Here is a 124751-nt window from a genome sequence, read left to right on the forward strand (position 1 = left end):
GGCCGGAAAAAAACCCGACAGACGAAGCAACACGTGAATGAAGGAATGGACGGACGAACAATGTGTGTGGAGAAACGTATGAATGGGGGGAAGCAGCTAGAGACAAGTGGTCTAGCTCACTAGCTTTTGGTTATGCTGGATTAGCTTTAGCTTGCTAAGTTTCTCTGACTCTGAAACGGTTTCGTGTGGGCAGGGCAAGAAACGCAGTCCAGTGATTGGTTAGGGGAATGATTACACAAGCGTTACCCAAGATTAGGACTGTCCAGTTTATATCAAGAGGAGAGAAATATGGTGAAATATATCAGTCATTTATTGGTCATTGGAACATTATTCATAATAAAGTGTGATGTTTTAATATAGATTAATAAAAGAAATTTAAAACATATATTTGGATAGGTAAAGTGGTGGTTTTATTTTTACTATTATCGTTCATGTTTTTGCATTTACAAGCCAATTCATGCTCATGTTGTTTTTACCCAATTACAAGACAATTATAATAAAAATGAAACATTCCTAACATTTAATTGATTATTTAAGTGAATGCGTTTACATGCACTTAATAATCCGCAGACAATCAGATAATGTGAAGCCCCGGGTCTACATGAGTCAGGCAGTAATCAGATTTCTGCTTTGCATCTGGCCAATAAACTCACAGAAGAAGACGTGAAGTAAGCGCTGCTTGCTTATTTCCGGGAACTGTGGTCTGTTTCGCACATGCGCAGACCGAGAAATCTGAAAGAAATCTGGATAAAAGTACACATGCACTGAGAAATCTGATTACTGAGCTAAAATCCAGCTCTCTTTATCAGATTTCTTAATCGGATTTCTAGACCTTACTCCAATCTACGAAAATCGGAGACAACTATTTGAATAATCAGAAAACTGCAGAACAGTGGCATCGCTACATTAGTATCTTCCTGTACCTGTTGTGTAAATGCCAGTAGGCTACCTATTTCTCCTAGTAGTCTTCATTTGATGAGCGCAGGGGGGATGACACCTTAGCGTTCGTAACCAAGTGAGCAGTTAAAAACAATCAATGCATGCTCAGTGTGGATTTCAACATCATTTAGTCTGGAAAGGACCAAAACTGCTCCTTCAATCCAGAGAGGTTCAAGGGAAAAACATGGCTAACTGCAAGTGTAGCTAAAAACACTCTTCTGCTTTCCTTGCCTGCAGCCTTGCTATGCTATCACCTGAATTCATTAATGGATTGGTGGACAAGTTTGCGCAGATGAAAGGTTGTCCTGCATCTTTTCTTTTCGAGCAGTGAACGTCACTGGTGAGTCCTTCTGCATTATTACAAGGTGTGATACTCCTAAAGCCCGGGCAGCAGTGAGCAGACCACAATGATCATATACAGGTAGATATCTTTGGATTTGTAATGTGATGCTGTATAACAAGGTTTTGTGAGATCTAATTGTTATCATATCACTCATATTCCCATCTCCACTTCCACTAGCTCCTGCACCACGTTACGATAATTTGTGAATTTGTGATTTCATTGATAGAGTGTGTTTGTGTTGGATCTTTCATCAATTTGCCAATAATCCCCCTAACGTATCAGCTAACCCCTTTTTGGGGCTGGTTGGCACAAGTGAATGTGTATTACATGAAGTCATAGATGCACTAATCACAAAATAACATGTTCCACACATTTATTTAAACATTACATTTTAATTGCCACAATTTAGTACACTTTCTGACCATTTTAAGGGAGAAAAAAGTTGACCACCTCAAAAAATTCAGGTTGACAGAAAAAAAGTACTGTGCCAAAATGAAAAATTATAGGGTATAGGGTAATCTCTTTGCAAATGCTGGTGTGTTCATGTCCATAGAATGTCCATTGTATAAAACTGCACTAGCATAAAGTCATCAGAAGGCTTGAATATGTAGTTATTTTTAACTCCAAGCCTTGTGGATTCCTTTACAACTGACTTTACCATATGCATGTCAGGTGTAGGCACAGTGTGTGATGGACAGGTCCATGCTTCTCTGTGCTGCTCTTAGGCTGTGTTCCCCCACTTTCTAATGTTTGAGGAGTCGCTCTGTCTCCTCACATTCATCCGACGCATCATGGAGCATGTTATCCCAGTAAGGGTCATCACCTTGTGGTGCATCAGTTGGTATATTGCTGCTTGATGGCCTCATGATCTCTGGGTCGTCACTTAGCTCGACAGTTGCTCCAGGATTTGGGTTGGTGACTGTGCCAACGAAGAGAGGCATGTGGGAGACGTCATCCACGATGGCAAAGATGAAGGGCATGTTGACCGCGAAAGTGGGGACTGTGCGCACCAATATGACAGAGGTAGTCGCCGAGGCCTCTGCGCCCTCCTCATTCAGCTCTATGTTGGAGGCATGCTGCACACCAGAGACTACTAATGGGCCCACTGCAATGCCAGACAGGTCTGGCCCAGAGAACAGAGACCCCAGACCTGAGCAAGAAGGGCAACGACAGATTGAATATCAGATTGCATGGAGAAACGTATATTATTTGTCGGTTAGCTTGTAATGTGATGTGAGTGTCATGTGAGTGTGAAGAAGCTTTTTTTTGAAGTTTCACAAGAGCATGACCTTTTTAAAGAGATGCTGGCTTAAAAATTCAAAAATGTATCAAAGGAAAAATCTCTATGAGGCTCTAGATAAAGTCTCTTACCCATCTTTGTGAGTGCTGATTGCAAATCCTGTTTATATTCAAGTTTGATCTTTGGCAGTTTGACAAGCATGGTTGTCTCACTTGGAAGACGTTCATACAGGTCTGTGATGTTGAGATTAGCAGCTGCTCTTGAAAGATTCTGTGATGGCGTGGGCATGACCACCAGAAAGCTTGTATTTTCTTTGAAAGGGAACCGTGCAACCTTTACAGGAGATGGAAGTGCAGCATAATCCATCAGATGCAATGAACATGCAAAAATACGTATAAGATACAAAAGCTTTGAACACAGATGTGTCAACAAATCAAATGCATTCGATAGACGATGCTCATTAAACAGTAAGAGGAATGAAGTCACAGAGCTTAAGATTAATCAAATAAAGCAAAACTACCTTTGTGCCTTGCTCTACATCCACAAACATGCTGAGTGGATATTTGGATCCTGTCATCATGTCCACTTTTACAGCAGTTTGTTTGTCAATGTAGAAGAGATCCTTGGCAGTATAGCGTGAGTCAAAGCGGGATGTCCACTCCCCTAAGGGCAAGACATAAGGGCTCACTTCTACATTGTTAAGGTATAGGTATAGATTTGCAAAGGTACAAATTTGTGTTGACCAGTACATTTACTTTACAGAAGTTAGTGGACATTAAATCAATAAAATCAATAAGTCATGTTGCCTCATGTGCTTTTGCAGCCCTTTTTGACATGACAAGGACTTAGAAGGACTATAAGATCAAAATCATGTAAATTGTGGATATATTTAGCACACTGTGATGTTGTCTTGATTTGCCAGTTGTTTCACATATTTGTTTAAATTCATAACAGTGTCAGTTACTATTGTCAGTTATCTAATATGTATTTCTTTGTGAGTTCTTTGCTAGATATCTGACAACCAGTCAAGTGGCTTACCTTTAAAATGAACAGCATTTATCAGCATCAAGACAACGCTGGGTGGAAGACTGGACAAAAAGTTGTTTATATGACCATTGGTGGCCGCCTCAACCCACTGATTGACCTCCTCTACAGAAGTGAGTGGTGTGGGTTCTGACTTGAATAGCTGAAGGGATTTTTCTACAAAGTCCTTCTTCAGGACAAAATCTGTTCGAGTACACAATCAGTGGGGTATCAGTTGCTGCTAATGGAACAGTATTTATTTAGTGCTGTTGCTGTTTACCACACTTATATTCACCTGGTTTGAGGTAGATACGAGAGGCCACTTTTATGGCCTTGGCAATTAGTTGTTCTTGGAGGCAGCTTAATGTTTGATAGTAGTCAGGTAACAGGCTTGCATGCAAAGCTCCTAGTAGGTGCTCCTCTGTCTTGTTCACGGCACCTGTTTAAAAATAAAAAAGCTATGTTACTACACAGATATTCAAAATTGTGAAAATTATGAACATATATGCACCATTGCGTGGTCATACCTAAAGCCAACTGTGCAAGAGCAAGAGAAACGCTGAGTGGAGACAGGACAACATTTGGTTGCTCAGGTCCAGGCTGCAGGTTCTCCAGAAGCTTCAGTCCCAGTTTAGCTACAGCACCAGCAATTGCTTGCTGACTTTCCAGGCTTAAGGCATCACATTCCTTCTTAACCTGATGCGGTGGACTAGAGCCATGAGGAGGAGAAGAGCTGACAGAGGCATTGCCCTCAGGAGACACTGTACAGACCTTACCCTTGAGGCAGAAGAGGGGATAATAGGTAAGTATGCTGAATGAGACTCATGTCCTACAGATTATATTTAAATATATTAAAATACTAAAATGTTTTAGTTACATTTCCTTTTAACTGCTTTTTTCCCATCAGATACACTTGCCAATTCTATGTGAAAGTTGTGAATTTTGGCATTTTTTGGGATGGCAGATAAGCCAAGTAGCATGTTCAGGCTAAGCTACTGCAATAAATGGTCTGGGTCTGAGGTCAGGTTTTGATTATTGTTAGGCTAACCAATTCCCTAAGAGCTTGCTGATCAACATATACTATTTTAAACTGTAAGACTGGTAAATTTCCTCATTAAATACTAATTTTTTAAAGTGATACTCGTTTCCTTGTGCTTTGATGCTTTTAAAACACTTCCATTTTCTCTACGGAAAGAGATGGATGTTTTTATGCAAACCTTAGCTTACACTTTTTGATTCATTTGACCACTGAACCAAAGATTTGGTTCAGGATTGCCGTACATAAGAGGCAGCATCTACCCAAAATTTTAAAGTTGGTAAAAATGGGTAAAACTTGTGGCTTTGAACATGACTGTTGGTGCTAAGCATGCTGGTTCTACCCTCATCCAAAATAGCTGTAGGCTGGGTTCTTTTGCATAACGTAGAGTTTACCAAGAATGGTGAACATACCAGTGACCAATAATCCTGTAAATGAAAACATCCAGTCGTTGAAAGGAGAATGATGAAAATTCTGCAACTAAGCAGGTGGACCACAACCAGGCAAATCACATCTAAATCCAACATTGATGAAAAGGCTGCAACACCCTTGTTGTCACTAAAGAACAAGGAAATGTGCAACTAGAGGGCACAGGAGTGTTAAACTGAAACATTGAGGAGTGCAAAAAATGTGCCTGGTTGGACGAATCCAGGTTACTTTTGCCTCCTGAAAAGATCAGAATTTGGTGTATGTGAAATGAGTTTGTGTTATACTGTTCGGTGTCAACAGTACAGGCTGCTGGTGACAGTGTGATGATGTTGGAAATGTTATCCTGGCATTAAGGCTCCGGATACCTATTGAAGAACATCTAAACAGTGTACCTGAATGTTATTGCTGGCGAAGTTCACCCCCTATCCACATGCAGATATGCAATTCCTCCAACATGAGAATGCATCACATCACAAGGTACGTTTTATCATGAAATGTTTCCAGGAACTTGACAGTGAGTTTTCTTTGCTTCAGTGGTCTACACAGTTCTCAGAAACCAACCTCATCCAGCATCTTTGAGTTGAGGTGAAAAGGCTGTTCATAGCATGACTTTCCAACTATTTCATTGACAGGGGTGTCCAGTCTCATCTTCATAGAGCTGGCGTGGCTGCATGTTTTCAGTCCAATAAAACAGGAGCACACATTAGTTGTTTGAAGACTGAGACCAACTTGTTAAACAAGTGGAATCAGGTGTGCTCCATCTTTATTAGAATGAAACTTCTGGCCCATTGCAGGCAAGATTGGACACCCTTGGCATAACACAATCATTTCTGCCTGTTTCCAGCATCTTGTAGAATCCATAATGAGCATGAATTCATGCTGTTCTGAAGGCCATAGGAAGCGCATGAATTTGTGAATTCAGGCTAAAGGGGGCATAGCTCAGTGCTACATAATAAACTGGCAGCTCATGTGTTATGAAATGTATTTCTCCAATACACTTGGTTTACTTGACTGCCAGCACTGAGTAAATTATAGACTATTTTTGTAAATGTAAACCTATAATATAATATAATCAAAATAATAATAATATAACACAATAATGCTATAAATCTAGTTTACATCATTGTCTATATATTGCATGCAATTCTTTTTTTTTTTTGTTTGTTTTTTTTGAGGGGGTCAAGATTCACACAAGCACAGGTGAATGTATCAATGAGTGCACCTGGTCTGACTTACCACCAGTCCATGTCCAAAGAGACACAGCAGCATCAGCAGTGAAGGATGGAGCTTCATGTTCTCCATGTTGACCTGTGAACAGAGTAAAACGATTTTTGCATTCAGTATGCGCTACTGTTCACTGTACAAAAGCTTAGAACTATTTTTTTAAATTATAGAACATTCCTAAAAAATATATATTTATATAGACAAGATTATTGTAACATGCTAGTCCTGTGCAATGTCACAGGTATAAAAAATGAGTCAGAAGCTAGGAAAAAATTCAGAAGAAAAAATACTTTCTTCATAAATAATTAAGAAAGCTGTGTAGCATCAATAAAAACATAAAAGAATGTACTGATACTTAAAGAATAAAAATAGATAATCATACTATTATTAAAGCAGTACATCTTGGTGTTATAAACACAAACTATTAACAACATTAGTAATTTCAAACTTCTGAATGGCAGTGTATATTTACAGTTCTCTATGCCTGCCTCAAAGTTCTACAGATCAATTTTGGAGAATGTCTGCTTCTGCTGTGTGCTGAAAGGAATAGTCTCATAACTTTTTTTTCCCTCAGAAAACATCTTTTCCAGTTTTTTAAACATTTGTATGGGTTTTTGTAACTTTTATGAATTTTTGTGGACCTGGACTTCCTCCAAAGCTAAGGAAATTACATCCCATCATTTTCTCAATGGTATAGAACTGCATCTCAACATCATCATTCATATACTTGTTTATTTTAGTTGGAAATCTCTATCTTTATACTATCCAGTTGTATGTGTTTCCATACCTGAGAGGGAGAAAAACAGAAAGTGAAGGCACATGACTACCAACTACATTTAAATGAGTATATATATATACTTCCTTCACCTAAAATAAAAAGTTGTTTCTTTGTTGAATAAGTGTTACTTCACTGAATGATTTGGAACACTACTATAACAACAATGCAATTCTAGTCATGACTCAGGAGTATAGCATGTTGATTACTTTTAAAAGTAGCATTTTAATCATAGCATTTTAATATCAAAAGCTAAAATTATACACTACATGACCAAAAGTATGTGGACACCCCTCGTAATTATTGAGTTCAGGGGTTTGAGCCACATCCTAACAGGATGCTAACAGGTGTATAAAATCAAGCATATAGCCATGCAATCACCATAGACAAACATCAGCAGTAGAATGGATTGTATTAATGAGATTAGTGACTTTAAATGTAGCTCTGTCATGGGATGCCACCTTTGCCACAAGTCAGTTTGATAAATTTCTGCCCTGATAAACCCCAATCAACTATAAGTGCTGTTATAAGTGTCTTTTGTTGTATGACTCACTACCAAACTTCCTCTGGAAGCAACATCAGCACAAGAACTATGTGTTGGGAGGTTCATGAAATGGGTTTCCATGTTCGAGCAGCTGTACACAAGGCTAAGATATGCGCAATGCCAAGTGTCTCCTGGAGTGGTGTAAAGCACGCCACCACTTGACTCTGGAGTAGTGGAAACTTCACTATCTGGCAGTCTGATGAATAAATCTTTGGATGCAAGGAGAATGTTTCCTTTCCAGAATGCATAGTGCTAACAGTAAAGTTTGGTGCAGGAGGGATAATGGCCTGGAGCTGTTTTTCCGGGTTTGAGCTTAGCCCCTTAGTTCTAGTGAAGTGTATATGTTAATGCTTCTAAAGCTACAGTATACAAAGACATTTTGAGAATATTATGCGTTTCCAACTTTGTGGCAACAGTTTGGGGAAGGCCCTTTCCTTGTTTCAGCATAACTGTGCACAAAGCAAGAGCAATAAAAACATGGTTTCTCCAGTGGCCTGCACAGAGCCCCAAATTCAATCCTACTGAACCCCTTTGGGATGAACTGGAACCTCAATTGTGAAGCAACATCACTGCCTGACCTCACAAATGCTTTGACTGCAGTCAACTCCATATTAATGGGATGTTCAAGGTCATAGTAGGTGTTATGGTGGTTATGGTATGTCCACATACTTTTGGCCAGACAGTGTATGTCCTGACATATTGTATTTTACAGCTCTGAATATCACCAGAGAAGATCTGCCATTTTTAGCAAAGCTGTTTCTGTGCTTAGAGCAGCTCTAAAATCAACTCACTTTGCCATGTCTAACCAAATAATGAAAAATTTCTCATGAAAAAGTACAAAGTCCTCAAACAGTAAGGCCAGTGAATTTGGAAAGTCACTGCTCGGTTCGTGAATTTGAAAACTGCTCAGTAGTAATATCTTGTGTTCTAGGGTTGCTTCTATCTTTGCCTCTTTGTATGCACAAGTATACTTCAAATATCAATAGATTCTTTAAAAAAAATTTTCCTTCAGTTGTTTGGCAATCACTGTTTTTTGAAAATCATAATTCTGCCAATTCAGAGATGACCTAGTATTCTGTTAATTCTGTGATGAACTGAATCATTAAAAAGGCACTAAAAAGGTTAATGTAATATTGTAAGTTCTGATGATTACAAACATCATAACTAACCCACTGAAAGTTTATGCTATTTTGTCCAAAAAAGCATTACAAAAAGCCCAGTTAATAGAGCAAAAGGTCCTAATGTTACATAAGTTTGGTAAATGCAAACAAAAGAGATTTTCAAAATAAGAGCATACGCCTTTTTATAAGATGGTTTGTAGTTTTGTTGGAAGCTATGTTACAAGTTACAAGAGTCTGAAAGTTGTATCCATGTGACAACCACCTCACTACTCTAATCACATGCACATAAAACAGAACTACAATGATGTTTGCATTTGCAACGTGCAATTTCTCACTTCGCTGTTGCACAGGGTCAAGGGGCTTAAACAGAGTGGTAGAAGCACACATGCTTTCTGCAATGTGATTCATGGCTTTGAAATTACCTTGTAATATTTATACAGTTAGAAACCTTTGATAGAAGAAGTTTTTATAAGATAATCATAAATGATTTGAAAAAGAAGTATGATATTACACGAAAAACATTAAATGATAAATGATTATTATATTAGATATTTTACAGATAATACTAGCACAGACATCAAGGCACCAGAGTTTAAGCTTCTCCTCATGGAAGAATGTATTTCAACCCAGAAAGTTTGTGTTTTGCATTTTTGTTGAAATTGCTGTTTAGATATGGAACTGGAAGATGCGTAATGTCAGACACATTTAAGGTCCCATGTGAAAGGCTAACATTTCTTATGTTGGTCAGGGTGCTGTAAAGCTAGCCAGCAGTCAGAGGCATTTTGGAGACCAAAATAGGAGATACAGACTTACCAAACCGCCGTTTGGACTGGAAAGTGGTGATAAATATAGGGCAAGATGAGTGATGTTGCTCCTGGACAGATCAGTGTGGCTCTAACACATCCAAGCACCCCACTGCTGGTTAATGTTTTATCACCCATTGATTCATGCCGCACTACTTAGTTTTAAAAATATATGTCAATATATCCTATCCAGAGGTCAAACTTATAGAACCACCCGACACCGTGGCCAAGTATGTGCATACTACATACAAACCTTAGGCAAGGTACTAAGGATTTATTGTATCTTCATATCATACAGTGGTGGCAAGGTAGTTTCAAAGCTGCAATTTATTTATCTTACGTGCTCTGGACTGTTGCCGTTCTCCACCCACGCAGGACCTTGGAGCCTCCCACCCCCATACAGCTGCACTGCAGGCAGGGGGCTCCACCTGCAGAGTCATTTCAGGTGACCAATGGACACACTGGCAGAACGTGTCTTGCTGAAAGTGTGCTGATGCATCAAAATCCAATAAAAGTCCCTTATCAAAATATTCACTTGAAAAAAGTTTATGACAGATTAGACTGAATAATTATGTAAGATTCACTGAATCACTTTTATCAACATAGTTCCTGTTCATCTCGGGTCAAATTAATAAAATACTTCCTGAAACAACATGCATAAGCAGCCAGTTTAGCATTGTAGTAACTCATCATTTGTAGCTTTAATAATTATTGTGTGCATCAGTAATACAGAACACAAGTGGTTTACACACACACACACATACACACACACACACATATATTTTGTAAGCCACTTATCCTTCTGGGTCACTGGGGGTGCTGGAGCCTATCCCAGCACTCATTGTGTGGAAGGCAGGACCCATATGAAAAAAAATACATGGACTTGGTATTTTTATATATACATGAAATACATTTTAAACACATTGCAATCTATGCCAAAATACATTCCAAACACTAAAATGTATTTCAGAATATAATGGCATATTAACCCAATATAATTTAAAATGTATGGATATACAAAAATAAATGTACGTAAAAGTATTTATCAAATACGTTTAAAAATGTATGAAAATAGTCAAAATACTGTGTAATGTGCTTCACTGTTTGGAATACCTTTTGAAGTGAATTTGTTGTATTACATACAACTGAAAAAATAGGAACAAATACAAATAAATGCATTCTTAAAATATATCTAACAAATAGGTTATTTCATACATTGCAAAGATGTATTTCATAAATATATGTGAAATATATGTTTCTTCCATATGGGGAAACACCCTGGACAGGTGAACCTTTATTATAGGATTGCATCAGTACAGTTTGTGCTTGGTTGCTTTATATATCTGTGGGTTGTATAATGTTGCTAGTTGTGATTGTGAAATAGCTTAAAACATAATAAAAAAGCATTGGAGAATCCTTGGTGTGATGTGGCTAAGGACTGGCCTGCGGTAATATGACCAAAATTATTAACCAAAATTATTTAAGTTTGTGGAATCACTGGAATGCCTAAGGTCATCAAAACACCCACAGAAACTACTATGGAACATATGAGGTTTGCAAGATCCCCCAGCACCCAGTAAAACATTCTGATTGGTCAGAGGGTTGTGATTTCAATTTCAGAGAAGCATCACAATAATGATGAATAAACAATATATTGTGCAGCACTATGGTTCACTGAAAAACAGAAAATATCTGGTTAGACATGATTATTAATAATTTAGGCTTCAGGTACTTGGATGCAAATATTTCAAAAAGTAAATGCATTTCGATACCTAAAACCTGATGTTATGAATGAATTAGTCATGAAAACACACTATACTTTTTGTAAATACAAAAACTGTAAATACTTACAGCTTTATAATAACCAGTAAATTTGAAAGACAGCAAGATGTGTGACACACCTGCAAGCAGCAAATTACAATGTCTTAGCACTCCACCGTACCACTCCAAACACTGCTACACGTCTTTTAGTCTGCAACGATGCAGGCTGCATATGCATCAAAGGCCTCTTCTCCACTGTACACAGTGACATTTCCAAACGGACACAATTCGTAGCTCATAGCTCAGCAATGTTTCCTCGACACGGTTCATGGTGGGATGTCTTAATGGCATAGCTATTCACTGATTGGTTCTAAGTTTACATCAAAAACAAATAAGTTCAGTGTGCTTACACAGTCGGCAAATAAATAAAAGCAGTACACAATTTTCAACACATTATTTTATAAACGTCAGACCATCAATCTAACAACAATTGCTGAATGTTTAAAGGTGCTGCCAACCAGGGGAGATGAGCTTTTTGGCATTAGCTTAGCATGCTAACAGTTCTGCTCACCACAGAACAGGTTTGATTCTGGCTAAAGGCCACTGCACAGCAGATGCATCATGTCATTTCAGACAGCATATAAAATTCAAAACTATTGTTTTTAATAAAGGTACACTCACCACTGACACATGCAGTCAAAGCATACTAGCGCTCTGCAATTCTGAGCATGGTTCAATTTCTGCGTCACAGCATACTACCTATGATTTTGCCACAGAAATCCACAGAAGTAATGGCTAAAAATTTACACAGAGAAGAGTAGTCAGCCTTTTTAGAAAAACATACAAATGCTAAACCTGTTTTGTGATGTTTTAGGCTGTAGCCTTCTGGGCTGAGCCAACTGTGCCACATACCAAAGTAGAGGCTTGGTTCCTGATGCTCAAATAACACATATTTAGAGGATAATGTCTTATATGTGAGAGCACAAAGTTGCGTGACTGGTGTTGGCGTGACAGCTGAAATCCAATATGTTCTATGGCACAGGTCAACAAATGTTCTTATCCACAAAGGGCCGATGTGGTTTCAGGTTTTCATTTAATCACGCAGAAACACACCTGATTCCATTTATTTAATCAGTTGGTCTCCTTCTTCAAACACTTGATTAGTTTTATAAGGTGAGCTCATGCTTGGTTATCATGGAAACCAGTAGCCTCTCTGGCCCTTTGCAGATAAGACTGGTCAGGCCATAAGCCTGTTAGCCATCAGAAAGCCACTATTATGTGTAGTTTTTCTTCCTGGTCCTGATTTAGCAAGTCTCACAAGTCCACACCAGCAAGAAACGGCACATTATGGCCCTTCAGTGGAAAAGAGATCAAAGCAGGTGGAAATTGAGAATATACAGATATACAATATGCACTGCAGTCCACAAGTATGACAGGTCATTACTTATATAGTTTAGATGAGAAAATTAGAATGTTCAAAACACATTAATAGCCCATATCCTACAATTTTTGTGTTTTGTTTTATATTTACTCTGAGATCTTCTTATAATGCTTGTGTGTGTTTTTATGTACCAAAAACAGTCATAATTTATTTTTCCATACATTTTTCAACTTCTGTTTTTTATGTGGAATTAAACAGGGTGTTTTTGTTGCTGTGCTTTTTAAGAATGATATGTGTTAATGTTTTGATTACCCTGTTTTGCACCTCATTCTGAAGGCAGTTTGGACCGAAACACTCTTTATAACTTGAGCATGAACTAAACTGTTGTAAGTTGAACAGGCAGATATTTGTAAACAAGTTGAATTTTGTGACATCACAAGTACAGTAAAGCAAGCTGTTTTTGCAGCTTAGTTCCCTGCTGAAAAAATCCATACTGGTCTAAGATAATCTCTGCTGGTTTATGCTGGTCTGGTGCTGATTTAGCTGGTCACTCAGCATGGTCGTACTGGTTGACCAGCATACCAGCATCCAAAACACAACATACACTAGTTTTGCGGGTAACCAGCATTATGCCATTGCTGCTGATCAGTATAAAAGCATCTAAAACAAACACAGACTGGTTTTGCTGGGGACCAGTCATGTTGGTATATGCTGTTTTTTCTAGCAAGGTTTCATATATGAACTGTATGGACTGTGGAGTGGATGGTATGTTTTGATAGCTTAACAGTGTTTCTGTACCATTTCAAACTCTTTCAAGCATGAATTTCAGAAAAGTGAGGAAAATTCACCAGCATAGACCAGCTGTTTTGTTTTGGATGCTGGTATGATGGTCAACCAGCATGACAATGCTAGGCAACTAGTTTAACCAGCAGCAGACCAGCATAAACCAGCTTAAACTAGCATAGAATTCATGCTGGTTTGTGCTGTTTTTTTTTTTCTACAGGGATTGGCCCTGGATTAATTACATTAGCAATTAATTAGCTGGAGTAATTACATAAGATTCACTGAATTACTGAATTACAATGACTTACAGCATAGCTTTGGCTCATATCAGCTCATATCATTGTCTTATTCACAAAATGACAAAATGTGTGTTTGAGTTTTAATTTGAAGACTTTTTACTTTAGTCTTTTCATCAGAAAGTGAAATGCATGCTCAGTGGTGTTGAGTGGATGTGAGGTTGGAGGCTAAAGTGGAATAATTAGTGATTCTTTAACTAATTGTAGAAGAAGGTTTAGCAGTTTTCTTGTTTAATTAGTGGGGCAGATTCAAATTGTTAGGGACATCCAGTCTCCAGCTTCAAAAAATATACAGAGAAGAGTACAGTAACCAAAACATATACAAATTTACAATTTAGTGTTTGTCTTAATGTTATTTAATCTATTGAGATTCCATCCTCTATTAAAAGCATACTGTCACTGAACAACAGACTCACACATCTCTACACACTGTGATACAAGTGAGCAATAACCAAGGAAACCTGTTTAATACTTATCAGACAGGGCCCTCTGCTGGTGGAATACTCAAGTGCATATAATCTGCAGCTTATAGAGCCACTATCAATAAGCAAATTTGCTAAATTTAAGAAATTAGAATGATTGATAATATTTACCAGCAGGGCATTATTAATGCATGAGCTTACCAGCGCTCAAGTTCAAGGCCTCAGGCTGGACTGGGCCCCAAATGATGCTGGAATAAACAACAAAATATAAAAAATTTGATCACTGCAATTTATAACAAGGAAATCAGTTTGTGTTGTGCTGTGTTCCTCAGATCTTTATTGGGCTTTAAGTGTGAGAGGGGCAATGAAAAGCAATAAAAAAAAACAAATAAAAAAATATTGATTGGTGGTCCTTATGTTATATACTTTGTGTAATCCAACAAAAACAATAGCTCTGTTTTAAAGCATGGTTAATCCAGGTTAATCCATGGTTAATTATTTAAATTCCCTTATATGAATTATGATACAGCGATTCTTCTGTTAACGAAGTGAGTTGAGGACGATTGGCATTCATGTCATGAAAATACAAGAAAAATAAGCAAACTTATTTAAAGGAGATATATTTTACTCTTTTTTCTCCTTTTTTTTCTCTTTAATATACTTCCTTGGACTTTTAAAAGACGTATGTGATGAGTGGGGAAAAAACACTTTAATTCAGCTTTTGTATGGTGTGTTTTAACCTAGAATTTTCTCATCTGCACTGTAAACGTAAATTAGTCGATTTTAAAGAATCATGCGAACTTATTTCCTCATAAAAAATGTTACTCAACAGTTTCAAAATTAAATAACTTATGAGTTATAACTTGATAAGTTATAGTTACTTTCTATTTCTCAGCAAGATTAACTCAAACACCTCAATAATTCTTCTAATGGTTTCATCTGAGCTGGTACTCCTGTACTTTTTCAAGTTCTGTTTAATCCTGAATGTTAGATTAACTTGAATACTCATCCCTGTGTTTTAAAGTGTACTGGTATCAATTGAAACAACTCCATTATTCTCAATTTGGTTCATACAGTAATGAACACATAGCTCAGATAAAACAGGAGCCACCCATTTTAAAAGACTAAAATATTTTCATACATCTTTGCCATTTTGTTCAGAAACAGATGAAGACTGATATTTACCACCTTATAGCATTCATGGATCCAGGCTAATCTGGTAGAACTGAACACAAAACACCATTATGGTGAGAATAACAAAACCCTGTGAAATGCATCCAAACATTTTAGCATGAAAATGCAATGACACAAAAATAACATTTTGCAAAGAGAACTAATAAAAATGAGAAAAATAAAAGCTAATTAACAGAAACCAAAAAACAACACTCAAAAAATTTTGTTTTATTTTTTCTAATATGTTAAAATCTGCAGAAAAACATAAACTGTGCTCTAAATGTCTATGTATGTTTCCAATAGAGGATGTGTTATTTTCACCTAGAAAATCGATGAAACATGTAAATTTCACCAGGTATCTTCAAACTTTTTGATACGAGTGTGTATATATACAGTGATGTGGAGTCTGTGACATCCCAGGGTTGGAACATTCAGGTTTTTGAAACTAAAAAACTTAGGGGAAGAAAGCCCTGAATGATTCAGGGGGCCCAGAGTTAGACAAAGACCCTGGAACATGCCAGAGAATATAGAGTATGTAGAGAAGAGCAGATAATGGGAATGGGGCCCATTGTAATCTTTTCTCAGGGGGCTAGGATTTCTAGCCTGGCTACTACCAAACTGTGCTGGAACATCATCCCTCTAGGATAAGAGTTGAGTATCCTGGGTTTAGATCATAAGTAGATCATAGGTAATTGTTTTCCTCATTCCATCATCAAGGGCTTCAAGATAAATCATAGTTTTTATACAATTTAGCAACAGTTTCCATGATAAACACATCATAAGAGCTGCAGAGACAGAACAGATTAAATTACCTCATACACACAACACTAGAGAAATGTCATCATATTGCCAGTATAAACCATCAGAAGCCTAATGAGTGCTTCTCTGCTCTGGGATTAAACACTGCTCTCCCATGTTTAACCTTTATGCAAAATACATACGTGCACAGCTCAAAAACTACTCCTTATCCTGAACTACAAGCATGTAATAATGCATCAAACACATTAGGATTGTTCTCACATCCAGTATTGTGTTTTTTTTTTTAATTCATTTTACCATTTCATGAAAACTATTAAGTCATTTAGAACTTGATGGCAGCAATGCATCTCAAAAAAGGTGGGACACAATTCCAAATTTTGATTCATCTGACCACAGAATAGTTTTCCGTTTTGCCTCAGTCCATTTTAAATGAGCTTTGGCCCAGAGAAGATGGCGGCATTTCTGGATCGTGTTGACATATGGCTTCTTCTTTGCATGATACAACTTGCATTTGTGGATTGTATGGCAAAGTGTGTTCACAGACAGTGATTTCTGGAAGTGTTCCTGAGTGCAGTGATTTCCAGTACAGAATCATGCCTGTTTTTAATGCAGTGCTGCCAGAGGGCCCGAAGATCATGAGCATCCAATGCTGACTGTCAGCCTTGTCCTTTGCGTACAGGGATTTCTCCAGATTCTCTGAATCTTTTAATGATATTATGTACTGTAGATGGTGGGATACCCAAAGTCTTCACAATTTTACATTGAGAAACATTTTTCTGAAATTGTTTCACAATTTTTAGATGCAGTTTTTCACAGATTGCTGAACCTCTGCCCATGTTTGCTTCTTAAATATATATATAAACTTTCCTCACTTTATTATCCTCACCTTTTTTTAAATAAAGCAGTTTGATGTAGTATGTAAACATTGTTTTAAAACATACCATTCCCTCCCCAGTCCCTGCAGTCCACGGAGGGACACTAAGCTGCAAAAACAGCATATTTTGAATAGTTTTTGTGATGTCACCAAAATCACCACATTTAACCAAAGTTGTGTTCAAAAGAACACAAGACAGAATACACTTCTGCACATTTTAATGCACGATTACTGTTTATTTTCTGAATGTAACATATTGGAGGGGGTTGACATTTGGCTATTTAAATGTTATAGCACAATTTATATTTTTATATTTTATTGTTTTTAACAATATGTTAAACTCAGCAAACAATAGAAATTGTGCGCTACAATTTGCAGGAAAATTCAATATTAAATGTGTTCCCTATAGAAGTGTATTTTTTTTTACTTAGAAGATCAACACAACATGTAATTTGATCAAGTATGTTCAAACATATACATACGACTGTATATCCACCTAATCAGTCTACAGCAGTTCAGCTCTGCTTATTCACCTTAAAGTTATGAGAAGAGTCCCATTCCAGAATGCTTTTTGAAAGAGGCACAATGTAGGTCAGCCAATAAGAACAGAGGTAATTTACATATTTTGGTCTTGAAGGCACAGTAACAAAAAAAACTTGTACAATTCTAAGGGACTGAGAGAGGCTGGAAAATGGTCATGCAAAAATGAATTAGTAAATAGTTTTTAGTTGTAGTGTAGTTTTCACAGTTCATCTCAATGTAGAGCTACAGATTCTTCGTTCTCTTTGTTCTGTGATTGTAGACATAACAGCAAACACATGCTCAATCCCAAATGTTGGGATGTTGAATGAACAGTCATCTATAAACATATACATATTAATGCTGAAAAATAAATTGTTCTTTTACAGATTTCACCCGGTCTCATTATATAAGCCGTTACAATTGGTTGAGAAGATTTAACACAACAAACAGCAATCATGGTGAAGGCGAAGGAGGAGCCCTAGCAAAGACTTTAAACAGCCTTGTCAGTATATCTGGTTCGATAATATGTGAGTGAAAAGTTCATGGAAGCACAAATAAAAGTCCCTGGACAGGTGTGTCATGCAAGATTTTACAACTTTCTCAGACTAATGATAAGAAAGGTAAGAGACAAGCCAGCAGTCACTCAAACACTTGCATGGTAACCTGAAAGCAGCAAGAACAATGGTTCCACAGAGAACAATTAGCAATGAACATTACTGCAATTATCCCATTCAAAACTCTTCTGCTAAAAACAAGCAGAGATCCGCATCTAAAATTTGAACACAAGCATTCAGACAAATCAGAATTATGTTGGAACAATGCATCTCTGATCAGATGAAACAAAAATAGAATTCTTTGGCAATAATTCAGCTCATTATGCTTGGTATGATCCCAAGAACACCACATCCACAGTGAAGCATGAAGGTGGGAGCATCATGATATGGGGCTGCTTCTCTCTGAATGGAATTTGGGCATTACACATCATTGAAGAAAACATGAATGGAGTAGTGAGAATCTAATCTAATGGAAACAAATAGCAAAAATACATATCAAAACCTCACATCTCTATATTTTTGTGATTTTATTTAACTTATTTTTTATGCCATTTGGAAACACTATATGTCCTTCACATTGTGAGACTATTTCATAGCTAATGAACCGATAGAAATGGTTAACTGACGTTTCTTCCTTCTTATTTTTTGCAACAATTTTTTTCCTTCTGCAATTTTAACTATACAAGGTTTCATTTTAAGATCAACAATTTATTAGATATTGCGAATCATCAACACTGATAAACCAAAAGTATTAAACAGACTACCATTTCTCATTGTGTTCTCTTGTTCATCTCCTGCCTATCTAAGGTTAAACCTGCAACGAAACACTTGCTCATCCAGAATTCCCACAAATTTGGGATGTTGTAAAGAAACTTCATCCTCGCTCTCTCACAGAGCCCCATTGTGCATCTCTCAGCAGGCCTGTTCGCCTCACGCTGTGTTGAGTTTCAGCTAAGGCAACAGTGGATCCTCTATGTTTATCTCCTTGCTACTCCTCTTCTCACACTACACACAGACAAGTTCTTCTCTTTACCTTCCTCTCTCCCTCTTTCCCCTCTTTATCTCTCTTCATTTCTCTCCACCTTCCTCCCCTCTCAAGTCTTCTGATTCAGAGCCACCTTTGTGATTTTTTTTTCCTCCACGGTATATTTCCTCCAATTACCTAGCTATAGTAAATTATAGTGTATTGTTACTGTTTCTTGATTTTGACCATGTTTTGGGTTGAGGTCGGCTTAGATGGTTTTCTCTGCATTTTTTCCAACTATCCCCCCCTTGGAGAAGACCACCTGCTAGCGACCCCCAGTTAATTTGAGAATGAGACCCATACTCTACGGTAACATTTACTGTTATTATTCAGCAACTACAGGGTCTTCAATCTAAACTAATGAAGCTATTTTTAGGTTATAGAAGTGTGCAATGAATCTTCGGGCCCACCGGTGGGCTAATGACATGTTAAGGGGTTAAGTATACTGATCTGTAAAATACCCGCAGTTATAAATAATGGACATGATGGACAATATTCAGGAACTTACTAAATATAGCACATTAAGACAAAAATGGTCATGGCTTGTCTGACATCAGTCATCCATTGCCTGATTTTCTCAAAATCTGTCACTGGGTCTCTAAATCACTATTGTACAGTGGTACAATGGCCTATTACCTAGTCTCAGCCTCACAAGCTCCACCCACTGGGGGTACGAAGCATCTGATATCTACTGCAGGAAAAGCTATCGGTATCTAGTTGCTAAAGTTGCATTCTGATTGGCCGTCCACATATATCCACTTTATGGTTGGTTATTTTACATGGTAGTCAGAACAGCCCTTTTCTGTCAGAGTTGCCACTTCTTGGCTACATTAAGCGACAAAACACATTTTTTTACACAGTTATTCAGAGTTTTTCCGCCCTTGTTACAGTTTTTCTCGATTGCTTACAGGTTATTGCAGGCTAACGCACAATTTAGAATACGTGAGGTATTGTTAGGTATATCAGGTACAGCGTGATTCAAAAATATTTATCCAATTTCAAAGCCATATTTTTACAACCGTGAGGCACCGAGGAACCAGTCATCAATTTAAAGATGGGGTCATAGAGTTTCTGACTGTCAAAGGAAGATGGCTCCCTTTAGTCTGTGAAGACATGGTGACCCTTGAGCAGAAAGCTTTTGCGTTCTCCACTTCAATAAGACTGAATCCGTCATAACTGTTCAACGTGATTTTCGTCGGCAGTGAACCTCCAGCAGCTCAGAGCGTTCGTTGGTGCCAACAGTTCCAAGAAAAAGGTTGTAAAGGGAAGAGCCCTCGATTTGGTACTCTACTTCTGGCTCCCAAGATCACCAGATCTCATGCCATGTGACTTTTTTTTGTGGGAGTATGTTAAGGATTCTGTTTATGTGCCACCACTCCCGACAAAACTCTATGATCTCCGAAATCGCATTGAAAGAGCCATGAGTACAGTGACACTCGACACGCTCAATCGAGTATGGATGAATTCGACTATGACGTTGATGGTGTCCGTACAGTTGGAGCAGGTCAAATCGAGCGCTTGTAAAATTACATAATAAACTTTATACTCACTTAAACCATTTGCAATTTATTGCACTGTTCTGTAATGATTTACAAGTCAAATAAATCATTTTGAAATCAGATGAATCATTTTGAATCACCCTGTATTTTTTACTTGTGTCAATGTAGCAAAGTTCTGAACACTGTTCACTGCATTTTTCTCTTATTAAAAACTGCTTGCACACTTGCTGTAGAACAATTAACATCTTCACCTCTAACCACAAATTTCATGATAATATCTCATGAAATCATTTTCAAAGATAAAGACAGAAAATGCATACATTTGATAATTAGTTACAGATCTCAGACTACAACAGGATAAACATTACAGATCTTATCTTCACTCCTGTATCAGTGAGAGAATAAGGAAGAAATAAGGTCAAAGTTTTATTTCCCATCTATTTCATATTATATAATGAATATAACGCAAATAGGTAGACATAAACATGTGAGTCTATTAATGTGTAAAGCATGAATGCATGTTTTACTTTATGTAGTAAAGCCACAAATTGTGTTTTGTATGAACTGGCCACATCTTCCAGCATTCAGCCAATGAGCTTCAAGACAGCATTACTTAAAAAACAGCAACTATAGGCACTGCACTACTACCTGCTGCGAGCAGAAAGAAGAAGAGAGGAAGAAGAAGAGTGTAGGGACAGAAAAAGAGAGGAACAGTATTCTCTTGGTGTTAGTCTTGTGTGACCCTGTTGAATATTCACCCGCCATATTCAACACATCTAAAAGAATGCATTTTTCTCTCTTGCTTTTAGAAGGTCTATGAGCACACACTGTGTCAGCAGACAACAATGTTTCACTATGCCTTTAGGAAAATCATAGTCAGGAACTGCCAGGACTGAAGAACATATTCAAGAAGATTGTAGAAAATTTAAAGAACTAGACTGACTAGACTGCACACTGTATGTGACATAGATCACCTTTTTGTAGAGGTGAGAAACAGGAAAAAAAATCATTTATTTACTATTAATGTATTTATTCTTGCGAACAACACATGGTAAATGCTTCAAATAAGTCTTCTGTCGTCCGCTGTCCTGTCTGAAAGCATGGTGTATATTTTGTATTACTAGTGGGTTTTATTCTCATGTAAACACTAAACACTAAAAAGCACAAAAAATAAAGCCATCAATGAATAGTTTAATTAGGTTTATATGAAGTTTTTCATTGTCTCGTGTCAGCAAATCTGCAATTTCTTTAGTCCAAAAACATCAGCAAACTCACTGAAACAACTGTTTTCTTAATTTCTCTGTGTAGTATGAAAAACCTGATTTGTTGGAGGAATTCATATGATAGTTCATATGATAGATGGGTTTGGACTTTTGATGTGAATATTTAATTTTTAAGAGTATGTTTTTATAGCCAGAGGTTCATTTCGCTCTCAACACGGGACAACTTGCTGAATATGTGTAGTGTTTTGAGAATGTGCGTAAGCATTCAGGAGCAGAGACACTGTACCCTTAAATGTGTGTAAGCAATCAAGAAAAACCTTAAATGGTGTGAAATGTGTGTGAAAAACGAGCAAAAGCAATAAGAAAGCATTGACTTTTACAGAAGGAGATTTCTCTTGTGCTAAGAGGGTGACCATGAAGACTAAGCGGAACCCAATTACATTGTCTTTTAACAATACAGAACAACTGTAGTTAACACTAGTTACCGATGTAACTGTGGTTATGTAAGTAGTGGATGACCACCAGGGTGGTTCTTACTGAGTGGGTGGTTCTCTAGCTGTACCAGCTGTAGACCAAGAAAGTATGGCAAACAGTCACCTTTTGACACCAGCATGTGATGCAGTCAAGCTTATATTTAATCGAGTTACACTGTAGTCTTTCTCCTGAACCAGGTCTCTCCTCGCAGACTCTAAGTGACCAGGAACCCTGGCGGTCATTTATTACTCACACAACCGCACTTATATATGTAACTAGAGTTATGTTTTATATTTCTGACCACCAGGGCAGTTCTTACCAAGTGGATGACTTATATCTACAATGTCACGAGGAGTGCCTCAACTGCAGCCTGAACCCAGGGACAAACTGCCGGTACTAGGCCAGTTGAAGCAGGGGAATGTGCATAGTAACAAACCATGTGGCCACTGCACAGATGTCCACCGGAAAGACACCTTTCAGGGCAGCTCAGCAGGATGCTATGCCCCTAAAAGAGAGTTCAGTAGCTGGTGTGGGCAACAAACAGCCATCATCCTCATACCCCAGTTTTATCACATCCCCTAGCCCAGGGGTCTGCAACATGCAGCTCCAGGTCTTTTGCTGCCCTGTTGTGGCTTGACAGCAGAATTCAATTTTTAGGTAAAAATAAAATAATCCTCTACTGTAGTAAAATAAAGCGCTGCTGATCGTTCTAACACAGTTTTAATAATAAATGGTCTTAAATGCTGGAGTTCATGCAGCCTGTAAGTGCTAATTCACCAACCTTTAACCCTGAGGGTTGGCACACAGACTGCTGATCACCACAGCAATGCAGACAAGAATCTTGCCTAGCTAGTACCTAACGAAAAGGCAAAGATAGAGATTTAAGATGAACATCGATAATTTGGAACTGAATGGACTTATTTGCATTTATAAGCACTCAGCTGGTTTCCTGATACGTTTAATCTGCAACAAGCAACTGTCAAAGTCGGCTTCTTGTTCGAATTTTCCCGTTCCACCTTAAATGGTACAGCAGATATATTCTGACACCATTTTAGGTGGAATGGGAAAAATTGAACAAGAAGAAGAAGGTTGAGAGACATTTTACAAGAAACTATTCTATTTTTGAAGAAAAGTTTCCTGTCAGAGGTGGGAGAAAAGTGAGTACAGCTGAGCTAAAGCTTAAAGTACAGCAAAGTAAGTCTGCATTTTTGTTTATATTATATTTTTAGCCTTTACTAGTACATTAGCACATACTGAGACATATTTACAGCCAAGATGGTAAAATGGACATTAAATGTTGTGGCTCCCAAGGTGGCTTGATTTTTATTGAAAGGACAAAATGGCTCTTCTTAACATTTGGGTTGCGAACCCCTGCCCTAGCCAGTGGGAGAGCTGCTGCTTAGAGACTGGAAACCTCATCTTGACTCAGAGAAGCATACAACATCTGTTCTGATCTGTTGTGTGAAGCCCTAGCTGTAGCAGTGACATCCTCAGCAGTGATGTCCTCAGAGCCTGAACTGGGCATAGTTGGTCCCGTCTGGGATCACACTGGTCCATGTAAGGTGCTTGGGTAAGAAGGCAGAGTAAGATCTCAACAAAACATATGCATCATCCAGGCGCCACTGGAGACACATGAGGCTAATGAAAAACTTACAGACACACTCAGCCATAGAAAAAGCGAGCTGTCTTTAAAGAAACACTTAGGAGCAGCCTTGAAGTGGTGGATGTGTCTATCATCACCACCCCCCTTCATAAAGGAATCAGCCACACGGTCATGCCAGTAGACAGGAACACACTCGAGTGCCACAGTCTGAGGGCTAACAGAAACTCTGAGGAGATGCTCACTCTCACTCATCTGTGACACTCCAGGTCCAGCCCGAGGCTTTTCAGCCAGCTGCTATGCCACTAACGAAGCCATCCCCGAGCAATTACCTGCATGGCAGCTGTAAGCCCTGAAGTTCCAGTAGCGTCAGATATGGCACCAATGAGCCCAGCGTGAGGCTATGGATAGATTATAGGATCACTAAAGCCCATTCCTGGGCCAATGATGTCATCATAAACCACATAAAAAAAGTCCATCCTCTGGAAGTCAAAGAGTCCAAAAGAGTGTCCCTGCATGAGTCAGACAGAGGCATTTTTGCTAGCCAAACCTGCCGTCAAACATGTATAAGAGTGGCTACCAACCGACCCATGGTTTGAGTTGAATAGTCCAATAGTTGAAAGGGCTGTATTCAGGAGTTCCTCTATAGCTCCAACAGTCCAAGTGCTCTGCAGCATGCTATACAGGGCGAGGAGGATAAAGGACAACAAATTAGTTAGTCTCCCTAACTGTATTGCAAGATCATGGGCCGTCACAATGAGCTTGCCAGTGCACCTGATGGGTTGGGGTGCAGCACTTCGTAAGGGAAAACCTTGTTAAAGGCAATACAGGCATCCATCGCCAGTACAGGGGCTAGCCCATGGGTCTCCACGTCCACCATAGAGGGGAGCATTCACCCGCTGTGGTCTGTCTGGGCTTACGCAGGCGAGACTTAAAGGTGGCTCTAAACTCAGTAATAAAATTCTGACAAACAGGCATGGAAAATTTCTCCTCTGTGGCTGTGCATTTAAAAAAGCCCCAATGAAGAGGCAGTTTGAGGCTCTGAAGTAAGCTGAGTGCCTCTTAATGAACTCTTAGCCTGGGCAAAATTAGCGGGAAATGTGTCTTTGACACTGCTATGGAGAAAATGTTAAACTACTCCCTCATAGCAGACAAAGTGTGCCCTGTGGGCTCCAGTGGGGCTATAGGGTTGTTCTGGCTAGCCATCTTGCTGGTTAATGCCCTTAATAATGACTTCATTTGGGCTATGTCCAAGGATAGTGAATCCACCTTCTCAGTCAAACTACAGATGGACTCTTTGTCTCTGTCGTCTGCAGCATGTCTGATCCTACTGTGGATTTGCTTTTCTTTCACAGCTCCTCAGGCAGCAGTATAATGGTGTAGTTCATAAAAGGATCAACCAGCGCTTCATGGAGATGATCCAATCCAAGGCAAGATGGGCATAAGTCATGGCTGTCAAGTGGCTCGAGAATATTAGGGCATTGAACACAACTGCCCAGGAGGGACAGGTTTTTAGCCACGGAAGGCTGTGTTACACGACTGCAAACCTGATGAGAGGAAGTTTAAGACGTAGCTACTGTAAGCTAACAGAGAAGTAGTAGCCTGTTATCTCTGTTCCGTAAGTGTCCACTTCGACTAATGCATCGTGGAGAGACGCAACTGGCTTACCTCGCATGGTCTTCAAGTCGGGTAGGCCTGGCTACTCAAAAGTACCTTGTAGCTAATAGCGCTGTTATATCAGCTGATGTTAGCAAACCTAGCTCGTTTGAGGAGGACCGGCAAGCCGTAACAGATGCCTAAGGCTTGCAGTCTAGCTGAGACAGAGGCAGACGCCAGGAAGTAGCAACAAAAACTCAGTTTCTCTTGTTTCCGAGTGAGCCTTGCTAGAAAGGAAATCTATAACTGGTGACAGCTCCACTTACTGGTGTGAAACAAAGCCACCGGGCACAGACCTAGCTCAATCACAGCATGAGAGGGCTTGAGCAGGGCAGGCTGGCCGAGCTGAGTAGGGCAGGCTAGCCGAAGCTGAGCACTGCTGATGGAGCAGCTCAGATGATGATGGCTTGCTCCCGAAGTTCCAGAATGTCAGTAAAGAAACAGCCTGTAGAGGACGAAGGTTTTCAAAGCTCAGACAAAGTCACCAGGCTGTGCTGAGTTAACAAATTACTCGGTCCGAGAAGGGAAGGAAGACTGCATTGTGATGCGAGTATATAAGCTCGGCTAGGTCACACGCTGGTGTCACGAGGTGACTGTAGCTGTGTCCCAATTCAGGGGCTGCATCCTTCGAAGGATGCGGTCTATGAAGGCGTGTCCTTCAAAGGCTGTGTAGATCGGCGAAGGCTGAACTGAAATGAGACGGTCTGCTCTACAGCGGATTTCCTGTTTGCGTCACAGCGCCGCTGCTCCTGCCCTTACTGGTGCGTCATAAAACGCCACTCTTGTCAAGGTTAAAGTTCTTTAAAGACGGAGCCAGAAACCTTAATTTTGTTGTTTTATTTTTTTTTATTTATTAGAGCTGGAGATACTTCCCTCTGTCTGCTCCTTGCTCCCTAAAACAAAACAAAATCGCTTCAGGCCTTATTGGCTTTTTTAACATTTGTATCGTTAGCTATTCAATTTAGTTTAAACCCAATACACACATTTAAAAGGGTCCTCAGCCGCCGTTCACTCCTCTGCTGACGCTGCCATGTTCTCGAATCTCCGCCGACGCGCAATGAACCTCGGGATATGTTGGCTGGCGAAGGCCTTCAAATGCGGCCTCCGAAGGACGCAGCCCCTGAATTGGGACGCAGCTTGTTTGGTATAGGTGACTGTGTCTGTCTGCAGCTGGCTCAGCTGGAGTACATGTACTCTGTCGGAAACGCTCTGGCGGTCTGAAGATACGAAACATTTTCAGTTTATCTGTATGTGGACAGTAAAACATCGATTCAGAACACGAGCACTGCCGCTCTACTGTTCTGTTATCTTGCTGTTTACAGGTCCTGTTCTAACTGGCCTGTATCGATGTATTCAGTGTAATAAATCTCATGCCACAGTGCACAAGTTAATATTTTCTGACAGATCACACTGCATGTGCGCGTGCTTAGTGAGTGTGAGTGAGTAAAAGAGAGAGAGAGAATGATAGAGAGACCCCGACAAAGAGGCTGAGTGATAGAGAGAGAGGGATTGTGCGCGCGCACGTGTGTGTGTCTGTGTGTATGTGCGCGTGAGTGACGTTGCTCGCTCGCGCACCTCTTCAGCTGGTGCAGCGCGCGCTCCGCACTGTTTTCTGGCAGAGATACTCCGAACATCACATAATGGTGGTACCTGTGTTTAAGTACATCTGGGGGGCGAAAAATGGACTCATCCTCTTATGCACTCCGTTTCTTCTTCTTCCGCTGCCTCTGGTTATCGGAACGAAGGTATGAAACACTCACTTATACTCAGCTTTTACCTCAGAGTCGTGGAGTTAGAGACGATAGCGGGTCTCTGTAACTGGACTCAGATCTTGTAACGGCACCGCGACAGTTGATCCATAACCTGATAAACGACGACAGAACATTGAACAGACTTTGAGGCGAACAAGGCAGGAAAAAGAACGATAACTGTGGTGAACTTTTACTTTTCTACTCTTTTTGGCTAAATCTGAATCTGTGAAAGCTGAAAGTGTGGTTTAACTCGGAACACGTGGTTGGAGAGAGTTGCTCCGACAATGAGAGCTGAGTGCTGATGCCGGCTTAAAGCAGCGGTTAAAGGGGAAAAGTGTATGGAGCCAGCCCCCCAACAAGGCAGTGTTTGTCTAAGGGGCTTGAGCAGTGACCACCCTCTGTTCCCCGTAGCCCCCCGTGTTGGCTTTACTCTTTGTTGTCCTCATGAAACACTCTTCTCCGGCAGACCGTGGGAACTCCCTAACCAGCCTGTCTTTGCTGGGATTCACTGGTTGAGCCACTCTATTCTGCCTCTGAAAAGTGGGCCTCCATCTCTGGAAACCTATGGAATGTCCAGCTCTGCATTAGGCACCAGGATCAGTTTTGCAAATGAACAACTGCCCAGTTAGTTTCTTTCAGATTTGGCTCTAAGTGACTGAATAACTGGGGGAACTTTGCACTTTCTTGTGCATCAGCTGTTTATGTTAAATTAACTTTTTTACCAGTGAACATAAAAATGATTATTATTTTTTTTTGTTTCAAAGTGAGCAACAGAATTCCAAGCAAAACACTTCACACCAGTTCTGTCTGTTTCTTTATTTATGCACTTGTAAGGTAAATCATTGTTTTACTTTATTGATTCATTATCAGAGGTAAGATATGAGGATGAAGAACCCTTGTTTTGTTATTAACTTAAAGGCCACCCTGACTGACAGGTGACGCTGACAAGACGTGGACTGAGTGGGAAAAAAATTAAATGGGGATTTTGGTCTGAATGTTATGCAAGATTTTAGGGCTTAGTTAAACTACCACGACTGAAATGTGCTTATTGTAGTACCTGTGTTAACAGCATGTTCACTGCTGGACTTTCCTGTCTTGGGAAAGTTCGTGACGTGATGTGTGATTCATAAACTCGACCAGAACATTTATCAAAAATCTGGCCACCGAAGGACTCTAAAATAAATAAATTACGCTCTTAATGTTCAAGGAAAAACCTTCAACTGGGTGTGGGATAGAACCTTTACATATGTGGAGGTTCTTTAAAGTTCAAAAAGGTTTTTTCACACTCATCTACAAAAATGAAACTTTAACAGTCCTTTAAAAGGTTCTTTAGGGCAGTGATTCTCAATCAGGCTGTTCACTTTTTTTTTAATCCCTGGGCCACTATTCCTTGGCCACACCACCACCCCTCCTTTAAGGAAACATTGATTTTAATTAATAATTAATTAATAGTTAATTAATAATTAAGGCTGTTCACTTTTTTGCACTACAATGCAAAACCTAACTGCACATCGTAAAGAAATAATTAAGTTAATACAACATAAAAAGAAATTTGGAGTAACTTAATCTGAAAAATTCAAACTAACTCAGAAATGAATTGTTGAGATAGTGACTCAGTCATTTTAAAATATTTCTTTTTAGCATATTTTAAGTTAGGGCAACTTTATTTAAATGTGTTATAGTCACTATTTTTATTTAAGTTGACAGTACATGCAAATGCAGACAGGCCAATAAGGGGTTGTTTTTAAAGATTGGTGAAAATGTAGTGTGCCTGTGTTGTTTTGCCCCATTTCTACCAACATATGCACATTTATAATGAAGGACTGTTTACTCCATGCATTAGTCCTAGTTTTAACCTATTCAGAATTAGCTATGTTAAAAGTCATGGATGCCAAGCACATGAAATAGTCTTGATGTCTATCAGGAGTAGCTGATTGCCTCAGCACAAGTGCAATATATTCTGAAATTTTGTAGCTAACAAATGTAAAATGTTTACATTTAAATGATTTGGACTTTTCTCATAAATTTATTTGGATGAATTCAGACAATCAAACAGGATCTTTAAGTTGAAACAGCTTATTACAAGGTAGTTTAGACTTTTCAGCTACACTTGATCAATGTTTGGTCAATGCAACCTTCTTGAGTGAAATCCACTTCGTTCCTATTGGCTCTTGGTACCATATATCTGCATATATATTTGTCTTTCCACCTTGTTTACCCTACCTTCCCTTGAGTGTATACTTACTTTCTGAACTTCTTTCTCATCACTGAATTCAAATAAGCATTGAGAAACCTGAGTTACCAAGTTTCCACCTGCTGAGTGTAGTTTTGTGGTAGTGAAATACCACAAAAACTACTTTTGCGCTCTAGGCTAATCTGTCAGTTTTTGGCAAGATGGTCCGAAGTAAAATTAAGTTGGACATTGTTATCAGTGTCTGTTATTATTGCGATTTTGCCGTATAATCTGAACTTGTTACAACGATGGCCTAGTTAAGCCTAGCAGGGAATTAAATTTACAGTTACTTAGTTGCATTGAGTTAGTATAACTACAATACAAATAACTATATAACTATCAATATAACTATACTCCAAAATACTCATTTAAGATCAACAAAATGAATGCAGTTCAGTTTACTCAGTTTACTTAAGTGTATACAACAATAAACACATGTTTTGTTCATACTTAGTTCAGGGAATAATTTTTGGTCAAATGATTTGAGTTATTTAACTTAAACTCTCAATACTTTGAAGGCTTCTGGTGAATGAGAAGAGGTTTTGTGTTCTGTGCCTGTCAGCTCATCCTTGTGATGTTCTGGTTCTTTCTAGGAGGCTAGCTGTGCGTACGTTATTGGGCTGATGGCAGTGTACTGGTGTATGGAGGTGCTGCCGTTGGCCGTCACCGCTCTCTTACCTGTTGTGCTCTTCCCTTTATTTGGTGTCATGGAGTCCAAAGACGTAAGTTCTGGCCCCTTGATACGCACACCAGTGCTTTGCAGTTTATAACTATAATATAAGTGTATAACTATAATAAATGCTATAAAAGCCTTACCAAAACCTTTGATATACACCACAGTAAAGAGTTTATTGTGCCCATCATTAAGGTTATAATGTCAGGTGCTTGTGCATGTAGGTGTGCATGCAGTACCTGCAGGACACGAACATGCTGTTTTTGGGTGGGCTAATGGTGGCCGTGGCTGTAGAGCATTGGAACCTGCACAAACGCATTGCGCTGCGAGTCCTGCTCATCGTTGGAGTGCGGCCTGCTCTGTGAGTGACTGGCACAGTAACCGTTGACACATTCGGCGCTGTTTGTACATCGTTCTGGATAAGAGGGCCTGTTTACTGAATAAATGTAAATATAAATGGGGTGTAAAATGCATTAATGCATAATGAAGGTGGTGATTCTACTGTGTTGATTTTGAAAGGTTAGAACCAACTATAATTGACTATAAGAATATTCAGTGAAGTATAATTAGCATTGTATCGTGACTAGTGTGCCAGCTTGTGGCTAGAGTGTTAGATCGGGACACCGTACAGTACAGCTTAGTTTCAAATATTGTACTTTTGCTCTAATAAACTGTTAATGGAAACACTAACAAGTCACATTTTCAGCCACTGTTTATTTTTGCTGTATCAGAAAATATATCAAATCGAGGCTTCACCACATTGTATTGAATCGAATCCTGAATTCTGTGAATCGTTACACCCCTAGGCTTGAGGTATTGTTTTATTGTCTGTATTCCATGGATATGTAAATTGTTGTGTAATGTCAGTGTTGACAGTGCACAAAATTTTATATCCATTTGAGGTTGGAGATTTACACCCCTTAGTCAATCATATAATATTTTGTGTCTGGGGCTTTGCGGCAGACAAGGGCATGTATATGTGTACGGCTCAAGGCTTAAATATTTATGGCAAATTTGATTGGCAGCATGGTGGTAATTCATCTGAAAGATAACACAGGCTGCGTGGTGATATGCAGCATGTTGAAGCCACACTCAGTTCAGTAGTATTCTTTATATACTGATATCTTTATTGTCACACGTAGGAGTGTAATTATCAGTGTTGTCACTATATACTTTTGCTTATAGATAAGCAAAAAATTCACTGTGAAAGCAAGTTCGGGTGTGTAATGTGTTGTGTAATGCAATTCTGCACAGGCTGATGTTAGGTTTTATGGGTGTGACGGCCTTCCTGTCCATGTGGATCAGTAACACTGCCACCACAGCCATGATGGTGCCCATAGTTCAGGCTGTACTGGTCCAGCTGAACAACACAGCAAGAGAAGAGGAACCTCGGCCTGTTCCCTCTTCAGAGAATGATGAAAAGCAGTCAGAGAAACAGGCTGATGGCCAGGGTGAGTGGAGCAGGCTGACCTGTGCTTTAAAATACATGTAATGCAGTTATAAGCATAGAAGCATCATCTCTTTTATGTGGTTATGCTGTGTTAACTATCCTTGTACTGCCATATAGTACACATTATTTATTTTTCAGCATCAGGAAAAAGCAGAAAACATATTTAACGAACATTACAAAGAAGTCTCAATGTATAAATACAATATCAAATTTTTCAGTATTTAATGTGTCCACCAGTTTCAGCTTTTCAAATAATTATGCAACTTAAAGTTCAATCTTAGAAGTTGGTTGTATTTTCTGCTTCTCATGATCCAAGTAATCCCAACAACAGCAGCTTCTTTGTTTGTTTTGCAAATGTTCTTCTTTTTTGTCTATTTGCTTTTCTCAGTAACATCTTGACAGCAGCACATCATTTTAGACTCATAGCCTTGAGTTGTATTATTTGTGGATTTTTTTCAGATCTAAAGCAAGAGTGGAGCTTAATTTTCTCCTCTCTCTCAAAGAAGAAAGTATTACATACTGTTCATATGATGGTGATAATTTTGGTGGTCAACCAGGTCTTCCACAGTTGTTAGGAGTCCCACTTACTCTGTATCTTTTTTCTTCTGTCTTTATTTTTTGCTTATTTTCCTTTGATTTTCCCCTTTTTTATACAAGTGGGCTATCTTATATCTAATCACCTCATAAATATCTCCTGAAGAATTAATAATTTCGACTAATGGCTGTTTTGACTGCACATTAAGCAACTGCCTACTGATTTTGAAATTGCACTGGACACCTGTTTAACCTCTCAAAATCCCAGGCTTATTACATACTAAGGTTTATTATTCAGTAACTACAGGGACTTCAATGCAAACTGGCTCAGCTATTCTTAGATTATAGAAGTGTGTAGTAAAACTTAAGGGGTTAATCTGTATAGCTGTGACATCCTTGGCAATGAAACTCTTGAGTACTAGAGTGTGCAGTATTGACATAGTTAAGTTCGTTATTAGAAACAATCTGAAAGCCTGTCTTAAGGGTGCAGGTGAACTGTCAGTTTTTTATTTACCAATTTTCAAGTGCACATGACAAAGCAGCTTGAGAACCACTGGACTGGTGCAATGACCATTTACGGTGTTCATTGTATGTGAGCTTTTGGTAACGTGTCACTCTTGTCTTTTGCAGTTGTTCTTAATGGCCTCAGTTTTTCCCTGGATGCTGAAACAGTGGAACAGTGCAGGGAGGCTGAGGAGAGGCTGAGGATGTGTAAGGGCATGACGCTGTGTGTGTGTTACGCTGCCAGCATCGGCGGCACTGCTACTCTCACTGGAACTGGACCCAACCTGGTTCTCACAGGACAGATGAGCCAGTAGGTCCTCTGCCTCTCTCTTTTCCTCTACTATTTGTACTAGGGCTGAATGATTAATGGAAAGTACACATGGACTAAAGTTCTCCGCCACTGTGCTTGAATTCCAGCGTGGAGTTGGGGTCGTATAATACATGCGACTGCGCTGCCTTGAAAAAGCACAGAAATTAATAGGATATTTGTTTTGTTTTCATATCATCATCACAACCTTTTGGACTAATTTGGCAATCATTTGACAAAAGTATGCCGCACACACTGGTTAGAGACCAACACAGGAACGATTGATGACAAGTTTGAATTATAGATGTATTAGATATTCTTTATGGCTTTCAAAGTTGTGCTTGGACTTGTATTCAATTACCAGACTACCTGTTTTTCTGAAATGGGTCACGATATGCTCCACAGCTGTCATCCATCTGGCTTGTAGCCTACAGCTTGCTAGGCTATGTTTTTAACAGGGCATCACCTGGCCTGGTCTTCCGTGACTGTAGATTATGAGTCAGGCCAGAAACATGTTGCACAAAATTAAAAGATTCAATAATATTTAAAAATTCTGAGGTAAATCCATTACTAGCATCATCTTAATGGATGTTAAAATCCCACCCTAATAACTCTTTGTCGAAATCAAGTACAATAGATGACAACAAATATGAAAATTCAGATAAAAAAATACAGTGTGACATAGGAGGACGGTAGACTACAGAACACAGCACCGATCTTTGAACTTTAAAGGCCAGCAGCTCAAAACTTGCAAATGCACCCAGAGACACAGGTAAACAATTAAAGGTGAACAGTTTAAATGTCTATAGTCCAATGGGCGCAATTCAGAGGGTCAACAACTCTCTCCTCTCTTAAGCCGGGTTTCGACTATCAACATAAAATCCAGACCATTTGAGGAAATAAAGTCATTCAGCATAAATGTCTTATTTGAAAGCGATCAAGCATTAATTAGTGCTAGTTTCACAGCTAAGCAATACTCCAGCTTCAACGGAGATACACAGGAGATTTTTCACAAATTATTCTAGTTAATACCTCCGGATCTGAAGAAAGGTTTCACTGGAGAGATGCAGGGAAGTAGATCAGACTGAACGGGATGCAGCCAAACATACCGGGCCTTCAGAGAATGCTGCAGAATCGAGCAGCCGAGCTGCCTGAGCATGCCAGCAGAGAGAGCGAAAAGGCCCGGTTCACAGAATGTCCACGACTGTTAATTAAACAGCTGCTTCAGCCGGATCAAAGAACCTTGTTTTTTCCGACACTGATTTCTCCGTTTAGACTGTCGCCCATAGCAGTGAAGACAACAGATATCTGGGGGGACTGTCAGCTTCAGTAAGGATGGGGAAAAGGCTTTTTGGGATTTAATCCAATGCTTTGAACCAGATAACAACGCAACATGAGCTCTAATATAAAGCAGAGTTTCCCAATCATAAGTAACGGCCGTATACACTTGACACAACAGAGACACAAACAATAAAAACATACACATAACAGGTAGGAGAACACCTGAGATGTCGCTACGCACCGATGCCATCTTGGAGGCAGTGTGCAAAGGACAGAACTCTGATGACTCGGGCTGGAGTTCTGAGTGGCTCCTGCTTGTTGGTAGAAGGCCGGACTGCCCCTTTTGGACAGTGATAGGACTGGCACAGACCTGAGGAACAACAGTGAGAAGATGGGGTGGTGGTTGGGATTGTTAAAAGTTTGCCATAGAAAATGGAAGGTAAAGATAAGGAATTGAACAGAAAGGTGAAATTTGGTCCTCCCCAAATTTCAGTCATTCCAGAACTTCATTTTTGAAATCAAGGGTGTTAATAGGGAGTTTGTCCCCCTTTGCTGTTGTAGCAGTCTCTACTCTTCTGGGCAGACTTAGCACTAGACATTGGAACATTGCTTTGAGGATTTGATTGCATTCAGCCACAAGATCATTATTGAGGTCCAGTACTGATGCTGAATGATCAGATCTGGATCATAGAAGCCGCTCCAACCCACCCCAAAGGAACTGCATGGTGTTCATCACTCCAGAGAACGCAGTGCCACTACTCCACAGCCCTGTGCTTGGGGGCTCATGTAAACCTGCTCTCCTGCACTCCTTCAAGTTCAATATAAAAAAAAGATTAATCGTTCAGCCCTAATTAGTACTAATACTGCAATTATATTACTAAACATTGCATTTGTTATACGCCTTGAAATATATTATAACACAGTGTTGAATCGATAATGTGATTTTTGAAAATGTTTTTAAAATGATCTACTTTCTATAATCTACTAATCTTTTTTCAAATTTCATAAATACCTTGATTCATCAAAAGATCTGCAAAATATTCATCTGGAGCTGTGATTTATTAAGGTGCTAACAGCTCACACCAGAAACAGTGTGAATGGTTAGATGATCTCATTTGCATATTTCAGCCTTTTGCAGTGTTTGTTTTGCAAAAGCCAGTGAAATCTCCCTAATAGAAGTGTATGTCGACACTACTGGTGGCTAGATTTTTGAAGACTAAATATTTATTTGTAACAGGGCTTTATGTGGACATTCTAAATCTTTCTCAGTCTTTATTTGTCTGAAGTCTTGGACTCTGTCCTCAGGCTCTTCCAAGACAACCCAGATGTCATTAACTTTGCCTCCTGGTTTGGCTTTGCCTTCCCGAACATGATCATTATGCTCCTGGCGGCCTGGGTTTGGTTGCAGTTTGTTTTCCTGGGCTTCAAGTAAGTGTTATCAATTGAGTCAAATATCAGTTTATGATGAGGCCTTTAGTTACTCACTGCCATAAAATTTCATTCCAGTTAACTATAAAAATAATCTTAACTCTTTCAGCTGTATTTACTGGTGTGTCTTGACACAGATTGTTGTTTTCTCTTTCTCATTTTCTCTTTCACTCTAGCTTCAGAAAAACATTTGGCTGTGGCACTGTGAAGACAGAGAAAGAGATTGCTGCATATAATGTGATCCGTGAGGAGCATCAGCTACTGGGGCCCATGTCCTTCGGCGAGATAAATGTTTTAGCGCTGTTTATTCTCCTGGTGGTGCTGTGGTTCACACGTGACCCAGGCTTCGTGCATGGTTGGGCAACACATCTCTTTAATGCAGAAAAAGAGTATGAATTTGTTTTTCACAATCCACAAACAACCAAATTCAGCTTTTTTACAAGCCTGGTTCTGCAATATGTTTCTTAATATAAAACAGGAGAAACAAAAATGTCACCAATACCTGGACTAAGAGCTTGTGTGCCAACTGGATGTGTTGACTGAACATAACACAACACATTCTGTTTAATAGCCTTATTATTTGCATAAAGAAATTTGTACCCTAACCTTCTTATCTTATCTGTCACTGAGCGGAATACAAAATAAGCATCATCGTGCGTAGTGTATAGGTAAATGTTTTATAGGATGTTTGCACCGATAGGTTTGAGCCAAGACTGAAACAATGTAAACTGAAATATCAAGTGTCCTCTAAAGCACTAGGTGTCCAGAACATTGTCGTAAATTGAGATCCGAGCAAACACTGAAAAACACCCCAACCTAAGAAACTGTTATCTGAAAACATGGAAAAAACTAAACAAAATAAGAAAAAAGAACAGCATGTCTCTTTCAGGAAAACATGCCTCTGAGTGTGGTGAAGTAAATGACAGGATTCACAAACAGGTTGATCTTTAGCCTGGTGCACCTAATATGTCCCCTCTCGTATCAGATGATGTGGCGTATATCCTCTTATCTGGGTCAAATGTCCGATGGTTTGTGAATGGAGTTTCCAAGAGGAAACTATAAGTAAACAGTGGCTGTGTACATAGCGGTGCAGTTGTCAGTAATTCAGCTCACATGTTCTCACGTGCATTTTTAAAACTCTTCAACTCAGAATATTTTTCTGCATCTGGTTAAAAAGCTTTTCTCAGTATTTCACCAATGTTTTTCCTCAGCATTTGTAAGCATGTACCACTGACATTTGATGAAATAGGGAAATTAGAACACATACTTAATGTAAAATACACCCTAATTACAAGAATGTATACAGCAGTCCATAGCACATTTACTAAATAGTTCTCTTCATTGTGACGTAATTTTCTGGTAGCCTCTAATCAATGACCCTCCTTTGCACAGATACGTGACCGATGCCACTGTGGCAGTGTTTATAGCTGCTCTGCTCTTTGTGCTGCCCTCTAAACCCCCCTGCCTCTGCTCCTGGAGGTCACAGAGCTTTGACACAGGTGAGGTCAAATATCAGCTGTAGGTCTCTGTGGACCCATATAGTTGAAATCCATTGTTTGTGTTAAAGCACTGAGTTCACTTGTGTAAGAGTTTAATGTGCCCTGTGTCAGGTCCCTCAGCGTCCCTCAGACAGTCCATATTTCTATTCTGTTCCAACTTCCAACACGCAGTCACTGGTTTTGTACTGCGCTTAACAACCTGAATCAGGTGGTTTCATAAAACAGAAACACAGATTGGCTGGAAGTAGGGCTGCATGATATATTGTTGTTAATTATTACCACAAAATTGGGCTTCACAATCCTGAAATCAGACAAGTCTACAATATGCAAATGAGCCTCTGACTAATCACTGTTTATTTTATTGTGAACTGTCAGCAATCATGGGTGTTTGGACAAATCAAGGCATTCATGTGATCCAACAAACATAAATTATTTTGGTCAAAAATAATAATGTCACACTGAGGGTTCATTAGTGTGTTTTAAATAAATTGCAAGGCATATCGCAGTGTAGCAGAGTAATTGCATTATGGTATTTTCTTCATATCAGAGAACCCTAACTGGAGGTCCTTGATGACTGGATTGGGAAGCTCTGAGTTATATTATGAGCATTCAGAAAAATAATAGTATGTGTCAATCGTATGGGTTCTGTTTCAGTGCCCCAGTCTGACAGTGAACCCAGATCAGCATTGCTGACCTGGAAGGTGGCCCAGCAGAAGATGCCATGGAGCATTGTGCTGCTGCTTGGAGGAGGCTTTGCTCTGGCTAAGGGCAGTGAGGTAAAATGCCCAAAAGTTTGGAATCACTATTTTCAATAGTATAAACCTATTTTGTTAGTATATAACCTATTTTGTGACAAAGACATGTAAAAATACTTCTAATGTGAAAGTTTTAATAATTTGAATTTAATAAAACAGGAAGCTGTTAAAATGTGTGCCTAGAGCATGAAAAGAGCTGTAGATGATTCTGTAGATTCTGTAGCTGATGATTCATCTGCAGATGATCACTTGGAAAGCTCTATAGCTTTAAGAATGGAGTTATAATAAAATCAACATCCAGATATCCTTGTATGTCAAAGATGATCAAATATTCTATAATTAGATCATTACAGTATATAATTTATCAATTAATAAATTCTTGAATTAACCATCTAAAATTTCCTGTGGTGTCTAATACTAATATACTAATACAACAGACACTGTTCAAGTTATTGTAGAATAAAATAATAATAATAAATATAGAATAACAAAAACTATTAGTATAGCAAGTAAATCCAGATTTTTGAGCAGTATTGTACCTTCTGTTCTCACTTTTCTGCCTTCTCTCCTCACCTAAAGGACTCAGGCTTATCTTCATGGCTTGGAGAGCAGATGTCTCCACTCCAGAGCATTCCTCCATGGGCCATTGCCATTATTGTGTGTCTGATGGTAGCCACTTTCACCGAGTGCACCAGCAACGTGGCTACGGCAACCCTGTTTCTGCCTATACTCGCCTCTATGGTACAGAATCAATTCCTTTCTCTTAAACATACCCGCACTGTATGAGGGGTGGAATGAACAAAAATGATGAAAATTAAATAAAAATAAAAGCATATGTGAAATAAAAATAGTCACAGATGTTTTGATAAAAATCAAAAAGTCATTTTTGGCCTTTTGGAGGATTTATAATTCAACTCACTCAATTTTTGTTACTTTGTTAGTTTTGTTACATGGCTTGTTTATCTTTTAATTTCCTTCCTTTTCACCTTTCACTGTCTTGTGGTATTTGGTCACACAGGTAAAGTAAAATAGCCCTGACAATGTACATTTGTTATGTTTAATTGAGTAAAACACATAAATATGTTTAATGCAAGTCAGTGACTAGATTGAAAAAGTTTTGCTTTCTCTGCTTTGGGAGGGTTATCTGACCTTGTGCAATCAAACTGACCAAAGTTAAATGATAAATGAGGGAATTAACAAAACTTAAACTTTTAAATTATAAATGCTGCATCATTCCAAAAATATATTAAAGTATTGATTATGTTTATAAAATCATTTGACCACCATTTTAGTTTTCAATTTCCTCTTTTTTATTAAAGAATATTTATTTCCACCCTCATACAAAAACCGCCTTGATGATGAATGACGGAAGATGGTTTTTATTAAATCACCATTTTAAGTCAGTAACAGTTGATTTTATCTGATCACATTACAAGTTATAACTCAAAAGGCATTTTCATAGCCCCCATTTTCGTTGTTTCATTTTTGTCAGTTTCACCCCTCATTACACTGAGCTTGGACAACTACAACAATATTTCTGATTTATTTAATTTTAATTAAGCTTTTAAAGACAAACCATACCAAAGAGCACTGTGACATTTGGTAGCTCTGAAATCATTCAAATGTGAAGTTAACCAGTCACTAAATGACATTAATTTATGCTTAGTATTGGTTTATTACATTTATTTGTGACACAGAACACTGCTGTTACTAAATCTAAAATATATAAAATGTGAAATGGTATAAATATCAGGATTTACAGGATTTACCTATTGAGTATCTGTACTCTGTATTGACAGATATTTAAATATCAGTTATCCGTATCAGAAGGGCAAAAGTGATATCAGTGTGTTCCTACTTTTTAAGTTTAAACATTTGTGGCCTCATTCTGTCCAGACTGAAAGAGAATATCAGTTTGTCTCATCAGGTTGAGACACACATTTATGCACACATACTTCACAGAGGGCTTCAGAGCTACACGGTGACTCCAAAAGACCCCACTCACTCCTGCATGCTGTAACACACAGCCTTGTCTCCCTTGGGCCCCCTTCCCCTCCCTTTGCTCACCTTTCACCCTTTTTTGCTGTTGTGAAGCTTCTGGCACAAATCACCATTTCTTAATGAACTGAAGAGAGCCCATGAATAGGGAGATTTGTGCAGGACCTGAGCTGAAGTGACTCAGACGGCAGAGCGTATGAAGATCTTAATATCAGGGAAAGGGAGAAAGAAAGAAGGTTCATTGAGGCTAATGGAGGGTTTAGCCCCAACGCCAGCAGCAGTCTCAAATCTGGCACCAGAGTGTGCGCTGCACTTGTTCCTCCGTCTGCGTAACAAAGGGATACAGGCTACAGAGCAAGCTCTTGTTTTTTTTGTACTCTCATCTTCCCCTTCAGTCCATCTCCATTTCTACCTGAGTGGGTTTATTTCATACTGCCAGCCTGTTTTGGATGTCCACCATGACCCCTAGCTTTACTGGATTTCAGTGACCAGACATTAAGCCAGGAATTCTTGTGCTTGGTACATTTAGATTTGTGAGAACTCTTCACAATTACGGTTATTGGAACCAGACATTCAATGCATTTATTGTCTCTAAAAGCTACCTCACAGGAAGCGTTTATATGATATGGTTTTGAATACCCTGCCTTATGTCTCTGTCAGTGTTTTACGATAGTTTTGAGATCAGATTTTGGCCTAAAATGTATTTTTAAAATACACTCATGGTGGTTAGGTACATGCAGGGTGTTGTGAGGCAAAATAATCCCAACTAAAACATATTTTTTCAGATTTACCACTATTTTATTATTTTATCTTCATCAGTATTACATATGAAAACAAATGTACTTATAGATTAAATATATAAAGACATGTTTTGGTTCACTCAGTAAAACCACCGTGAATTTTGACGATTTAATTATGCAGAATTTTCTAATTTCTCTTTAACCACTTAAACTTTAAGGCCTTGTATGTTCAGTTCCTCACACTCATATTAGACTTACACTCATATTATCATACTACATATCAGTGAGCGAGTAATAATAATAGTTACTGAATAATACAGTTTAAGATTAATAACTGATTTATGAACTTGCCATTTAAGGGGTTGAACTAATGCTGTATAACTAATGCCAATAATCTGTTGAAATAATTTTAAAACAAGTATGATGATTAATTGCTGTTGCAAAAAGCTACCCACTTTCCACTGTTTAATAGTATTGCAAGGTGATTTCCACAAGTAAGATTGATTTGCAACCTTTTATGTAGTCAGTGGCAAAGTACCAGCCAAACTGCGACACTGAAACAGGACTGTTTCCAATAAGATAGTTGTAATAACTATACATTAGATATTTGGTCAGATATTCTGTGAATGAAATAAAATACTTACATTTTGACATTTATTTTCTTTACAACTTCCTAATTCTAACATTTTCAAAGCCAAATTATTTGTTTTAGAAATAGAAGATTGAGCTAACTAATTATCTTTCTTTGTCAGGCCCAGTCCATACATGTGAACCCACTGTACGTCATGATTCCTTGCGCCCTCAGCGCATCTTTTGCCTTCATGCTTCCAGTGGCAACCCCTCCAAATGCTATCGTCTTCTCCTACGGTTATCTGAAAGTGTCTGACATGGTGAGTGCGAGCAAAACATAAAGTGATTGTAAGTAAATACATACCCAAATCTAAAAAAAGTTAGGACTGTAGGAAAAATGTAAATAACAATGATTTGCAAATCGTTTTTGACCTGTATTTAATTGAAAACAGAACAAAAACAAGATGTTTCAACTAGTTAACTTTATTGTTTTTTGTATATACACACTTACTCTAAATTGCTCTGAACTCTGATACTCTTTTAGAGTATCAGAGTTCAGCTCAGCAAAGAAACATACAGACAGTTAATTTTGTTTGGTGTGACTGGATACAATATATAGTGTTAATAGAGTACAAACAGTGACTCTGGAAGGCCTACATATTACAGCGTAACGAAAAAGGGAGAGCCAGTAGGTAATTTTCTAAGAAGATTAGACATAAAATAATTCACTTGTCTAAGAAATGGTAAAATCTTCCAAAACTGCAGTTAAAAAAATATTAAAAGATGTAGAGAAAATGCCCCAGGTTAGAGTGTTGTTTTAGATCTAGAAAAAAAGCCCTAGGTATTTCTGTCCATCCTTCCACTGTGAGAAGACAACTCAACACTATGGGTATGAAAGGATGTGTAGCTGTCAAGAAGCCATTACTGAGGAAAGGAAATCAACAAAAAGGGAGATATTCTGCAAATCTACCAACGAAGTTCGCTTTGCTGGTTTTCTCAGAACAGCTCAGAGGTGTGAGCTGCTTTTCTCAGACCTCATCATCATTGAAAATGTTTGAGATTATTGAATTATAAGAATAAGAATGTGCAACCAACATTTAAGACTAAACTTTGTAATTTTAAACTTTGTAAATTAAAAAATGGATATACTAAGTACTGGAAATGAAGGTGATGTTTGACTTTTGCAAATATACATACATATATATATATATATATATATATATATATATATATAACCATAAACAACAATAAGATGGATTTTCTACTTTTAAATTTTAGAATTTGAAAGATTTTTTTTTCTGTCCTCAGGCCAAAACAGGTATTGTGATGAATATCATTGGTATCCTGTGCATCACGTTGGCGGTAAACAGTTGGGGCAGAGTTTTATTTAGCCTAGACACCTTTCCCAGTTGGGCTAATGCCACAGGGGTATGAGAGAATGGACAACTCATAGTCAACTGATCAGACCACGCACAGCAGCCTCCTCTACAGCGCTTAAAGCTCAGAAGATGAGGGTGCCACCTTCATCACAACACTGCGGGGTTTCACCGGAGAAGCCAGCAAGTCCTCACCTGCACTTATACTCTGTGACAGTGTGCATTACATGCAGTTTATCAGTATCACTGCAATATACAAATCAAAGTGCAGCAGCTACTGTAATGATATGGCAGTGACAGCAATGAAATTACATATCATTTATTACATAAAACTTAAGAAGGATACTCATGGAAGCCTATGAGAGCTGAAATCATGTCTGTATAAGATTTCTATGTGTTTCTATTTATCAGTATACATGTAAAGAATACATATTTTTTTTCTTTAAATACATAATTTTTTTTCTCTACATAATTACAGACTCAGGACAATATAGTGTATAATATAGTGTTGATCATGTAAAATAAAATATAAAATGAAACGTTATTTCCATCGTTGTTTAGACCTATACTACATCAAATGTGATATAATTTTGGACATATTAAAAACTTATATATCATGTCTGTGTGTTCTCTTGTTAACATTGATGCCGGCACTTTTAGTGCTCAAGAAGACCAGCATTGTCACAGACTGTATATTGCAGGGATCCAAACAGATCCCATCGTAATTTTTTAACAGAATGTCTCCACTGAATGTGTATTTCAAATAAAAGATTTTTAAAAGCACTCAAGTTGTGGCTGTAAACGAGTAAATGAGGCCTGTTGTGCAAAAGGATAGCAGAAGTGCTGCCCTCTGCTGGTCAAGATGAGTAAGCCTACAGAATGTTGCGCAAAAGAAAGCTTCGTTGAAGCACAACGATTTTATTTAAGCATACACGAAAGTCTCGGTTAAAGAGATCGAGGGGAGAAAATGTAATTAGCAGCAAAGTAGGTGGTAACATAATATTTACACAGCACAATATTTACCTTATTCCTCTGGTCAGAATGTGCCTATAAATTACTTAATTTGCTTTAAGGAGAAAAATCTGAATGTACCACATTTTCCGCTAATAACAAATGTACACTAAGATTAGCGAAAACATGTTTCACATATGTAATGACTGATACATGACTGTTCCGCTTTTTACCCTATTTCGTCTTGTATGTTTGTTCCCTGTTGTTATAAAATACAACGTAAAGTAAAAAAAAATCGCTGAACTTTCCCTTTACTCTGCAGAACTCCGCCCAAACTGCGCCGTCATCACAGACGTCAGCTTTAGCGACAAATATGGCGCTCGGTTAGACAACAATGAGTGGGTTTCATCTTAAAACGAACAAAATAATGGTTTTACAGTGAAGTCCAGTTACTTTCACTACTGTAGTGCACATCTACACGGTTTTATCGAATAGACGTCCTTGAAACCCAGATGTACGAATGGCTGGCGTCCTGGAAACAGGTCTGTAGTCAGTTAGCAGTGGTGCTAGCTGAGACTGTCGGGAGATTTTAAAGCTCATGCAAACTTCTAGCTGGTAAATATGAACCAAAAACCTTGTCGACAGTCACTAAACTTCTATTATCCACACAGAGGAGCAAGCGAGGAACCGCTTCCAGTCGGAGTTGGAGTTTGTTCAGTGCCTGGCCAACCCGAATTATCTGAACTGTAAGTTGAGCCGGAAACGCTTTTGGTTTCATTAGCTGCGTTTTCTGTTATCAGTGTTAGCTGCAGCGGCTAAACCTCCGTGTGCTCTGTTGATATAGCAGAGCGGCGCTAACAGCTAAACTATGGCTTCAAAACGGCTCTTGACCGAGTGCCGTTAGCGTTGTAACTAGTCTCAGTTATGGGTTTTCCATCCCTTTTTGTGAATTTTGAAGGAAAAAACGACGGAAAAGCCAGAAATTTGATGGAATGCCTCAACGGCGTAAAACCGCTTTTACGTTCGGTTAAATTGGAAAAGTTGGTTTCACGATAAATAAATACAAACAGCGAGCAGCATCGTCTCTGTGGTGAGGCAGGTGACTATTATGTGTATTACCGTAGCCTCCCTGGACTGTGGTGTGGACAGTGAGGAGGAATTATCTATTCCCTATTCATATACTTGACCTACTGTGGATAGGGAATGAAGCCTTGTAGAAACTGCCATAAAACCTATTTTAGATAGATCAGCAGTGGCTCGTTATTTTGGGATGTCCCTTCTTTTTTTTTAATAGAAACCATTTTAACTAGGAGGGTCAAGCTGATAATGGGATTAAATTGCTTTAATGGGACTGAATTGCACTGTTTTAATGTGAAGACAGTGATTTGGAGCAGCAGCATCCGGTAAACTAATGTGCTGAGATAGGAAGCCTGTTTCCTTGACCAACACAAGCATTCTGTGGGTAGAAACAACAAAAGACTGATGGAACAGTCTTAATAACCCCCAGAACTTACAGCCAACCATGACAAGTTGACCTGATCCCTTTTGTAGTGATTAAATATTACTGTCTATCAACTAACTCCACCCCCCCCCCAACCCAAAGCACCATAGATTCAAAGATTTCCTGACCCAACACGCCTGAGTCAGCTCATGAAGGGCTTGATAATCAGTTGATGAGCTGGATTAGGTGTTTTAAGGTGAGGAATAGTTAAATCTGTGTGGAGTTGTAGGTCTCCAGAAGCAGCTGCAAAGCTCGCCTAATTAACTCTTTAGCGAACACGGACAGGAAACACTAGCAGCCGTAATAAGCAAAGTTTACCTATTATACTTATTTTATACAGTGTCTGATTTTACACACGTGACAGGACCGCGGACTTGTGTTACATTAACAAATATAAAACACTGCTCATAAGGTCGGATATGTCAGTGCGATCCTCTCTAGCACTAATATTCTCAGTACAAAGGTTGAGACAGGTCACGGCTCACTGAGGGGAACGTGGCTACGTGTTCAGAAGGCCTGTCACCCCAAATCAGTTGACCAATACAGAGTGCAAGTGAACGCCCTCTTCTAAGACCCACCCCCTGTTAAAAAGTGCCACAAGTCAGAGGCAAAGAACAATTCCAGAAGCAAATAGGTGTCAGCAAAATCTGCAAACAGAAAACAATTAAAGCAAAAGCTGTAATACATTTATGTCAGAATAAGTGAAAAATCTGTAGTAACCCTTTAAAAATTTAAGTTAGATGTAACTCTCGTTATTTGTATTTGCAGCATATTTTGGACATTTTCATACTTAATATTTTGCTTGTGGATTTTATTTTATTTAAAACTTTGGCACAAAATTAACTCCAAACACTTTAAAAAACAAAGAAAAGATGAAATATTTTAATATGTAAAATAGTAAAAACAAGACTGCAATATATATGTAAACCTATGTTAATACAGCTTTATGGCAAAATGGTGATAAATGTGGGTCACATTCGAATTTCTGCTTTTTATTTTTTTTTGGCTAGCTTTTTGTGTGTATTTTCAGTTCCACCTCAAATAGAGCAATAACTACCTTCTGGCACCCATAGTACTTGAATGTAACTGCTGCACCATTTAAGGTGGAACTGGAAATTCGAATAAGATGCCAAGTTTAACATTACCATGTCCACTGCCACAAAATCAAAGTAGACTACTTCAGATGCAGTGGACTAAATAGTGAAAGGTGATCGAAGGAGGAAACGTGACCCTCACTTTCCTTCATTATTACAACTCTACTACCACCTCCCTATTGTTTTTATCCAAATTAGTCTTTCTGCTTTACTCATAGAGATCACTAGTTGAACCATCTCCTTCTCAAGAGTTTCTTTACCTGTCTTGTCACATGATGTGCTGGAACCCAGACAAATTTCACTGTAATCTCAACATAACCATGTGTTCAAATTTCATTAAAGGTATTCTGCCTGCTACAAGATGTTTGTGACTGTATATAGGGCTGTCACGAGCAGGAACATTTAGCTGAAGATTAATTCATTATCTTTTCTTGTTCTTTGCAGCTATTAAAATACAACCAGATTGGCTGTTAGGAACATAATGTTTGGAACAAAGGCATAATTCTTTTTTGTAGTTGCCCCTGTACTCCACAGTTTTATATTTGTACTCATACTCACATGTGGTTAAAGTGCACATTTCTTCCAGCTAAATGTGGACAAAACAGAGGTTTTCATTGTTGCTTCAGAAAAGGTTACCCGCCATGACTAAACAAAGTATTGGGCTTCTCTCTTCTGCCGCCCACACTAGCTTGCGTAGTTTAGGGGTTATTTTTGATCTGTCCTTGTCGTTCGATACCCATGTTAAGCAGCTGGCCAGGTCTTGTTTTTTTGTCCGCTTAAGACATATATCAGTAAACTGAGATGTGTAGTTTCAAATGCAGAGCTACAGGTGCTTGTACATGCCTTATTTCATCTTGCATTGATTACTGTAATGGTCTGATTTCCTCGCTTAGTATGTCATTCCTTAAAAATCATCTACAGGCAATTAGGAATGCTGCCGCAAGACTTTATTTATCGTTTGCTTAGGTTAGTTAAATTTACTGTCTACTTTACTGTTAGTTAAATTTACATTTTTTTGGTGCAACTGGATTAATAGGTAAACTTTGATTTAATCCACATTTTAGCTTAATTCTTGCTAGTGCAAACCACCCATTAATTTTTAAATTAGTCTTTACTTTGCAGAACTGTTGTATAGACCAGTCGAACACTAGAGGCAGTGTGTTGTTGTGAGTCACAGCCGTGATGTTGCTTGTCTAAAATGCTACCTCTCGTGTTCCACTGTTTAATGCGCTGCTGCTGTGGAGAGAGAGAAGCATTGGTCGTAAAGCTTCTCAGACTTATTGTAGTGTATTTTGCTTGAATACGGCATTGGTTACTTATTCTGTTCTGACCGTTACTACAGAAACTAGTTCTGGAAAATAGTGCTAGTTACTTGATGTACATTGGCCGCTGCTAAGTCTAATGTCCTGTTACTATTTCACTGTTACTAAGGCAGTAGACTAACACTGTTAGATACACAATCACTCATGGCATCAGTGTATTCCATCTTTTTTATTTGTAGGAGGAATTTATCAGTGCTTCTTTATAGAAAGATGCACTGGTAAATAAAGAAGCTATCAAGGGTTTTCTCTGTGGATAGACTGAAAGACTGCACTAATAGGTTAGCTGTCGGTTCACTGGATTTTTGCTCGATTGCATTTGCTGGTCCTTGGGTAGTTTTGGATTTTGTTGATTTGTATTTTTCAAAAGTGAATGAGGACTGAAATTAGAAACCTAAATACAGTATTTTGAATATCTGAATATTGAATTATTGAGTCTGAATTTGTGAACACAAACATATTTGAATATAAATACCTGATTTTTGGAAACCTGAATTTTAAGATGCAAATTTCTGAATGCTGAAATAAAACTGCTTCAGATTTCATGGAGCTTAGTTGGAATAAATTAGAACTTTTCAAATCAATGTATTTCGATGATTTCAGTGGTGTTCAGTGCTTAATATTAGGAGTTCAGTACCTTTTAGAATTCAAATTAAAATTAGTCAGTTTTACTTTCATAATTTTCCAACATTTCATTATCCTTTACAATTACATTTTGTTTCTGTGCCTTACAAGCTGTTGTAAATAAACTTAAACTGTCGCTGTAGCACATAAAATCTTTCTAAACCTGACTGAAATACTCTTTATGGCTTCCTTATAGTCTTGCGTGTCTGAAGTTAAAATGCTAAACACTGAATTTCTTTTCAAATGTAAATACAGGGAGATTCACTCAAAAGAGGCCACAAATATTCTGTTGTAGCTCCAATTAGGATGAAGCAATCTGAACCAAAAAAATACACTACATACCTTGACGTATGTGTAATCGATTGCATTACATGCGATGCTGGAAATGATCTCCGTTTTCTGCCAGACACGTTTCGAAGTGGCGCTTCATGTTCCTGAACGTATCAGCAAGCATTAGAGAGGTTAAACATTGCAACGGCTCTCTGGTGCCTACCTCATCGCTCCGACACAGGGGCATCCCGGCTTGTTCGAAGCTCCATATACTGAGGAGCACATTGCTCATTGTTTCGTTCAGATTGCTTCATCCTAGAGAGAGTTATTACAGAATATTTGGGGCCTCTTTCGAGTGAATCTCCCTGTATATGCCTTGAAAAAAGTAAATTAGATGCGTAAATTACAGCTTTACTTTTGTCTTTGCAGTTCTTGCTCAAAGAGGCTACCTGAGAGAAAAACCTTTCGTGAATTACCTGAAGTATTTACTTTACTGGAAAGAACCAGAATATGCTAAATTCCTGAAGTAAGTGTTCTTTTTATAACTGCTTTTTTATGTTAGTGCATGTATACGTGATTCCTTTTTCTTTTATTATTTTTGTTGTGCTCTTTAAAAGTACTTCCTAAAGGTTTGATTTTTGTTTTTTGTTTTTTTGTCTCTGCCTTGTTGGTGTTACAAAAGAGTGTGACTTGTCATTGCTGGCATTATATTATACATGTACAAAATCTAATCCTATTAAATTTAATTTTCTTTTAAATGGTTCATTTTATTTTCAGCATTTATTGAGCTCATGGTGACAGGATATTAAACAGCCAATCCCTTTAATGTATCTGAATCTGATTAGTCATTTGTGAACACCCCCGCCCCCCTTTCTCAGGTATCCTCATTGCCTGCACATGTTGGAGCTGCTGCAGTACGAGCACTTCCGGAAGGAACTGGTGAACGCTCAGTGTGCGAAGTTCATCGACGAGCAGCAGATCCTGCACTGGCAGCACTACTCACGCAAACGCACGCGCCTTCAGCAAGCTCTTGCCGAGCAACAGCAGCAACAACAGCAACAAGCACCTCCTCATGGCAATCCTGCCTCCAAATGAAGCCTGCTAGAGGCGTGAAGGTAGTCTGTGCCCCACGTCTCTTATTCAAGGCATTTGTATAAATAATGTACATATCTAGTGCATTTTTTCTATGTGGTGATGTTGAAAGTAAAAATTTGGATTTCCTGCTGTCAGACTTACATACAGCATGCCCATTAAATCCAGTCCTGAATCCTCACTGAGGAAAAGTGTGCTTAGTGAGGTTGTGAGAGGAAAAATTGAAGAACAGATGGTTTATTGTTTTTTTCAACGGGTGTTAGACCTAAAAGCAGCAGCCAGTCTGGCAAAACTGTGACACTGTAACACCTAAGCTTTTTTAAATATTCACTTTGTCTGCTTAAAAGGCCCATATCCAAATTTGCTTTTCCTTTATTTTTTTCCTTTCGTTCCACTTATGACCTCAGCCAGCCACCTCATTAAGTACATCTATGTTTTAAATATTAGGTTTTTCTATACTGCATTACAGGTTATTAGGTATACATATTTGATACAAGCATGTCAGAGGTGCATCCTGCCTTCCGCCCAATGACAGCTGGGATAGGCTCCAGCACCCCACCGCGACCCAGAAGGATAAGCGGTTTAGATGATGGATGGATGGATGGATGTCAGAGGTGCTGATTGAGAATGTGTGCTTTTTTTCTTCATGTTTAATTGAAAAATGGTGCTCTACACTCTTGATGATGGTTCTTCAAGGGTTCTTGAGTAAAGAAAATGAAAGAACCATGAACACTAAAAGAACCCTTTGCATGATTAAAAGGTTCTTTAACCCTTTTCAAAAAGATTCTACATCGAACCATCTACAACACGTTCTCCATCAATGTGAAAAACCCTCTGACGGTGCAAAGAACCCTTTAATCATGCAAAGTGTTCTTTGAGTGTTCATGGTTCTATATAGAACCATTTTCTGTACTAAAGAACCCTTGAAGAACCGTCATTTTTAAGTGTGTGTAGTGACTGAGTACTAATGTGTTGGTTGGATTGTCAGGTGCCTCTGCTGTTCTTATGTACTATAAAGACTTTTGTAAGAGTTTCTGTCTGTTCTTTTTTTGTGTCACTCAGTTTATCTATAGATAGTATACAGTTACGTCATTAAGAAGACCATGTCACCATGTTGGTAGGCAAGCTGTAATTGTGCTCTGATAAAGCTTGTCTCATCACCATTACTGCAGTTATAACCCTGTAGTTGCATTTAAAAAAAAAAACAAAACAAAACAAGCAAAATAGACCAGAATGACCTCTAAAAAGATTTAAAGACAGGTAGACGCTTTAGATCCAGTCTCCAGGAAGCTAAATTTGTAAATTGAATCCGTATAGCCTGAACATCTCCAGAGTTCAGAACATTGCAGTGCGTGATATTTTATAAAAACTAATAAAAGTGGCTACCAAAGTTCTTAAATAATAAACTAATATACAGGGTGTCCCAAAAAAATTGACATCACTTGAGATGTGAATATCTGAGTAACTACATGTCCTGGGCAAAGGAAATTAAATAGGCTTCATGTTGAACAATACAAGATTAATTTATCAAAATTCGAACAAGAAATTAAAAGGGATGTAGATTTTAGCTTCACAAATGTAATTTAGCATCTCCAATCAGCCTAACTGCATGTTTTTGGACTGTGGGAGGAAACCCACGCAGACACGGGGAGAACAAGCAAACTCCACACAGAAATGACCCTGGTCGGCCGGCCGGGAATCAAACCCAGGCCCTTCTTGCTGTGAGGCAACAGCGCTACCCACTGCGCCACCGTGCCGCCAACCTTCATTCATATCTACTTTATTAATAGAAGGTTCAGTTGACTTGTATGTTCAGTATGTCCTCTTTTGATAAACTGCAATAACACTGTTACACACTGCCCACCATTTGTACTGGGAGACACATCTTGTTTGATGTTTAATAAATTTAGAAATGAACAAACATGAACCACTAAGATTAGAGTGTATGTATATGTATGTGTGTGTGATATACGCCAACCAGCCACTTCATTAAAACCATCTCTTTGTTTCTACGCTCATTGTCCATTTTATCAGCTCCTCTTACCGTATAGGAGCACTGTGTAGTTCTGTTATTACAGATTGTAGTCCATCTGTTTCTCTGCATACTTTGTTAGCCCCCTTTTACCCTCTTCTTCAGAGGTCAGGACCCCCATGGACCCTCACTGAGCAGGTACTATTTGGGTGGTGGATCATTCTCAGCACTGCAGCAATATAGATGTGTGTTAGCGTGTGTTGTGCTGGTACGAGTGGATCAGACACAGCAGTGCAGCTGGAATTTTCAAACACTGCGTACAGGTACAAGAGCTCATCTGTTGTTTCACATTTTGATAGTCGTCATCTAGTCCTTCATTAGTGGTCACTGATCAGTGGAGCTGATGAAATTGGCAATCAGTGTAGAAACAAGGAAGTGTACTCAATGAAGCGTCTGCTCATGTATATCAGTCAACCTTTATTTAAACTCATATATTGAGATTTACAATGTAGATGTGTGTTCTATAAAAACAAAGATGTAAATGTAAATTTATGGTAGTAAAAGTTTAGCGAGGAAAATAAAATAAGACCTAGGACAAATAGGAGACCTAAGACAAAAAGGAAACTCTAAAACAAATAAGATTTACAAATCAAAACAATCAAATGAAACTATTAAGCGATTAGTGATAAAATAAATAAAACAACTGAGTAGGGTAAAAAAACAAAAAAGAAAACAATGCTAAAACAATATTAATGATAAAATGGTAAATTATGAAAAATATATCAAATAAATCACACCAAAAAAATCAACAAAGAAAACAACTTAAATAAACCAAAAAATTTAAAAACCCTATAATTTTTTTTTTTTTCCCAAAGGCAGTTCATAACTGGGCATGTAAACATATGACATAAACATAAATCTACAGACAACAATAGAAACATACATACATACATACATCATCTAAACCGCTTATCCTTCTGGGTCGCAGTGGGGTGCTGGAGCCTATCCCAGCTGTCATTGGGCGGAAGGCAGGATACACCCTGGACAGGTCGCCAGTCCATCGCAGGGCAGACAGACAGACATACATATACAATCACACACACATTCACACCTAGGGGCAATTCAGCATTTCCAATTGGCCTGACTGCATGTCTTTGGACTGTGGGAGGAAACCCACGCAGACACGGGGAGAACATGCAAACTCCACACAGAAATGACCCTGGTCACCCGGCCGGGAATCGAACCCAGGCCCTTCTTGCTGTGAGTGCCACCGTGCCACCCATAACAATAGAAACACATCTTCATAAATAAGAAGTGAATAAATAAATTGGAATAAAATGCAGGGTCAGCACAAGACTTAACATGAGTGGTCACTGATTAACCTGATGGCCTCCTGCACAAATGGCCCTCCGTCAGACAGATCAACAGGGCAGCAATAATGGTAGCCCAGGGGCAAGAACTGAGAAGCATATTGGAGGATATATGAAGGGTCATTAATTAGATAAATTAACTGCTCTGTTGTTCATGTAATAAAGTCAGACAAAGAACACAGAAGACCAATTATTTTGGAGCAAACAGATGTTATACTCTGTTGACAATTCTTATATTTTACTCTTAGGGAGTGACATCAGCAAATGAAGGAGAAAAAAACAACACTCTCAATAAAGGAGCTATTCAAAGTCCACGAAACAGGTGAACTCGTGTTGCTGGTGTCTTTTTCAAAGATTGCATCACTTTTCTCTTCAGATTTTATCGCCTCTTAAAAATGAATATAGCCATTCATTGTGTGTGTTTGTGTGTGTGTGTGTGTGTGTGTGTGTGTGTGTGTTTGTGTGTGTGAGTGTGTCAGTTTTTAAGGGTTGCAACTTCTAAAATCCACAGTCATCTCCTTGGTTGTTGGGATATTCTTATCTAAGCATAATGGATCCCACCACTCTGTAAATTCCTGCAAGATGGGAACATGTTCTCGCTCTGATCCAGAAAGCCAAGACAACAAAACTGTATCATCTGCACATTTATAATATGATGATCTTCACTGGCACTCCCACAGTCATCATATACAAGATGAATAGCAAAGGACACCATACACCCTTGGCATGGACCTTATCACAGCACAACAACAGAAGAACCCTTTTTGGTGCTAAATAGAACCATTTTCAAAAAACCCCTATACAGAACAATAAACAACACATCAATCTGAAGAACGATTTTACCATTCGAAGAACCATTTCAGCTTGAAATGATTCTATATAGAATTAATGTTTCTAAAAAACACTTGAAGAACCATCTTTTTAAAGAGTATACAACAAAGGTCAACCTGGCTTGCGGTTTTATTCATATGAGCAGCTTTTAAAACACCTAGAGACACTGGCTGACTCAATAATGAGAGACTGTGTGAGCTTAAGTCTTGCTAAGACTTGCTTTAAATCCAAATGAAGTATACCTGAGGTGTCTGTTTAAAATGTAGTAACCAAAGAAAAATTGTTGAATCTGGTGTCTGTAAGCTAGCTTGACGCATTTAATGGTAGGTTTAACCTCTTACACTGTAAACTTAAATGAGTTTGTATATGAATTATAGTTACTTTCTCATTTTCAGTGATCCACACTACTGTAGCAAGTAAAACTTAAACAGCCCAATCATTTTAAATAGTTTCCACTGATCTGGCAGTACTTTACTTTTTCAAGTTCTGCTTCCTCCTGAATTAGCTAGGTTAACTTAAATCATATACTTTTCTTTGTGTACGTATTAACATCAATTAAAACAGGTCCATGCTATTAAATGGACTGTTTTGTACAGTAAGGAAAAAATGGTTTAGATCAGACTAGATTCACTCATTTGTGAGAACTTTATTAGCATATTTGTCATTCTGTTAGCATTAATGGCTCCAGACTGAACTGGAAAAACACTATCATGGTGAGAATAACACAAAAAGAAAACAAACATGTAAAAAAAAAGTGGCTGAACTGATTGAAACAATCGTTCATTCATAGTGTTTATTTAGGTTGAAAAAACTAGGTAATGTACTTGTTACCACATGAAGTATTTTTTTTTAGGTTGATCTGATGAGCCATTTTTTACAGTGTAAGGATTAGACTATAAGTAGATTTGTGTTAATGATTTTAACAAATAAGTAAAGTAAATTTAAAAAAAAAATAAGTTAGTGCAATGATTTGGTTTCACAGTGTATGAACTTCTACTTTAATAAACTTGTTCTTCTAACATACTGATAATTATTTGTGACTTTTGTCCATGGATCAATTAAGTGTGGTTTGTCAACCTAAAGTACCATAAAACATCCCCCCAATAAATGTCAAGTAAATGACAAATAAATAAAGAAAAATGTCTTCAGTTTGCCAGTACTCAGACTGCACTGGACATACTGAGTCAGAGTTGTTCACAGTGCTGGTGACAAGAACCAGACGTCCAACACATTAAATGCCTCTAAAAGATACATCACAGAAAGCTATTACACACAGTCATTGTGAACCTTTTGCTTGGCATTTGAGGCATTTTTGCAATAGTTCTGAGATAAGATTTTGGTCTAACACAAAGTGGGTATGTTGGCCTAACATATTTTTTGTCTATTTATGGTGGAGTGGTGCATTCACACATGGTGTTGTAAGGCAAAAAATATGGCTGGATCTCAAATGGCTCCCTGCTTCCTATACATAGAGTGCTGTAAGTTAAAAAATTCTGGCTTTTCCAGTATGTAATAGTGCCCACTTAACTGAATTTCAGATGGCTATTTGTTTGATATATTATGCACTATTTAAGTCCTGGAGCCAATATTTTAGTTTTTACATAGTGCATTACATAGGTAGTAGGGAGACATTGGAAATTCTGCCTATTATTTTACTATTATCAACATTATATGTAAAAACTTAGAAGACACATGTGGGTTGACTGGTCATTCTGGATAGCAAATAAAGTGGCTATATTGCTGTTGTATCTATCCATCGTGACCCCTATTTCCTATCAACACCACTGTAAAATCAGGCTCTAATGTCTCTAATGGCTTCCTACTCACTAAGTAGTGCCCTTAATAGGTTCTAAAATTATGTCTTTTACATTCAAATAGTGGAATAAATGTCCAAGAGATCCATTTGAGATCGAGGCATAGGCTGCGTGTCTCCCTACTGGACACTGTTGGGTTGTAAAAGTCATCATTTTTATTACCTATGTAGTGCACTATATAGGGAGTAGGGAGCCATTTGAGATTCACCTCAAGTCAGTAGGTGGTGAGCACGAACGTACTGCACAAGCGTGATAGGAAACAGCACCCCCACCTGGTCGTGTTCATGAGAGCATCCTCTCCGCTCGTGCTGTGATGGGATGGTGATGCTCGTGGCCCTTTAACGCAACCTGAGCTGACCAGCTATATGTTATGAAATAACCTCGTGGAGCAACCTAGCCTCTGTGAGGGTCACTCAGGGCAGGGACAAATTATGCAGGAGGAAGACCTCGTTAATGGTTTGTGTACAGTTCAGCTCTCCGCCTGGTCGGAGTATAACTCCACCACACTGAGAGTTTCTCTCACAGCACCTCCAGCTCGCCCTCACAGAGGCAGCGTTCAGAAGAATGGACACCAAAACAGAAGCTCAGTCAAACGGAGTCTCAGCCTCGGAGAAAAACGCCGCTGCTCAGGAAACAAGTTCACAGACTGCCTGTGGAGGATGTGGGAGGAAAGTTCGTGGCTGGATACCTGTGAATTACAAAGAAGAAACCGTTCAGTTACTGAAGTTAGCTGGACCAGTGGTATGACAGCAACACAGCCTGTGCTGTTGATTTGAAAATGCTAACACTGAAGTGAATTTGTTTTTCTAACGGTTCTCAGTCGGGCTGTTTAATGCCATCACCGCCTCTTAGCTTTTTCTTATTATGTGTAAAATACTAAGCACATGTAAACTGATACACCGTTTTCTTTCTTTCTTTCTTTCTTTCTTTCTTTCTTTCTTTCTTTCTTTCTTTCTTTCTGTCCGTTTGCCTTTTAGTAGTACACAGTACATGGTATTATGAGTAGTATTCATTTTAGTGTGTAGACATAAACTACTGTTCAGGTGTTTTGAATCACACATTATAACTTCTAATAATTATTAATACATTTGGTTATTTTATATACAACAATAATAACTTTAATATACATAATATTGTACATTAGACCAGTATTTTTGGTATTTTGGGATCAAGTTTACTACATGACAAATCATGTAATATGATTCTCTGCTTAGAGTCATTTTTTGTTAGGTTTTCTGCCTCAAGATTTAATCATCACTTTTACAGATGAGGCGTTCTGGATCCTGTACTCCTTTTTGAGTCTTTACAGAAACCTCTGTTCATCTCTCTGGATCTAAAACATCGTTTGTTTGTTTTTTTACCACTAAAGAAGTTGTGAAGTTGCACAAGAAACAAATAGGAATAATTTTATTTACTCACACATTGAAATGATTTATTGTTTTTCCTTTATTGAAAACGGTGATTCCAGACTTTTGAATGGTAGAGTATAGAATTAACGTAGGCTAATTAATCCACAGTGCTTATAGAACAAGTGCTGTATATTTAGAGGTGATTTGAAGCCATCTTCTAATTCCTGACAAAAAAAGGCATGAAATAGTGTGTAGCGTCCAGCTGCTTGTTGAGATTAATTTCTAATGTCTGCATTTCTCCCCACTTACAGTTTATCTCACAGTTGATGATCTTCTTGATCAACTTCGTCAGCACTGTGTTCTGTGGACACCTGGGGAAGACAGAGTTAGCTAGTGTAGCGCTGGCCATAGCTGTGAGTAAAACACAAATTTGTTTCAGATTAAATCTGTTTGTAAGGATGATTATAAGCACTTTAGCTTATGCTTTCTTTTTCTTGTTAGGTTATTAATGTCACAGGCTTGTCCATTGGTGCTGGACTGGCATCGGCATGCGACACACTCATTTCTCAGGTGAGCTTCCTGACGCTGTCATTATCTACTGTATGATTTTTTTTCATATTTTGCCAAATGACGTTAGAGACACAACAGTGTTTATGTGGATAGGTTAAACTGTTAAAATATGACAGGTTTAATAGTGTATAGTCCCAAGAGTGCAGTGAAAAAGCAAACATTAACAAAAAAAGAAAATATTTTACTAGGACAAAATGATTCATTTATGTCACATCACCTTTTGTTTTTCTAGTGTTTGGCTTTTTTCTCTTTTTGGCTACATTTTCCTGTGTAAAATGACCCATTTGACCGCATTTGTCTGATCGCATACTCCAGAATCTCTTGTCTGTCTGAATAATTGTGCTAACACCCCTCATTACTGAACCTTACTCATTTTTATTGTATTTTGGTTTGATCGCTCTTCAGTTTTCTCTGAACCCTCTGGAGACATAATATTTCTGTGGCATTTATAAGTAAAGGTAAAATTGTGGTGTCTTTGCAGACATTTGGCAGTAATAACCTGAAGAGGGTTGGGGTGATCCTGCAGAGGGGCATCCTTATCCTCCTGTTGTCCTGCTTCCCCTGCTGGGCCGTACTCATCAACACAGAGCCCATCCTGCTGGCCGTCAGACAGAGCCCCAGGGTGGCCAGGTATGTGCTGACACCATGACTATTCACCAGTGGCTTTATGAAAGTACATTTTAAGTGCATACAGTACGTTCTTTACTTGGTTTAATCAGAGGTGTGTAAAGTAGCCTAAATTAGTACTAAAGTAAAAGTCTTGTTACTTGGGTAAAATAATGATACAAGTAAAATTACTTTCCCAAAAATGTTTCTGAGTCACAAAGTATCAAGTCAAAAACTTTTCAAGAAGTAACTTCTAAAACAGCTGTGGAACTTCTTAGTAAATGTGGCATCTGTCAGCGCAGGAGCTGACAATTGTTAGGCTCTAGTCTTTTTTTTGGGACTCCTGGATCTAAATTAAAATGTTAAAGCTCCAAACTCAAAGCTGTGACCAGTCACAAAGCAGTACAGCTGCCAACAAAACATGATGTAATTAAACTCAAAAAGGAATCAGTAACTAAACATGAATGGCTAAAATGTAACTGAGTAAAAAGTAGGTAGACTTAAATAATAATTTTGATGTGTTCTCATGTAAAAACCAGAGAACCGATTGACCCAGAGGTCAAAGGGCAGTTGTTAAATTCCATAAATAAACATTTTTATATCACTGTTGTCGGAAGAAAACATTTTATCTCCAAAATGGTAACTTTACAGGAGAGTGAAAAAACATACTTTACTTTTAATGTAAGTCAGTGGAACCAGACTTTTTTCCAAGTCATTTTGGGCCATTTCTTTTGGTCCATTCGTCATGAAATTTACATGCAGTGTAAAGGTCAGCAGGAATTTCGAAATTATGTCAAAAACTGAAAAACGACAAAAATGGAGATATGAGGTTTTCGTACGACAGTGGCGATATGTAACTATGTTACTAGTCTGGTAGCCATTATATCCAATAAAACCTAGAAGAGTGTTCAATTATAAACTCCGTAGTGTATTGTACTGTTTTTGAAGCACAACTGGAAAGCTTCTGGGGTATCACACCATTCCAGCAAAGCTTAACCTACATACCAGACTTTTTACCTTTTTAGTTATTTTGGGCCGTTTCTTTTGGTCCATTCTTCATGAAATTTACACACAATGCAAAGGACAAAAGGCATTTTTACATTATGTCAAAAACTGAAAAACGAGGTTTTGTTCCAACAACAGTGATATGTTATATGACTATATAATGCAAAGAACCATTACACTCTGATAGTATGTACAGGTGTGTGGATGAGACAGATCTTAACAGAGCTGTTCTTTAAAGTTTTCTCTAACTTTTAACACTGTAAAAAAGTAATTCTAACTCCTGTTGCTCTTCCGAAACCTTATCCTATATTCCTGTGCAATCAGGTGGGAGCCTATGAAAACTACACAGATTGTATGGCTTTACAGCTTAATTATCATAATTTTGACTGAATAATTCACGAAAGTGTCTTACATAAACGTGTTTTAAATAAACATTAATGGACATAATTCAGCGACTCATTGGCTTCTATTATAAGTGTATAATGAGTCACTGGTTTTTGTTTTTTAAGTAAGTACAGGGAAATACACTATTATTTAACAGCTGCATTTTACAGACCCAGAATATGAAGAGTTTTTGAAAAGAACAACAGCTGACATATAACGGAAAACACATTTTTATTTCACTAATAAAGGTGGTATTAATCATAATGTAGTTTTTTATTTCTTTTATGTGTAAAACCCACTCCTAATAACGTATATCATGAAAAAAATGTTGTCTGTAATGCATTTTGGAACAAAGCCCTTATATTTATAGATAAGGTTTAATAATGCTGAAGTGTTGCTTTAATAGCATTTTGACGTGTATCGTCAAAATTGCCATGACTGACCTCATGTTTGTTTACCTCCACAGTCTCACACAGCTGTATGTAAAGATATACATGCCTTCTCTGCCTGTGAGTTTTACCTTCTCCACACATCTCAACAGAACAAACAGAACTGTGATGTTTCTTTTTTGAACAGTTACTATTTCTGCTTCTTTTTCATGCTGCAGGGCTGACTTTCATGTATTCATTACTAATGACATTTTAAAATGGATTCAGTTGAAAATAGTGTTACTTCATCTAAATCTGTGATTTGTTCATTTTACTTTCTTTGTCTTCTCAGGCTGCTTTTATGTACCAGTTGCAAGCTCGATACTTGCAGAATCAGGTAAAGACTTTCCACTGTACAAAAATTATGTTGAATATATATTCCAGTATGTTCTGTTTAGACATAAAATATTGTTATACTGCATTTTCATATGACATGAGACTGGAGACGATACCACTTTTTCAGTCCTGATAGCAGTGCTGATGTTGATATTGAAACCTTGAGTATCGTCCTAAAATGAAACTATGCTGCTTTTATAAAACTACTAGGAATAAAAATTGACCTTTTGTACCTTTTAGTTCATGTCCCTGTTCATGTTATGCATGGTTCCATATATAACACCACTTAAAAGACATAGATATTCTTGCTTCTCCATCACAGTGTATTAAATTTCAGCAAATAAATACACTGCTCAAAAAAATAAAGGGAACACTTAAACAACACAATATAACTCCAAGTAAATCAAACTTCTGTGAAATCAAACTGTCCACTTAGGAAGCAACACTGATTGACAATCAATTTCACATGCTGTTGTGCAAATGGAATAGACAACAGGTGGAAATCATTGGCGATTAGCAAGACACACTCAATAGTGTGGTTCTGCAGGTGGGGACCACAGACCAATTCTCAGTACCTGTGCTTTCTGGCTGATGTTTTGGTCACTTTTGAATGTTGGTGGTGCTTTCACACTCGTGGTAGCATGAGACGGACTCTACAACCCACACAAGTGGCTCAGGTAGTGCAGCTCATCCAGGATGGCACATCAATGCGACCTGTGGCAAGAAGGTTTGCTGTGTCTGTCAGCGTAGTGTCCAGAGCCTGGAGGCGCTACCAGGAGACAGGCCAGTACACCAGGAGACGTGGAGGAGGCTGTAGGAGGGCAACAACCCAGCAGCAGGACCGCTACCTCCGCCTTTGTGCAAGGAGGAACAGGAGGAGCACTGCCAGAGCCCTGCAAAATGATCTCCAGCAGGCCACAAATGTGCATGTGTCTACACAAACGGTTAGAAACCGACTCCATGAGGATGGTATGAGGGCCCGACGTCCACAGATGGGGGTTGTGCTCACAGCCCAACACCGTGCAGGACGCTTGGCATTTGCCAGAGAACACCAGGATTGGCAAATTCGCCACTGGCGCCCTGTGCTCTTCACAGATGAAAGCAGGTTCACACTGAGCACATGTGACAGACGTGACAGAGTCTGGAGACGCCGTGGAGAGCGATCTGCTGCCTGCAACATCCTTCAGCATGACCGGTTTGGCAGTGGGTCAGTAATGGTGTGGGGTGGCATTTCTTTGGAGGGCCGCACAGCCCTCCATATGCTCGCCAGAGGTTGCCTGACTGCCATTAGGTTCCGAGATGAGATCCTCAGACCCCTTGTGAGACCATATGCTGGTGCGGTTGGCCCTGGGTTCCTCCTAATGCAGGACAATGCTAGACCTCATGTGGCTGGAGTGTGTCAGCAGTTCCTGCAAGATGAAGGCATTGAAGCTATGGACTGGCCCGTCCGTTCCCCAGACCTGAATCAGATTGAGCACATCTGGGACATCATGTCTCGCTCCATCCACCAACGTCACGTTGCACCACAGACTGTCCAGGAGTTGGCGGATGCTTTAGTCCAGGTCTGGAAGGAGATCCCTCAGGAGACCTTCCGCCACCTCATCAGGAGCATGCCCAGGCGTTGTAGGGAGGTCATACAGGCACGTGGAAGCCACACACAATACTGAGCCTCATTTTGACTTGTTTTAAGGACATTACATCAAAGTTGGATCAGCCTGTAGTGTGTTTTTCCACTTTCATTTTGTGTGTGACTCCAAATCCAGGCCTCCATTGGTTAATAAATTTGATTTCCATTGATGATTTTTGTGTGATTTTGTTGTCAGCACATTCAACTTTGTACAGAACAAAGTATTCAATGAGAATATTTCATTCATTCAGATCTAGGATGTGTTATTTGAGTGTTCCCTTTATTTTTTTGAGCAGTGTACAAATTGAACACTAAAATTGGCAGATAAAGGCCATATTTAAGTTACTGTTCTGTAGAAGATGTGTTAGCTTATCTTCAATCAATAAGACTTGTAATTTGACTAGGGGTATCTGTATTTCAGGCCTGAGTTTCACTCATCAAATTAAGGAAGAAAAATTTGTTCTGATTTCTGATTCATGCTGACGTTAATATGAGCTATTTTTAATTAAAGTGCTGCATATAAGATAAGAATCTAAAACTAGATTATCATGAAGAAGATTTTTTCCCCTCTGATATTGAATCAAGAATTGTCTGCCAAGATTGGCCTGATACTGATATCTGGCATTGGATCTGTGCCATCTTCACATGAGGCAGCAAGAAAATGTTGCTTTTACACAATTTACGTTGTTATAAATTTTATGATAAAGGCAGTTCTACTGTCCTTTAGGGCATCATATGGCCTCAGGTCATCACAGGAGCTGCTGGAAACATCCTGAATGCTGTGATAAACTACATCTTCCTACATTTGCTTCATCTGGGTGTAGCGTGAGTAATTTTGCTCCAGGTTTACTTCTAAAAATCTAGTCTCTTGATGCGTCCTACCCATAGACCCCTTTTTATGTATTTAAAGCAAATGTGGAAAAGCAAATAAATATCTTTTTTTTTGTTTTATTTGGTGCTCTCTGTGAAATGATCTGTTTGTTGGTCCACAGTGGTTCTGCTGCAGCAAACTCCATTTCTCAGTGTTCCTTGGCTGTGTTTCTTTACGTGTACATCCGCTGGAAGGGTCTACACAAGGCTACCTGGGATGGTAAGTCAGCAAAATATGTCTCGATCTGTGTAATATCCACTCTTGTGTCCCTTTTCAGATATTCGGATAACTCTCACACAGTTCATTTGTTAAAATCTGTTCTTTCAGATGTCAAACATGTCCCACACACTCTGCTTATAAGATTTGCAAGTCATGTCACAAGACTTGTTTAGAGCCAATTAGATTAGACTTCACAGAACTTCTCTTATTATTTCACCAGATTTACAAAGTTCAGTCAGGCTGAGATGCACACACATCTTACTTAGGAGAATTATTTAACAGCACACATTTTTTCCCATTTAATATTTTACCTAAGGTTGGTTTACTTTGTGACTCTTTTATGTAATTTGGAGGAGCTCAATTAATGAACGCTTAACTTGACCATGTGATAAACCCACTAGTATTCAGCAAGTACATTTAAAGGAATACTCCAGTATTTTTCATCCTAATCTTTATCTGCTGCATGGAATCCCACAGTTGTTAGAACAGAAGTTAGAACATAACAGAACTTCTTGACTTAAAATCACTTATAATAGAAACCATTGGGCAGTTGCTGAATTCATAAATAAAAGGTCGAATTTTGTCAATTTTGTTTGAATATAACACAAATTTGAAATTTCGGCTGTTATGCTTTGATAATACAGGTCTTAGATATGAGACGGACATTGAATAATGTCTTATCAACTGTTGTCACAACTGGCTCAAGACCATAACAAATAAAAAGGGAGCTTATCATTACAACAATAATCTTTAATATCGCCATGAGGTCACTGTCAGCTTGGTCAAAACACAAACAAACAAAATCAAAACTTAAGACATAACCCTAACACAAAACCCCAAAAAACAAGAGTTTAACATGTTGAATAAAATGATAAAATATAACATTTAAAGGTTGCCTTAACTTCTGCACAGGTCATATTTTATGTTTTATTTTTTACAATATCTTAAATTCAGCAAATAAAGAGTAATTGTGCATTAAAATGTGCACTAAAGCGTGTAAAGTGTGTTCTCCTAGTTAACTTTTAACAGGTTACATTAATAAACTGATTCTTGGTTAGTCAGTAATGTTTCTGTTGTATTCTGATGTATTCAAGTATTTAATGACAAATAACATAAAAAGACAAATGTGTAGTGTGTAGTTACAATTGACTCACTTTACTATCTAGAAATAAGACTAAAAGTCTTTCTTCAAGGGTCTTTCTTCTTCTTCTCTCTTTTAAAAATCCTCACACGCTCATTGACACTGACAGGCTGGTCTGGAGACTGCCTGCAAGAGTGGGGTGCCTTCATCCGCCTGGCCTTACCCAGCATGCTAATGATGTGCGTGGAGTGGTGGACTTACGAGATTGGAGGATTCCTGGCAGGTCGAGAATCTTCTGTCTTTTTATTCTTTAAGCTTTATCACATCTCCATAATCTGTTTTCTGCTCACTTGATGTTCTTCACTCTTCATTATTCTTCATTGTAGGTCTCATCAGTGAAACTGAGTTGGGGGCCCAATCTGTTGTCTATGAGTTAGCCACCATCGCATACATGGTAAGACATTATGGTGCCTCACAGTTACTGCTAAATAACAGTCAGTCAAATGTATATTAATAATACATACATGTAAATTAAGCAATGCTGTTACAGACATTTAAATGTATTAAAACAAGCATGTTTTCACTAAAATGAACACTATAAACAAAGGACTCAAACATTCACAATGTAATCAATTAATAAATCTCTCAATCTTGCTTTTTCTCAGCTTGTTTGTGAAGAAGAGTTCAGAAATCATTCAAAAAACAGCTTCATCACAAAACAAACAACAAACATTTCAAGCTGCATTCACTCAAAAACAATATTCCTTATTGTAGATACTGTATTTACATTTTTGTTATATGCACCATTTGTTAGTGATGCACCAAAATGAAAATTCTGGACAATATTGGCCAAAACCCAAAACTGAAAAATGATGAGTATGAATAAGAACAGTTTCACATAAAATGAACTTACTAAAGTTATCACAGTATATACAGTATGTGCCACAAAATCCAACATCCTTGACAAAGAGAAAGTTTGGTCAACCAAGGCAATAAATTTAATAATTCTGCCATTTGTGAATTTTTTCATCGCTTGTAAAACTGTGGCTACAGATGGTGTTAGCATGCTAGCAGGCACTTTATTTTCCATCTTTTTTTATCTCTATTATGTTTTGCTGTGTTGTACACATTGAGTGTTTTCAAGTGGAATCAAATCTCTCTTGATAATCGACATGAGCAGAAATTACAGATTACTCGTCTTGTGTCCCTTGTAGAATCTGTGAAAGAGGTCTACATGACTGATTTTCACTATTTATTTACTGCTGCTCAAATTGTTGAGATGCTGTCTGGCACGGGAGAGTGGAGGGAATAGTGTTTTGAAACTGTTTTTATTACCATTAACATTGTTTGTGAAGTTTTAGGTTTTGACACTTCGTTGTAGACTTAATTTACTTTTTAATCTAAATACACAGCCGTTTTTATTTTTTGGCCAAAAACTCAAAGTTTCATTTTTGACCGTTTTCTGACGAACATTTTGGTTTGGCAGAGCTTTCAAGGTTTACAAGGTTTTGTTCTGACAGTAACTGTAGTGCGTTACTGGACCTGCTAATTAGTTCAGAGTTTAAGAGGTTAATGCTGTTATGTTATCTTTTGTTTGCTTTATTTGTCATTGTATTATGTCTCTGTGGGCCACCGTATGATATGGGTACCATACTCAAGGCTACAAAGCAAGAGGCACAATATGTGGGAATGCTTCATTTTCAATTTTAGGTAAACAAAGCCATTGACATTATAATTGAGCTAGACATTTTAGGGCAAAATTGTCTTATTGCAACTTCCATTCTTTCTATACCACTCTTCTAGCTTTTGTACTTTCTGTGGCCAGAAAGCTTAGTTAATTATACTTTTAGAGAAGCTTAAGCAGTACTTGCTGTAGTGTGAAAGGTCAGTTAGCATGTTTTGTAACAGCATGAAAGTAGACATTTAATCCTTTTTTTGTTGATATGAAGTGACTAACAGGTGCTACATTTCTGTTTTTCCTGCACCACCCAAGACATCATCTCTCTGTTTAGACAAAAGGTTTTATAACGAGAAGGATTATCCTGTTACTCAAGCAAAACAGTGTCATGTTGTCTTCTGTCTAGAGTGCATTGTCAACCCTTCATTTCTGAGTTAGTGCAGCTAAGTAAATGATTGAGAGAAATACTGAGATCTTTAACTTAGGTCAGAGATGTTCTGATGAAGAATGGCTCAAATAAGGTTGAAAGTCTGATGTATAAAAATATCCAATCCTCATTGATTATTATATGTAGATACAGTATATTACAAGATTAAATGTTCCACAAGCTAGTTTATTCACAACTTGCAAACTCGCTAATGAAAGTGTAAATAGCTGAAGCTGCAGCTGCATCCAACAAACAGAAAATGTAATTAATAAATAAGACAAATGCATGTATTCATATACTTCTAAACACTCTATTTACGCAAATTCCAAAAATGAAGACATGAGAATGAGTTAACGTAGTGGCACAATGGCATTCTTTCAATGAAATGAAATAAAACGTTACAGTTATTTTAAAACTTTGTTCAAAGCCCCTTCATAAATAATTTGATTATCGATTAATTCACTGAGCACTTTGGTCTTTTCCTCATCAGTTTCCTTTGGGATTTGGAGTGGCAGCCAGTGTAAGAGTGGGCAATGCTCTTGGAGCTGGAAACACAGAACAGGCCAAACTCTCCAGCAAAGTGTCCCTGGTATGTGGAAGTAAGTGGAAATCAACTTCTTGTTACAACTAGTCATTTTCTAATATATTAAGTCTATTTTTTGTGTAATTGTGCTGATATATCAAATGTAATATAGCAGATTTCCAATGTTCTGCTTATCTTGTAAAGCATGTTGAGATTGTAAACTTCCTATATCCACAGTTATCATATCCACTATCAGAACAAAATCTCCAAAATCATAATGTTACAGAAGGAAAAAATGATTGACTTTGAGTGGAAGTCAATGGGAAAGGTTTTTTGTTTTTTTTTTTGCTTATTTGCTGTCTAACCTCCCAGAGTGACCAAACATTTATTGGTGGTCATTTTGCTTGCAAATGTAAATGTATCAAAATAATGACTGTGACTATTTTACAAGAAACATACAGGCAATTAGGACATTGTAATTAGGGCAGTGCAGTGCAAAGCACAGTTATCAAGAGAAATAGCTCAGTGAACCTGTTTGGACATGTTATTAGTGTTGTTGTGCTCAGTTGTTATCTACTTTCTTCCCTTCTAGTCTTGGTCTCATGTGTAGTTGCTGCATTTATAAGTGGAACCAAGGACATCATTGCATACATCTTCACCACTGAAGAGTGAGTAAGCCAAAGTGTTCAGTTTTACAGAGTATGTTAGTCCAAGAAGGAAACCCAAAGGTGTTTTAGCTAAGCCTAGATTAAAAAAAAATTATTTACCTATAAAACCTCTCAAATAGAGATTATCTGTTTCAGTAGGCCAGAGATGCTTCATTCAGTAAGCCTAAATAGAAACATTATAGAAGTGGATATAACATGGATATAACATGATTATATATACACAAAACCTTCCACACGTTGCATGCAATTACACGTTTCCACCAGAGAGGTCTCCAAAGCTCCAAAATTTGCATAGTGCAGCTTTAGGCATAGCCTAAAGCATAGTATGACCTTCACTCTTCTGAAGTGCTTCACAACCCTTCAGTCATCAGTATCTTATTGCTCTTTCTCTTACAGGGATATTGTGCACAGAGTTTCAGGAGTCATGGTTATGTATGGCTTCTTCCATCTGTTTGATGCAATTGCGGTAATGAGCTTAGTCATTTGCCATAAACCAACTTGAATGCAATGAATGAATGTAAAAATATGTTTTGGTTTTACTTAATTCTCAAATTTGATTCCACATATCAAGTTCACATTGAAATATATTAAGTAATGTTTTGCTTAGAGTTATTCAAACTATATAGATTTTAATAAACTGTTGATAGATAAAGTTTTTCTTTGTCTATAGTGTATTACAGGAGGTATCGTCAGAGGTGCTGGAAAGCAGCTGCTTGGTGCTATGTGTAACATTGTTGGCCACTATTTTGTGGGCTTCCCACTTGCAGTGTCCCTGATGTTCGCACTCGATATGGGAATAATTGGTAAGTAGCAGCACATCAAGTGCTAACACTAAAGGATACTTATGTTCAAGTGAAGCATTGAATATAATTAATATAATTATATAATTGACAAAAGGCTTCACACTCAGAAATCCTTGCCATGCTAATCTGATGTGTTTGTTTACCTCTCCCTTCTTCTTTTTTTGCCCTCACCAGGTATGTGGACTGGCTTTTTTGTGTGTGTCTTCTTGCAGTCTGTTTTTTTCATCATTCTGATTTGCAAACTTAACTGGAAAAATGCAACTCAGGAGGTAAGTCTTCTGTAGCTCTGTTTTTACATGTCTATTTTTTGATTTAAGAGTCTACTACTATGCTACAATGATTTAAAGGTTTTTTTGTTTGAATAAGTGTGACATCTTTTGGTGGTTGGTTGCCTTTCAGGCTCTGGTGAGAGCAGGTGTTCTGCCAGCTAAGACAAAAGATGAATCTTATGCCATGGAAAATAAGTCTTGTAAAGAAGGTAATACTCACAGTATACTTTGCTTCCCTGCATGTAGCACTGATGAAGAACTATGTCTCAAATGAAACTCATCATACAGGGTTCCCGCATTGCAGGAACACCTGTTAAAGTCTGAATTTTACTAACTCAGTTTCCATGGCTTTCATGGATTATAGAAAATGCTTTTGGAAAAGTAATGAAATTTTATTTCTTTGTCTCTGGTGTACAGAGGTGTCAGCCTGACAGCTAAGCTAGCATTAGCAGTACATGGTAGCTAGCCATAGTGAGAGTTTCTGGTAATGTTCTTCTTAAAGGAATATACCAGTACTTTTCAGTCTAATCTTCATCTGTAGCATATGGTTGAGTACCATAGACAATAGTAAGACATAGACATAATTCCAGCACTTTTTCGTGACTCACACACACTTACACACTTACAGTCACACTTAAATTTGAGAACCACTGGTAAAATATGTTTTTGTTGATTTTCTAACTAACATTTTCTCCACAGAGAACGCACTTCTGCACATTTTAATGCAAAATTACAATTTATTTTGCGGAATTTAACAAAGAAAAAATATATATGTGTAAATTGCAGCCGGCACAAAAGTTATGGCACATTTAATGTGTTATGTTTTACTTTTTTCCAAGAAGTTAAAGAGAAATCATGCTTGAAAATTTGCAGTAAAATGCCATAGTGAATTTTGTCCTCTGTAGCGGATGTTTTGACTTATTTTCACTTAGAAAATCAACAAAACATAATTTGACCGAGAGTGTTCACACTTTTGCATATGATTGTATAATAGCCCCTTTACTATTAATATATAGAAGCCTTTTGGCTTCTAAGACAAGCATGTTTTAAGTTTTGAGTTGTCTTGTCATCAAATTGTTGCTGTTTTTCCAAATTATTGCTTTAGTAAATGATTACTTTCTCCCATCATTTCACTGTCTATAATCATGTCCTACCTAACTATTAGCAGTTGACATTAAAAGCAGCATAGTACAAAAGCAGTACACCACATTTAAAGTACATGTTCAACTCTGCTTTCATTGATGTTGTGAAAAATACAAGTTATGGAGGTTTTAAAATAGGTCTTTGAGAAGTCATGGAAACATTTTGGAATTTTGTCTTTGGAGTGTGAACCTTGTTTGTCTCTCCTCACAGACGAATCTCAGGGAGCACAGCCTGATGGAAAAGACCAGATTCATGAAAAAACTGATGTGGAGGGCCAGGGCGAACATGAAGAAGGAACTGCAGAGGATGGCGCAGCGGTTATTGTAGGTGATGTGCTGACCACCAGGCAGCTGGTTGTTCGTCGAGGACTTGCTGTTTTTCTAATGTTGCTCATTCTCGCTGGGGGGATCGTGTTAGACATACTTCTAACAGATTTCCTCAAGCGAGCATGAGAACTAATAATTCCTCTGCCAAAAAGTGACCTTTCTCAACAAGACACAGGAAGGGTGGAAATGCTATCTTGTTTTCTAGACCAAGGGTCAAACACTCTCTGGGAAGTTGAAAACAAGGAGCGCAACCTTCAGAATGAAGTGCTTAAGTCAGATCACATGAGGGTAACCATTTCAGATGTATCAAATCGCATCAGTGAACATGATGCTGTAAGCTGTGAAAACATAAGCCAAAGAGCTGTTAAACTTGAAGTCATGAATCGAGCAACTTTGTGCCCAAGTATTCTGCTGGAAGATTTGTAAACATGCGGATGACAGCCTTTTAAACTAATGCTAAATGTGTGCATATTTGCAGAAGAAATTTTACTGCACTGCAAAATTGAATAACCTGTTGAATTCTGACTGACATTTTAGTTTTATTAGGATCTGACATGAATTCTTGTTACAAACTTAAAGGGGTAGTTTAATTATTAAACGGTTACCTTGATAAACAAATAAGATAATCTTTATATGTATATTCATATACACACTCATTGGCCACTTTATTATTACACATGCTTTGTAGCTACACTCTTTGTCCATTTTATCAGCTCCACTTACCATATAAGAGCGCTTTAGTTCTACAATTACAGACTGTAGTCCATCTGTTTCTCTGCATACTTTGTTAGCCCCCTTTTACCCTGTTCTTCAATGTACAGGACCCCCAAAGGACCACTACAGAGCAGGTATTATTTGGGTGGTGTATCAAAGGTGAAAAAATGAGCTGGTAAAATGTTGAACTACTCCTATAAGTTACTAGAGGATTGTTTTGCAAATACTAGTAATTGCCTTGCTAACTTTAGAGAGTGGCTGTTATTATGACAGATATTATGAGATGGAGTTGCTAAACTAAGATTTGCCAGAAAGGGAATTTTTATGCTTATTAGGTATCAATGAATGTAATTGTTACTTTTGAAGTGATATTTAAAAAAAAAACAATTATTTAAAACATTTGATTTGTACTTTAACTTAGACATTTACAAAAGACGTGTAAGGTAATATTTTTTGCCTTGTCTTACGCACAATTTTTATTATATTTTCTGTGCACTTGTTTTATGCTTAATTAAACAATGAAGTGAGTAATTAAGCATGTATTGTATTTGAGAACATATCATTGGAGGACTGACTGTAGACAAATACAGATCATCATACACATTCATCAGATATGGCTTCAGGGCCCATATAGTGTAGAAACAGGAAAAAAGAAACAGTTTAATTTCAATGAATTTCATTGATAATTTGGGATCACTACACTTGAGACTGTCTGTCACCCTGAATATTTGACCTCCTCAAAAAATAAACCACATTGTTCATAATGGCATATACTATGCAGCATTATGAGTAGTATCACAAAGGCAAACTGACAGACTACCTCAAGTGTCAACTCACTAATAATTTACATTAATATCTACTATACAATCATATTGTTTATGAATGTAATTGGACAGCATATAACAGTTTCCTTTTGCACCTGATATTGACTAAAACATTTAAAAAAGGAACATAAACTAAAAATAGGCATAATGGTATCTGTCCCTCTTTGCAGTATAACTAGCATGCAGTCTCTCAACTGGTTGTGAATGAAACTTGTCCTCTCTAACATAGCTTTGCTCCTGGGGAGAAGCTAGACATATATTTGTATATGTATACTGCAGCCAATGCCAGTATAGAATGGAGTGTAAATGCATTCATGCATCGTTTAAGGGGCATTCAGTCATGCTTCTTACCTGTGTTTTTAAAACATGAGGTTAGAAAGCAAGGAGGAGTTTCTTAACACTGGTTTGGTAAACGTGCTCAGCACTGGCTGAACAGCATATTCCTCCTGATGGCTTTGATTGAACAGGTAGCCGTATGTGTTGAAGACTGGCATAAATTGTTCTGAAATAAGTTCCAGTGGAGAGCGGTTAACTGGCTGTAGAGTTCGGGAAGCTAGCAGGGGTAGTGTAGTTCCACAAGTCCATGGTGAAGTTACTCCTAACTTGGACGAAGGGCTCTGGTGGGGGGCAGGTCAGGTGGACCACGACCCCGACTGCCAGAATCAGGACAGCAGTCAGGAGAGTGAGCCCTCTCCTCAGCACCAGCTGCGGGACAGAGAGCAGCTTTTTGGGCCGGCCTTCTCCTCCTTCCTCATCCTCCACTCCAGCATTTCCACTTTCACCTTTCTCTCGATTCTTGGTGCTCACTAGAGCGTACCCACTCACTTTAGAGGCATCGCTTACCGACTGCACCTAAAGTGGAAAGAAGAAATATATTTCATAAGTTATTGCGGTAGAAAGATGAAATCTCTGATCTTGCAATTATTTGATTAGATTATGTTTTGTAACAAAAATGATTTAATACAGCACACCCACAGCGCATTTCTGTCAGATTCAGAATTGGATTTAAAATATACACTGAATACACACGTGACTGGAGACAGCAGTGAAATATTGACAGTAAAAAGAAATGTACATTCTGCAAATTAATTATTGGGATCTTTGGTAAAGACTGGTAAATCAAGGTCCTGAAAAAATGTCTTTGTTCAAACTTTGTTCAAAAAATGTCTTTGCGCAAACTCACACTGAAATTATGAGAAAAGCTGACCTTTAATCAAACTAAATTTAGTGTAAGAAAAGTAAAACCTTAGCAAAAATATTTTTAACAATACTATGTGTCAACATTATCTCTGCATTAGTACCTTGTGCAACCTCCTTTGACAACATAAAGTCTTTTCTTATTATGGTTTTTTAAATGCATTCAGGTTATTTAAGCATTTTTGTGTGGATTTGGAAATTTTGGATCATTGCTGGAAAATCTAACCACAAGTTGTAGTTTTTTCGCAGAGGCAGCCAGATTTTCATTTAAAATCTCAAGGTACTTCAGTCCATGATACCATGTATCCTAACAAGGTTCCCAGAGCATTTGGAGGAGAAACTGCCTTATAACATCACAAACCCCCACACCATACCTAAAAGTCAAGCTGAGTTTTTTTTTGTATAGCCATCCTTTATTTAATGTCAAACCAACCTTGAGTGTTTGTTTGTTTCATCTGACCACAGAACTCATCTCCAGTCAAAGTTCCAGAAGCATCTAGCAAACTCCAGGCGCTTATGTTTGTGATTAGATGTAAGAAAAGGCTTTTTTTGTTATGCCTTTCAAATAGATTGTTGGCACGGAGGTGGCATCTAATTGTAGTTTTGGAGACTTGATGATCTCATAATGCTACCATCTTCTGCAAATCTCCAACTTTAATCCATTTTTGTCTCTTTAATTATCCTCTTCACTTATCTCCACTTCTAGAAATATTCATTATAGCTCTGGTTGTTTTAAACTTCCTAATTATTGCCCTAACAGTGGATATGGGTTTTTTTCACACATGAAGGTCTGCACACTTTGTCCGATTTAACTTTATGTATTTTTTTTACTGACTAAGGGAATTGGGCCTGTGTGTCCACTCATATTTATAGCCCAGTGAAGCAGGAAGACTCAGATGTATGTAATGTTAATAAGATGAAATATACATGGAAACATCATTTAGTTCAGACACAGTTCAGACTGTAGTTTTTCATGAATCATAAAAAAAATTCTTGGATGAGCTTGAGCTAATTAACCGCAAAGACCTTTTCTGTGACCTTTTTTAACCCATCTTCACCAAGAGTGCCAATAATTATGGAGCTGACTATATAATTTGAAAAAAAAGCGAATTGTATTTTGGCCAAAATTGAATGCTATTAGAATTCATTATAATTGTCACTAACATTTCAAAACGGATGCAGTTGAACTGACAACTTCAGATCGCTGCAAAATTACCATGAAGGCGAAACATAAATTCAGTGCATTTCAGTGTTTGGTTTTTGCATCTCACACATGATAAAAACAGTCAGTGATCTTGCCTTTCTGATAAAAACTCACCACACTTCCTCCATCAGCCGTTTGCTCTAGGCTGTCCTGTCCTTCAGGAACCACAGTGTCAATGACTGGTACACCAACAGGCCCCTTCTGCGCTACACACGCCACATTTGCATTCTTTCCAGCACGTTTCTTTGCCTGGAGTTAAAGCATGCAGAAGCTAAGACCAGGCTTGAGCTCCATACTCCAGACAACTTACTCAGTAACACATTTTATAAGTTATGAACTTTGACTCAGGAGAAGAAGCAGGAGAAGTTCCATTCCTCGACCCATACCTGCTCTGTCACTTTTTGCCAGTTGAGTTTGAAGATGAGTGTGATGAAGAAGAAGGCTTGGATGATAACGCACACCAAAAGGCCGAGTGTAAGGCCTGAGGAGTTAAAAAACAGAAAAAGAGAAAGTCATGGTTTTGATAAATATGTGAAGATACGATTCTTTTTATTGTCACATCTATATTTGGCCAAGTTCAATATGAATTCATCACACCACAGGCGTGACAATCCGACTGCAATTGCTGGGCTGTAGTGTGTTCATCAGTTGCCAAAAAATGAACGTGATGATAAAACGGCTATATTATTGTCGGAAGATTGCGAGTCAGTCCAAGACAGAGTATTTGGCCTCGCTATTTCTGGGTGGGTAGGATGGCCCTCCCTCAGTTAGCAGGCATCTGTTTAACTGTCATAACAGAATTGGCAGTGGTGGTGCTTCACATGTCTCAGAGGAAGCATGTGTTAGCCTTCGCCCTCCCAGCTTGGTAGCATCATGTGATGAGGGGATACCTAGCTGGATACCAAGCAGGTGGAGTTGGAAATGACTAAGATGGAGGGGGTCATTATATATTTAGACCACACTGGCCTTTAGCGGAAAGGTTTAGACATCCATGATTTAGACTAGTACGAACAAATTCTGTGCCATTTTGCCAATTTGACATGAATAGGTTAATAATCGAAATCGAGAGCGCAAGTGGTATTTAAAGAAGGGGGATGGAAATGTGAGGAGTGGGAATTACCCAGAATCCTTAGCTCTGCAGCAAACATCAAGGATATTCCCAAAGGTAGGCCGATACAGTAGTAACAGATCAGGTTGGATATGGCTGCTATCTTTTGCTTCCCTGCACCCAGAAGAATCCCTGAACTCACACACTAGTGGAAAAGACACAACAGACAATGCTGTGTTACATCATAAAGATTAGCAAGATATCATAAACAGTGCAATTCAGGCATCATAAGAGAGAACACTTGGTTATGAAATGATCAAAGCTAATCTTTATGGCACAATCAAAAGAGGGAAAAGCTTTCCTTATGACATCATTGAAAAGTGAACATCATTACTATAAAAGACAGAGCCATAATAATATACAACTTCCAAGAGACAGGAATGACGACTCACCACAAGGGCATCAAAAAACTGTAGGAAAACATAGAAGGTCAGATTTTCTGAGACAATCCCAACAATGCTCCTGAGGGAAAAACAAAAGCAGAGAACGACTTTATTTCAGAAACACCACTCCATATATTAATTTAACCTTATGTAAGATCTCTTAATTTAACATGAATGATCCGCCACAGTTTTATAGTACGATAAAGCTCTAAATCAAAAAGTGAGAACTGCTTTATGTAATTAAGTAAAAGTCTTCCAAAGTACAGATCTTCCAAAACAATATGTAACAAAGTATAATCAGTCAAGTAATTTTCCACCCCTGCATGATGACGTGTTTTTTAAAGACTGCTTATTATTTGTGGCACTACTAACTTACTCATCAGAGGTGAAGATAAAGCCCATCACTGATTTTGTGGACCCAAGTACAATCCCCTGTAATACTGCTAATACTCCTGAAACAAAAAAACAGCAATGAGATCCTTTGACATGGGTACTTAAAACACATTCACAGAAACAAAGCTACCATAGTAAATTGCAAAATAAAGTCCTCAGACTATTTCAAAGGTAAATATAATTTTTTTAAAAACTCGCTCAGTCAGTCAGACAGTCAGTCATTCAGACATCAAACAGTCAGTCACTCAGGCAGTCAGTCACTTAGTATCGCAGTTAGTCACTCAGTCAGGCAGTCAGTCAGTCACATAGTATCGCAGTTAGTCACTCAGTCAGGCAGTCAGTCAGTCACATAGTATCGCAGTTAGTCACTCAGGCAGTCAGTCAGTCACATAGTATCGCAGTTAGTCACTCAGGCAGTCAGTCAGTCACATAGTATCGCAGTTAGTCACTCAGGCAGGCACTCAGTCACTCAGGCAGGCACTCAGTCACTTAGTATCACAGTCACTCGGGCAGGCAGGCAGTCACTCAGGCAGGCAGTCAGTACCATAGTATCACAGTTAGTCACTCAAGCAGGCAGGCAGTCACTCAGTCAGGCAGGCAGTCACTCAGTCAGGCAGGAAGGCAGGCAGTCTGTCAGTATCATAGTCAGTCACTCAGGCAGGCAGTCAGGCAGGCAGTCAGTAACTCAGTCAGGCAGTCAGTCACTTAGTATCACAGTTAGTCACTCAGGCAGGCAGGCAGTCACTCAGGCAGGCAGTCAGTCACTCACATAGTCATGTTTAGCAGGCTGAAGATTTTTTACCATAGACACTCAAGTGGCTATTAGCACAATACAGTGTTTTTTAGAGCTTCATATCAGTGATACTGTCTTTGTTATTGTACTATTAACTATTTTCTGCCAGTAAAATTTGTGTATTAAAAAAAAACCCTGAATTGTACCAAAACAGTTGAATTGAACTGAATCATGGCAAAATTTGACAGTTCATGATGCATCAATATGTTTCTTAAGGAATCATAATTTAACCAAATCATCATGGTGTTAAAAAATGATGTTCTTGTGTTAGTAAAGGAAATGTGTGAGTGCTTCTCCAACCTGAGACAATGAGGGTCACTTTGCCGGTGATGAGGGCTCTGGTGGTGTCTCCTGCCCCCAGAGCATTACCCACACGTACACAAGCTGCTGCATGGACACCCAGAGGAAACTAGATAGAAATATGTCCAATTGAAAACACTTTTTCACCAAACAAGCCTCATTTCCTTCCCTTGTTAACCTCTTATTATTCAGTTGTTAATCTTAAGACTTATTACTCAGTAACTATCCATGACTCATTTGAATTACTAAGAAAGTAATATGTACATTATGTAGTTATGAAAGGCTGATCTAGTTACTTTGCATTACCACCATTACAGGCTGGCCTTGTGATTCACAAATGTTTTTAGTTTTTTTTTTTCTGTCTCTCAACGCTGGGCATAATGATTAGCTTTAGAGGAGAGGTCCAGGAAACATTGTGGCCCAGTGAGTGAGCTAAGGACCAGAAAATATGACTGTCATTCTATGGCTGAATGTAATGAAAGCAGAGGTTGCCTGTTAGGTCAAGTTAAACTCAAAACAATTAGTCATTAAACCAATAGAGAATCATTTTTATTCCACTGTTAATTTTCAAAGAATACATGCAATATATATATATATTTTTTTTATAAATATAAAAGTCCTACGCCTCAGTTTTGTATAGATTGGTTGATATATATTTGCCTTTAAAGGGGATTCAGAGTGGTTTGGTGTGAAATGCCCTGTTCTAGAGAAACTTACAGAGTCTGAATTGTTCACAGTGGTGGTGATAAAAACCATCCAAAGAATTTAATGCCTCTAAAAGCTACCTCTCAGAAAGTTATTATATAACATGGTTAAATTCATAAATTAGACGGATTGTATAGATACTGTTGGACATACAGTACAATACAATAGGCATATAATGAATTAGTAATATCAATAAGCAAATAATAAAAGTAACATTAGTCCTTATTAGTCATCAGTCGGTTTTGTCTTACACTACAACAGTAACACTGCACTTCCCCTCCCATTCCCATCACAGCTCCCTTCCTCTCTCATCACCTCATGACCTCTGTTCTACAACAACTGCAGAGTCAGAGCCTCTGCTGGCTAATGGCTGACAGGCCTGTGCACAATGATGGACAGATCAGCGGTGCTGTCAGCATGTGTCTGTCAATGAGTATTAAATCAATAGTTTGCCAAAAATCCCCCTTACTGCAAATGTAGTTGACCAGTGAAGACATGGAACAACGTTACTGACAAGTAATATACAGTTAACTCCAGAATTACTGGCATCCTTCATGAAAATGAGCTTAAAAAATAATATATTAAATAAACCACACATGCAATGAGTGATATTTCATGCTTACACAAAAAGATAAGCTGCATATTTATATTTTATTGTTTTTTTTTAGTAACGGTGTTTTTTTGTTTTTTTTGTTTTTTTGGAAAACACTGATTTTTAAGCCTCCCCTGGCAATAATTTCTGTAATGCTTTCTGTAATATTTAACAAGGTTGGAGAACACTTGTTGAGGGATCTTGGACCACTCCCCCATGCAGAACATTTCCACCTCCTTGATATTCTTGGGTCTTTGCGCGTGGACTGCCCTCATCAGTACACACCACAGGTTTACAATTGGGTTTAAATCTGGAAACTGGGAGGGCCAATGCAAAACTGTGATTTTGTGTTCCTGCAAACATTTCTGTTTAATGTATGTTTGGGCTCATTATCTTGCTAAAAAGTCCACCCACAGCCAAGTTTCCACCTTCTGGAAGAGGCAGACAGATTTTGTGTTAAAATCTCCTGGTATTTACTGGAATTCATTTGCCGCTGATTTTCACAAGAGCCCGTGGACCACTAGCAGCAAAACAGCTCCAGAGCATCACTGATCCCCCACCATATTTGTCAGTGGGAATTATTTGCTTTTAACTGCATGCAGTCGCTTTTTTCCACTAAACATGATGACAGTGTTCGTGACCAAAAAGTTCCCTTTTGTCTATTCTGACCACATCACACGAGTCCTTTTGCAGTTCCAATGACCTTTTGCAAAGTCTAGGTGCTGCATTTTGTGGCTTGCTCTTAGGAAAGACTTCTTTTGTGGAACTCTTATAAACAGCCTCTAATCATACCAGGCATCTGAGAGTGGATTATGAAATCTGAAAACCCCAAGATTCAACTAAACTGCACAGTTCTGAAACTGATCTTTGGGTTCCTCTGTACCTCTCTTACTATCCTCGTCCTGGCATATGTTCTTCTTTTCCATACTTTTCACTCTTTATTCTCGCCCTAATTGTACTCAATGGTAGTTTCAACTGACTGCTTCATTTTTTTATAACCATTTCTTAATCTGGGCAGGTCCACAACCTTGTGTCTCATTTGAGCTGAAAGCTCTTTGGTTTTACTCGTGCTAATGGACAACAAAGGGATTTTACATGTGGGTAATCTCATATTTATCCCACAGGGAAACAGGAAATGGGCACTGACAACAATGAAGTTCCTAGAGACTAGGAGCAACATTTTTTTTATTTCCTAAGAGATGCAATTTATTTTTTTTATTGGAAATATTCTTTGGGGGTGCAAATATGTTTGCCATGTATGTTTTTGAAAGGATATGCTATTTTTTTAAAGTGAAACACTCTTTATTACTAATTACAAATTATTACTATTAGAAAAATAAAGCAATTTCTCCAAACACTTTTGAGGAACATTTGAATCATTAAATGAGTTGTTTATTTTATATGATTGTTTTTGCCCCCATTTTATGAGGGTTGCCAATAATTCTGGAGTTGACTGTAAGTTTGTATGCATCTTTGCATCTTTGTGCAAGTCTAAAATCATCACAGACTTGACTCAAACCACTTTGAGTTATAAATTCAATTAAACTTGGTTTCTCACGCTGTATGACTGATAAAAAATACTAATGGACAGAGAGCTACTACTGTTTTTACCTGTACGTCCACTTTATAGTATCACAAAAACACATAAGTAATGAGATTTCTTAACATGGTATGAGGCAAGTATATGATGATTTAGAAAAGTGCTAAGCAATAGATAATAAGCTTCCATTACTTGTTTTCTACCTGAGCCTCTTAGCTCCACTGCAAAATAATGAAACAAACTTCAGACACCAAACACGTTTTTGCTTTTTGACTACACTTTGGATGAAGGCAGAATTGGGTAAATTAGATTTTTGTAAAATAAAATAAAGGAACAACAGGCGGTATTTTGCATCCTCACCATGTATGTAATGGCTCCCAGCTCCAGCAGGACATGTTGGGCAGCCAGGTCCTCCTCCCCCAGCATACCTATCAGTCAGAAAGGGTGGAGATCAGGAGTGAATGGTATTTTTACAAGCTGTGAGAAGTAGTCAGAAGTACTGAATCACTAAGATAAAGGAGATAACACTGACATAAGAGATATAACAGTGTCATAAAAACATTGTCTTGAACACAGTCAGATTTAAAGCGTGATGATGTGTGACATTATGTGATATCAAAGGCAATATTGTCAAAAGGTTTTAAAGCAATCCAGCAAACTGCAACGGTAGTCTTAATAAGTGAATGAAGAAAGATATTCACATTTGATAGACACTCTTATCCAGAGTGACTTACAATTTAATCATGTTAGAGAGGGAGGTGAATGTAGCATTAGAACTCTTGATAAACCATGGGAATCAAACCCCAGTCTCCTGTGTGGAGGGCAGAGGCATCACTATGCCAGACCAACCAAGATACTTGATTATTAGTGCAAAAGTAAATGTATGTACACTGTTGTTCAGTGTACAGTAACACAAAGCCAATTTGGTTGCAGACAAGTGTATAAAGTGTATAGAAATGCTAGCCTTGTGCATCTTCACAGCTTTCAGATAATTAGTAAGACATAAGGAGATGTTATAATAAAAATTTTAGACATTTAAAATGTGTCCAGAATGATGAACAGAGCTGCAGAAATGATGAGACAAAAGATATGAAAGTTGTAGAGCATTGAGAGTGCAGGTATAGTTGAGTATGAGTATGAGTGTCTTTGTTTGTTCTTGAATTGCTGAATAAATCATGTAAAAATACCTTTTGGTGAAACATTTGTAATATTTAAATCTACACTGTATATTATTGAATACAATATAACAAAAACTGATATATTAAGTGTTTCCAAACTTTAGAACTGCAATGTACGTATACCAGCATACCTGCAAGGAAACCTCCGATTTCATAGATCCACCACTCGAAGCAGAGCATGAGCGTGCTGGGGATGGCCAGCTGCATGAAGGAGTCCCACTCCTGCAGTGATGCTGTGGACCAGCCTGCAGGGGGCAACACTTTCATTCATCAGTTCACTCATTCATGAAACACTGCAGATGTAGGTTAAACATCCATATCAGCAATTCCTTATCTTTTAATATTATTATAGCTGAGGGGCAGCACGGTGGCGCAGTGGGTAGCGCTGTCGCCTCACAGCAAGAAAGGCCTGGGTTCAATTCCCAGCTGGGTGACCAGGGTCATTTCAAAAACATGCAGTCAGGCCAATTGGATGTGCTAAAATTGCCCCTAGGTGTGTGTGTGAATGTGTATGTCTGTCTGTCTGCCCTACGATGGACTGGCAACCTGTCCAGGGTGTATCCTGCCTTCTGCCCAATGACCCCACCGCGACCCAGAAGGATAAGCGGTTTAGATGATGTATGTATGTATGTATATAGCTGAGTCACTCTATACTTGGATATGTTTCATGTGTGTCTGATTTGTCTTTGTTGGGTATGACTACATCTTAAAAAGCACATGGAGAGGCAAAAGCAAAAGCAACTAAATTGACAGTTACTGTAATTAACAGTTTTAACACTTTGGGCCTACACACCACATGGCAGCCAACATTTATTTAGTGTGTTTTTTCTTTTTGGAATTACATTTCAACATTTGCATAAAATTTTACTACACTTTTATTAAAATTTGATCAGTGATAGAGTGATATTATTGACCATAAATCCACTTTTTTTAACATGTATTTGGAAAAGAAAGACAGAAGATAACTTTCAGTCCTCCAAGCATGATGTCTCATGATGGAGCAAAACATTTATTATTGAAAAGGTTTTTTGTTGTTGTTTTTGTTGTTGTTGCAATAAATGACTATTGACTATTGTGATTTCTTTTGAAGAATTTCAATTTTTTTAATTTTTATAAAAAAAATTTTTGGGAAAAAATAGAAAATATGACTTGTAAAACCTCAAACTGAAAAATAAGGTTTTAAGGTATATCCTTATTATCTTACATATTTTATTGTCTAATTTCTATCTTATTTTTGTATGAAATTTAGACTTCTTCCAAATGTGAACAGTTTGTTTGGGAATCATCATGTGATCATGTATTAAAGGGCTCATATCACAGAAAACTAAATTCCCCTTGTTTTTTCTAATAAAGGAGTTTGTAAGTAATATGTAAACATTGCCACAGTTTCAAAACATACCATTCACCAATCAGTCCACACAGTTCACATATGGAAACCATGCTGCAAAACCAGCCTGTTTTAAATTCATTGTTTCTGTGATGTCACAAGTGAAAAAATACAGGGCAGCCAATCAGAACAGAGATCATTTACATATATCAGTGTTAAAAGCACAGTAACAAAAACAGCCTGTTTAATTGTAGGGGATGAAGAGAGGTCATATAAAAATGAATTATGACCATTTTGGTACATAAAACACACAAATGCTATAAGTGGACCTCAAAGGAAAAAGATACAAGAAAAATGTAGGATATGGGCCCTTTAAGATAATTTTTAAAAAATGTATATTGAAAAAAATGTCCAAAAGACATTACATGTGCCCCCAGTTACAGAATGATTAGCTAAATGTTCCTCAAATCCTCAGTATATCAGCTCTAACACATGACTTTAAGACTCTTTCACCCAAATTCAAAAGACAGTACTGTCCACTTTGTGGAAAATTAACACAATTAATTAGCCAGTCTAAATGAAACTGAGGGCTGCCCCCTCCAGCACTCACTCACTCAAGTTAACTGTCAATCAAAAACTAATTGGTCTCCTCAGTGTGAGGCACTGTAGCGCTCTGAAGAGAATGTGGTCCTAATTAGATAAAAGGAAGAGGCTGTAGCCCAGAGCGTTTTAATAAGAATCCTGCTTATGTCTCTCCAGATTCAGACACTAGGGGTCAGACCAGCCCTCTGTATAACATATGTTGTGTTGTTTTTTGTGTGGATTGCTCACCACCCCACGTCCTGACGTGTAGCTTTTTCCAGCGTATGTAGCCGAACAGCAGGAGGCAGATGGAGATCTGAGAGATGCAGCTTGCTGCAGCAGAGCCCCTGCAGAAACACACACACTGAAACTGTATACCTATTTACACAGTGGTCTACAAACACCCTCTATAAACAGCTGAAGAGTAGCTCTGAAAATGAGTTTACACATCTTCACTATGTACTATGAAAAATCAGATTTACCTGATTTTTGACTTAACTTAGAAACAGTCAATCAGCCAAGACATGTTTGCTTCTTTAGTTCAGAAATAGAGATATGAGGCTAATGTTGTTAACACTAGAACTCAGTAGTCACCCAAATACTCAAAATTGTTTCTGTAAAAAACCCCAAAACGTCTCTCAACCTACTCTCAACCTAGTCTAGTGTCTGCTGCATCTGTAACATACAGTCAAACAATTATTTTAACCCATTCCCCTGTTCTCAGTAAAGAAGCACAAACACATTGACTCAAAACACTCCTATGATAAAAGTCAGTGGGAAGCTGCTTCAGCGTCTGCCCATTGGCCTCTATCATAAGCACATTTTCTGTTCTTTTCTGAGTACAGAAATATTCTTGTCCATGGTAACTGATCACAGATACACAGAGCTGTGGACAGTGCCGATAGAGACTAGGTTGTGAAATGCTAGAATATTCCTTTAAAGGAGTATAAAAAAGTGTTGCCATGATGAAAGGTAAGTAACTAAAAGCCTAACTATAAAAGAACAACTGCGATATATTCATAAATTATGTTCAAAAGGCAGTTAAAGGCAGAATGCGTAAGCACACCTACTTTACTCCCAGTCCCATCCAGAAGATGAGAACGTAGTTGACCGCTACGTTCACCACATTGGCTACAGCTGCAGTGTACATCTGAGGCAGAATAATACCCTGAAGCATAAAAACACCAGCGTGTTACTGTGCAGTCAGAACACTCATGCTGTCTTTCAGGACATAAATCTTAAAAATCAAAGCGCTGTACCTGATTCTGAAGATAAGCCACCTGCAGCTGGTGCAGAAACATGGCCTGAGGACATGAAGGGAGGAGAGTTACATTTACATTTGTGATTTACAGTTGAATTATGTTACAGAGGTAGGTGAGTGTAGTGTTACTAGTCTTGCCCAAGGATTCTTATTGATGTTACAGTGCATCTCAGCCCATGCAAATATACAAATATACTGCACCATTTAAGATAAATATTGGTTTATACACAAGTGTTTTTATTAATATAACATGTCCACAGTAGCTTAAAGTGTCAACAGCTCAATAGAATAAACAACTGTAATAAATAAATAAATAAATAAGCAAACCTTTAAAGTATTAATTGTTTAAAATGTGTAAAACAATTCTTAACATCTACACATTCATTAAAATAAATACAAATAAATAAATAAATAAACTGTACGTTGTGGTTTCAGTTTAACCATTTTCATTGCTCTCCGCAAGGAACTCCAGTATTTACATCCAAAACCTGCTTCAGTTAATTAATCCTTCATTAAATTACATCAGTTGTTACTGATAGAGTTGAACCAATCCAAGTGCAGTGAGTCAGGAACTGAAATTGTGTTCAAACTGTCTTATTCTAAAAAAAGATTTGTATTTTATATTTTAAAAATACAAAACATTATTGTTACTTTTTTATGGTAGTTATGTTTATTTGCACGTATGTGTATGTTATATAGTGTTTTACTGGCAAAACACTCCAGAGGAAATTGTATTGAATTGGAATTTTCATAGCTGCCTAAGACTTTTGCACATGTTTAAGGTTAAGAAATATATCACTGTTGTTGGAAGAAAACCTGGTATCTCCAAAATGGTAACTTTACAGGAAAAGCAAAAAACCTACTTTACTTTTAATGAAAGTCAATGGAACCAGATTTTTTCCCCCCCGAGTCATTTTGGGTCATTTCCTTTGGTCAATTCTTCATGAAATTTACACACAATGTAAAGGGCAACAGGTATTTTCAAATTATGTCAAAGACTTAAAAACAACAAAAATGGAGATATGAGTTTTTCTTCTGACAACACTGATATGGATTTTAACATTCAAAAGAGTTTATGCTGCCTTACACAGCCTAATGAAGCTTAGGCTGAAAGGTAAATGTTTCTGTGTTACGTGCTGCCTTCCAAATCAGTATTTACATGTTTAAAATACTGAGAAATTATGACAACTTTCACATATCTGATACATATTTTAACATATTTGCGTGTAAAAATGCTTTTATTTTATTATCTATAATATTTCATAATCATATTTATTTCTGTATTTATATGATTGCTTTTTATTATATATTCTTACAATATAATCTATTGTTAAATGCACCTACTAAAACACACAGAAACACACAGATTAAGCTCAGATGAATCATCACCATCATAAATGCAGCCACTTACAGGAACAGCTGGCAGGAAGGCGAGCACATACAGCTGTGCGATTCTGAGGAGGAGAACAATGACACATTATATCAAACTCAAACACAGTAATGTCTCATAATCACACATCAATTACTGTCACATTAATAATGTCCCGCAGAGCAAAATACAGGCTGGCTTAAACTCATATCTGTCTACTCACACCTTCAGTAATGAAGCCTCCTAGGACTGAATTACTTTTCGACGTCAGCATAGAGCAGGCTTCAGTTCCTGACCACTCAACTGGTCAGAAGTCCGTTTTAGTTCATTGTGTCAGACTTATCACACAGAAAAGTCCATCATTAGATAGATAGAACTTTATTGATCCCGAAGGTGTTTCAGTAGCAAGACATATAATTGCACATAAATGTACATATACTATGCAGAAAAATAGAAAATAGAAATAAATCTAGACATAAGTTAAAGTACAAGAGACATAAAAAATAATTATTATAAAAATAATACTATAAAAATTAAAAAATAATTATTAATATAAAATAATTATTTCCTGTCCCTCTTCTAAACCTCAGGTCTGGGGAAAACTCAAATTCCTTCAGCAGTTCAGTACTGTGCTGATCTTATTCAGAGCTATTTTTGCTTTGAACAAAGCTTTAAATAGAACGTGGGCTGGAAACGTGAATTTGAGCAGGTGAGTGATTAAAACGTGGTGTTAATTACTTCACTGTGTGTTTGGAGACCACAAAGCACTGAGCCAGTTCCCAACACACAGTAAGATGATTACATAAATGATGGACCTTTATATGACCTTTACAATAACACTGCACCTCAAACGCTTCAGTCTCTACCAGTAAACGTTGGTTTTGGTTTATGAAGGTATGAAAAATCCTCAACTTTTACAAATGTCACCAATGTTCTTATTCCAAATGTATGAGATTGGCAGGGAGAAATATTATTACTGGGCTTTTTCTTGCAAGTTTTAAAATGCTGACTCATTTGTCGTACAATGGGATTGAACTGGGCCAGAATGTAGGTCACAGCTTATCCTAATACAGTTCCATTACAGTGACATCCCAAGACTCACAATATATACTGTAGCTCCTTACTTACGTAGTTACATCTATTTATTGACCAGTCACAGGTCAAGTAAATACAGTTCCATAAAAAAGTATTTGCCCCCTGACTTTCTCTATTTTTGCATATATGTCACAGCGAATGCTTTTGGATTGCAGAAATGTAATACTAGACAAAGTAAATGTTTCAAAAACAAAACACAAAAAACATGGTGGTGGTAATGGGCAGGTCTGGGGGTGTTTCACTGCCAAAAAAGCCAGGTGTCCAGTGTCTTTTTTGCTTCTGTTCTGTATCAGATAATTCTTAAGGAGAGGGTCTGTTCATCTGCCTATCAGCTGAAGCTGAAACATAGTCAGGTTGTGCAGCAAGAAAATTATGCACATCGTAAAAACAAATCCACGTCTGAATGGCTGAAACAGAAATGAAAGCAATGTTTTGGAGTGGCCTTCTCAAAGTCCTGACTTTAGAGACCAATAGAGACACTGTGGCAGGATCTTAAATATACAGTTAATATTCAAAAACCTACCAACATATCTGAATTAAAGTAGTTCTGCAGTTCTCCACAACAATGTGAAAGGCTAGTATCAAACTATGGTATGTTGTAGCTGTTGTGGCTAAAAAACACAAAACAAGTCTTTAATTTTAAGAGGGCAATTACTTTTTCACACTAGTGAGCCCCATGTCAGATATCTTTGCTCCCTGAATAAATGAAATAATTTAAAATGTTCCATGTTTTCAAAAAAATCTTTGTTTAAAGATCTACAAGCATTCACCGTGACAGATAATGCAGTAATCAAGTAAATCAGGAAAGGGCAAATACTTTTTCAGACCACTGTATATTTCACTCTTAACAATGAAGGTTCCTAAATTGTTCATGGCTTGAATGTATGAGAAAATCTATTACTTGATATTACATTAAGTGCTCATTATTATGCTCATTAAAAGGTTCCCCGAGGGAACCAAAAGTGTCCTTCTGTGACATCACACCAAAGAACCTTTTTTGGTACCTTTATTTTGAAGAGTGTAATCAATCAAGGTAGAAATGGTGAATCGTTCTTTTAAATAGTCTTTCGATTATTATCATTAGCATCATAATTGCCTGTTTTTAGTCCTTTTAAAACAGACATCTCACATATGATCATCCTCACCTGGCCACCTCGGCCTCTTGCTGCATGGCCAGCAGAATGGACTCGGAGTTGATGAGGATGGCCCAGCATGGCAGACAGAAGAGCAGCAGGATCAGAATACTCCTCTGCAGAATCTCCCCCACACGCTTCAGGTTTTTACTGCCAAACGTCTACAAACACAAACACAAACAGTGTAGATATCTGTTTTATAATGTACGAAATCTGTGTCCATGATAACATACAAGCTGCACAGAGCCTTCCTACGACTTCCTTCTGTGACAGTGTTGTATAACCACTTTATTGATTTCAGTTGTTTTGTTATGTAAACACTGGACACAAAACAAAGGCCTGACCTATATGTCACTTGGCTGATAATATCGACTGGTATTGACGACTGTGTTGGTAAAAATGTAAGAGATAACATGCTGATAATTAGTGACTTTAAACACAAAACACCGTCATGGTTAATAACACAAAACACGTCAACTTTGTACCCAAATTTAACATTAAAATAACATCCAAAAACCTGATAAAAATAAGAAAAAAAAGATGTAATGAACAAAAACCAAAACTGCACAGAATTATAGGTAGCTCAGTTCTCAATGAAAAAATATTATATAATTATTGTTATTTATTCAAGCTCAAGATATGTGACAATGAAAAACTGACAATCATTTCTATCAGTAAAACATATTTTATAAACTATAAAATTAAGATCTAAATATAAAATTATATCAGCCAATGTTATCGGTTATTTGAATTTTTTGCCACTTAAAATTGTTTTGTTATGTAAACTCTGCACACAAAATAAGGGCTTGACCAATAGGGATCATTCTACCGAACTGGTTCATAGTCAGAGCTGTCTGACTGAGACTTTTGACTAAAATCATTTTACTTTAAATGACCTGTACCTTAATTATATTTATTTGATCAAATTAAATGATTGGACATTCCATTTTGTCACTAACACAACAATCATAACACTAGTGAAACTTTAAAAATGGTTCAGTAGTGACTGTGTCAGTAGTGACAATTCTGGCTGATTTTGAGCAGAGCTCAGAAATGCTGGCCAGTACATGAGTAGCAAACACAACTTTGAACAGCAGTTCATACATAAAATTATAATATTTTTATTACAACAAAAATGTTTACTATTTTATGTGTTTCTGTAGTGACAATACTTAAAATTACACAATGATTTTCAGACTGCGGGTCACATTTACTTCAAAACAACAGGATCTAACTGCTCACCATGTGGCCATGAGGGACAGGGATGCAGTCTCACTTCCTGCTCTAAAACAGCTTAAATAAGGCTCCGTCTATGGACTAAAACTCTTTCGGGGTTTCGGTAATGACGTGAAAACTTTTGTTTTTGTATGAAATAAAAAATGTTTAAAAAATGTAAATATTAGAAATTATGATAAATCTAAATGTTCATCATTTTAAAAAATACACTGGAAAACTACAAACAAAAACTTCACAAGTTGAAAGTTAGGGGTTAGAGTTTGGGTCAGCCTGCTCCCAAAAGTACCCTATAAATAATGTTTTTGTATATATTTTGTAGATTTTACCATCTCAATTAAGGCCTTGGGTTCAAACAGATCATAACATAATCCTTCTAAATATCTAAGGTCTGATTACTGTTTTCCTAATGTTTGTTTTAGTGTGAGACTGCAGTTTGAAGTATTTTGTTAGAACTGTCGATATATTAATTGGCATTATATCAGTTGGCTGTATATAATATTAACCAATATTGGCAACTCTCAGTTTACTTTGGTTTGGGATAAAATTATGGCGATTTCACATTGATAATTAGTAACTCCATATAAAATCATATCAGCCAGTATTATTAGAAATTTTAGCCCCTTAAAGTTAAAGTATCAGTTTTGGCTACAGAATTTTCACATCAGTTAGGCTCTACACAAAACTCCCTTCAAAGCACATTTTGTGATCCAGTAGTTTGTGTAAAGATTAGAACATCAGTACTTTAACTATGTTCTGAAGCTAATTGATCTTAGCAAGCTAATATTGCAGTTCATTAGGTCAGCTCACCTGAGACACCAGAGTGTCGCATGCCAGGGCCAGACCACATCCTGTCGCAGCTGTGGTCACATTGATGGTCTGAGAGGAAGAGAGATATGAAACCACTCAGTTCTCTTATCACGCTCCTTCCTCTCTTGGAATGCATGCATTGAATTTTCATCAATTGCCTACTGAGGGCTTGAATAAAGATTTTCTAAAGCGAATTCCTCAAGTATTCTACTAGTCTAGAACTGCAAAAGCTGGACTGCTTTGATGTGGAGGAAATTTGACACCACACGTGTTAAGCTACTGTTCACACTGTTGTTTTAACTGTAGTATGTTGATTTAGACATGCTACTGTATTCACTTCTCAAAATATATGTGACAAAAAAGGTTTTTTGAAGCAAATCCATTGAAGAACCACTTTTGGTTCCCTTGATGGTGGATGGCTTTGTAAAGAAAGTTTAAAGATCCTCCACATCATGTGAATGTCCTATACTAGTTCTGTACTTGTCCTAGAACCATGTAAAGATGGACTTTAAACATTTATATTATGGCGGATCTTTAAATAAGTCCATATCCAGCGAGCAACCTGTAAAGCCAGTTTATTTTACCTCATGTTACTGAACCTTTAAGTCAGTTAGCTCCTGATGCTTTCAAGTGGTCTAGCTGAAAGTTTGACAGACATAGCAACAGTAACTAAGGGATGTGGAGAATTTTGCAAATGGTCAATTCTTCCTCCCTAAGACCATAAACAGTACATTGCTCCACTAAAACCTGAACCTGAAGCACTATACTTACAAATAAAGGTGGCAAAATGGGTTCTTTGGAGCAATGCTATGGCAGAACTACTTTTAGTTCCCTAAAGAACCCCTTTTAGCTTAGCGGTTTCAATGAAAGTTTTAAAGAACCATCCACGTTAAGGTCACTTTTAAGGGTGTACTAAGCAGTGCCTTTAAGGCTGTGCTCTCAGAGGCCATAAAATGTTATCTTTGATGACAAGAAGCTGATGTATCAGCACTCTGTAGGTGCAGGACACACATCTTTTAGGACCCAGAGTCAAGATACAGTAAGAAAGCTCACTGAAATGCATTAAAAAAGAATTAAATGCTACGGAAATGGCTACAGAACTAGCCCACAGGAACCACAACTGGAGTCGTAATAAGAATTAGTGTACGTTACTGCAGAGGCGAGGGCATATCCAGCCAGCTCAGCATTCCCCAGGTGACCAACAAATATGGTGTTGACAAACGGCTGAAGGAAGCTCAAGATCCGGGAAACAAGCTGAAAAAGAACGAACACAGAAACATCAACACATGACAGTTCAGTGGTAAAGTAGTGTGGGCATGTTCAGTGAGCAGGAGAGGAAGGTAATTGTGGCAGGACAGAATTATTTAGATTATTAACTACTGCCTTTAGACTACTCTGTCAACTTATGGTAAACCAGCCATGAAGGAATAGAACAATTTCCCTGTCTGTTAGATAAGTGGGGTAACAAAAAGCAGTACAGGCATGGTAATGGAGTTCCTTGCGAAATCAGCAGATTGCCTCAGCGATAAAGAGAGGGACTGACAACGAGCACTTGGATATGTGACTTAGTAGCAAGAGACAGATCTAAACCGGTTAAATACTCAAAGTCTCTACTGCCAGTGTTTTCACAAGAAAAACAGCAGAGTGATTTAATGCATCAGGGAGAACTGTGTGAAAAATATACACGCTGCAAAGAGATGCTTGAAAAACAGACATGCTGCATCAGCAAGGACAGTCACAAATCAGCTCACCAACAGGACAGATGCACACTTGCTAGACAGATGAGAGTGTAGTTAATATGCTAAATAATCACTGGCTCAATAAGCTAATATACTGAATCATCACTGGCTTGTTAAACTAATACATTGTACTGTCATTGCCTTGTTAGGCTAATATAGCTTACATACTCTCACACTTGCAAGCCTTAATTCAGGTCATTTAATTCCAATATTAGCTTAGCAAGATATGATAATTCAGAATATTAGCTTAACAAGCCAATGATGATTCAGTATATTAGCTTAACAAGCCAATGATGATTCAGTGTATTAGCTTAATAAGCCAATGATGATTCAGTGTATTAGCTTAACAAGCCAATGATGATTCAGTGTATTAGCTTAATAAGCCAATGATGATTTAATATGTTAGCTTAACATGCCAACGATGAATCAGTGTATTAGCTTAATAAGACAATGATGATTCAGTATATTAGCTTAACAAGCCAATGTTGATTCAGTATATTAGCTTATCAAGCCAATGATGATTCAGTATATTAGCTTATCAAGCCAAAGATGATTCAGTATATTAGCTTAACAAGCCAATGATGGTTCAGTATATTAGCTTAACAAGCCAATGATGATTCAGTATATTAGCTTAACAAGCCAATGATGATTCAGTATATTAGCTTAACAAGCCAATGATGGTTCAGTATATTAGCTTAACAAGCCAATGATGGTTCAGTATATTAGCTTAACAAGCCAATGATGGTTCAGTATATTAGCTTAACAAGCCAATGATGATTCAGTATATTAGTTTATCAAGCCAAATATGATTCAGTATATTAGCTTATCAAGCCAATGATGGTTCAGTATATTAGCTTAACAAGCCAAAGATGATTCAGTATGTTAGCTTAACAAGCCAAAGATGATTCAGTATGTTAGCTTAACAAACCAACGATGATTCAGTATGTTAGCTTAATAAGCCAATGGTGATTCAATATGTTAGATTAACAAGCCAACTAACGATTCAGTATATAATCTTAATGAGCCAATGACAATTCAGTGTGCTAACTTAAAGACCCAATAATGATTCAGTATATAATCTTAACAAGCCAAGGATGATTCGGGATATTAACGTAATGAGCCAATTACAATTCTGTGTACTTGCTTAAAGAGCCTATGAAGGTTCAGTATGTTAGCCAAAGAAGATTCAGTATATTAACAAGCCAATGACAATTCAGTGTACCAGCTTAAAGAGCCTATGAAGGTAAATGTAAAGAAGCCAATGAAGATTGTGTATTAACAAGCCAATGATCATGCAGTATATTAGCGTAACAAGTCAATCATGATTCAGTGTATTAGTGTAACAAGCCAATATTATGCAGTATATTAGCATAACAAGTCAATCATGATTCAGAGTATTAGCTTAACAAGCCAATGATAACTGAATATGTTAGCTTATCAAGCCAATGATAAATGAATTTCATAGTTTAACGAGTCAATCGTGGTTCAGTTTGTTACCAGAAAGTTTGGCAGCAAGAAAATATAAGTTTGTCAGACAACAGGTAAACAGAGTAAACCAAAAACACAAGTGCATTCAGAACAAATCAGACCGATAGTTACTGAAAAGTACATCACAGCCAAAAACAAAGGAGCATCATGCACCAGAAACAATGCCTAGATCAGGCCTGAGCTTCTGAATTTGCAGGAAACTGGTTAGGGATGTCACAGCGAGGCCTATCACACTGAAAGTGGTCCATGGCTGAAATAATCATTCAATGACTTCCAGAAGCGTGCACAAAGCTGGCAGGCTAGAGAAAAAGAAGCCATTACTTAAAACTTGTTATCTCAAAGCACCCAAGTGTTCCAGCCCAAATGCTGCTGAAACTATTGTGACCATAAGAGCCAAAATTCAGAAGTTGTTTTGAATGCCAAGCAGTGCTTTTGGCACTAGTCCAACACAGGGCATCTCTCAGTTAACAATGATCATATTTCTTGTTAAGTGAGTTGGACTTAAATTTACTCCTATTTTGTTCAAGCATCAATTTTTAAATAAAATATTCAACTGCTGTTCTCAATCGGAGGCAATACATCTGTGCATCCCATGTAGGAGCAGTCAAGATCCACTTGTAAACAAATACACATGGACTGATGAGTGTTCATGACTAAATCGGCCATAATTTCCTTATTACTCAGCCAACTGTCACCAAATTTGTTTTGTTGTAATCCTCCCCAGCTGTGTTTTTAAACATATGATTTACATGGTGCTATATGTATAATGCGCCTTGGTTTCCAACTGGTGGCTATACAAGACCTGTCAGAATTTACAGAAAGAAGCTGATACAGCCAAGTGAAGTGTCAGAGTGAAGATATATTTATATTTATATTTATCTGATGCTTACAGACAGTGATGGAATCTCTCTTGAGCAAGGTGACAGCAGATCAAAAGACAAGCGTTTATGATCTAGATTTTAAAAATATGATTTTTAGATTTTAAAAATTGTTAAACTATCTGTCACATAGAAGATGTACAAGTGTATTTACAGTCCAACGGTAGAACTCAATCAGAGTGCTATAGGAAATTATCAGAAAGTGCAAAGCAGATTTCTTTGCAGCTATCCAGGTTGCATGGATTGTTCTCGGCTGCTTTTATATCTGTTTCATATCTGTGGATGAGCTGGTTAGCTGTCCACAGCAACAGAAAAAGTATTCAGTCTGTGAATTTACTGCAAGTTCCAGTAAAAACACAGTAGCCTCACACACATCAGCAAATCTATAAACGCGTGAATCATTTCTAAAGATCCTACACATAACAATGCAATAAAACCCCCAGAACACAGTAAGAAGTGTTACATTCTTTAAATAGTATACTTTTGGATGGGCCATTTTTTAAAACTGCCACTCTGTAATTGTACCAAAGGCAGTCCAGCAGTTCTGTTGACCACCCCAAAAAGATTAATGTATCTGGCTGAATCCAATGCAGTATCTTTGTGTGTACATATCTATGGGTTTGTGGTTAGAAAGCTCAGGAAGGCCATGTGCCTGAATATATTAATTACGCCGTGAATATATGAGCGCTGTCTGAACTTTGATTACATTATAAGAGATGAGACAGATGCATAGCTAATGCAGTGTACAGATAATCTGAAAGCAATTTAGTGACAGCTTGGTAAAAAAAGGCACAATTTTCCTCTTACCCCAAATGTTGTTGACCAAGACAAGCTTAGTGGCTACACTTTGCTTCTTCAGTTGGACAAAAATATGGACAAAATTCAAGTTTCAAGACAGCTGATGCTTTTTTTAACCAAGCAATGTACTTCTGTCCATCTTCTTACATAATAGTGTGTCAAGGTGTCAAAAACCATCAGCAAGTCTACTTGAGATTACTTAACAACTTCATACCGTTTTAGGCAAGTGCAGTTTGGGATATAAGGCTATAAGCTTTCTTTACTTGTTAGCTACATTAGCCTCGCAGTTCTAGTCTCCAATAGTGTTAAAATAAAGAAGCAAACATCAGACATCAAACCCATCTTGGCAGATCAGCTATATGTGGGAAACTGTGAAAACCATTACTTGAAGAATGAGGGAACATTAAGCTCTTCCAGCATGCAAAAGTAGCAAACACATATCTGAAAAGTCTCAGAGCTGTTTCTGTTGCGACAACAGCCTTAAAACAATCTGTATACTTAAGTTAATTTTCAACTGTGGTTGCTATAATTTTTGTAATCTGACCTTCTGTGCATGAGTTTATATCATTTATAAGAGCAAAATAGTTTTCTTTCTCAGAGGTGAAAATGTCATAAAAGTGAGGTAGAAGTGAAACTGACTGTTATTCAGAAGGTAACATCAGTCCGTCTGCAAATGATTTTGAACTGGATCCTTTAATTATATCTTCAAAAATGTATTTTGAGCTGGTAAAATAATCAAATGTATCCATGCAGAATTCAGTGGGTGCTTCTGAATGTATTTCAGTCACTTTACATACTGTGCAATGACAGTGCACCTTTCTGGACATCATAATGTTTGGAAATGCATTTTAAATATGTATGGAATTTTAAATTTGTAGCACCACACTGACATATTCAGGTATGTTCTCTTGTCTGCACAACAGGCAAGACTTTAATTTCCAGTCAAAACGGCCATTAAGAACAAGCAGAAAGAAGTTTTTGAAAGAAATCTGAAGGGGTGTTTTTCCAAAGTTCAGTCTTAGAAGTCGGTTGCATTTTCAGCTTCTCACAATCCAAATAATCCCAAACACATTCAGTGATGTTGGGGTCTGGACTCTGGGGTGGTCAGTCCATTGCTCTGAGAACACCAGCACCTTCTTGGTTTAATTGCAATGTTTCTTCATTTTTGTTCATTTTTTCCAGCAACACCTTCTTGAACAGCTACACTTCCTATCAGACTCATAGTGTTGAGTCGTCTTCTCACAGTTAAAGGATGGACACAAACATCTTTGATTTTTTTCAGATCTGAGGTGAGAGCGGAGCTTGATTTTGTCTCAAAGATGAAAGCTTTGGGTGCTGTTTATCTCATAGAGACAGTTTGGTGGTCTACCAGGTCCAGCACAGCATTTGGAGTCCCATTTGTCTACATCCTTTAATTATTTTTTGAACGTAGTTCTGAAACTCCTGTTTTGTCACTTATTTTCCCTAGACTTTGTCCTTATGCAAGTGGGTTTATATCTAATCTCCTCAGAAATATGTCCTGAAAAATGAAGAACTTGTTCTTAATTGCGATTTTGCCTGGAAATTAAATAAATGATTGGTCTTTTTTTGCAGTGTCTTCACAGTACTGTACATATTAATGAAAACTATTACCATGATAAACTGTGATCATAAAATTGCAGTAGAAAAGTCATGCTATAATTAGATAATGCAGAACAGTGCATTCTCACAGTAGCTAATGTACCACCCTAACCTTTATGAATGTGCCTTACACGTGTATGCAGACATTCTTTGTAAATTATATAGCCATTTTCTCTTTCAGATATAAGTAAATGTATCAATAGTTTTATTCGAAAATATCATGTTGACTCATCACCAAGAATAGATCCCAAACCTTATATCACTGACAGGGGTAAAAAGAAAAAACAGAACTCCTAAAAATAGCTACAAAACTATCGAAATATTATGACTGGAGACTCACAATTTCTATTAATGTTGGCTTTTTAAAAATTAAACCACCAGCTGTGTGAGGTATGTGTGAGAATATGTGACTCACCAGAGGCCCAGTTAGGCGCAGAACCTGATAGAGCTCCTCTCTGTAGGCCAGGGGCACCCAGCGTTGGACAAAGGCACAGCGGAACACTCTAGAACTGGGTGCTGTTGCCTCGGCGACCTGCCCGCTGCCCGTGAGGGGGCTCGCAGCCTCCTGGATCCCAGCTTTGTCCATTCAGCCGTGGAAAGAGGGGGAGAGAGGGGAGGCACAGAGAGGGGGAGAGGGAGAGAGAGAGAAAGAACACGAGAACGAGAGAGGTCTTGTCCCGAAGTGAGTCCAGAAACCTTGCTGTCAATCCATGCAGGCCAAGTTACAAAAACAACAAGTGCAAAGGAGAGAGAGAGAGAGAACGGCGGAGAGGGAGTTACTGATTTAGTAAGCTATTGCCTCCAACAACCCAGGGAGCCCAAGAGAGGCAGGCCACAACCAAGCTCTTTATAATTCCCTGTATGAAGCCCAGCAAAACTTGCAAAGGGATGGGGGGGTTTGCAAGGGGCGGGCTACGCGCCCTTACTTCTTCAACACAGCGGTAATCTTATCAGGAATGCCTATGTAAATAACAGGCTGTTGCGCCTTTGATGGGCCTTTGCCTCATAAGTCCCAACATTAATTAATCAGGGCAGCAAGAGAGCGTAGAAAACAGTGTGTTGGGGAAGTGGCTGTGGGCCACATATTGACCCCTGAGGCACTCCATGAACTTTGAGCTCAAGCAGGCCGAGCATTCCTCCCTAACCTGAGCTGGACTTTTGAAATTTGTTGTTTGTACATGTGGTTCTCTCTTGGCTTGCCGTCCCTGCAGTACTACCACATGAATCTCGTCCTCTTGATTTTGCAGATAGAACCAAAACAAACAATTCACAACTGAGAAAATGTGCTTTGATGTTCGTCCATTTATTCACTCATTTCGCATCATCTATAGAACCATCAGAACATCACTGAGTGAAGTTATCAGGTTGATCTACCTCAGACAGATTGCCAAGCAGGTCCAAGTGCCAGGATTACAACACTGCATATCACACATAACCTTTGGCCACAGTGTTCCGAACCGGTTAAACTGTGATGTTTAACCTCATCAACCCAACTGGGCTTGCGCAACTTCTAGTGACCCCAACATGCTTAACACTTCTTGTTACAAGAAGATCATCAGTGTTATAGTATCTTCTACAGAGTGAGGTCACTCATACAGCATTAGACTTTTGTCGTTTGTTATTTTAAATTGGCAAAGGTTTATTAAACTAGGATCTAGAATCTGTTAGCATGAAGTAGTACTGTAATTGAGTGCCATACACAGCAGAAAAGATCACGTGCAGAGGAAGTATTTGACTCTAGACGTTTTTCAGGTATGTGGTTATCTGAGGCAACCTTTGGTTTTTATATACAAGCAGGAAAGAGGAAGAGGAGATCAATGCAGAACATACAGTATAGTAAAAGGAAAGACAGTGGGTGATTAGCAAAAGTGACAGATGTAACCAATCTTAGCTTTTCTCTCATTCTTTGTCTCTCTTATGTACATGCACGTACAAATGGCGTTCAGAAGGCATGAACAAACACTTATTCATCCAACCCCAAACACAAATACGACTCTGATCAATCATTACAAACAAAGATGTAGTTTCTTTAGTGCTCCTCTTACACTGAACTCATTCAATTCCTCTTCACCTTTGATGTATCCACTTTGTTTCATGCCCTATTGCCAGGAAATTAATGCTAAATATCTCATGCCATGTAAGTAATGTGAAAATGTGAAAAAAATAAAACATGCAAACTGCACAGTTGGCAACCTGAAACATATCAGAGAACACTTCAGTCAACATACGATTACCTCTCCAGTGTTAAATGCACATTTAAACTAGACATTGACTGGATTTATTATTACAATCAAGCCATGCAAACCTAAAAACATGCACACACAAATGTTTAAGATTTCCACTAACAAGCAAACTCAAATTTGACTGACTTGCAAAGTCTTTATCAGTTAAATCAGATAAGCTTGACTCTCACCTCACTTCGCACTCTAAACTACCTCAAGAACCTTTGTTTGAACTCTTATTACTGCCCTATCTGTGAAGCAGTAGCTTATTTATAGAATTTATTTAGTATAGTTATTTATTTTACAACATTAAGTCTATCCCTGTCATTCTGCTCTACTAAGCATAAATTACAAAACATATATTTAGCTATACTCAATGTAATTACATCATAGTTTTCATTATTTATTACAATTTCATTTGATGTACATTCTGTATCACAGGTCTGGGTTTTTTGAGTTTCAGTTTTGCTCTTTTTTCATTTTTGCGATGTTAACAAAGGTTAAAAATGGTTTAAAATGTAAAGGAAGATTTATTTCTTTTTGCAAAAAAAAAAAAACATGTATGAAGCATGTATGAAAAGTTTCTGTGGTTTTGTGCATTTACATGTGCAGACACTTACGGGGTCCATATGAAAGAGGTATCCTGTGTGAGATGTGGTTAGCTGCTTAGGGCCTCCAAGCCACAAAGACTTCATATAAAATAATCAACTTAAACTGGAGTCCAGAAATTTATTAAATCATACAGAAATATAGAAATTATAGAAATATTTATAATTCAAGATCTGGTGGACCACCAAAACTGTCACCATCAGGTAAACAGCACATAAGCTTTGGGACCTCAAGCTGCACTATTGGTTTAGATCTGAAAAATCACAAAAAAGAAGGAAATTTGCAAACAAAACAGAGAAAATGCTGGTGTTCTCAGAACAATGGTCTGACCACCCCAAAGTCCAGACCTCAACATCATTGAATGTGTTTAGGATTACTTAAATAGAGAGGAACTGAAAATGCAACCAACTTCTAAGACTGAACTTTGGAGGTGTGGAAAAACATCCTTGCAGATTTCTTTGAGAATCCCTTTGTGCCTATCATTATATTAGCAGAACAAAAATCTCATGAAGATCCCATTGAAAACGTTTCCAAAAAAATCAGCAAAGCATAAATGATGGACTCATCACTAAAACATACATTGTTATTTTTATTCAATTATTATTTATTTATACAGACAATGTTGCTGTATGTTTGTCCTTTATATTGTTAATGAATATTCTCATGTCTCCCATTGCATGTATTGAATTTAAACTTAAGTATTAATAATAATAAGTAATAATTCATTCTTGCACGTAAAATAATGCAATTGGAGTGAACGAGGGCCCCCTAAATGGACTTCAATCTAGCCCCACAAATGTCCAAAACTGGCCCTTATGTAAAGGGATTTTCTCGCACAGCGCTCCCTGCGAGTTCACAGCAATTGAACTGCGCCATCTGGTGGATAAATAAAACCGACTGAAACTGTTCCTTTCAGAACCACAACTGGAAAACACCTATACATCATGTATTATGATCTAAGAACTGTAGGAGCAGACATAACATTTATAATTAAAACAGACTAGATTAAAAGCACCTGGATGAACTGGTGTACATGTATTCTGTACACTCCTTTTTGTGGATTCTAAACCTTCAATCGATACCACATTTTTATTTGTAAGTAGAAAATAAAGTGTAAATATATTATTTGGTCTTGAATTTGACATGAAATGATTGCTCTGCTTACAGTTTTGTTTTGCTTGGAGAAAAAAGACATTCTTTACATTTTTACTACGTGTTTGTCATTAGCTATCATGAGGAACAGAAAGAGCAGACTCAAATCTGTCAATACAGTATTGTAAATGTAACTGCAAGTGCAATTAGTCACATAAGTAGCTCTGTAATAAATTATGTTATTATGTCTTTACATTCACAGCAAAGCAACAGAGGTAACTCTAGATTTCTAAGGGGGTTCATGTTGTGGAATTAATAACTGTACCAAATAAATTCTGTAATTAAGACATTTCCCAGCAGAGAGGACAGCAATAAGTCCTGTTCAGACTGAAGGTTCCTGAGGTGGGTGTAACCAAAGGTGTAACACTGGGTTAAACACTAGGTGGGTGGGAGGTATGAATGGTTAGTCAAACAAAGTTAGAGAACCCACCCTCTTCCAAGTGATATAGTAGAGTACATTAGATAAGTCCAAGTCCAATGGTCAGATACTGCTACTGGATTTGACAGCGACAAATTGTAAATATTGATAATCCAGACCAACCAAGTCTTTTGAGAATCAGGGAGGAGGGGCTAGCAAAATATTTGAATCAATATTTGCAATATCAGCATATGAATACTGATAAATGTATGTACAATACCGTTTAATATATCAGTAAAACCAATATTTTTATTATTTAGTTTTACTACCAAATAATTATTGAGAAGGGTTACATGGCTGATTTATAATTATCGAGAGGGTTGCAACCCCCCTTATCTCCCCTGGAAATTACACCTCTGGGTGTAACAATTCACAAAATTCATAATTCTGTGCAATATTCATAATGTGGTGGTCTCAATTTGAGACATTTTTCATACAGAAAAAAATAGGAAGTGCTTGTGAATCTTCTTTTTTTCAGTTTGTTAGAGCATTCAACATTAATATATTTCATAATAATTTGCTAACCACAAGCTCATAAGTACTTGTGAGGAGTGTGCTGGTCTTCCCTGCTCTTAACTCTGAGATAAAAAACAAAGCAATATTTTTAGAGGAGGGGGCATGTGCCCTTACTGTGGGCATGCTTGGGTAATTTGTATTATACGTCATGCAATATAAACAGTATTAAACTTTATTTGCTCCAGTCTGTTGAATGTATAGTTTGATGCCTGTGAGTATTAAATTGAAATGCTCAAATAGAACAATACGATACATTGTACAGTTACATTCCTGGTAGTTTGGTGTGAGATGAGAGTGAAGTTTAACTGATAAGGTTCATAGCAAAAAGTCATTGCTCTAATGTCCTGTCTTAGTGCAGATAGACTGATATTTTTAGATGACTTAAGTTGAAATTATTCCCAATGAAAATCAGATCTCTGCTAGTATTGGTTGTCGAACTTAGTATCGAACATCTACCAAGCATAATTACAAACTTGTTTTTTTTTCTGAAATGTTGGTAGTTCCACTGGTTATTGTTGATTAAAGCAGTGTCATCATATTTCTGTCTTGTTCTGTTCATTCAGGCTTTGCTGGACGCTTATTATACTTAATTGTAGTATCATACAAACACTTATTACTTTTAATATTTTACACTCCCTGGATGCCATGATGTCAGAAAAAAAAATGTTTTTAAAGAACATCAGCTCCTGCTGTGCTCAAGAGCCTAGTAACATTCAAAATATTCCCTGCCTGTCCAGTAGAGCATGTGTTCACTTATTTTTACTTAGAAAATCAGCAAAACATGTCATTTGCCCAAACTTTTGCATACAACGGTGATATTAGAGTGTTGAATCCAGCTGCTAGACACAGAGGACCTTGTCAAGGTTATTTTATTGGTGGTGACATTGCATTTCTATTTACAAGGAAAACTCACATAAAAATGCTTCATCAAAGCAAACATGACATAAAGCAATACAAGGGAAAGGGCAAATTACAGCAACCAGGAACCACTAGAACTGGACACGCCAAAGATCTGGATCAGATTTCAGAGGAAACAGAATTAATCCGAACCAGTCCAGCGATCTTAAAAAAGATGGCTCTTTAATGGTTCTTTAGTAAAGAAAATGGTTCTAGAAAGAACCATGATTAAAGGATTCTTTGCATCATGAAAGGGTTCTTAAGAATGTGCTATAGATGGTTCTATCTAGAACTTTTTTGAAAAGGATTCTATATTGCATCCAAAAGGGTTCTTCTATTATTATGATGTCAAGCTTGTAACAACAGAAGAGCCCTTCTGGGTGCTATGTAGAACCCTTTTTAACATATTATATTATATAACATATTATCAATCTGAAAACCCCTTTTATGATGAAAAGAACCTTTTAATCATGCAAAAGGTTCTGTAATTGTTCACTGTTCATTCTAGAACCTTTTTTTTCACGAAAGAACCCTTGATGACCCTTTATTTTTTAAGAGTGTGGAACAAATCTAGCCTAAAATGTCCCACATTCACACTGTGTGATGCTGTTAGCTGTGTATTTCTTCCTCTGTTGCAACAGAGTGACTAAATAGTTTAGATGCTCATCTTAAGTGCTTCAGTTAAAAAATATTATTATAAATCATGGGACAGTATGTAAAATGCAATAAAAAAACAGTGCTTTATAAATCAACTTTGGCCTGTATTTTAACAAAAGAACTGTGCAAAGGCAAGACATTTAATGCTTTATCTCATCAACTTCATTGTTTTTTTGTAAACATGCACTTATTCTGAAAAAAACTTGGGTATTACACGAAAGGTCTTGTCCTGTATGAGCAAGGGTGGGCTGAGGCTTGTCACTTGCATCAGTAGACAGTCCAAATGTTTAAGAACAAGGTATTTCCCCTTTGACAGTGCATACTATTATCAAAAGATTTAGGGAATCCAGAGAAATATCTGTGCATAAAAAGCAAGGCGAAAAACCACAAGCGAATGCCCATGACCTTCGATTACTCAGAAGACACTGCATTAAAAACTAGCAGGTGTCTGTGGTGGACATCACTGCATGGGCTTGGGAATGCTTTAGAAATAGCTGTCAATAAACACAGACTGTCGCTGCATCCACAAATGCAACTTAAGACTGTACTGTGCACAGTGGACACTGTATGTTAACGACATCCAGAAACTCTGAAGACTTCTCTGGGCTTGAGCTCATCTGAAACAGACTGATATACAGAGGAAGCATGTATTGTGATCTGGTGAGCCAACCTTTCAGTTTGGTTAAGGAATAATAGCCGTCATGTTCTCTGGGCTAAAGAGGTAAAGGACCAACCAGACTGTTATTAGCGTGAAGTTCACAAGCCAGTATCTGTCATAGCATTGGAGTTTAGTATGGCCCATGTCATGGGTAACTTGCACCTCTGTGAAAGCACCATTAACACTGAAAGAAACACATTTTGAAGCAACATATGCTGCATTTTAGAGCCGATTTTTTAAGGACATCGCTGCTTATTTCAATTTGATGGTGCCACGAAACCTTCTGCATATGTTAGAACAACATGGCTGCATAATCAGAGAAGACAGATGCTCGATTGGCCTGCCTGTCTCCCATTGAAGAAGCATGAGGCATTATGAAGTGTAAAATATGACAACAAAGGCCCCATGTGGTTGTAAGAATGGCAAAAAATTGCATCTTCAACACTGAATCAGTTGGTCCAATCTTCAGTGTTGTTAAAAGAAAAGGTATTGTAACACAGTGGTAAACATGCTCCAGTCCCAAGTTTTCTAAAACGTTGCATGTATCATATTTGGGACAAACACATATTTGCAAAAAACAAAAAAACATTTTTGCAAAGTTCATAAGGTAAAACATCAAATACTGTGTTATTTGCACTGTTTTCAATTTACTACAGGTCAAAGAGAATTAGATTTTACTGATCACTGCTTTCTGCTTTTATTGGCATTTTACATATTGTTCCAACTTTTTTACAAAGTTATAGGGCAATACTGATTTCAATATCAGTACTCAGAGAAGTAGTATCATGATATTTCTAGAACTTCTAAACAGGCTTTTGAATGATGAAAAGGCCACACTGAAACATACAAAATTAAAGTCTCAGTCAACTCTAGGTAAAAGTAAATTATCACATCCACACAGAGAACACACTTAACTTACGGCACTTTTTCTGCAAATTTTAGAGCACAATTCACAATCAGAGTTTAACACATGGGAAAAAACAGAACATGAGTTTTGTACTCATGTATCATCTTTCATAGAAACCACTGTCAACAAGACACCTGGGTGCATCCCATCGGAGCAAAGAGTGCTGAGAATGGGAGGGGCTTATGTTATGCGCATCCCCACGCTCAAAAGACTGGGCCTTTTATAAGCCAACTATAAATTCTAGGGGTTGTGATTTTTGGGGGCTTATGTTTTTAGAGGGCAGAGCGGCAGGCATTAAAAAAAGTTCTGTCAGTGAACTTTTATTTCTTTGAGCCAACGAATCTGTGTAGTTTATAATTAGAGCTCTGTGGAATAATTTTTAACATTCAAACGTACAAAGTACAGAAAACTGAACTGAATCTCAACCTTGACCTTGAAATGAAAAAGCTGTACACGTGGTGCAAACATTAACAACTTAACATCAAAATATGAAAACAAGGCTTTTGGTTCCCTAAAGAACCTTTCAGTAGATTATTCCATAAAGAACCATTTTTGTAAATGAGATGTACGAGTGTGAAGAACCTTTTAAAGGTTTTAAAAACCTTTAACTCTTATAGAACCTTTAGATTTTGTTCTTCAGGTTCTTCACACTCACATCTCATTTACAAAACGTTTCTTTACAGAATCATCTACTAAAAGGTTCTTTAGGGAACCAAAAGCGGTTCTTCTATTGCATCTCTTCAAAGAATGTTTTTTGGCCCCTTTACTTTTATGAGTGTATGTACAGATAGAAATCAGATATGTATTGTGATGCACTCAGATCAATGACATCTCATACTTTTATGTGAATGTCAAATTCCTGTTATCTGAAATGTCAGTATTCATGACATTAGTGTTATGTCTTTATGATATTTATCTCCCCTCGTAAGGAAATCTCAGAAATCCTCCACAACTCATTCTGAGAATATAAAGTGGCCCTGCCTGAGCCACCTTCAGTGTATTTGCATAGCATTATTACAAAAGGTCTGTGACCGTGAGGGAAGGAGAGGTGATTGTGGTAAATCTGCTATAAAGCAGCTCACCTGCAGAATATAAAGACCTGCTGAAAACACTCCAGCCTTCTCAGACTTCTGCTGAGTAACCTTTGGATTCCCCGACAGCTTTGTTAGTCACTGCATGCAGCCTTGGTAAGTAGCTTAAAATGATTTTAGTGTTTCTGAATATTACAGTCAGATCTTCTCTTTCAGAAGTCTTCCTGTGCTACTGTCACATTCCTCCTTTATTCCTAAAAACTGCTTTAATATTCTGTTTGCTGTGGTTCAATTACAACTTACAAAATATTTTGTACAAATCAAAGTCAAAAGATTTTAATTTTTTGAGCAGCTATCTAGTTTGATATTTGAGGAATGTTTGTGATTGAAACAGTTGAACAGAACATGAGAAAAGTGCAGGTTTTATCACATTCTTTCAGGTTGTGATTCAAGACGACAGAGAAGACTGTGAAAAATGAAGCTGTCACTTAGTATCCAGCTATTCCTGCTCTCCTGTGTCTACAGTATCTGCTGTACTGATGGTGAGAAATACATGCAAAGCAGTAAACACTACCCTGAAAATCAAATATACAGTTAATATATGCATTTCATATGCTGAGCAAAAAGCTTGTATCTCTATTCTTGTAATTTTTCCAAATATTTTTCTTGCTTTTTTGCACATTTCAAAAACTACAGTTAAACTGTTAAAATTTCATGATGAACTGACCAATAGAAATTCTCCAAAATAACTCATGTTACATTACCTTCCACTACAAGTTAAGGTTGTTAAGTTACTGTTTGGGAAATACAAAATTTTGCTCAAACAAAGAAGACATGTAAAATGAAATGCTGTATTTACATTTGTAACAATTTTGCAGATGTGGAGTTTTTTGGAGAGAGACAGCTAATGCTTATTAGAGATTTTTAATTTTCTAATAAGCATGGTATTATCATAATATAGCACTGATATTTCTTGTATGTGTAAAGCCCACTCTCAACAAAGTATATTTACAAATAAAGTGAAAATAAGAACATTTTGAAAATGGTCTATACTGCATTTTGGGACAAAACTCTTCATATATATGTATCTTGTTGCTGTTGGAACAAAACCTACGTAGCTCCAAAATGGTAACTTTACAGGAGAAGGAAAAAACATACTTTACTTTTAATGTAAGCCAATGGAACCAGATTTCTTTCCAAGTAATTTTGGGCCATTTCTTTTGGTCCATTCATCATGAAATTTACATACAATGTAACAGTCAACAAGCATTTTCAAATTGTGTGAAATCTAATAATAAATCTTTATTTATATAGCACCTTTCATACATTAAATGCAGCTCAAAGTGCTTTATATATATATATATGGTGTAAAAGTTCATGTTCACAAAATTCTTGAAATATTGAATATAACATCTAAAAACACAAATAGTTGGCAAATAGTTTGTACTAAGTCCACAGCGTGTATGTAATTATTGTATGTAAAATAGCAAAAATAATTCATATTAGAAGTAATTTTAAGCTTTCAAACGCTAACATAGACATTTGTTGTCAGGACAAAACCTTGTCTCTCCAAAATGATAACTCAGGAAAAAAAGTGCTTAACTTTGGATAAAACTTAATGAAAGTTTATTTTAATTTTGGACCATTTCTCTTGGACTATTCACCATGACGTTTTGACACAGTGTGAATGAATATACAAGGTTTAGTCCTGACAGTGAAGATATATATACTATATATATAGTAACTTTAGCTTCTGAAGCTCTTTTGTTTACAAATACTCTAAGCTTCTGTATGCTACTGTCTCACTAATTACCCTCATGGTGCAATACAGTGCTCATCAGCTGCTATCTAAATATTAACTCGTACATCTTACAGAAGCATATTTATAGATCACCATTCCGGTGGAGTTTAAGCTGGTATAAGCTGATTTCTCTGCATTATGTGGAGTATGTAATGTAACGTAAACCCTTGTATACATACAATATTCTTAATTTCGAAGACATTTTACTTGGGTTAAGCTAAATCATTTACATCAGTGTTTCCCAACCGCTGACCTAAAGTCCCCTCATACTGATTCAGCACATGAAAAGCTTGATAATTAGCTCACAAGTTGAGAGCAGAGATGGGCAAAAAAATAACACAAACTACAAAATGCCTCCAGTTTATGTACGAGGATTAACTAAGAAATACTGAAACTAAAAAAATTAGCAAAGTACCGTATTTTGTACTGGACAAATATGTCCAGGGTACCTTGAGATGATTGAGTCCCAAGGATAGGTATGAAAACAACAGCTCTAATTAGTTATAAATAAGACATTCCACCAAAATAGACTATCAAATATTCTAGAAATTACATGTTAACACAGTTGATCAGAGCTTTGTCTGTTATTAGTGCTTTGGTATCTAACACAAAAAAATACATACATAATATAAAATACATTACTCATTACTCCTTATATAAATTGGCAATATTACTTTCATGCACAATGGGGAGGAACTCCTGAATTGGGACTGAAAACACTGGGAGATTATGGGACTTACAGTACTGCAGATATTCTAAATTTGTAAACTGTACAACTAAAGCCTCAGCCTTTTGGTAGTGCAAGTTAATCACTAGATGTATTTACACTGTGTCAGTGTGAGTGCCAGACTCTGTGGATTATCTAATCTCATCCATTGCTTGTGTCTTTCTAACTCTGCCCTAATTTGTGCTTTATCAAATTTAGCAGTTACCATTCAGTCCAATCCATCAGCAAATGAGAGCTCCATTGAGACAGAAGTGAATAAGACTGTGACTCTGAGCTGTGTGGTTCAGGACCCTGTTGATGGAGAGGAACTGCAGTGGTACCGCAATGGAGAACTAGTGAGCCTCAAAGATGAAAACAGCCTGGAAGAGAGTCACCTGTGTGTACATCCCGTCACCACAGACGATAATGGAGCCCTCTTCACCTGCCAGCTAAAAGCCAATGCTACCAGGAAAGCCTCCATCCAGCTGGTGGTCAATTGTAAGTTCAGATGAAAAATGGCTTGAGTACAGATGAAAGTTTCTGGGAGAGCAGCCTCATTTCTCTTAGTTTAGGCCAAAAAGTTTGGCTCCTTTCAAAGTCTTATCTGTTAACAGAGAACAATTCTTCAGGAGCAATCCTCCTTCTGCACTTTTACAAAGAAGGGTTCTTAGGCAGTTCTTGGCTTGGACATCTTGATATATATCTAGGAAAAATATAGATATAGAACATTTACAGCTAAAGTGTCAAACTGATTGGCTTCTGGGTTACAGTACTGTGGAGTTTACCATTCTGCCTCATCAAACACTCATGATTCAGCTCATCATTACATTACGTGGAGGTTCGTTAAAAAAGGTTCTTCACATACCCACATCTCTTTTACAAAACTGGTTCTTTAAAGCTCCACTATGTCAGATTTGGATATTTGGAGACCCCTCTGGTGAATATGTCGTACTTCAGACCCCTTCCCCAAGCAGATGAATCTGATGTTTGCTAGCATGTTGAAAGAACATTAAAGAGAACTTAATCAAAACTTGGTGAAGCGTTTTCTGAGTATGTAAGTGAATTATCTACCTTTGTCATCATATTGTCATTAGCATAATGTTGAATTTGCATTTAAGACCTAAAAATTGACCTGGACCTTTTTTTGAGTCTGTGCATGTGATGTGTAAACAGGTATGACTTTGTCCGAAAAACTCAGTTTTTTTCTCCTGACTCAGTAACGGTACTTCAATTTTAACAATCTTACGTACTTCATCCTTAAAGAACCACCCACTGAAAGGTTTTTAGGGAACCAAAAGTGGTTCTTCCAAAGCACCATTTTTGGCACCTTTAATTTTAGGAATATAACCTTAAGCCTTACTTGGTCTAGCACCCTCTATTTAGCTTAGAAAGACTACTGATAATAACACTAATGCATTTAAGATGTTTATATGGGTATACATTCAATTAATATTAATACATTCAAAAAATTAACAGTATTATTGTGATTATTATTACTATTACTATTATCATTCATTTGTGTGATCTCTTTCAGATGCCCCTGACCTGAATGGAAGTGAGGAGCTACGGGCTGAAGAGGAAAGTGACATTGTTCTGTCCTGTGATGTCCGTGCTTATCCTCCACTAACTGTAGTCTGGAAGAAGGGTGGTGCTCTTCTGGATCTTTCCTCCAGTACATACCACACCAGCAACGATGGCATTACTGCTAAGCTCACCATCTCCAACGTTAAACGTGAAGAACATGAGGGCCTGTACAGCTGCGTGGCAACCTCCTCCATCTACGGAGTCAAGAGCAAGAGTTTCATCATCACTGTTGATGGTTTGTGTCTCCTTAAATAACATATTTTTCACAGTTTCTCACCAGACAGTCTATAAATTATACCTTCTCAGAAATCATGCCACAGTTTATGATGTTTTTCTATGTCTCACATTATGTCATTAGGTTTAATCACTGTTACAGACATAATCATTTTTTGACAAAGCTGTTTCCCAGTATGAGTAATTTTTGGTCATTGTTTATAAGCTCAGATTTTCGAATGTTTTGGAAAACAGCTGCTAATATATCACTGTTGTTGCTCTTCCCTAATACAGGCCTAAGGTTTTTCATTGTCAATCAGGTTAATGTTAGTGATATTATTTCTCTGTAACATGCATTTTACTGGATATTCTTTCATGCCTCATAATTCATATTTTATGAAAGAAGCAATTAAGCAGGAAAAGTTCAGTCAGGGATTTCCAAATTTAAAAAGAGAAATATTGAATTCTGGAGTAGCATTTTAAGAATAATAAAACAATCTGTGAAGATCAGTGAGATGTGAAAAAGGGAATTTCAACAATTAAACTGAAAATCTTTTGAGCTTTGGGAAGAAAGGAAGTAGTATAGTGTCACTTTTAAAGCTGCATTATGTAAGATTTGGAGACCTCTCTGGTGGAAATGTGTAATTGCATGCAGACTCATTATTGCTACTTATCACCAAAAAAATTATACAATTATACAAGTGCAGCTTTAAGTAGTCATGACATACTGCTGTATTCTGAGCATATTATAAAGCTGAACCAGGTCTGCGTTTCAAAATATAATGACTAACCCCTGTGTAAATTCTGCTTTTTGTCTTACAAACAGACAAAGTAATGAAGTTCCCTCTGGGGCCCACGATTGCCGGCCTGGTTGTGGTGGTCTTAACAATCCTGCTGGCTATCTTTTCCAGACGGGAAAGAATTACAAAGGTAACATACTACATTGGTAACAGGAGAATAGCAGAACTTTTTATACATTGTTGAAGACTATAGATGATTCACATTAAACAGATTATTTTAAAATAATATCACAATATTTTAAGACATTTTCATGATATATAATACAGGTTGGAGCAAACAAAATGCACCAGCAAAACATTAGTGCCACAGTTGCCCCTAATTTAAAACATCCATTTTCATGGTTTTCAATATGTTCTCATGAAATTCTTTGTTATGTCTTCTCCTCTTATGTTGAGCAAAAGGGTCTCTTCCTTTTTTGTCTTGCAGTGCTTTAAAAAAGTTCGCCATTAGTGAGCCACCATCTCAGGAATTCAAACCACGGCCGTTGAACTCAGAGGAATACCAGACCGGACCTGCTGGAATGCAAGTTACAGTTACTGTATAACAACACTCAATAACAAATGGGACATTCTCGAAACAAAACATCTCAAATGAAACTCTTATATGCCTAATTAAAGAGTGAAAACACACTCATGACTGTCTGCATCGAGCCCTGTTTTTCAGCTTTGAGGAACATGATGAGGAAAACAAACCATAAAAGTTGGGTGGAAACCTCTTTTTATTCTTTTACAACTTGTGCATCCACAGGCAAAAGACATTGTGCAATTGTTCCCTGAGGCTCATTAAAAAGGTGTTATACATTGACTGCTGCTGCGTAAAAAAGAGACAGTGCCACACTTGCCACGTTCACAGCCTTGTATCTAAATGGCAATATATGGCATGGCAATATAAACCCTATAAAAAGAACTTCTAACGATGATAAATTCCCAAGGTCAAGGTCAAAGATTTTTCCTTGAATTCATTAGAACACCTGCATGTTTTTCATAATGTATTACGGCATCAACAGACGTTTATGAATAGAGGGCCTAAACCTTGGAACTTGCTAAACCAAACATCTTCCTGGGGGCATGCTCCCTCTGGAGGATGTTTTTAATGGCCCCAAAATGTCTGTTCAGAAATAGGTAAAAATTATATCAAAAATCTGAATCTGAAAATCTGTCTCTTCATATTAAGCATAGATTTTTTATGAATTGAATACTATATCTGTATACTTACACAGACCACAGATCAAACAAAGGTATTAAAGTTAAGCACTGCTATCTCCACTCTCTTAAATAAGCTGCTAAATATGTCATTCAAATACAAAGATTACAAATTGGTATAGTCTCAGGTTGTGCAGTCAGAAAGAGCATGATTTTGTTTTGTAGTTGTGCTTACAGGTTTAATGGTCTAGGCCCATCATGACATGTGACAGCACGAAAAAATAAATTTTATGCAACTATTGTTTTTGATTCAATCTCACAAATGAGGATTTATTAAGGTTTCTACAACTGCAGTATTAATTTTAACTGAAAGCTTAAATACTGACTCACTTTCTTCTTGATCACTAACCTTTGTCAGACTTCTTCAGCTCTGTCAGTCTCCTTCAGCTTCTTTTTCTCCCTCTCCTCACCTGTTTAGTAACATTATTTTTATTAAACTCAGATTTACAAGAACTCAAGAATCATTTACTTCATTTTTTTTTAACTGGCAAAAATCTCACCTGACTGACCTCCTATGTAGCTGCCACCTCTTAATTACCATCAACAGACTGAATAATTCAGAGATATAAAACTAAGTTATGGTCAACACAACACCAGTATTATCTATATACTAAAAACAATATATAGCTAATACTGTTGTGACTGTTTCAAAATACTATGAAAACAAAAAACTTGAGAAGTTTATTTAAATTCTTAAAATAGTTTGGTCCTCAGCTCGCTAAGGTTCAAGCTTTATGGCCTATCTGCTTTTCTTTACCTAACGAGATCCTAAACTTAACTAACAAGCAAACTAAAAACTCGATAGCCATCTATACTGACCACCATTTGCACAAATCCGTATTGTAGGTGGATATCTTCACTCTGTAACTACTTACTAATTCATACTGTATATTATATATATCTTGAATCAAGCATAATCTTTATTTTGTTAGCTTTTAGCTAAAATCCTGTCACAGCTCCAGAGATTGTCGACTGATGTTACTTCATAGAGTGAGCAGCACTAGAGACCCTCCCCCAGGTCTGACACAATTGGCTTATAACTTACTATGTCTGATATGATTGGCCTACAATTTATGAGGTCTGATATGATTGGCTGAGTCGGCGCTACACTTTACCCCAAGACTAAACAGCAGAGCATTGCCGTCTCCTGTTATGTTAGAAAATCTCTGTTAGCGCCACTGAGGCAGTGGCGGATTAGAGCAGCAGCAGCGCCTCCCACAGTTCACGCCCTGCTATCACTGTATATTTGAACATGGAGACATTGTGGTACAGTAAAATAATGAAGAACAAAAGCAAAATACTGTTGATGATTTGAACTATTATGTATATTTATTTGGGAGGGGGGTTAATATGTTTAAATAAATATGTCATGTCATGTGTCGGTTGACTGATCTCTGATGCACAAATATTTCTTCAATAAAATAACACAAGATTCTCAATTACTTGTTTACATTCTGTGTGGTTTATGTCTTCTGTGAGTGATTGCAGGGAAGAATCAAATGAAAGCTAAACATCGTATCTAAAAACAGACAATTTCAATGTTGGAAAATATTTCCTGGAATTAGTGCCCTCGTTACTATATTCATGTCATGCACTTGTAATGTGCAACATGGGGTTGGTTGGCACATGTTCTAAGGGTTGGTTGGTGCAACATTAAATGCCTTAGCTTCAAAGAATAAAGCAACAAATGGAAATAAACTGAACTTTTAAACCAAACCACAAATATAAATACTCAACTGCAACTGAATCACATTTTGAAACAATTAAACAACAGAATGTTTAATTTATCACTGACTTGTATTTAGGATTAATAAGAAAAATATTTACTTAACCAATTTAATTTTTTCCCTTCATTAGCCTACATTAAAACATCACAATTCATTATAAACAACCTCCTTTTAATTTAGTGAATTAAACACTGTCTTGTTCAAATAAAATATGTTAAAATAAACTAAAATCTTCTTAAATAAAAAATTAAATATATGGTTTGGGTTATATTGTGTTCATCTTGATACAGACTCGCCCTCAAATGGCCTGCCAACCCTACCATTACGTATTTCAAATCATATTTCAAAATACAGCTGACTGTCATTTTTTCACTCTCTAAAATTCACATATTTTCAGCATTTCTCCTTAAAACATTTCTGTGGTGTGTTTACTCAGAGAGACGTTTTGGTTTTAATACAGAAAAAATAAAACATTCTCCCCATCTTAACAGAATGCAAAGTCTTCATTGTATTCAAGAGTTACAAAGTAACTGGTGATATGAATAAATAGGAAACGATCCGTTTATCATAACAATACAGCAACTGCTGGGATAAATACAACAATGCAGAGCAATGAAGCGCCTCTTCACTCCTTCTTGGCCTAGTTGTCTTATTTTAATTGCGGCATGACGGAATATTTGACCAATCAGAACAATGGGCGGGACTTAGGAGGTTAAACCTGCCAATCATAAAAGCGTGTGTTGCATTTTTGACCAATGAAGAGCAGAGGCGGGGTTTGGGGTGGTCCTGCGTGTCTCGTGTAAGGCAGGTCCGCCAAATTCAAACAGTGAAAGAAAAAAAAGGCTGCAGAGAGTCGCCACAGCAAACGCTACACACGAGTAACGGTAAGCTACCCGTTTAAGTCAACGTCTTTTTGTGTTTCTCTGCGGATAATGTGCACATATTTGTGGGGAAACGCTGTTTTACGCCCACGACTAGTCAAAGTTTAATATGTAACATTATATTTAGCTACGAAGCTGAAGTCAACTTCACATTCACATTTTCCCGTCCCACATTAAATCGGGCAGCAGTTACATTCTGGAGTCGTCGTAGTGTAACTGCTACACTATTTAAGGTGGAACGGATTTTTTTGAATAAGAAGCCAAGCCCAGCTTTGTAAAGTTAGCTCAAGTTAGCTCGCCTACAATTGATGCGACACAAAATGCCATAACGTTAAGAGTAACAGAGACACCCACGAGCTCCAAATGAACTGCACATCTTTTTTTCCAGTCTGTGTTTTGTTTGTATACGATAAAGTTCTGCCAGTGAAATATCTGAAAAGGTGGAACAGAAACTTCGAAAATGAAGCTAACTTTAGCTTTGAACCCTGTGGTTGGTAACTAACCGTCCGTTTAGAGAAGTTAGCCGTTGTCCAGCGCTGCTAACCTGAGGAGAACAGGAACCGTCACTGTCTGACAACTAAAGTCACTTTGTTAAAGTTTAAACCTAAAACAGAGGATACTGGAGTCTGAACTCAGCTAAAATCACTCTGTCGGACCCATATACACCCATAAATCTCAGTCATTCGCATATTCACACCCCGTACCGCTTTGTTGTCCTCCCCGCAGGTTGAGTCTCCTCTTTGTTTAGCTCTCAGTATGGCGGCTGTAGTGAGTGGGCTGTGGCGCGCGCACAGTGTGCTCGCGGACTCGGAGCCGGACAGCTCTCCCGAAGCCCCTCAGCAGAACCTCCGCCAGCTCCGCTCGTCCAGCTCCCTAAACTCTCTCAGGATGTCCCTGCGGAAGAGGCTACCCCTGAAGACCGTTCAGCCCAACACAAATGTCCAAGAGAATCCCACCTGGGAGTCACTCGAGATCAACAAGAAGACGGGCGCTGTGACCCAGATAAGGCGCACTGCAAAGAACTCCATTGGCAGTGCCTATCAGGTACGTTACCATCGAACCCAGAGAAATTACACCCGCTTTATCGGAAACACCAGTTACACCCAACGTGTAGCACCACCTGAGACTGTAGCCCATACGGTGATGTACAGTTTGTGTTGGCCATCCTGTAGCCCTTTATCAGTGGTCAGTTTCTTACCACAGACTGGATATTTTTGGGCAGGGATGAGCGGATCAATACGTAAATATCAGTAATTCAGATCACGTTTCTTGAGAATCGATCCTCACATGACTATCAATACTAGCCGTCCTATAATCTTTGGGGTAAATTAGACCACATTCAGTGTTTAATATCTCTGAATAAATGATTGATGACATTTTTGCTTCATATTTAATTACTTTTCTTACTGTGTGGGTATTGGGATATTCGCTTTATGTGGCTTATAAAGCATTACTTGGTACTGGATTGAAAACAAAAATTAACCCACTCTCCCACTTTACAAAGCAACTTAAGCCTGAAGATGAGGATTTTAAAATGGAAATGTTTCGTATCTCTTTTCTTATTGGACAGGGTTGACTTTGGGCTGATGTTATCTGGCTAAATTGAGAAATCCAGCTTTTAAGAAACACCTCCAAGGGGCTCCCACACACACATATATATCTCAAGAAGGCTACAGTCTCTGTGATTATTTTCAAATAAAAATAATTTGTTTATTTTTGTTGCTCACAGAAATTTCAGAGGAGCTTAGGATCACGTGAGGAGTGTCTGGTAAGGACACCTGGAAAAATCATAGAAGGAGAAGAAAATGATGGTACGACTACATGCACCCCAAAACGGCCCGCGTCTCGCTCAGCAGTAACCCCAAGGCGTACCCCAAGGTCAGCCAGCAAGCGTACCCCTCGGGGAGCACACACCCCAGAGGCTCATGTGAGAGCTGTAAGAACAGGAGGTGGCAGGAGACAGCTGGTGCGTATGGCGGCTCTCAGAAGCCCATTCGCTTCACCCAACAGGAGGTGAGTGATCTTTCTATTCTTCATGGGCTACTGTGTCATGTCATATAAAAATAACTTACTTTAACATACTGGGTGCGTCATATCTTTAACCACGCATCCTCATCTGCAGTCCTCAACTGCATTCTTTAAATCTCTTCTTTGCATTTTAGCTTTCCTCTGAGGTCATGAGGAAGAGATGCATGGATAACATGCAAAGATGGAGGGATTTATGTGGGTTTATTATCTGGGATGTCTCTGCTAACTCAGTCATTGCTTTTGAGCAATGTAATATTTTTAAAATTATTTGCATTCTATTAAACTTACACAAGCGTAGTAATTTATCTGCCAGTATACAATGGGCAATGACTGCAAATCACCCAGTAAAGTATGTGTCGGGCTGAAACACTTCAGCACTCTGCCTTATTAAACACACCTGATTCACCTTATCAGCTAATGAGCAAGACCTTCATGAGCTGAATTCAGAGCGTTAGATGAGGGTAAATGCTAATCTCCACAGCACTTTGGCCCGGGAGGTCCCCAGTTTGACATGCCTCCAGTAAATCCTGGAAAAAGTTTAAAAGCCAGTGGTGTCGGAAAGGATTTCGCAGGAGTTTTCCAGACCACGTCATACGTCTTTACGTTTTAATTACGTTTTAATTATGATTTAATTATATGCTCTTCCGCATGTAATGTGCAAGTACACAATTACACCAAAGGGGTCTGCAAATCCCCAAAACTTATATAGTGCAGCTATAATTCACATATAACAGCCTACACAAGATTTTATGTTCATATCATGCTTGATGAGGTGATTCACGAAAATTTAGTCTGTCAGTTTTATCGTGTGCAGTAATAAAAAAGACGTCTGCATAGAATGCAGAATGTTTATCTGTGCTCTTTATTCCTTCTCCCTCTGTGCTTGCGATGCTTCTAAACACATGTTAGGGAATTGATACATGATAGATGGTGGACTTTAGAATCGTGCTTAGTATGACCAGGGAGATGAACTAACCAAGTAAAAAAGGTCAGTTTTTATTTCAGGTTGACTTTAAAAGAACTTACTGTTCATTTTAATTGAGAGTAATAGCCTTTTTCTTTCTGGAACTTTCTGGAAACAAGAATAGTAGAGGTGCAAATCTCTGATCTTGCGGTTTAGTTTACAATTCTTAAAAATATGGTTCGGTTTCAGATTTCACCACGTTAGCATATTCAAATGTGGGTGGAGAAACTATTTATCCAGTAGTGGAATATGACCAATAAAAACAATCTGCCAAGCTTGATTTGCACCCCTAAATAAGAGCAAAGAGTAAAAATTGGAGATGTATGTGTTGGTTTATGAGTTCTTTTTCTTCTCCTGTACCAGGCAGTTTGATCAGGATCTGGACTGTGTAGCAAAAGGCCTCAGGAGACTAAGGAGTATCTCCCAGGCCTTCAATGATGTCATTAGTAGAGATGACCGGTGAGTTCTTAATGCTTTCTTTAGCCGCAGAATCACAAAGAACGTTGATTTTTCTAAGATTCAAACAGCAGACTTAATAAACACATTTTAAAGTTCTAGTGACTTTCTTTACACCATCATTATGCCTGACTACTTTTCTGCTGAAGAAAATCTCAGTAATTTTAATGCAGTCCACTAACGCGGCAAGTTTCTGCTTGAAACACAGTAGCTTTTCACATCCCTGTATCCTGTTTTTCCAGTTTTTGCCTGGTGGTGGGTCTGTTTCCTGTTTGTGATTGGGCAGGGTGCATTGGCTTTCCAACGGCTGATTGCTCTCACTGCAGCTGCTCTGTCCCCACAGCTCCCTCCTTTAAAAAGTCTCCCTGCCCAGAGTTTAACACCAGGGTGGGGTCTGTTGCTGATTTGGGGCGACTTCCAGGGGCTGTCACATACATATGTTATGCTGCTTAATAGACACAAAAAATAATGGATGCTTTTATTTGTTTTCATGCAGACTTTTTTTTTATTATTATTTTTTAGTAATAATGAATTATAACTGTATGTTTACACCGTACAATTGATTTTTACACAGGTCGGACTGTTAATCACTAAACAATTTTAGTGTTGTACTCAACTATTATGGCTTCATGTGTTTAGGTAAATTCACATTATAGTGGTCTGTCAAAACAAAGCATTAATGCCAGGGTGTTATTTGGATGTGAATGTCTTATTGTACTGTCAGTCTGTATAGCTCCTAGTATTCTCCCCTTATCGCTGTGCTGTGTACCCCACCCCCCTGAATTCCACACATAACTCTTCTCCCGCCAGGATTTTCAAACTGCTCCAAGTCCCTTCCCATGGAAGGAAGTCATGATAATCTGTTACAGACAGACTTGCTGTATATATAGCGAATACACAGAGCGTCTGCTGTTCTCTCATCTGCATTTACCCAGCATTACATGAATTTCTGACCTGCTGGCGCTTTGTCTACTTATGTTTAGTAGTGGGTGTTGGGATGATATTGTATCGTTACTGTGCTTTTCTGAGTATTTCATAAATATCATCAGTACTTGAACACTGACCATCTCCATGCGGCTCCAACATAAATGGTCTTGTTTAACTGGATTTAGTGTAGTGCAGTATGTAAAACACTGAACATAAATCATTGTACTCATAGTTCTTGGTGGCTGTTTTTAAATTCAGCACTATGAGTGCCTTGTGTCTATGTGTCAGAATATCATGCTATGGGTGTTGTGAAATTAAAAGTATAAAAGTTATTGAATATTGAAGTATTGTGATAGATATTTTTCCCACCTATAGTAATCTTGTCAGTGTATTCCAAAATGTAAATAGAATATCGTTCTTTACATGTAAATTAATATAACAAGATTTTATTCCAATTTTATTAATTTTGGAACATATCTATAGACCACTGCAATCGGGTCATCATTCTTTAGTCAGCTTTATTAGAAACTCCAGGTTTAAACTGATTTTCTCTATGGCAAAAATGAATGACTTTGAAAATGCTGTCACACCCTGCAGTTAATGAAATGGTTCCAAACTTAATACATATTATCCTGTGTTCATTTGTTCGAATGTCACTAGATCCTCTAAATTATGACGTCGTTAAGGAGCTGAACTGTAAATTTTGCTAGATGCTGTGCAATGAATTGGCATCATAAAGCTGACAAGTCCACAAAAATACCCCACACAAATCAGCAAGCTTTGTTCAGTGTGGTAGTTAAGTTGCTTCCGCGGTAGAGGAGTACATTAGGAGTAGCTGGTGTTGGTATTAAATAGTGTTGGAGTTCAATAGTAGACAGTTTTATGTGACATCATTTCAGTGTGCAGGAGTGCTGGCTTGCTAATAGCACAGATGTAGCAGTATTCATATTTTGATTTCTTAACAACCCCAATTCTGTGGATCCAGTGACTTTCCCTGGAAAAATGTACGTAGGACAAAATGTATCCAGTTCAGAACCTTTTGGTAAACCACAGGGCAAAAATCCCATTCATTTTTGCCATGGAGAAATCCAGCTAATATGGGTATCAGTACATGACTTTAGAGGTCTAGTAGTCTGTTAGTTTTCACACTGTGTAAATGGCAGCTGGCATTTTCAAATTATGTTAATAAATAAATAAAATGGATATCAACAAAGTTTTTTGAATGGTAGTGGTGAGACCATTAGAACATGTTCTAGGTGAGAGGTTTTAATAGCTAATGTAATCACAGCATTAAAAAAAAATCTTATTTACGAAACTCATGTTTTTGATGCCACCAGACTCTCAGCAGTAACATATTTATTAACATATTCATATAAACAGTGTGATGGACAGAAACATCTAGTTTAGCATACTGCCTTACACCTTGTTAACAGGTACTTAATTCAAACATAACTGACATTTTCGATTGTAGCCTTTTGAACTGGGGATTGCACTTTATTAAGTATGATGAAGCCCTGTAGCATCAAGAGAATGAAGAAGGCTCTGGGGCAGCTGTGACCTATACGTGTGCTGCAAGAGATTGACTTACTCCACCACCCCCTCTGGCCATTTGGCTTCATTTTATCATTTTCTGTTCATGCATTTTAAGTGAGAGTCTGTGCATTTTATGTAAAAGCAAAAATGTAGGCTAACTTCTTTTCCATTTTGTCACCAGCAAATTCACATACGCTCTCATCTCGGAGTGAATATTAAGGTAAAATCATTTCAAAGGCTGATCTAAAGTGGCACCTTCAGAACCAGAATGTTTTGAAATGCATGAAGGCCGAACACAGCTTCATTTATGTATGAAGAACTTATGTTTCATACTAATAAGCAACTAAAATGCTTTCATGGGCTGCTGTACTTTTATTTTTCACAAACTTTTGTGCTTAACTGTCCACTTTTTAAGCAGTAATTATGTGTGCTAATACAGCTTATTTGGCAGTGAATTGCATATCCAAAAACAGCTTGTTCCTCCTTAACCTAGGTGTACACCAGGTCCTGACCGATATGAAAATTGAAATTGAAGCCAATTTAAAGAAGTGAAAAATTCTGATAACCAATATTGTCAACTGATTTCATTTTACATGGTTAGAAGTTAAACAGACTCCAGTAGTTTCAGTTAAACCATGCTTTATTCATTGATATTGTCAATTATGATTCACCATAAATCCCTGTTTTGCTGTGATCAAAATTGGCTTTTTGCAAGTATTTTAATATAACATAATATAATATTGCACTTATCTAACTGTTCATTGTGTGGAAAGAACAGGTAACATTTGCCTACTCACCTCAGCTCAAAACACATAGTTGCTGTCTTGATGGGGTGTGTGGCTTTCATATCTTGAAGACCTTGTAATAATCCTGACAATTATGTTTGGTGGTTGTACAAACTAACAGCATTACTGAATGTGATATGTAACATTTAAAGTGACACTGTCAGTGCTTAATAGTGGGATTTCCTCCATTCTGATAAATCGGTCAGGTCCTTGTGTAAACAAAAACTTCAAGAACTGTTTTTAGTCCCTGTAGTACTAAAGCTCATCTCTTAATCATGTGTGTGCAGGAAGCAGGCCATGGAGCACTATAAAAGTGTGATGACCCAGGGCTATAGCTCCACTCATAGTAGTGTCTCTGGAAAATTGACCAGAGCCTCTATCCAACAGCAGACCCGCCGCATCCGACAGAGAGTGGGCAGCTGGACTGACAGTACGCTCTCAAACATCCACAAAGCCACTTAAAGAGGGACACGGCTTTCTTCTTTCACTGCTTTGTCGTGTGTGTGTGTGTGTGTGTGTGTGTGTGTGTGTGTGTGTGTGTGTTCAAGTTTGGTCTTGTCTGCCAGCTGTGGCCTTTCGAGGAGGTACACTCTTCAGGGTAACTGTCCTCATTCTTTCAGTCCTTTTTTATGTGTATAGGATGAACTGACTATTGTTGTTTGAGAAGTATTCAGTCCATTTTATTGATTTGCTCCGCTACTGTCAGTGTTGTGTTGTCAAAAGCCATCAAATTGTTACTAGTGGCAAATATGCAAAAGATGAATACCAAATTTGTATTAAAAAAGAAATTGTCAGTGTTCATGTAATACGGAGACATTGCAGTTTCACCAAAGGTTTATCCTGTTTAAAAAGGTGTCATATGCAAAGGTTCAAACACCTCAGGTCAAATTATGTTTTGTTGATTTAAGTGAAAATAAGTTAGATATGGCATTTTCATGCACAATTTCTATTTATTATCTGAATTTAACACATTGGAAAAAAAAAACCTAAAATATAAAATGTGCCATATCTTTGGGAAAAGGCCCCATTTTAAGTTGAATTTTTTTCCAATTCGTTAAATTTTAGCTAATAAACAGTAATTATGCATTAGAAATGTGCAGGAGTGTTCTCTGCAGAGGACGTGACTTATTTTCACTTAGAAAATCAATAAACTATAATTTGACTGGGGTGCCTGAACTTTTGCATACAACTGTATCTATATGTTTATATTAACTACACTGTACTAACACTATATTGATATACCAACATGAAGTTGTCCTAATGGTGGGGAAAAAGTTACAAGCTTACTAACTTGTTTTCTAGTTGTATGTTACTGACATTTTAAACTACCTCTTATTGGGGTTTTAGTGTTCTTCATCATTTCTAAGGAGCGATTAGTGTCACACTATATGACTCTTCTGTCATTTCCCCCCTTTTCTATATGCTAAATACTAATTGCTGCATACTGTAACTTAATAATGTGGTCCACACTAAGGGAGAATACATTGTGCAATGGATTGTCAGTGTCAGTTTGACTTTGGGAAATGCTAAATAGCTGCAAATGACTTTTTTTCAGTCTTGTTAAACAGAACAAATTATGCTTACTGTGATTTTTTTTTTTTTATGTGCTTGTTTCATAATGTATTCAGTTTTCCTTTATAAAATGTTTACCTTTTATACTGAAATGATGATCATAATAAAAAGTACACAGTACTCAAACTGTTCATGCAACTATGACTGAATATTATGGTATTTATATATAAAAGTAAAATAATGGGCCTGATAGTTTCACCCAAAGATGTACTATGTTCCCTTACATTCATCTTTGATTCTGTTTCCTTCAGCATGTTAAAGGAAAGGTTTGGCAAAAAATCATATTTACACAACATTTTTATACAGTTTTACCACTTAGCACTGATGTAGTTGATAAAACACATTTTGTATTCATTTTGCTTCTTTAGGGCTAACGTTGCAAACACGTCATCCAAATCTGTTCTGTGAATACATCCCCAAAACTTCTCTCAACCCACATCCTGGTCTTCGTCAAGCTTGCATGATGTGGGTTAGGACACAGTAGGAATTATTGTGAACTATAAAAATGAACAAAACTTTGCCATGTAGTTGAACACAGCACTGAATGTCCTACACAATCTAATTTCCTTTAATGTGCACATACATCACGGGCATATGGGCGCTAGATTACATTTCTGTTGTTTCTATTTCAAAACGTATCTTCAGATTAAAATTCAAGATTACCAGTAAATTATAAGTACACTCTCCGAAATAAAGGTATGAAACCATCAAGGGTACATCTCAGTACCTTTTAGTCAGGGAACATAATTGGACCATAATCCACTGAAATTGTTTTCTAAGTTGAATTGACTCCACACACCCCGTCTCGTCTCCAAGCTTTTGAACCCTTCAAACCACTGGTGTATCTTTGAAGGTACATTTACATTGTTTGTACCTTGATGAACGAAAAATGTACCTGCACAGAACCTTTATTTCTAACAGTGTATAAACAACAGAAATAAATGCAATCTAGGGTCCTTATGCCTATGTGATGTGGAGTCAGCAACAACACCTCTTGTCTAAAGTAGCTTTCTGTTGCAAGGTGAAGTTTTGTTCATGTTTATAGCTCACAGTAAATCGCACTGTGTTGTAAACCACACAGTCAAGTCTGCACTTCCTTAATGAAAACCTGGACACAGTTTCAGCAGGTTGATTAGAGTGACTACTGACTTGTAGTGTTAGCTACATTAACCTCAGAGCTCCAGCACCAAACTGAAGCGACAGCATTGGACACCAAATGTGTCTTGGCTGATTGACAGTATCTGGGGTAAGGGGAAAACTATTAATTTGAACTTCCCAAACGGTTCCATTAAAGGGGACTTATCATGGAAAAAACTAATTTCCTCACTTTTTTAAAATTAGAGTTTGATGTATGTAAACAATATAGGACAGCCAATCAGAACAGAGCTCATTTACTTATACAAGTCCTAAAGCAACGAATACAGGCTGTTTAGTTCTAAGGGATAAAGAGTGATTGGAAAATGGATTTTGACTGTTTCTTATGGTACTTCCATACACGTCATAAGTGAAACTTAAGAGGGAAAAAATAAATGATAATTGAGAATTGTGAAACACTGCATATGAAGGGTTTTGTTCCAAAACACGTTATAGACCACTTTCAACAATTTTTTTCATCATGTATGTTTTTAGGAGCAGGCTTTAAACTACAGAAAATAAATTATACAGAAAAAACTATATTATGATTAAAACCACTTTGTTAAAGAAATAAAAATTAGTCTTCTATTATACATCAGCTATTATTCTTGTTATTTGTTACTTCCAAAATTGTTACAAATGAATATACAGCATTCTGGAACAAAGCTCTTCATATGTTTAATGCATTAAACTACAACCTCTTTGGTACTTTCCAACATTTTATTTTACAAAAGATATCTTCCAACAACATCCATTTAAAGTATGTACAACTATTTACATTATTTTACAGTACAACTATACAGCTTTGGCTTCTTGGCCAGCGAAACTACAGTTTACTACAACTTGTCACCAAGTACAGTTAAAGCAACAGTGAAACAAGACTAAAGCTCTATGAGGCATTACATGCTGTGTGAATACCAGTGGATTCTGAATACTTTATACATAAACACTCACTGTCTGCTGTGTTTCACATGAGAATTGTGTGGGAGGCGATCATGCAAGCAATCTAGAGTCGACCTTTTAAGGTGGCACTGGTGTGAATGTGGAACAGGGTTTGTATAGTCAATGGCTCCCACGTTCTTTGTCAGCTTGTACTTCTTTTTCTTTCAGCAGCCCTGAAAACTCAGCAAAAATAGCAGTCAGTCTTGGAGAATGCATGAGAAGGCCACAGAATAATACAGGCCTCTGCCTGCTGTGCTGCTATAAATAGTGCAGTTCTGAATGCTTACGCACATGGTTACCTTCATAAAAGACCACTACAGCATTCAGTAGACAACATGCACACCACGGACACAAAGGAGAGATCCACGGCTGAGTAGCTGCAGCTCTAATAAAAGCAACTCCTCTTACATTCTTTTTCAAAGCTGCTTTCTCTCGG

General features: G+C 37.7%; 7 protein-coding genes across 7 annotated transcripts; 5 read left to right on the forward strand and 2 right to left on the reverse strand.

The window, feature by feature from the left end:
• Positions 1 to 1638: 1638 nt before the first annotated feature.
• On the reverse strand, positions 1639 to 9775 carry serpinf2a (serpin peptidase inhibitor, clade F (alpha-2 antiplasmin, pigment epithelium derived factor), member 2a). The gene is made up of 8 exons (XM_036587965.1): positions 9488 to 9775; positions 6247 to 6318; positions 4073 to 4322; positions 3841 to 3984; positions 3561 to 3749; positions 3043 to 3185; positions 2654 to 2855; positions 1639 to 2432 (listed from the first exon to the last, which is right to left on the reverse strand). Exons 2-8 carry the CDS (start codon positions 6310 to 6312, stop codon positions 2026 to 2028), a joined length of 1401 nt encoding a protein of 466 aa, XP_036443858.1. The 5' UTR covers positions 6313 to 6318; positions 9488 to 9775; the 3' UTR covers positions 1639 to 2025.
• A 17209-nt stretch (positions 9776 to 26984) lies between these two features.
• On the forward strand, positions 26985 to 43194 carry slc13a5a (solute carrier family 13 member 5a). Its single transcript, XM_036587497.1, has 12 exons — positions 26985 to 27223; positions 30056 to 30184; positions 30360 to 30496; positions 31390 to 31586; positions 32750 to 32933; positions 35517 to 35639; positions 35816 to 36028; positions 37032 to 37138; positions 37793 to 37914; positions 38473 to 38634; positions 41384 to 41521; positions 42510 to 43194. The coding sequence occupies exons 1-12, from the start codon at positions 27119 to 27121 to the stop codon at positions 42633 to 42635; spliced, it is 1743 nt and encodes a 580-aa protein (XP_036443390.1). The 5' UTR covers positions 26985 to 27118; the 3' UTR covers positions 42636 to 43194.
• A 671-nt stretch (positions 43195 to 43865) lies between these two features.
• med31 (mediator complex subunit 31) lies at positions 43866 to 50461 on the forward strand. Its single transcript, XM_036588795.1, has 4 exons — positions 43866 to 44070; positions 44200 to 44274; positions 48766 to 48862; positions 49215 to 50461. The coding sequence occupies exons 1-4, from the start codon at positions 44049 to 44051 to the stop codon at positions 49429 to 49431; spliced, it is 411 nt and encodes a 136-aa protein (XP_036444688.1). The 5' UTR covers positions 43866 to 44048; the 3' UTR covers positions 49432 to 50461.
• Positions 50462 to 55803: 5342 nt separating this feature from the next.
• Positions 55804 to 70973, forward strand: slc47a2.1 (solute carrier family 47 member 2, tandem duplicate 1). The gene is made up of 17 exons (XM_036588978.1): positions 55804 to 56156; positions 57076 to 57177; positions 57266 to 57334; positions 57816 to 57964; positions 59796 to 59838; positions 60050 to 60094; positions 62448 to 62545; positions 62713 to 62810; positions 64061 to 64174; positions 64278 to 64345; positions 66487 to 66595; positions 67112 to 67187; positions 67584 to 67653; positions 67858 to 67990; positions 68165 to 68259; positions 68390 to 68468; positions 69613 to 70973. The coding sequence occupies exons 1-17, from the start codon at positions 55980 to 55982 to the stop codon at positions 69852 to 69854; spliced, it is 1767 nt and encodes a 588-aa protein (XP_036444871.1). The 5' UTR covers positions 55804 to 55979; the 3' UTR covers positions 69855 to 70973.
• A 100-nt stretch (positions 70974 to 71073) lies between these two features.
• slc47a1 (solute carrier family 47 member 1) lies at positions 71074 to 96998 on the reverse strand. Its single transcript, XM_036588977.1, has 17 exons — positions 96408 to 96998; positions 90622 to 90723; positions 89470 to 89538; positions 87439 to 87587; positions 85241 to 85283; positions 83828 to 83872; positions 83639 to 83736; positions 82818 to 82915; positions 80791 to 80904; positions 79842 to 79909; positions 76645 to 76753; positions 75535 to 75610; positions 75168 to 75237; positions 74788 to 74920; positions 74054 to 74148; positions 73782 to 73916; positions 71074 to 72118 (listed from the first exon to the last, which is right to left on the reverse strand). Exons 1-17 carry the CDS (start codon positions 96576 to 96578, stop codon positions 71795 to 71797), a joined length of 1899 nt encoding a protein of 632 aa, XP_036444870.1. The 5' UTR covers positions 96579 to 96998; the 3' UTR covers positions 71074 to 71794.
• An 8036-nt stretch (positions 96999 to 105034) lies between these two features.
• Positions 105035 to 112816, forward strand: tmigd1 (transmembrane and immunoglobulin domain containing 1). Its single transcript, XM_036588536.1, has 6 exons — positions 105035 to 105215; positions 105500 to 105601; positions 107786 to 108064; positions 109101 to 109385; positions 110190 to 110293; positions 110591 to 112816. The coding sequence occupies exons 2-6, from the start codon at positions 105535 to 105537 to the stop codon at positions 110612 to 110614; spliced, it is 759 nt and encodes a 252-aa protein (XP_036444429.1). The 5' UTR covers positions 105035 to 105215; positions 105500 to 105534; the 3' UTR covers positions 110615 to 112816.
• Positions 112817 to 113931: 1115 nt separating this feature from the next.
• LOC118820266 lies at positions 113932 to 121556 on the forward strand. The gene is made up of 5 exons (XM_036588535.1): positions 113932 to 113977; positions 114701 to 115018; positions 115704 to 115987; positions 117330 to 117425; positions 120955 to 121556. Exons 2-5 carry the CDS (start codon positions 114731 to 114733, stop codon positions 121127 to 121129), a joined length of 843 nt encoding a protein of 280 aa, XP_036444428.1. The 5' UTR covers positions 113932 to 113977; positions 114701 to 114730; the 3' UTR covers positions 121130 to 121556.
• The last annotated feature ends 3195 nt before the right edge of the window (positions 121557 to 124751 follow it).

This window comes from Colossoma macropomum, unplaced genomic scaffold (genome assembly GCF_904425465.1).
Source record: "Colossoma macropomum unplaced genomic scaffold, Colossoma_macropomum, whole genome shotgun sequence".
NCBI classification, from domain to species: domain Eukaryota; kingdom Metazoa; phylum Chordata; class Actinopteri; order Characiformes; family Serrasalmidae; genus Colossoma; species Colossoma macropomum.

Bases quoted from the DNA above. Each gene is read 5' to 3' on its own strand.
- serpinf2a (XM_036587965.1), bottom strand. From the start codon at position 6,312: ATGGAGAACATGAAGCTCCATCCTTCACTGCTGATGCTGCTGTGTCTC. The intron at 4,323-6,246 runs GTAAGTCAGACC...TTCTGCCTCAAG, and splicing joins TCTTTGGACATGGACTGGTG to GGTAAGGTCTGTACAGTGTC. The intron at 2,856-3,042 runs GTAGTTTTGCTT...TCTCCTGTAAAG, and splicing joins ATGTAGAGCAAGGCACAAAG to GTTGCACGGTTCCCTTTCAA.
- slc13a5a (XM_036587497.1), top strand. From the start codon at position 27,119: ATGGTGGTACCTGTGTTTAAGTACATCTGGGGGGCGAAAAATGGACTC. The intron at 30,497-31,389 runs GTGAGTGACTGG...AATTCTGCACAG, and splicing joins GTTGGAGTGCGGCCTGCTCT to GCTGATGTTAGGTTTTATGG. The intron at 37,139-37,792 runs GTGAGGTCAAAT...GTTCTGTTTCAG, and splicing joins GTCACAGAGCTTTGACACAG to TGCCCCAGTCTGACAGTGAA.
- med31 (XM_036588795.1), top strand. From the start codon at position 44,049: ATGGCTGGCGTCCTGGAAACAG. The intron at 44,071-44,199 runs GTCTGTAGTCAG...TTATCCACACAG, and splicing joins GGCTGGCGTCCTGGAAACAG to AGGAGCAAGCGAGGAACCGC. The intron at 44,275-48,765 runs GTAAGTTGAGCC...TTGTCTTTGCAG, and splicing joins CAACCCGAATTATCTGAACT to TTCTTGCTCAAAGAGGCTAC.
- slc47a2.1 (XM_036588978.1), top strand. From the start codon at position 55,980: ATGGACACCAAAACAGAAGCTCAGTCAAACGGAGTCTCAGCCTCGGAG. The intron at 57,178-57,265 runs GTGAGTAAAACA...TTTTCTTGTTAG, and splicing joins GTGTAGCGCTGGCCATAGCT to GTTATTAATGTCACAGGCTT. The intron at 62,811-64,060 runs GTAAGTCAGCAA...TGACACTGACAG, and splicing joins ACACAAGGCTACCTGGGATG to GCTGGTCTGGAGACTGCCTG.
- slc47a1 (XM_036588977.1), bottom strand. From the start codon at position 96,578: ATGGACAAAGCTGGGATCCAGGAGGCTGCGAGCCCCCTCACGGGCAGC. The intron at 87,588-89,469 runs GTGAGCTGACCT...TTGTGTTTGTAG, and splicing joins GCGACACTCTGGTGTCTCAG to ACGTTTGGCAGTAAAAACCT. The intron at 83,873-85,240 runs GTAAGTGGCTGC...TCATGTCCTCAG, and splicing joins CCTTCCTGCCAGCTGTTCCT to GCCATGTTTCTGCACCAGCT.
- tmigd1 (XM_036588536.1), top strand. From the start codon at position 105,535: ATGAAGCTGTCACTTAGTATCCAGCTATTCCTGCTCTCCTGTGTCTAC. The intron at 108,065-109,100 runs GTAAGTTCAGAT...GATCTCTTTCAG, and splicing joins CATCCAGCTGGTGGTCAATT to ATGCCCCTGACCTGAATGGA. The intron at 110,294-110,590 runs GTAACATACTAC...TTTGTCTTGCAG, and splicing joins GACGGGAAAGAATTACAAAG to TGCTTTAAAAAAGTTCGCCA.
- LOC118820266 (XM_036588535.1), top strand. From the start codon at position 114,731: ATGGCGGCTGTAGTGAGTGGGCTGTGGCGCGCGCACAGTGTGCTCGCG. The intron at 115,019-115,703 runs GTACGTTACCAT...TGTTGCTCACAG, and splicing joins CCATTGGCAGTGCCTATCAG to AAATTTCAGAGGAGCTTAGG. The intron at 117,426-120,954 runs GTGAGTTCTTAA...ATGTGTGTGCAG, and splicing joins GTCATTAGTAGAGATGACCG to GAAGCAGGCCATGGAGCACT.